At 35.9% G+C, this 108,512-nt stretch overlaps 7 protein-coding genes and 1 pseudogene across 7 annotated transcripts; all 8 read left to right on the top strand.

The window, feature by feature from the left end:
* Positions 1–12,594: 12,594 nt before the first annotated feature.
* On the top strand, positions 12,595–13,507 carry LOC100927373 (annotated as a pseudogene).
* Positions 13,508–30,895: 17,388 nt separating this feature from the next.
* LOC100927634 (putative olfactory receptor 5AK3) lies at positions 30,896–31,825 on the top strand. The gene has a single exon (XM_003773938.2). The coding sequence runs from the start codon at positions 30,896–30,898 to the stop codon at positions 31,823–31,825; it is 930 nt and encodes a 309-aa protein (XP_003773986.2).
* Positions 31,826–38,163: 6,338 nt separating this feature from the next.
* Positions 38,164–39,093, top strand: LOC100927887 (putative olfactory receptor 5AK3). Its single transcript, XM_012552682.1, has one exon. It carries the CDS (start codon positions 38,164–38,166, stop codon positions 39,091–39,093), a length of 930 nt encoding a protein of 309 aa, XP_012408136.1.
* An 11,313-nt stretch (positions 39,094–50,406) lies between these two features.
* Positions 50,407–51,336, top strand: LOC100928152 (putative olfactory receptor 5AK3). Its single transcript, XM_003773940.1, has one exon. It carries the CDS (start codon positions 50,407–50,409, stop codon positions 51,334–51,336), a length of 930 nt encoding a protein of 309 aa, XP_003773988.1.
* A 6,647-nt stretch (positions 51,337–57,983) lies between these two features.
* LOC105750955 (putative olfactory receptor 5AK3) lies at positions 57,984–58,913 on the top strand. Its single transcript, XM_012552683.1, has one exon. The coding sequence runs from the start codon at positions 57,984–57,986 to the stop codon at positions 58,911–58,913; it is 930 nt and encodes a 309-aa protein (XP_012408137.1).
* Positions 58,914–67,759: 8,846 nt separating this feature from the next.
* Positions 67,760–68,689, top strand: LOC100928405 (putative olfactory receptor 5AK3). The gene has a single exon (XM_031943102.1). It carries the CDS (start codon positions 67,760–67,762, stop codon positions 68,687–68,689), a length of 930 nt encoding a protein of 309 aa, XP_031798962.1.
* A 9,908-nt stretch (positions 68,690–78,597) lies between these two features.
* On the top strand, positions 78,598–79,527 carry LOC100928403 (putative olfactory receptor 5AK3). Its single transcript, XM_003773868.1, has one exon. The coding sequence runs from the start codon at positions 78,598–78,600 to the stop codon at positions 79,525–79,527; it is 930 nt and encodes a 309-aa protein (XP_003773916.1).
* Positions 79,528–91,770: 12,243 nt separating this feature from the next.
* Positions 91,771–92,700, top strand: LOC100928662 (putative olfactory receptor 5AK3). Its single transcript, XM_003773869.1, has one exon. It carries the CDS (start codon positions 91,771–91,773, stop codon positions 92,698–92,700), a length of 930 nt encoding a protein of 309 aa, XP_003773917.1.
* Positions 92,701–108,512: the final 15,812 nt, after the last annotated feature.

Here is a 108,512-nt window from a genome sequence, read left to right as displayed (position 1 = left end):
ATTTAGTGCAGTTGAAAGAATTCCAAACTTTCCCAGGTCTTTTGGTTGGAAAGAGGTGACTTTAATTCAGGTGATTACTGGGGCAAAAATCCCTTGGGGGAAAATGGAGTAGCCCTCATAGTCAATAAAAAGTGAGCAAGAAGAATAAGTACTTGGATATTGTAATGGGCTTGAAACTCTTGAGGATGCACTGAGGTCAAGACAGCCAAGCACTTAAGGCTAACTACCGATTGGGCATATGCTTGGAAAATGGCCCTTCCCACTATCCTGTGCTGGCTAGATGATTGGTGTATACAGAGAATTGTAGGAGGGACTAGGGGGTGGAGTAAGACTAGCCAGATTCACTTTGGCGGTAGACGAGAAAGAAGAAAGGTCGCGGAGATTCTGCTTCCATCCAATTCAATCCTACTTCTAAAGACCAAGAATAAAGATTAAGGACTTTTGCTTATCCCGACTCCAGCTGATTCTAAGGTATCCAAGGTACTAACCTGGTCATCACAGGATATAATCTCAAAATGCCAGAATGATAAATGTTCAAATCCAAGGCAAACCATTCAACATCACAGTAATACAAGCTTATCCTCCAAAATAGGACTGAAAATAGACATTCTCCACTAATGCCGATGTCCAAAGTTAATCAATTTTAGGAAGAGCTACAACTTATTCAATAAATAACACCCCCAAATCCTACATTCATCATAAAGAACTAGAATGCTAAAGTATGAAATTAAAAGATAATTGGATTAACAGGCATCACAGATAATCAATAGAGACATCAAATTAATTAAATACTTTGCAGCCAAAGCTAGAGAAGACCATGCAATCACTTCTTATCGCAAAATCCATACTTAAATTGCAGAAAGTAGGGGGAACCCTCAGATCTTATAGGTATGACCTAAATAATATCCCTACTAAGAGATCTAAAAAGGAAATGATGGATCATCTCCAAAAGTCATAGATCTCGGGATCTGCTACTGAAATGGAACTCTATCCCCTTGATTTTAAGAGAAAGAAACCTGAAACACAAAAAAGTTTATTCAAATTCAGAAATGTTTATTGAATGACAGAAAGAGGAGTCCTAAATGAAAGATCCTTTCTGTCTCTTAAAGCTGATTCTACAGCCTAGGATATGCAAAGTGTGCTGCCTCATGTGGGGAGACAAAGATTGAGAACAGATCTTAACCTTACAAAGTATTCATTCAATTGCCAAGGTGGTGATGTGGGGGTAAGCCATATGTAAAAATAAGGACATAGACACTGGGTAATAGCTGGAGGCAAAGCAGAAATCAAAAGATATTGTTATGGAAAAAAATCTAAGAACAGGGAAAACACATTCATTTGGTGATATCAAAAGCAGAGAGTGGTATATGAGCTAATTCTTGAAAAAATAGATTCACAAAGATGAGGTTAGCACCAGGGTGCATTATAAACTCCACAGGCTTGTGAGCTTCTTCATATTCATGGAGTAGAAGTGGTGGATTTGGTGGAAAATTAGCAGTCCAGTGTGGCTATAACGCAAGCTCTGTGATGGAGAGTAATATCAAAAAAACAGTGTGAAAATGTAGGTTGGAACTAGGTCCTCATATATCAGACAGAGTTTGTAATTTATTCTCTGGCAATAAGTAGTTATAGGATGTTTTTGAGGAAAGGAGTGGCCTTGTGAAACCTATGTCTGGGGCAGATTATTTTGACAGCTAAATGAAGGATAGATCAAGAAAGGGAGATAACTTGAAGTAGAGAGTTTCATTGGGAGGTTATTACAATAGTGGGGGGTAGAGGTGCACAGGGCTTACTGAGATTGTTTTGTGAGGAGACAGAAGAGGTAACAAAGAGAAGTTGACTTAACAGTAGAATTGGCAGCAGTTGATGGTTTATTTGGATAATTTGGATATGAGAAAGAGAGAATTACAGACTACAATGAAACGCTGAGCCTGGGGAAGAGGCTGCTGCCCATGAGGTATCATCAACAGAAGCAAAGATTTCAGGAGGAGAAAAGAAAAGAATGGAGATTCAAATGTGGCTGGATTAGGCACCAAGACCTCTGAGAAGACTGATAATTAGAAGTCTTTCATCTTGGGGGAAAAGTATTATCAAAATCCGTAAGTGAATAGGAAAGGGGAGGATCTAAGGGCCTGGGAAGGGTATAAGTGAGCAGAAAAGGGCAGGGTGTAGTTATATGATGGGTATAGGAAAAGAGGAGAGGGCAGGGTATAAAAAGGGGATAGGGGAGTAGGAGAGGGCAGAATATGAGGGTATAGAAAAAGTGTAGATGAGCAGAGAGGGAAGGGTGTGAAGGTATAGGAACAGTGTAGGTGATCAGGAGAGGGCAGAGAGGATGTAGAAACATTGTTGAGATGTAAGTGCCCAAAAGTCCTGAAGCATACCAGCTTCATGAACAAATTTCAAAAAGCCCCTTCCTCTAAGTTATGACATTAAAGGTCAATTTTTTATTTGTGACATAAATAAAAAGTGATAGATGAAGTAGTAATTTCAATAAAGAGTATTGATAATAGCATATATCTTTGTATTTCTTTGTTTTACTCTTCATCTTTTCAAAAATAGTTAATGATTTGTTCAGTCAACAAATATCTATTAAACATTTCCTATGATGTAGGCACTCTACTAAACTCTGGAGACATACAAGAACTCAATTTTGTAGAAAAATAAGTTTAGTGAAAAATGATAGCAACAACAACAATAAAGGCAACAGAAAAAAACACAGATTTGATACTACTGCTAGGATTAATGTAAACTATTGCAGTGTCACATAAGTTACATCAATTTCCTTTTTTAAAATATGGCCCATTCAGATCAATATCCATGTGATCTTCATATTTGGAGTTCAGAACTCTTTCAACTGCACTAAATGTTCTTGTTTGGTTCTTTGTTTTGTGCTCAAGGGCCTCCAGATGGCTCTCTAGCACTGATACTCAGGGCTTTTATGAAGAATCAAATAGATTCCAATGCCTCTTTTAACTATATTTCACTCTGGGTACCTAATAGAGGTTATATAATGAGGAAATGAGGAAAAGACCATTTTCCATCCTCTCCAGTCTTAGGGAATAATTTCTAACTTAAAAACAACTTATGCTCTAATGAAAATTTATTTATTTGTTTACCAAAAGGCTTTAGGAGTCAGTAGGCCCCCAGAAAGATAGGCTTCTTCCCAGGCCCAGGATTTCTGCTTGTGTTCTGGCCAAGCAAAAACTCATCTATGGTTATTTAGTGAAGATAGTGCTCAAAATACACAAGAATTGGTTGTTTTCACAAGAATCCTCTCAAGCAAGAGTCACTGACTGTGGTCCCATCATAAGAGATAATAACCAGTTCATTCTCACTCCTCTTCTCCATCAGAAAACAGGCTTATATGGAGATGACTTTGAGGTTACTTCTTGGATCTTGGCACCCAAATCACCTTAGAGTGAGAAGATCCAATAATGTCCCCATGATGAAGGGACAGTTCATGACACTTGATATTTATTCTATATATACTTATTCATGTCTTTGTCTTCTTCATTAGATTGAAAGTTTCTTATGAGTAAGGATTATTTGTTTTCTATATTTTTATACCCAGTACGCACTTAATAAATGCTTATTAGTTGGTTGTTTGTAAAACAGAATAAGCACTTAATGAAAGCTCCTGTAGTGAGTGATGAAATTAAAGTATCACATCAAGGTAGGGTTGGACCAGGGAATATAGGGCTTTACAAATATCACCTCATTTCATCTTCACTACAACTTTGAGAATTAGGAATGATTATTATTTTCATTTTACAGATCAATAAAATGAGGCAGACAGTACTAATGAAGCAGTTGGGCCAAAGCAAAAAACGAAGTTCAGCTATAAATGCATCTGGTGATGAAAGTCCAATGCTGTAATGATCAATATTGCATAGACACTTAGAATCTATGAACCAAAATAAGCTCAATGTGTTCAAAAAGAAGATTAAAAGATTATACAACATCTTGCATGTCAGTGAATTTAAATGGTTGGGTATGGATGAATTTAATTCAGGTGATAATTACATATACTACTGTGGGCAACAGTCTCTTAGGGGGAAATGGAGTAGTGGTCATCATCAATAAAAGAATGGGGAAAAGACTGTACAAAAAGGAATGAATGATAAATGCACAAATCCAAGACAAACCATTCAATGTTTATGCTCCAACCACTAATGCTAGAGTGGCCAAAGTTGACCAGTTCTATGAATGATTACAACATCTTCCAAAAACCCATCAAAATGTCACATTCATCATAAGAAATTGGAATACTAAAATAAAAATAAAATCAAAACATAATTGGATTAACAGGCATCAGTAGATGGTCAATATAGAAAGCAAATTAATTAAATACTTTTGCAGCCAAATGTGGGGGAAAAACATACAAAACAAGACCTGGGTCTGACTATGGCATAGATCATCAACTTCTTATTGCAAAATTCATACTTATATTGTAGAAAGGAAGGGAAGCCTTCATATCTTATAGGTATGATCTAAATAATATCCTTTAAAAACTAATGGACTCTAATAATCTAAATGAATGAATAGGCCAAAGAACAAACCATGTAAACACTCAATTTCATTTAAGATCATAAAGATTATTTGACCCAATTAATATTAGTAATATCACATGCAAATAAAGTCTCTAAAATGTCCATTCCCTCTGATTCATGCTAAGTATAGAAACTAAGAAAATCAGTGATAAAAAGAAAAGACATATATACCAAATAGTTATAGACACACTTAATGGCATAGCAAAGAATTGAAAACAAAGTCGACACCCATCAATTGAGAAATGAGTGAACAAACTGCAGTACATAAATATAATGGAATATTATTCTTAGATGAGAAATGTGTGTGATCAGTATAGAGAAGCATAGAAAAATCTGTATGAACTAGTGAAGGGTAAAGTATGTAAAATCAAGAAAACAATATACATGATGAGTACAATAATATAAGTAGAAAGAAAAATCATAAAATAGTCAAAAGTGAATGCTGCAAAATTACAAAGAGTAAGCTTGGCCCCATAGAAGAATAAAGACAAAGCTTCCCACAGTCCTCCTTTACAGAAGTTTGCAACGTAGGACACTATATATGTTATTAGATTTGTTTTCTAAGTATCATTTTTTTTTGCCAATCTATTGAAGAGCATATTCCTTGAGGGCTGGGGCAATCTCATCAATCAGTCAAGTCCTTTAGAGACTGATGTTTTTAAAAAGTTGGGCTTTAAATGAAAAAATAAGGGAGTAAATGCCAGATCTCAATTTAATAATTTGTAATACAATTATAAAATTATAAAATTGTCACATCTGACAATGTGGATGTCATGATTATTCTCCTTTTAACAGGTGAGAAACTAAGCCTGAAAGAGGTTGTGACTGCCTAGAATGACAAAAAGAGTAATCTTGAAGCAGGATTCAACTTCAGATTTTTTCACTCCTGCTTTCTAGTCACTATTCCCCATCGGTGGGCATTCAATCCTGTCTCTGACAATGATAAGTAAAGAGCCTATTATGTACTATGCCAAATACTGGCTGTTTTAGTGATTGATTACTACTGGTATGACTATTAAGCTCTGAAAAATCTCATTCATATATATGTAAACTAGAAATAATAATATTGATAGTACCTTAGGGTTATAATCAGAACTTTGCTTTGCAAATGTTAATGATTCTTAATCACAATTTTGAGATCCTTAAAAAATCCCTAAGTGAAGTAATTGGAAAACAACAATAATATTCCTATGGGAACCAAAGTTCTGCTATCAAGATACCAGTTAATAAGCACTATTTCCTTTGAGCTTTCTCCATCCCCCTGAGTCAGAGATGCCCAGGAGAGTAGATCTCAATATCATTATGCTGACTTATGCTCATGTTTGGAACTTTACAGAGATGCCATAATAGAGTAATAGAGTACTAGACAACCCGGAACCAATGGAAACATGGGAATCCAAACTGAGAATGCTTTATCTGAATCTCCATGATTCCTAAAAAACAGTACCTACTTCAGTATCTTTGGAAAAGAATCCAAGCCTGAAGGATCAGAGTAAGAAAGACAGAGGAGTGGCTTCCATGTTAGGGCAGAATTTTCTCACTTTCAGAGAAGCATCATTGAGAAGGGTATGGGAAGAAGAACCAGATTGGCTGAGCTCAAAAAACAATTCTTCCATTCTTTAGTTACTAGGAAGGAGATCTGAAAGGGAAGTGATGGAGCATCACCAAAAGTCATAGATCTTGGGATCTGCTACTGAAATGGAACTGTGCCCTCTTCATTTCAAAAGAAAGAAACCGGGACACAAAGGAGTTCATTCAAACCAATAGTTTATTGATGACAGAAGGAGGTGTATTAAATGAAAGATCCTTTCTGATTCTTAAATCTATGATCCTATGGCCCAGGCAGAGGGGTCCTCAAACTACGGTCTGTGGGCCAGATGCAAAAGCTAAGGACGATTATCCTCCTCACCCAAGGCTATGAAGTTTCTTTACCTAAAGGCCCACAAAACAAAGTTTTTGTTTTTACTATAGTCTGACCCTCCAACAGTCTGAGGGACAGTGAACTGGCCCCTTATTTAAAAAGTTTGAGGACCCCTGTCCTAGGATATGCAAAGTGTGGTGTCTTTTGTGGGGGAGACAAAGATTGAGAACACAGTCCTTAACTTTACAAAGTATGCATTCAACTGTCAAGGGGCTGATGGGGAGGTACGTCATATATAAAAATAAATACGTAGATACTAGACAATAACTAGAGGCAGAGCAGAAATCAAAACAAATTGTTATGAGAAAATCTGAGGACACTTTCATTTGAGGATATTAAAGCAGAGAGTAGTATATCTTAAAAGAAAAGAAAGATTCAGAAAGATGAGGTGAGGGCCAAGTGTGCTATAAACTCAACCAGCTTGTAAGCTTGTTCATATTCATGGAGTAAAGGTGGACATAACCAATTCCTTTGGTGGGAATTTCTATTTCAAGTCTTTCACCTTGGGCAAAAAGTGTTACGAAATCAATAGGTAAGTGGAAAGGGGCATGGTGTAGGGGTGTGGGAAGGATAAGTGAGCAAGGGAAGGTTATGGGGGATTAAGAAGGATGTAGTTGAGCAGGATAGGGCAGATATGGGGGTGTAGGAAGCGTGTAGGTGAGCTGGAGGAAGCAGGAGAGCAAAAGAGTGGCAATCTGAGCAAGTCACCAGGGAAGGAGATGCTGGTGGACTACATTCTGATCACAGTTGTAGTTCATGAGGTGGGAGAAAGGGGGCACTTAGAGAATAGTTAATTCTGAGGATGCAGGTGTAGAGTCAAGAGCTCTTGACTCAGGGCTATGTCCTCCAGAATAACTTGAAGTAGAGGCTTACTTTACCACAAAACCACACAACATTCTAATATCCTGAGTCAACATTCTAGAGCTCCCACCCACATTAGACTTCCTGACCTCAGTTTCTCCATCTGTAAAATGAAGCAGTTGAATTATTGAGTCATTAAGTGTCTTCCTATTTACTTCTATGTGACTCTGAGACACTGACATCAAAGCCATTGCTCATTTTTCTCGAAGTTACATGTTATACTGCATAATTTAGTTAGCCTTTCTGACCTTAAGTTTATATATAACCTTGTCTTTTAAAAATGCTATTTGAAAAAGGGCATCAATAAGTAGCTGTTTACAAGCAAAATAACAGTTTGGTCATGTATACTTATTGTGTATCTAATTTATATTTTAATATATTTAACATCAACTGGTCATCCTGCCATCTGGGAGGGGTGGGGGTAAGAGGTGAAAAATTGGAACAAGAGGTTTGGCAATTGTTTTTTTTTTTTGTTTGTTTGTTTGTTTTTTTTTAATAGCCTTTTATTTACAGGATATATACATGGGTAACTTTACAGGATTAACAATTGCCAAACCTCTTGTTCCAATTTTTCACCTCTTATCCCCCCTACCCCCTCCCCTAGGTGGCAGGATGACCAGTAGATGTTAAATATATTAAAATATAACTTAGATACACAATAAGTATACATGACCAAAACATTATTTTGCTGTACAAAAAGAATCAGACTCTGAATTATTGTACAATTAGCTTGTGAAGGAAATCAAAATGCATGTGTGCATAAATATAGGGATTGGGAATTCAATGTAATGGTTTTTAGTCATCTCCCAGAGTTCTTTTTCTGGGCATAGCTAGTTCAGTTCATTACTGCTCCATTAGAAATGATTTGGTTGATCTCGTTGCTGAGGATGGCCTGATCCATCAGAACTGGTCATCATCTAGTATTGTTGTTGAAGTATATGATGATCTCCTGGTCCTGCTCATTTCACTCAGCATCAGTTCATGTAAGTCTCTCCAGGCCTTTCTGAAATCATCCTGTTGGTCATTTCTTACAGAACAGTAATATTCCATAATTTTCATATACCACAATTTATTCAGCCATTCTCCAACTGATGGACATCCATTCAGTTTCCAGTTTCTAGCCACTACAAAAAGGGCTGCCACAAACATTCGTGCACATACAGGTCCCTTTCCTTCTTTATAATCTCTTTGGGATATAATCCCAGTAGTAACACTGCTGGATCAAAGGGTATGCACAGTTTGATAACTTTTTGAGCATAGTTCCAAACTACTCTCCAAAATGGTTGGATTCGTTCACAACTCACCAACAATGCATCAATGTCCCAGTTTTCCCACATCCCCTCCAACAATCATCATTATTTTTTCCTATCATCTTAGCCAATCTGACAGGTGTGTAGTGGTATCTTAGAGTTGTCTTAATTTGCATTTCTCTGATTAATAATGACTTGGAGCATCTTTTCATATGACTAGAAATAGTTTCAATTTCTTCATCTGAGAATTGTCTGTTCATATCCATTGACCATTTTTCAATTGGAGAATGGCTTGATTTTTTATAAATTAGAGTTAATTCTCTATATATTTTGGAAATGAGGCCTTTATCAGAACCTTTGACTGTAAAAATATTTTCCCAGTTTATTGCTTCCTTCTAATCTTGTCTGCATTAGTTTTGTTTGTGCAAAACTTTTCAGTTTGGTATAATCGAAATTTTCTATTTTGTGATCAGTAATGATCTCTAGTTCTGCTTTGGTCATAAAGACCTTCCCTTCCACAGGTCTGAGAGGTAAACTATCCTGTGTTCCTCTAATTTATTAATAATCTTATTCTTTATGCCTAGGTCATGAACCCATTTTGACCTTATCTTGGTGTATGGCGTTAAGTATGGATCAATGCCTAGTTTCTGCCATATTAGTTTCCAATTTTCCCAGCAATTTTTATCAAACAGTAAGTTCTTATCCCAAAAGCTGGGATCTTTGGGTTTGTCAAAGACTAGGTTGCTATATTTGTTGACTGTTTTATCCCTTGAACCTAATCTATTCCACTGATCAACTAATCTATTCCTTAGCCAATACAAATAGTTTTGGTAACTGCTGCTCTATAATATAATTTTAGATCTGGTACAGCTAAGCCACCATCATTTGATTTTTTTTCATTAATTCCCTTGAAATTCTTGACCTTTTGTTTTTCCATATGAACTTTGTTGTTATTTTTTCTAGGTCATTAAAATAGTTTTTGGGAGTCTGATTGGTATAGCGCTAAATAAATAGATTAGTTTAGGTAATATTGTCATCTTTATTATATTTGCTCGCCCTATCCAAGAGCATTTAATATTTTTCCAATTGGTTAGATCAGACTTAATTTGTGTGAAAAGTGGTCTGTAATTTTGCTCATAAAGTTTCTGATTTTCCCTTGGCAGATAGATTCCTAAATATTTTCTATTATCAGTAGTTACTTTAAATGGAATTTCTCTTTGTAACTCTGACTATTGGATTTTGTTAGTGATATATAAGAATGCTGATGACTTATGTGGGTTTATTTTATAACCAGCAACTTTGCTAAAGTTGTGGATTATTTCTAATAACTTTTTAGCAGAATCTCTGGGGTTCTCTAAGTATACCATCATGTCATCGGCAAAGAGTGATAATTTGGCTTCCTCATTGCCTATTCTTATTCCTTTAATCTCTTTCTCAGCTCTTATTGCTATAGCTAGCGTTTCTAATACAATATTAAATAGTAACGGTGATAGTGGGCAACCTTGTTTCACTCCATATCTTATTGGGAATGGTTGCAGTTTGTCTCCATTACATATGATGCTTACTGATGGTTTTAAATAGATGCTGCTGATTATTTTAAGGAAAAGTCCATTTATTCCTATACTCTCAAGTGTTTTTAATAGGAATGGATGTTGGATTTTATCAAATGCTTTTTCTGCATCTATTGAGATGATCATATGGTTTTTGTTAATTTGGTTATTAACATGGGTTTGGCAATTGTTAATGCTGTAAAGTTACCCATATATATAACCTGTAAATAAAAGGCTATTAAATAAAAAAAAAACAAATAAAAAATAAAAAAAATAAAATAAAAAATAATTTAAAAAATAAAAAAATAGCTGTTTACAGGTCCTGATTCTAGTGGCAGAATCACATTTCTAATGTCAGTTTACACATCTCCTAAGTAATGCGGTGTTCTTGTGGGGGTGGATCATTTTGACCCTACCCAACTCTTCATGACCCCATTTCGAGTTTTCTGGCAAAGATACTCCTAAAGTTGTTTGTCATTTCATTCTTTTTTTTTTTTTCTTTTTTTTTTTTTTGTTATTTCCTTCTACAGGTCATTTTATAGAAAAAGAAACAGACTGGGTGCTGCTATGTTCACTATGCAACACATGCTATGTTCACTTCTTTTTTCTGTTTTTTTTTAAATCTCTCCCTTGTTTTTTCCATTTTGTTCTGATTTTTCTATCCCAACATAATTCATAAAGCAATGTGTATTAAAAATTAAATTTAATTTAAAAATAAACTTAAAAAAAGAAAGAAACTGAGGCAGGATGAAACAAGATGCAGTGATTTTCCCAAGGTCATCCAACTAGTCAGTGTCTGAGGCCATTTTTGAACTCAGAACTTCCTGAGTCTAGACCCTCTGTTCACTGTGCCACAAAAATAAGGAGGGATCTTAGGAACCAACTTGTTTGATGTATATATTATGAAAAGATGAAGAAAATGAATTCTAGAGAAAAAAATTAATTGTCCTATGATTACTAGGCAGGAAGGAAAGCATTAGTACCCAGGTCACCTGGCCCCAAATGCACTCTGATTCCCACACTACTTCCCTTACAATGCTCTTCTACTTCTCTAAGTTTACATGGCAAGCAAGTGTTTTATAATTCTGTTTAAATAACAGGTTGTGGTTTACACAAATATGTTTGCAAAAGTTAAGTAGTTCTGAAACAAGTTCAGAATTCCAGTAAGTATGGACCCAATACAAAGAAGGCTGAGTATCTCACTAACAAGACCATAAAAGGATTGCAAAAGCTTATGAAAATGATTAATCTACAATAAAGAAATGTTAGTATACTTACCAATTAGTAAATATTTTAAAATCGGAGGGAGTTGTAGTGTCTAAATAGAATTCAAAAAACAGTGGTAAAGATTGGCAAAGCATCTGATATGGAAACGTGTTCCATTCGTGTTCCAAAAGTCCTGAGGCATACCGGCATCATAAACAAATTCCCAAAAGCCTCTTTCTCTAAGTTACAACATTAAAGATCAATTTTTTAATTTGTGACAGAAAGAAAAAGTGATGAACCAAGTGCTGATTTCAATAAAAAGTATTGATCATAGCATATAATTGTACCTAGCTCTTTATATTTTTTAAGTCTTACTGCTAACTTTACTATAATTCATCTTTTCAAATGTAATTATTGATTTGTTCATATTTATTAAACATTTCCTATGATGCAAGTACTCTGCTAAGCCCTGGAGATACAAAGAGTTCAATTTTATAGAAAAATAAGTTTAGTGAAAATTTCTATTACTCAGAATTTCTCATTAAGCAAATCCATAAAGCATCTCTTCTGGCCATTGGGTCACAGTTCAGGTAACATTGTGGCAACATTTCTCCATGGAAGCCAATCTTAATAAGATACAAAATACTTTTAAAGGAAATAAAGTAACTCAAAATTTATATAACCCTTTAAGGTTTAGAAAATGTATTCTTAACAACACATCTCTGAGGCATCATTATTCCTATTTCACAGATGTAGTAATCAGTCTCTGAGAGTAATTTCCCTCTGGTCATTCAGGTAATGAGACTATGGAACAAGATTTGAATTGAGGCATTATAAATGTTCCTCTTAAGCTCTAATACTTTATAGGACCTAAGGGCCTTGTATATAAAAGTTAAACTTAAGCCAAGGTGAAAAAAAGAAGAAGAAAAGTGTTACTGCATTGTCAGATATGGCTGATATGTTGAGTCATTTTTGTTAAACCATTTTTTGGTTCTCTGTTATTTATTATAAAGGATGGCTCATTGGATAAGGGAAGAGAGTGGATATATTTGAAAATGAAGGTATACATGAAAAAATAAAAACCCTGCAAAATCCTCCTATGTATATATACTGACATCAACAAAAAATAAATTTTAGAAAGATAAAAAATAACAACCTAAAAATAGAAAGCATTTTATTCCTAAATTTGAGTAACAGTAATTTCACTCTGGTCCTTTTCCCTCTCTCTTCCATCTGCAGATGATGTGATGGCCATGACATAAAGCAATAGCACCGTAGTGACCAAGTTCATTCTCCTGGGATTTTTTTGTTTAGCAAGAGGAGCAATACGGCCTCTTCCTTGGGTTTCTCATCATCTATGTGATAATTCTAATGGGCAATACTGGCATGATCTTACTTATCAATACTGATCCTTGCCTTCACACTCCCATGCATTTTTCCCCTTCAGCATTTGTCCTTCATTGACCTGTGTTACACCTCTGCCATCACTCCCAAAATGTTAGTAAATTTTCTTGTGTCTCACAAGTCTATCTCATTCTTAGGATATCAGATACAATTGTATATGTATGGTCTATTTGCCACCACTGAAGTTTATCTTCTTGCAGCCATAGGTCGTTATGTGGCCATCTGTTACCCCCTCCATTATCCACTGATCATGTCCCGAAAGGTCTGTATTTACCTGCTCTCTGCATTTTATTTCATGAGATCCCTGTTTTCCACTATACATATCTGTTGGCTTTCTTTATTATCTTTCTGTAAATTCAGTACAGTCAATCACTTTTTTTGTGATGTTCCCCCAGTCCTGGCCCTTGCCTGTTCAAATATTAACATGAATGTCATGTTGTTGATATTCAATGTAGGTTTCAACTTACTAAGCACTTTGCTGGTTGTATTCTTTTTCTAGGCTTATATCCTGGCTGCCATCTTGAAAATGCACTCTGCCTCCAGGAGACACAAAGCATTCTCCATCTGATGGCTGTGATCATTTTATATGGGATTTTCTTTTATATGTATTTGCCTCCTTCTTCCACCGAATCTGAGAAAAATGATAAGGCGGCCTCTATATTTTATGGCATCATCATACCCATGCTAAACCCCCTGATTTATAGCTTCAGAAACAAGGAGGTGAAAGATGCACTGAAATTCATGAGAAAGCCTTGTTCATGATTCTAGCCTTGCATTTCTGTGGCTTGGTCCCTAGAAGTAGCTAGGTAAAAGTAATCTGCCTCCTTCCTCCAGTGCTAAAATAAATGTGGCTAAATTTGGAAAGATACATTGGAGTGCTAGAATAATCCTTCCAAAAACTTCTAAAAGAAACAGAACTTGCAAAATTTTGACATAATAATTAGTACCACATTAATGATGACAATATCGGTAGTGGTGGATATAGATAATATTTACATGTCATTATAATGTGAGGAGATGGGCCTGTGAATTCATCATGATATGGAATACTACACTAGAATATCCATCCACTAATCTCTACTGATGTGCCCTGACAACTTGTTACTGAATTTGTAATTCCTAGTTTCAGCTAGCTACTTGAAGCACTTGAAAATTTAATGATTCATGGTGGTTACAAAACTGAAATGTGTTTAAGATAAGAAGTAAATCCAGATATCCCTGACTATCCACTGCAGCATAATGAAAACCTCTTTAAAATGGATTAAATCTTCATTGGTTTCCATGCTGCCTGGACCCAACTACCAATTTTAATCTCAATTTTCATCCATAGAAATGAAGAATGGGATATTCTAGGACACCTATAGCAGCATGATTATGGATTAGCACAAATCCCTGACATCATGAAAACTTGTATTGGCTTGAGCTAAAGAGGCAAACAGTGACCTTCCATAGAAAGGTATTCCACTAGCCATTGGCGGCCAAGAAAGAGGTTAATCTGCATGACAATTTTGTTTATTTGTTCATTTTTTTTGGTAAGGCAATTTGTATTAAGTGATTTGTCCAGAGTTACACAGCTAGTAAGTGTTAAGTGTCTGAGACTGGATTTGAAGTCTGGTCCTCCTGACTTCAAAGCCAAAGTGCTCACAAGGTGATCAGAAGAAGCAATACAAAGACTCTCAAAGTCCATCTTAAGAACTCAAAATCAATTGTGTGACATGGGAGATACTGGCACAGGACCACCCAGCATGGCATGCCTTCATCAGAGAATGTGCTGTGCTCTATGAGCAAAGCAGAATTGAATTAGTCCAGAGGAAATGTGAAATACGCAAAATTAGAGAAACTATCCCAAATGTTCATATGGACTATTTGTGTCCAACGCATGGCAGAGCATTCTGAGCTCATATTGGTTGGACAACACAGTGTAACCCAATTCTAACATAGTGGTACTCTTTTGTTCCTCTTTGAGGACACAGAACAATAATCAACCAAACAGCTGCAAGGCCAAGGCCCATGTACTCCATCTATCTCAAGGTTATGTCCATATATCCCTCTGCTTCATTTCTCTAGACTTCAGTATGGGTAAACTAAGACCTTGAGAAATACACTGAAAATGTTAACAGGCTAGTGAGAGATATTGCATCTAAGTGAGGGAATTTACGTGATTCAAACCTCTTTGCCAAATGTTTTTATCAATTCACTTATGCAGCTAGGTTGTGCAGTAGATAGAGTGAGATATTACAGTCAAAAAAAAAAAAAAAGAAAGAAAAGATTCTTCTATAACCTGAGGTTTCATCTTGAGGCAGAGTTTCCAGGAATTTGGAACTAATAGTCCTACCATATTCTACTGTCCTCGCACCTCTCATTTGGAGAACTAAATTGAGTTCAGGAGGCCAAGTTTAAGGACATGAATAAATTGGAGAATCCAGAGAAAAGCAAGCAGAGCAGTGAAGAAGTTTATGAATGGGGATCTGTTGAAAGAATTGAGCATGTTTCTCCTTGAGAAAGGGAGGACATGAGAGAACATGAAAGCTACAGTCAAAGGTTTGAAAGAATACCACATGCAAGAGGAATTGGATTTGTGCTATTTGGTCCCAGAGAGGAAAAGCAGGAATAATGGTGAAAGTTACAAAGGAGTAAATTAAGACAATGTCATAGGACAAGTTACTCACAATTATCACAGTCTCCAATAGAATTCCCTTCCTCAAGAAGTGGAGGCTAACCTTTCTTTGGAGTTACTAAACTCAGACTAGATGGTCATCTATCAGATATATCATAACAGAGATTTCTTTAGTTTATGGCTTCTTTAGTAGATGGCTCCTGATGTCCTCTCAAACTCTGAAGTTCTCTGATGCTGTGACTTTGGATCCTGAGGTGCCAGACAACAATGGAGGAGGAGAGAGGTCATCACACTATGGTGGCCTGGGTCACCCACCTCTGAGGATAAATACTTTGGGAGAGCTGATGACATTTCATGTTCACCTAGGCTGCTACAAAGTGGGCCATCTGGAATCGGCCTATGTAAGCTAAATAAGTTTGTTAAATAAAGTGCAACAGAAGAAATGAATAGTTTCTTTGAGCCTCTGTTCCAAGTTCTTTCAAAGACCATTGACATCACAGAGAGAACAATTCATACAATAACCACACTGAAATAGCAAAAAACAATTTTAAAAGTTTTTAAAACTCTGATCAACTCAATGGCCAACCAAATTCCAAAGGACCAATAATGAAGCGTTCTACCCTTCTCCTGACAGAAAGATGCCTGATAGGCAACAAGCACAATGAGACATGGAAATCTGGACATGACCAATGCAGGAATTTGTTTTGTTGAATAGGAACATTTGTAGCAAGGGTTTTTTTTCTTATGTTTTCCAATAGTGGAGGAAGGAGGATGAAGAGAAAGTGGAGGAGAAATAAAGAAAGAACCATAGCAAAATCTGTTTTCCTGGCTATCAACTCTAAAATTTCTCATTTTAAAACTATTTTATTCATTAAAAATATAATTTATTTTAAATGATGAAGATCACCGATAGCAGCTTATTAAACGCATCTGCCAGTTTTAAGGCCCAGGATGTATTATGGGAGTTCAGAGACTGGCTCTTCAATTAGACCAAGAGTCCCTTTAGAGTTGCTGAGTTTTTTTAAACTTTCATTTTATCTCTAGAACCTAGCACAATGTCTAGCTCACAGAAGGTGCTTGATGGATCAGTGACTGAATCTGAGGGCTCTGGATCTTAGTTAAGCCATCCCTAAAATGAAGGGGTTGGACTAGATGACATCCAAGTATTTCCTGCTCTGTCTGTGATCCTTATCTACACACAATGACTTGAAGTCTTTGAGGAAGCTGGGAGCTCTCCAGGTCCTTCCCTTTTCTGGATTTTAACTCCCTGTTAGTCCTTTTGCTCTATCCCAGGTCACAGATCATTGTCCTTGAAAGAGAAAACTGAAATGAATGAGGGATTAAGTAGTTGGGCTTCTCCATCCCTGACTGTTCTCTCCATCCCACTGACCTTGAGCAGCAATCCTAGCTCATTTTAACTGTCTTCTTCTGTCCACCGGAGCTTAAAAATAAAAAACCCTATTGTCTTTAACATTCTTCACCAGTCTCAGCTTATTCCTGAAATTTAACTTATAAGACTGTGCTATGCTGTTTTGTATTCATCCTCAGCCACCTGCCCTTACTTCTGTACATGTCTTTAGAAAATTATAGTTCATTAATGGGATCTCAGTGCTGTCACATTGGTCTCCTAATGCAGCTTTCTTTTTTGTTCCTGCTCAAAATAATTCTTTTCTATACCTCCCAATTTCATTCTTAGGCATTTTACATCAATTTGGGGGGGTAGAACTTCCCTACAGAATTACAGCCCATCAGAGACTAGCTTTCCCTCTGCTGAGACCTTTGAAATCTGCTCACCCAAACTGTAGAATGTGTCAGACTTTGCCTGATGTTCCTCTTCCTTTTCTGAATAATATAACATTAAAGGGAATGTCCTATTCTGTATTTGAAATGCCTAATAAGAAGCAAAAACAAACATCTTGGCATAAAAATAAAAGAGGCTCATATTTAAAACTATGAAACTACCATAGATCTATTCATTTTTTTTCTTTTTTTAATAAAAAATTAACACTATAATAATAAAAATCACCATTTTTGTTACCATCTGAAAAAAATACTTGTTAATGTCCTGAAAAAAGCAAGGCAGCCCCCATCTTCAAGTATATTTTACTGAGAAAATGCAACATTTTCACAAGTGAGAGAATGCATGATAAATAAAAATAAAAATACATAGTGATTTATATGCACTTATAACTGGAGTAATCAAAAAAGGACGTTGGAAGGAGATTTCAATTGATCTGAGCCATTGAAGGGAGCTAAAGGTTCCAAAAGTCATTCCAGAAAAACTATTTAATAAGGAAGTGATAGCTTGTGGGGCAGCACAGAAGGGGGGATAGGATGTTGTGTTTGAAGAATACCAGGAAGACCAGTTTGGACATAAAGTATAAGAGGAAGAAAAGTAATCCTGAAAAGAGTTAAGAGACAAACTGTAAAGAGTTTTAAGACCAAACAGAAGAGCTGAAATTTTATATTCAGGGCAATGAGAAATCATTGAAGCTTGAACATAGGAAGGATGGGGTCAGACTTGAGACATCCAGGAATTGATATCAGTTTGGCAGTTATGTGGAGGAAGGAGACTACCGAGATGAGATGCATGGAGACAAATTAGGGGGCTTTGGTAATAAACCAGTTGGAAGATGATATGTGCCTGAATGTGGAGTAGAGAGATGGAGAAAGACAGGAGAGTAGAGGAGGTGGAATCATCAAAGCTTGGTAAGTGAGTTAATATTTTAGGAAGAGGAAAATTTGAATGAGGAGCTGAGAATTTAGTTACTGGAAGAATTATCCTAAAGGGAATTTGGGTAGAGAAAGGAGGTTATACGGAAAGATAACAAATTCCATTTGTGACAGCTTGAGTTTGATATGTATTAGGATATGCAGATATAGATATGCAGGTGCCAACTGGAGGTAGGGATTGAAATCAAAGCAATGAAGGCTGAGTTGTGTGTATTGAGAGAGAGAGAGTCATTTGTCTTGAGATGATAGTTAAATCCCTCAGAACCGAAGAGATGGTAAAGAGATTATGTAGGGCAAAAAAGAGGATAAAGTCAAGTTAACAAGTCAATAAGTATTTATTAAGGACCTATTATGTGTCAAATACTGTTCTAAGTTTTAGGAAAACAATGAAAGGCACCCCAAAAAATTCAAAGGCTTTAGAGTCAACCCAGACTTGAATAGTGAATCACCAAAGAAAAACAAGATGGCTATTCTGACAAGTAAACACAGAAATATAACTCAATAGTGATTAAAATCCAGGAAGAAAGGAGATTCCAGAAGATTGGAATACTCAATTTATGCAATGGTCCAGTTAAGTACCAAAGTATTAGATCTAAGAAAACGCCATTGGATTTAGTAATAAAGAAAACATTGATATCTCTGGCTGAAAGCAGTGTCAATGGAGTTGGGGGAATGGAAGAATTCAAATTAAAAGGGGCTGAGAAATGAATGGGAGTTGAGGAAAAGGCAGCACTAAGTACAGGGTATCTTGATTTGGGATCAGGTTTTTTCCTGAGGAGTTTATTTCTAAAGGAGAGGAGAAATTTAAGACAATTACTTAAAGGAATGTTAGGGTTCAAGTAAATTTTTTTTAAGGATGGGGAATGTATATATATGTAAAAGGTAAGAAATCAGTGGATCACAAAGTTCAGACCTGTTGCTTAACAGTTATATGGCATAGCTACTCTCCAGTCCCTATATGACTCTGGCACCCTTCCCTATTTCCTAGGTTTGAGGTGTTATTTTGGCACAGCAGGTATTCATATCTCTGGCTGAAGTCCCCATCCAGTGAATCTTCTCACATACTAAACCATTTTGACACATAAAATCACTCTGTAAAATACTCACAATGGAAATTGAATTGCAAAATCAATCAAGGACATTGAATTAAACAACCACACTTCCTTCTGTCTTGTATCCTGGACAGTTCTTGTCTAAGGCCCCTTACTGAGTATTCTTTCTTCTCAACACAAAGAAAACAGTCTGTATCAAGTCATTCCCTATAAGGGATTGGCTCAGAAACTGGAAGAATTGTAGAGTATTCTGATTTCCCTTCATTAAAATCCCTACCATGCTCCATTGAGAAGATGCCAAATGATTTATTAGATATTAGCTAACTTCTAATTTAGGGTAATTTGGCCTTTACAAGAACTCTTGGTTACTCTCTTATACATGAACACAGCTATAGTAATTGCTATAACTCTGGAAACTTGATCACCGTCTATACTGTAATTGCAGAAACTTCCAACTATATTCTATTCTTGCTCCACACCATCTCATTTGGTTGAGCTCATTTAACTCTCATTGACTCCATCATCTTAATATATATGATTTCCTAGAGCCATATATCCTATCTACCTTCGCTCCTTGGCTTCATTATCTCATCATCACCTATCCTTTGAATATCATCAATTATCCCAAACTAAATTCATGATCTTTGGCCCTCAATGTTCCCTTTTCCAAATTTCTCTGTAACTTTCATGGGCTTTACTCTCCTTTCAGTATCACAGGTTCACAATGGATATTATCTTCAAGTCCTCATTATAAGATTTAAGATTTTAACAAATATTTGAATAAAGGTATAGATATTGTGCTCATTAAATTTTCAGAACACAAAAATGTGGGGTAGTTAACAAACTAAATGGTAGGATGAAAAAATATCCAATTTTAGAGGCTAGAGAATAGGACTGAATAAAAAAAGATGAATTGCCATAAGAAGTCTTATAGTTGGGTACATAAAGTCAGTTTCATAGATAGAAGATGAGAGAGCCATACTTAAGCAACAATTTGTATGGAAAAGATCTAGAGTTTTAAAGGACAAGTTGAATAATGGTGAATGATGTGATGAACATTCAAAAGCTACAACTTAGACCAAACTAAAAGAGACAACTTCAGCAGTAAAGAGATGATGATTTTGTGGTACTTTGATCTATTGCTGTATTTAGTTTTTGATACCACAATTTAAGGGCATTTACAAACTGGAGGGTGGCCAGTAGGAGGCAATTAAGTTAGGGAAGGATTTTGAGACCATGTCTTAAGAAGTTTGCTTAAAAGAAATGTGGCATAGTGGGTTGAAAGACTTGGAATCGAAATAATCGAGTTTGAATTCTGCCTCAGATTTGGCTTGTTCTGTTGTCTTGAGAAAATCATTTAACATTTCTGGGCCTTAGTTTCCATATATGTAAAATGAGAATATTGGGCTTAATTATCTCTAAGGTTTGTTCTAGCTCTAAATCTATGGTTTTTTTTTTACTTATTGAACTATGAATTTTAAGAAATAGAAATAAAATATATAAAAATCAATAAAATAAAATAATATGTCAGCTATCATCAAGTATCTAAAGAATGTCATGTGACAGAGGGCTGTCATTGACAGCCATTCACTGACCCTGAAGAAAAGAATTAGGTGCAATGGAAGGGATAGAGAGAAGTTGCAAAAAAGAACATCTTGATGTCAAGAAAAACATCCTAACAGTTCGAGCTGCTCCATAGAGGAATGAACTACCTTTAAACATGGTAGATTCCCTCTTAGTGGAAATCTTTAAATAAGGAAATCTTTAAGATGAAACTACCTCCTCCCCAAATTCTGAAATCCTTGCTCCCTGATCTCATAGCCATCTACAATCCCAGGTGGACAATGTGATGACTCCATCTTCTTTTCTGGCTCTCCATCCATTGAAGACCAGTCATATTCAAGCTCTGAGCCCATTGCTGTCGTCAGACCTATGGGCTAAATGACTTCTGGCCACTGAGGCAATGGTCAGTTTAAAGTTCACAACAATTTTATGCTTTGTAATGCAAAAAAACAGCTTAGGGACTTCCAGATTTTAAAGACTTACTCATAATTACACAACTAGAAAGTGTCAGAGCAGAATATGAATTTTTTAATCATCTTTTCTTCATTGCAAAGCCTTTTGGGGCTTCACTGCACATTAATACCTCACATAATCTAATTAAAACTTCAAATAAACCCTATTAAGAAGATAGTACAATATTATTTCCCCTTATTAGGAATATTATTAGGTTATTCTATATAGTTATTAGGAATAATATAGTTATATATAATATCATATATATAATTACATATGTTATATATAGGAATATATAATTATTAGGAATATAGTTATATATATCATATTATATATATATATATTTACATATGTTATATATACGAATATACAGTTATTAGGAATAACTGATTTGAAATCTGACTTGACACTTGCTAGCTAGTCGTTTGTTTTGCCTTACTTTTCTAATCTAAAAAATGAGCTGGGAAAGAAAATAGCAAACTACTCCCATATTTTGCCAAGGGAACCCTAAATGAGGTCTTGAAATGTCAGGCACAACTGAAATGACTGAACAAAAGAACATGTTGCATATAACAAAAAGATTTACTCTTCATTCACTACTTGTAATGTTCTTTTCTGTAACCAGCATTTGGTGTGAAGAGGCTAAGCTGAAAAGTTAAGAGCTCCCTCATATGCAGTCAGGGAAGCATCTTTTATTCTCAACTTAGGGTCCCCCAACAAACAAGCTTAACCATGTCTCCCCTCTACTCAGTAAATCCAGTGGATCCCTGTTACCTGTAGAATTAAATATAAATTAATTTTTTTGGTTTTTAAAGTTTATCCCATCAGACCATTCCTACCTTTTTTTTCACATTACTCTTCATCATGAATTCTATAGTCCAGCCATACAGACCTACTTCTTTGACTTCCTATTTCCAGTCCTTTGCATTGCCTGCCCCCTAGTCCAAAAAGCGCTCTCTCCACACCTCTACATTTTAGTTTCCCTGTCTCTCTTCAGCTTAGAACTCTTCTGCAGGTGATTTTTCTCAGACTTCCCAGATGATGATGTTCTCTCTTTTAAGGTTACCTTCCATCTACTCTGTATAGATCTTATATGTACTTATTGATACCAGTATTATATCCTCTTAGCTTTGAGTTTTCCCTTTTTCTATATATCTCTTACTAACCTAATTCACATTCATTAGTTTTATTAATTTCATTAATTAAGAAATTAATTAACATTAGTAAGCTTCTAAATGATTAGAGAATTATTGATTTATTGATTGGACATTTTGAATATCTAATATGCCTTTTAAACTTAACATGTCCAAAATAGAACTCACATTTCGATGCAAACCCGTCCCTCTCCCTATTTCTTCTGTCAAGAGTCTCTAAGTTTCATATCCACACTGTAATTCTCAACTCCTAATTCTCCACCATCTCATTTATATGGTAATGAAATGTCAAATATGGTGATCTCTACATCTAGAACATTTTTCACATCAGTCCCTTCCTCAAGGCTCACATAGCCACTACCTTAATTCTAGTCTTGATCACCTTTTGTTTGGAATACTACAATGGACTCGCCTCAAGCTTATCCTTAATCCAATTTATCCTTCTCACATCTGCCAAAGTAATATCCCTTAAATACAGTCTGATCACCTTATTCCCCTACTCAATCAGCTCCAGTAACTCCTTATTGCCTCTATGACAATATAAAAACTACCTGATGACCTTGCAAACTCTATATAACCTGGCTTTAACCTGCTTTTCTAGACTTATTAATATATCATTTTCCTCCCCACAATATTCAATCTAACCAAAGTGACTTTCTCACTACTCCTAACATCACACACAGCATCCCATCATTCATGTCTGTGCTTATAAGCTACCTTGGATACTTCCTTCTGATTGAGAACTATATTCTTCAAAAAATCTTTCCTGGGCTAGATGGTGGATGAAAGATGAAATGACTGAGGAAACAAAGGTTTTCATTTCTAAGCATATCAAGTTTATTAAGCAATATATGCCCATTGGAGAACAAATCACTTTGCCTTCCTCAGCTTTGGCACGGGGCCCTGAATACAAAGGAAGAGCAATTTTCATACATTATTAATTAATCAAATAAAGCAAATAATTAAATACAATAAATCAATATATTAGGTAATCTGATTTCTAATTTGAGAAAATGTTGCCAACTTTTGAGTTGGCAAGGTGAGAGCAAACAAATGCAATTCCATGAAATCAGGAAAAGTGAAGTCCCAACCCATCCTCCAAGGGCCTGAGATCTATCAAAGGAAAGAAGAAACAATAACTAATTGACTAGTACAGGGAGAGGTTTTGGATAAGAAGTGGGTTGCTTGATTTGTATCAGTCTTCATGTCTGACTACATTTCTGGTCAACATAACCTAGATCCTTAGTTAAAACTCTCTAATAGCAAATGGAGCTTTCCAGACATGCAGAGCTAGGTTTGAACAATGGAATAACACTTTTTCACAATTTGTGCAATCTTTTTCAAAATCAGAAATTGGACAAGACTCATAATTGAATAGAAAGAGAACCAAACTAGCTCCAGAATTGAGTCACAAGGTAGAGTTGGTAGGGTTTACTCAATTCCCACTAGCACTTGCTATTCTAATCCCCACAAATCCATCTTCTGATTTATGGGAGAGTGGACAGCCCATTCCTCCTATGGATCTGTTACTTATCTATAAGCCAAATCTGCAAGTTTTTCAAATATTCATAATCCTAATAATTCATAATCAGAAATCATAATCAGCCTAAATTAGGTTACTAAAAAAAAAAGTAGACCAGACTACTTTGAGGATTCACAATGGATGAATTTTAAGAAGGAAATTTAAATGTCTCCAAGGTAACCAAGAAAATTTAACTTGAATATCATAAAATAAAATTCCAAATCAATACAACAAGATCACCAGTATCAACTAATATTTACTGTCTTTTTAGTCTAGTAAGCCACTCTCAATGTCCACTTAATCACTCATTTTGTCTTGAATCTGAAACATTCCATAAATCCATCTGGTCTTTGGAAATATCTTCTCTTGAAAATCATGAAATAGGCCTCATTCTCAGGGCATCTCTGAAAAACACTCTGATTCTCTGGTTCCAAATCCCAATTATATCGATTTCTAGGTAACTGCTAAAATCTGCCAGCAACACGATTTAAGACAATTCAGTACTGTTATATCTGATTCTCCAAACTAAAAATTCAGAAAATTTCTCTTTTATATACCACTTGCTTTTTTATTTTTAGCTAAACTCTGTACTTGATATAAAAATCTTATACAAAATTCATGAGGATCTAACTTGTAACAATGAGCTCCTACCTCTTTTTAAATTATCAGTTACTTTAAAATAGGGAAATAGTTTCACTTTCTTTATGTGACCCAGGAGGGAGATCTCTAAGCTGCAACTGGAAGGGCAAAGCGGTTATTTCTCACGAGTCCTTTTTCAGCTTATATTATACTTTCCATTCTTTAATTAAATTTAACTCACACTTAAATTGCTTTGTGACTTCAACAAGCTTTTCTTTTTTCATGGTCCAGAAAGATTAGTAAGAGGCAGCTATAAAGTTCCAGATAAATTGTAAAATGCAAACCACACACCATTTTTTTCTGTTATGGGAGCCACTTGCTAGTGGCTGCTGGGGATCTAACTGAGCAGCAGAATAGATAGTGTCATGTAAGAGGATGATAATGATACAAGGAGACTGAGAGGCCAATTGCATTCTCTGACTCCTTCTTTTTCCTTACCTCTGATTTATTTCCTTCCCAATTAACAAACAACATCTGTGTCAATCTCAAGTGCCTTATAATTCACAGCTGTAAAGGCTTGGGAGTACTGACCTGCCCCTTACAGTTCTCTTTAACCCTTTACAGGCTTTCTGGGTTTCACACTTAGGCAAAGTCCTCAACATTTTCCTCTTTACTCTGGGATTTCATTCAAACTAGCCACCTTTTTTCATTATTATTAAAACAATACATTAGTATAATTTCATTTCACTAAAACAATAGTTCAGTCTTTGGCGGGGAGGGGTGATGAAATGACCTAAGTATTATAAATCTCTAAAACTTTTGCAGATTCTACAAAACAATACTTAAAAACTTACTAAGATATTTCAGATATATTAAGGTTCTGCTTAACCTTATCTGATAGGACCAAAAAAAGGTGATAAACTACTGAAATTATCCAAAGCCCTAAGAATTCTCCCATGCAATCTTAAAATAATTAATCTTCCAACTCCTTAATGTTAATCTCCAATTTCCACAACCTCCAAACTTACTAAGATGTTTTTGCAGTTGTACAAACCAGGAAAAAGTTTTCCCATTTTTGTTTGTTCATTTGTTTGTTTTTTAGATTATCTGATTTAGAGCTAGAGTTACAGAAAGAAAGCCAGATGATCATGGGGGCTGTGTCCTAACTTGAGCTTTCTGGCTTAACCAAAAACTGTAATGAGTGAAAGATGAAATTACTGAGGAAACAAAGTTTTGCATTTCCAAGCATATTGATTTATTAAGCACAATCCCATAACAAATCAGGACTAGTTGTTCATCCTTAGTTATGACAGAAGACTCTGAATACAAGGGAAGGATTTTTTTTTACATTAAAACCACTAATCAAATAAGATCAAATAATTAAGGGAAAACAATTAAGCAGGATACAAAATTAAGTAACCTGATTTGTAGTTGGAGGAGAGATTAGAAACTTTCTGGTTTGGGAGGGGCAGAGTGAACAGATGCAATTCACTGAAATCAGAAAGAGATTTCCCACTCCCCCCAATTGCTGCATCCAATCAAAGGAACATAGAAAAAAATAACTCATAAACCAGTACAAGGCCAGTTTTCAGATGAGATATATGAGTTGCTTGAGATATATAATTGTGATAAAACTCCTTACATCAATCTTCAAGTCTAACTATATTTCTGGTCAGCATAGCCAAGGTCCTTAGTAAAGGATCTCTATGCAGCAGGTCTGCCAGTAGACATGGTCAAGCTTCCTAGCCATGCAAGACTAGATTCAAATTATGGAATAAAGTTTTTCATAGTTACTCTCTTTCTCCATCACTGTGATTAGTAACCTCCCCAAAATATCTCATATAGCTTATATATATATTTGAATGAATAACATACAAGAGGCAAACTCTTCAAGGGCAGAATCTCTTTCACCTACACATTTATATCCCAAGAGTCTAAAACAGTGAGTGGTACATACTTATGAAAGGTTTAATGAATATTTTGGTTGGTTAATTGATGGGTTATTCTTTACCCAATTTATATAACACACAAGCCTAATGGTACACCATTCAAGATATTCCAAAGTGATAAATAGTGCATATTTTTTCCATTCTAATTACAGACAAGTGGGTCATTCTTTTGGAAATAATAATACCTAATATCTATAATGATATTAAGCACTTATTTAGCAGTTGAAGATTAATATTTGCAAAGAATGTGACATATTATCATTTGATCTTCACAAAAACACCATGACATGGATGCTGTTGTTATCTTCATTTTACAGACAAGGAAACTAAGACTGAGGTTAAATGACTTGCCCACAACTACCAATTGATTATGATAGCATTCTAACTTGTCTATCCTAGCTCCAGGTTCAAAACTCTCTTAATTGTGCCTCATCAGACTTAGAGTTGAATGAATAATGTTTGAGATTTTACTCTTTCTTGCACATGGCCTGGCTATAGAATATGCTTACTGAATCCCTGTTGATGGAGTGATTATTTACTAGTAACATTAACATAAGAAAATCATGGGACCTCAGAACTATAGGTTATTTGTCTTTTTTGTTTGTTTTGTTTTGGTTTTGGTTTTGGGGTTTTTTTATTTTTTTATTTGTCTTTAAAGTGAAAATTTATAACAACAACAGTACTTGGCTCTCAAAGGTACAAATTTATAGACTTTGCAAACTTTAAAGTACCTGAGAAATGTAATATATAATCATAACTGCAAGATTCCCAAGAAATTGGAAAACAACAGCACTCCTGGGAAGTCAGAAGGAAAGTAATTAATATTTTTTCTCATGCTCTTTCCCCATCCTCTGGGCTCAGAAATACCCAGGGGAGTAGGTCCCCATGCAATGTAGCTGGCTCATTTGTGCCCACATTTGAAGCACTTGAAGAGATGTTACCTTAGGACTCTATTGAGCCTACAGCTGATGGGAGCAGAACATGGAGTGAAATTACTTTCCCTTAATCCAATCTCCCATTGTTCCTAATGAACTCTGTGTGTCTGTGAAAGTGTCTTAGGGAAGAAGCAGAGCTTGGAAGAGCAGGGTCAGAAAGACAGAAAGGCTGGTTCTGAGGCTGGACTGGAACCTCTCATCTCTAGGAAAGCCACAATGAGAAGGGAGTGAGCAGTGGGGTGAGTAGGCAGGATATCTGACTTTCCAGAGGTACTGACTGACCTTCAGGAAAAGGGAGAGATCATCCTCAGAAATCTTAAGATTTAGAACCTCAGTGACCTTAGAGATCAGTTGGGTCATCCCCTTCATTTCTGGGAAGGAAAGATCCAGGCTTCCTAAAGCACTTTAAGGTCTGTGAAACACTTCACATATATTATCTGATTTGATTTTCATAACAACCCTGAGAGGTAGGGACCATCACTCTCCCCGTTTTGCAGATGAGGAAACTGAGACCACACAGAGGTTAAATGACACGCCCGGGTTCACACAACTAGTAAGTGTCTGAAGTAGAACTTGAACTCAGATTTGCCTAACATTAAATCGAATACTCATTTCACTCTTCCACCTCCATGTCTGCAGGAAAATGATATACAAGAAGGTTATCAATCCAATTTGTGTTCCTATGTATGTTTTTGAGCCATATGAAAAGACTATTTCCTGATTATTCGTAAAGTTCCTTCCTCCTCTTAATGGAGTCTCCTGTGTATTAATTTATGCAAGAACTGGTGCTCAAGGCTTGAGATACAAAGATAGGAAGCACATTGTCCTGGTGCTCAAGATATTTATCTTCTATTTTAATGGGGAAGGAGCAGGATATGTCATTAGCAGAGAATAATATGACTAAGTAGTGAGTGATGAGAAGCAAAAGAGACATAGCAAGGGAAGGAGAGAGGAAGAGAGGGAGACAGAGGCAGAGAAATAAAGCAAGACAGAGCAAGCAATAAGAACTGAGGATAAATATGCTTTCAAATAAGGATTTTCGAGGATTATTAGAGGATGTGGGGTGCCTGAGCTACTTCTTGAATAAACAATAAGGATGCTGAAAGAAAGGATAAGTAGGGCATTAAGAAAGAACTAACTTGCTCATGTTCATGGAGGATAGAAAAGGGAGGTTTAATTCAAAAGAGCCCTGGCAATCCAGTTTGGCTGATATATAGAGTGTGTGAAAAGGGATGATGAGGAATGAGTCTCATGTTAGAGCCAGGTCCTTAAAAATCCAATGAGAGAGTTTCAGTATTATATATATATATATATATATATATATATATATATATATATATATAGATATATATATATATATATATACACAGCAATAGGGAGCTATTGGATATTCTGGAGAAGGACAGGAATCTTGTTTTGGAAACTTTGTGAAGGATGGTTAAATAAGAAAGATAATGGAAAGAGAGAGAATCATTAAGAAGCAATATGATAACCTAGACCCAGGGTAATGAGGGCCTAAATTCTCATGGTGGCTATATGACTAAAAAAAGAAGACAAGTTGTTTTATAGGAATTCTTAATAGGAACTGACAACTTATTAGATGTGCTTGATGAAAGAATGAGAAGAATCATATGACTCAGGATTTGAACCTAGGGATGGAGGGCATTGAGATGCTACCAAAAGAAAGAGGTAAGTTTGGAGAAGGCACAGGTTTGGTAAGGGGAAGAACCAAAATGAATTCAAACTTTCCCTTTGACAAAGTCACTAACTAATCTCTCTGCTCTTTAAGTTAGAGGGAGGGGAAGAATTGAGGTAGGGGACGTCAATGAAGGAAAAACTAGATGTAGCAGGGTGACATTCTGGCCAAGAGTATAGTGGCCAGGAGAGGAATGGTCCAATCAATGGTGAGAATATAGGGATGAGGTGGCAGTGGGACATCAGTTAAGTCACGTCAACCTGATTATTTTTATGGGTAAACACTTTAGAAATGTCACTTGGGTAGGTGTATATGTATATAATTTATGTAATGAGGGCAGGCAGGTCTGTACAGCCACTAGGAAGAAAATGAGCATGGAAAAGAAGCACAGATCGGACAAAAGTATAGGGAGGAAAGAAGTGTCATGAAACATTTAAGCAAGCCCTGTTTCTGAGGGAAGCTAAGGTTCATGGATCACTACGGCTCAGGAGTTATGAGCCACAGAGGGGCTAGAGCAAGTTGGGTATCACCAGTAAGGCTAGCAGCAATAGAATAAATCATGATGAACAGCAGGGCACCAGACTACAGGAGAAGATGTGGACTAGCTCAAATCATAAAAGAAATTACCAGTAACATAGGAAGATTATTGGCCATGTGCCTCCACTTTGAGAAAGACAAGGAAATATTCTCCAAAAGGGGGAACCAGCAACTGGCATTGGACAAGATATAAGGAGCCCTGGCCTCTAGTTCTAGTTCTGCCAATGGCTCAGAGGTGAGGGATGGTTTAGCGTGACCACAGACAAACCATAGAAGCTCCCCATAATTTCTGTTTTCTCGTTTGTTAACACAAAAAGACTTGACTAAATGAACTCTAATACACCCTTTACCTCTGGTGTTCTGAAGTTCCTCACTAGTCTCAAGGTTCCAGGATTCCTTCACTCAGAGCTAACACTTCCTGTTCTGAGCACCCTTCTAGCTTGGACCTTTGGGCTCATTTGCCAACTCTAAGAACCAGTGATTCCTTGGATCTAAATATCCCAACACAACATCTTTTCCAATCTAGGCAAAGAAAAACAAGTTGCTAGGGCATCTGCAGGATGACCAGCACCATTAATACTTATGTGTATTTTAGAGTTCATTGACATATTTTTAAATATCAAACAAGAAAGAAGCATCTAGGTGGCATGGCAAATAAAATGCTAAATCCAGAGTCGAGCAGTCAAGTACAAATCTTGTCTCATACATCTGCGGTAAAGTCCTGGGTAAAACACTCTTATATGCTTAATTTTCTGTAAAACAAGGGTAATAGTAATTTCAATGGCCTAGACAATTTATTTAAAAAATAAATAAATGTAAGGTCTTTTGCCAACTTTGAGTGCTAGATAAATGTTACCTATTAATACTATGATTGATAAAGCCCAGCAAGAGGATTTTCTTCAGCACAGCACCAGGGATCTTAGATACTTATTCCTCCCATGCTATCATTGCTGAGAACAAACATGCCTTCATTCCTTGTAAAAATTGTCTTTAGGAACTAGGTTAAAAGCCACAAGAAAATCCATGACTTCTAACCTGCTTCATATGTGATAACTATAGAATACCAACCTCAGAGTATGGGGGAAATATCAGAGCATCCTTACACACAGTTGCTATGTTGGTAGGTTTTGCTGAACTCCTTCCTTCTTTTTCTTTTTCAGTCTTTGCTACATGAGAGGGTTCCTTGGGTTGGGTAATGGGGTGAGATAAATTCAGAAATGAAAATGATGTGAAAATAAAATATTTCAATAAATATTTTAAATGTCCCTACATTAAACTAAATTCTATTTCATCCCTAATTTTAGATCACTAAAATCTCTTGGTCATTCTCCATCTTTCATTTGCAGGTAATATGAAAGCCATGGCCCAAGGAAATGGCACCAGAGTAACCGAATTCATTCTACTGGGATTTGCAGTTCGACAAGAACTGCAGTACATGCTCTTCCTGGTGTTTCTGATCATCTACATGACATCTTTAGTGGGCAATGTTGGTATGATCCTGCTCATCAAGTATGATGCTCGCCTTCACACTCCCATGTATTTTTTCCTCCAAAACTTGGCTTTTGTTGACCTCTGTTACACATCCGCTATCACTCCCAAGATGTTATTCAACTTTCTTGTCTCAGATAAATCCATCTCATACTCAGGGTGTGTGACACAATTATATGTCTATGGTGTATTTGCCACAGTTGAATGTTACCTTCTGGCTGCCATGGCTGTAGATCGTTATGTGGCCATCTGCAACCCACTCCGTTATCCAATAGTCATGTCCCAGAGAGCCTGCATCCAGTTGGCCACTGGATCTTATGTCATGGGCTCCCTGAATGCAACCACACACACAGGCTTTCTCTTTTCACTGTCCTTTTGTAATTCCAACGTCATCAATCACTTTTTTTGTGATGTGCCCCCAATCCTGGCCCTCTCCTGTTCTGATATTAATGTCAATGTCATGCTATTAATTATTTTTGTGGGTTTTAACCTAGTAAGCACATTGCTGGTTGTGTTTCTCTCCTACATTTACATCTTGGCCGCCATCTTGAGGATGTCCTCTGCTGCAGGAAGATACAAAGCCTTCTCTACTTGTGCCTCCCACATGACTGCTGTCACCATTTTTTATGGGACACTCTCTTACATGTATTTACAGCCTTCTTCCAGTGAGTCACAAGAGAATGATAAAGTGGCCTCCGTGTTTTATGGCATTGTGATACCCATGCTGAACCCCCTGATCTACAGTCTGAGAAACAAGGAGGTGAAAGAGGCAGTGAAAATGCTCATGAAAAGTTGTTCATGAGTCACACTTTTTATTCCAAGTCAAAGGAGCATCTAAACAAAGAGCATCTCATTTCCTTTCTTAAATTTCTTGATACTGGATCAATTCAGAGAGCATCTATCTCGTTGCTTAAATATGTAAACAAGATTTTAAATATGGGGGATATAACAAACTAGAGTCAAAATTCTTAAGCATATGTAGAGCTACCATCCTTTTAATAGCTTTTCAAAGTTACCAACAAGAACTCAACCTCTTTACCATGATTATAATGATATTATGAAAGATGGTGCTGATAACCCTGATGGTGATCGCTTACACTTTTTGTTAAATACTTTCATAGAAAGTGGAGAAGGAGTAGTCAGGACCTGTAATTTCCTTGATGTAGGGAATTCTATGTCTGAAAACACCTCCACTGACTTCCAGTTGTGTAGATTGACAACCCAAAACTCAATTGTGACTTACAGTATTAGAGAACAACTTGAGAGAAACTAAGAAGTTGAGCATCTTGCCCATGGTCACTCCATAGTCACGCAGCTAGAATGAGTAAGATGTATGATTTAAATTCAGATCTTCCTGATTCAAAAGCCATATTACTTTGGATCTAATTAGATCTTCAAAGAACTCTATGAGATAGATAATTCAATATTATTTTCCCTATTTTACATGTGAGAAAATTGAATCTGAAAGAGCTATAGACTCATAGAAAATTAAGGCCAGCAGGGGTCTTAGTGATTTTCAAGTGGAATCCTCTCATTTTACAAGAAGTAAATTTAGCACTAAAGATGTCATCTGACCTCCCAGAGTCACACATCTAATTACTGGCAGGAATTGATACTAAGATCCAAGGCAAAAGGAAATTAGAAAAATCCCCATGATGTCAAGTCACTGTTAGAATTTCTAATAATTATAATTTGGTCGCCCTTCAAATGAAAATATGTGTGTGTGCATGTGTTTATGTCCCCAAGGTAATATTATAGAATCAGAAGCTTGGCCAAGGCATTAAAAAAATGAATCCCCATGAGACCCCATGGGTTCCCTACCACTTCCATGATAAAATTTAAACATTTCAGTTTAGAAATTTTAAATCCTTCACAACTTACTGCAATCTATCTTTCCTACCACATTATACATTTGTTTCTTTAAAAACTCTATGATTCAGTCATATTTTCCTTTTTGCTCTTCATCACATGTGATCTTCCATCTCTCCTTGCATGAAATGTTTCTAATGTGATTTACCTGGAGAGCTCACTTCTTCTTGTGATATCTTTGTATTTCTGTAATTTCTTTAAGTTCTGTTTTTACATTGCATATAATAAATGGATTTACTCATTATTTATTATTTGTAATGTTTATATGTATAACATTTGAAAGGAAGAGACTAAGCTGAAAAGTGTAAGCTAAAAGATACTTTCTTTCCTCAAGAGTAGTCAAGGAAGCGTCTTTTCTCAAGCTATAACCTCATGATTTTCTTCAAGTACAAAGTTACCAATGTCTCCCAACTATCAATTAAGTCCAGGGGATTTTATATTACATGAAGAATCAAATATTAATATGGTTTTGGCATTTAAAACTCATCACAACCCAGATCATTCCTACTTTTGTTTCACATAACTCCTCACCAGGAAATCTAGACTTACTAATGCATTATTCTCCCCATCCCACAATCTGCAGTGATTTTCTGGTTGTTCCATACATCACATATAGCCCCTCATCTTCCATTTCTGTGCATTCATGTGGGTTACCCTTCATGTCTTATATATTTTCTCCCTCTATATCTCTACCTTGAAGAATTCTACACTTTAAATGTCACTCAAAACCTACCCTCTACAAAAAAGTCTTTCCTGAGTTTTCTATCCACCCCACAACTCACATTAGTGCTCTCACAGAAATATTCCATGTCTTATGCATATATTTGAATGCACACATATTTTTCATATAGGATGCAAACTCTTTGGGAGCAGGGGCTATTTCACCTATATATTTGTATTCCAGATGCCTAGTAAAGTGCTTGGTCTAGCTCAAAAGCTTAACAATTATTTTTTGATTAGTTAATTGATAAGAGTACTTTTGCCCAACTTAAATAACACAAGTCTAATTGCACACCATTGAAGATATTCCAAAATTGTGAATAGAGATATTTTCCCATTCTATACACACATGTATACATATGTGTGTATATATTTGTATATATTTATATACACTTATATGTGTATATATTTATATACATTTATAAAGAGAGAAAGATAATAACATTGAGTATGTAGCACTTTTAAGATTTGTAAACTATGTTATTTCATTTGATCCTCATAAAAATCCACAAGATAAGTGCCATTATTAGCCTCATTTTTGTAGAAAAAATAAACTGAGACTGAAATGAAATATCTTTCCCACAGGTTGCAAGTGTCTGAAATTTTCCAACTTGTCTATCCTGATTCCAAGTTCATAAGTTCTCTCAACTATCCCTCATCAAACTTACAGTCAAATGAAGGATATGGAAATCTTCTTTTACAGTGTCTGGCACAAAGAAAATGTTTATTAAATGCCTGTGGATGGGGTTGGTGATTGTTTACTACTTATGTGAGCATAAGTAAATCATCTGAGACTTCAGAATAGAAGATTAACTATTTGTAAAGTAAAAAATGACAATAATAATACCTTGCTCTCAGTGGTACAGTCATAGGTTTTGCAAACTTTATTGTATCTAAGAAGTATAATTTGTAATCATTACTGCAAATTTCCAAGTAATTGGAAAACAACAGCACTCCTGAGAAGTCAGAAAGAAAGTAGCTAATGATAACTTTTTCTGAAGATATTTCCTTATTCTCTTGGCAGAAATGCCCAGGAGAGCAGGTCCCCATGCTACGTGGCTGACTTATATGTGCCTGCATTTGCAGTACTTGAAGAGATGTCACTTTACAACTTCAGTGAGTTTAGAACTGATGGAAACAGAAGAACTTGGAATGAGATTACTTTTCCTGAAGCTAATCTCCCATTATTCCCAATAAATTCTGTGTGCTTGGGAAAGCATCTTAGGGAAGAAATAGAGCTTGGAGGACCAGGGTCAGAGGCAGAAGGGCTGGTTCCAAGGCTGGACTGACACCTCTCACCTCTAGCAAAGCCGCAATGAAAAGGGAGTGAGCAGTGGGATGAATAGGTAGGTGACTCAGGGTTCTGAGCTCTTAAGATTTAGAACCTCAGTAACCTTAGAGATCAGCTAGTTCATCCCCTTCATTTCTGGGGAGGAATAATCAAGGATTCCTATAGCACTTTATAACTTATAAAGCACTTCATATATATTATCTCATTTGACCTGCATAACAACCCTAAGAGATAGGGGGCATCATTCTCCCCATTTTACAGATGAGAAAACTAAAACCAAGCAGAAGTTAAGTGTTTGCCTAGTTTCACACAGCTAGTAAGTGTCTGAGGCAGAATTTGAATTCAGATGTTCATAATGACGAATTGAAGATCCAGTTCACTCTATAGCTAAATGTCTATTGGAAAATGATACACAAGAAGTTTATCAATCCAATTCATGTTACTATGTATGCATTGAGCCACATAAGAAGGCTTTCCTTGATTATCCCTAATGTTCCTTCCTAATCCTCCTCTGTAATCATCTATGCAAGGACTGGAGCTCAGGACTTGAGATACAAAGATAGAAAGCATATTATCCCAGTCCTCAAGATATTTGTCTTTTATTCTAATGGGGAAGGAGTAAGACATACTATTTGCAGGAATATTATATAGAAGCAATGAGGAGTTAAGGAGACATAGAGAAGAAAGTAAGGGGGAAAGGAAAAAGAAAGAATCAAAGAAACAGCAAGAGAGAGAAAACCATAATAAAAATTGAGGAGGAAAATGATTTCATTCATTTTCATGTGGATTTCTGAGAAGGATAAATTCCCAGAGGATGCAATTTTCCTCACTAAGGCCTTGAAAGAACAATTAAAATCTGACAAATAAGATAATACTTCAGAAAGGAGAAGCTGGTTCATATTCTGGGAAGATAGTGAAGGACAGTTACTTTGGACAAGACTTGGGAGTCCAGTTTGGCTTATATATAAAATGCATAAAGAATGGTGAGAAATGAGTCTTAGAAGAATGTAAGAGCCAAGTTCTAAGCTACTCAGTGAAAGAGTTATAGAATTTCATATATTATCAGGAGCAGTAAGAAGCCATTAAATATTCCAGAAAAGGACAGGGATGTCGTTTGCTCAGGGCAGAGTAATTTTGGAAACTTTGTGAAGGATGATTGAATAAGGAAGAGAGTGGAAAGAGAAAGAGTCATTGGGAGGCATTATAATTACATAGATACAGGGTGATGAGATCAGAATGGCTGTATTACTGAAAAGGATAGAATGGACACAAGAGCAGTTTTATAGGAAGAACTGATAGACAATGGCAACCGATTGAATGTGACTAATAAGGGAATGAGAAGAATAACACATAACTCAGATTCTGAGCCTGGGCATTGAGATGCCACCAAAAGAAACAGGTGAGTTGGAAAAAGAGATGGATTTGATAAGAGGCAGAACCAAGATGGATTCAAACTTTCCTTTTCACAAGTTATTAACTAATCTTTCTGATTTTTAACTTGAAGGGGCAAAAAGAGATGGGAAAAGGGACAGCAATGAAGAAAGACTACTATAGAAGGATGACATTCTAACCATGGCCAAGAGAGAGGTTGCCCAATGGTTAGACAATAAGAATGAGGTGATAATGAGGCATCAATTAAAATACAAAGACATGGTTATTACTTTGGGTGAACACTGTATAAATGTGACTCAGGTACATGTACATGTTCATGACATATGTAGTAGGAGCAGAGAGAGATGTGCATTTACTGGGAAGAAAGGTAACATGAGAGTGAGGAGGGCATGGGTATGGGGAGGGAGGGAGGGAGGAAATTGTGGCACATTACTGAAGGAGACTCAGGTTAATGGATCTCTTGAGTTCAGGAGTTCTGAACCATAATAAGGCTAGAGCCAATTGGGTTTACCCAGTAAGGCTAGCACCAATATAATGAACCATGAGAAGCAGAGGTTCCCAAGATGAAGGAGAATGGATGGACTAGCCCAAGTCAGAAATAAAATTATCAGTGATATCGAGAGATGAGTAAACTATTCCTCAACACTAGGAAAGATAAGGAGACTCATTCTCCAAAAGAAAAAGAAAAAACAGCAGGCATTGAACCTGTTCCACTAATAATTCAGAATTAGGGGATATTTAAGTGTTGTCTTAGAGAAATCATGGAAGTTCCTTGTTTTCTCATCTGTTAATACAAAGAGACTTGGCTAGGTGATCATTAATTGCCTTTCAGTTCTGACATTCTGAAGCTCCTCAAGGGTACTACATCATTCTTAGTTCAAGGTTCCAGAACTCCTTCACTCAGATCTAATACTTCCTCTTCTTAGTACCTTCTAACTTTCACCCATGGGCTAATTTTCCAACTCTAATAACCAGTGATTCCCTAGATGTAATATTCCTACATCCTCTTCTTTTCCACTCTAGGCAAAGAAATAATGTTGCCAGGGTAGCTCCAGAATGTTCAGCAATGCCAATACTAATGGTTTATTTTTAAATTATCTGAGTTTTTTTAAAATATCAAATGAGAAGGAGACATATAGTGATATAGTGAATAGAGCGCTAAATCTGGAGTCAGGTAATCTTGAAACTAGAATTTGTCTCATACATCTGTGGAGAGACCCTGAGCAAAACATTTGCCCTCTACCTATCTAATTTCTTCTTCCATAACATGGGGATAGAAGTAACACCAAAGTCCAGTCAATTATGAGAATTGAATTTAAAAATAAATATAAAGTTTAGGATGCTTGATAAATGTTATCTATTAATATTATGACTTAAACAGCCCAGCAAGGGCTTTCTCCTTCAGAACAGCACCAGGGAAACTAAATACTTATTCCTCCCATGCTGTTATTTGAAGAGAATAAACAAACCTGCATTTCTTGTGTAACTGTCTTTAAGTCCCTGATTGAAAATCACAAGGAAATCCATAACTCTTAAACTGCCTCATATATAATAACCTTAGAAAACCAACCTCAGAATGTGGAGAAAATGTCAGAGCATCCTCATTCAAAATTGCTATGTTGCTTGGTTTTGCTCAACTTTTTTCTTCTTTTTCTTTTTCAGTCTTTGCCAAATGAGATGGTTCCTTCAGTGGGATAGTGGAGAAAAATAAATTCAGAAATGAAAATGATGTGAAAACAAAATATTTGAATAATTTTCTTTAAAATACCCCTATTATTAAAATAATTCTAGTTCAATCCTAATATGAGGTCACTAAAATCCCTTGGTCCTTCTCTCTGTCTCCATCATTTGCAGATGATCTAAAAACCATGACCCAAGGAAATGGCACCAGAGTGACCGAGTTCATTCTACTGGGATTTGCAGTTCGACAAGAAATTCAGTACATCCTCTTCCTGGTATTTCTGCTCATCTACATGACATCTCTAGTGGGCAATATTGGTATGATCCTACTCATCAAGTGTGATGCTCACCTTCACACGCCCATGTATTTTTTCCTCCAAAACTTGGCTTTTGTTGACCTCTGTTACACATCCGCTATCACTCCCAAGATGTTGGTCAACTTTCTGGTCTCAGATAAATCCATCTCATTCTCAGGGTGTGTGATACAATTATATGTTTATGGGGTATTTGCCACAATTGAAAGTTACCTTCTGGCTTCCATGGCTGTAGATCGTTATGTGGCCATCTGTAACCCACTCCGTTATCCAATAGTCATGTCTCAGAGAGCTTGTGTCCAATTGGTCACTGGATCCTATTTTATAGGTTCCCTGAATGCCACCACACACACAGGCTTTCTCCTTTCACTGTCTTTCTGCAATTCAAACAAAATCAATCACTTCTTTTGTGATTTGCCCCCAATGCTGAGTCTTTCCTGTTCTAATATTGATGTCAATGTCATGTTGGTCATGATTTTTGTGGGCTTTAATCTGGTAAGCACATTGCTAGTTGTGTTCTTCTCCTATATTTACATCCTGGCTGCCATCTTGAAGATGCCCTCTACTACAGGGAGGAACAAAGCTTTCTCTACTTGTGCCTCCCATCTGACTGCTGTCACCATTTTCTATGGGACACTCTCTTACATGTATTTACAGCCTTCTTCCAGTGAGTCACAAGAGAATGATAAAGTGGCCTCTGTGTTTTATGGTATTGTGATACCCATGCTGAACCCCCTGATCTACAGTCTGAGAAACAAGGAGGTGAAAGAGGCAGCGAAAATGCTCATGAAAAGTTGTTCATGAGTCAGACCTTTTATTTCAGTCATCTGCAGCCAGAGAGCAGACTATGAAGACTAAATGTTGATCACAAAATAGTATTTTCACTTTTTTGATGTTGTTTTTGCTTGTTTGTTTGTTTTTCTTTTTCATTTTTTCTTTTTGATTTAATTTTTCTTGTGCAGCATGATAAATGTGGAATTATATTTAGAAGAACTGCATGTGTTTAACCTATATTTAATTACTTGCTGTAAAGAGGAGAGGCAAAGAAAGGGAGGGGAAAGAAAAACTTGGTTTTTGCAAGGTTAAATGTTGAAAATTATCTTTGTGTGTATTTTGAAAAATAAAAATCTACTATTATTTTTTAAAAAGAAAATAAAAGAAAACCTACCTACCAAAAAAAGTTGTTCATGAGTCAGGGCTTGTTTTCTAGTTTAGAAAAGCAGCCAAAGACCATCTCATTTTTTTCTAGAATAGCTTGATACTGGATCAATTCAGAGAGCACGCCAACTCATTGCTTCACTATGTAAATAAGATAACAACTATGGAGGATGTGACAAAATAGGGTTAAATTTTAGAAACACATGTAGAACTGCTAAAATCATTCTCTTAGTAGCTTTTAAAAGTTATTAACAAAAACTCAACATCATTAACATGATTGTAATAATATTACAAATGATAGCATTAGGGATGGCATTAGTGGCAAAAGCTTATATATTTTGTTAAATATTTCCATATAGAAAGTGGAGAAGAGTAATCAGAACCTGTAATTTCCTTGATTTAGGGAATTCTAAGTCTGAAAATTCCTCCACTGAGTTCCAATTGTGAAGATTGGCAAGCCAAAATTCAGTTGTGACTTAACAGTGTTAGAGAATGACTTGGAAGGCACTGAAAGGTTAAGAGTCTTACCCATGGTCACACAGCTAAAATGAACGAGATTTGAATTCAGGTCTTTCTGATTTTAAAGCCATATGTTACTTTGGATTAAATTAGATCTTCAGAGTAACCTACACAGTAAGTAAAACAATATTGTTTGTCCTATTCTACAGATAAGGAAATTGAGTCTGAAAAAGTTATGACTCATAGAAAATTAAGTATGGCAAGGATATTAGTGATTTTCAAGTGCAACCCATTTTACAGAGAAGTAAATTTAGGTCTAATGATGTCCTATGACCTTTCCAAATCCATTCATCTAGTTAGTAGCAGTAGAAAGCTTGACAACTAAGATCTAAGGCAAAAACTAGAAAAATTCTCGTGATGATAAGCCACTGCCAGAATTTCTACTTATTCTAAATTGGTAGCCCTTCAAACAAACATATATGTGAATTGTGTGTATGTATTTATGTATATTTAGAGGCTCCAAGGTAATATTCTAGAAACAGAGGCCTGCCCATGACATTCACCTCCTCTATGAACTCCAGAGTTCCCTATCATCTCTACAATAAAATTTAAACTTTTTTATTTGGTATTTAAAACCTTTCACAACCTGCTGCAAACTTGATTCAGCCAGATTTTCCTTTTTTTTCTTTTCATCATATAAGATTTCCCATCTCTTCTTGGATGAACTAGTAACTTATATGATTCAATTGAAAAACACTTATTCTTGTAATATATTTGAATTTACACTGCTTTATACTATTATTCTACTATTTATACTATACTATGTATGTTTGTGCTATTTTAAATTCTGTTTTCTACGTTGCATATAATAAATGGATTTATTTATTATTCATTATTTGTAATATTCCTATGTATGATCCATTTTTTGTGTGAAGAGGCTAAGCTGAAAAGTATAAGCTAAGGCTACTTTCTTTATTCAAGAGTAGTCAAGAGGGGCAGTGAGAAGAGTAGAGCACCAGCCCTGGAAGGGATCAAGTAGGACCTGACATCAAACTCCATCTCAGACAATTAACAGTTAGTAGTTGTATTATCCTTGGCAAGTCACTTAATCCCAAATGCTTGCTCAAAAATAAGTAGTCAAGAAAACATCTTTGTTCTCTACTGATAGCCTGGTGATTTTCCTCAAGTACAGATTTAACCATGTCTCCCCACAATTCAGTAAAGTTCAGGGAATTTCTACTATTTTAAGAATCAAATATAAACAACATTTTTGACATTTAAAGTTCATCACAACCCAGTCCATTCCTATCTTTCTTTCACATTATTCCTCACCATAGACTAGATGTTCCACACAGGCCTATTTCTTTGGCTTCACATGTGATGCTCCAACCCATTTCCAGTCCTTTCCATTGGCTGCCCCACCAAGTTTTGAATGTGCTCTCTCCTCACCTCTACCTCTTGGTTTCCCCAGCTTTCTGCAGCTCATAGCTCAAGTCTCATCTACAGGTGCCTTTCCCCAGTCTCCCCATATGCTGACATTTTCTTTTCTAAGGTTACCTTCCATCTACTCAGTGTAGCTCATGATGAACCTATTGATGCTTATATCATGTCTTACTGATTAGCACATAATAGAATCTTATTCTGTGATTGTTGAATCATGTAGTTATTAATTGGACATTTTGAATTAAATATCCAATATGTCTCAAAGTTAACATGTCCAAAGTAGAACTCATTTCTATACAAAGTCATCCCTCTCCATATTCCTCTTTTTCTGTCAAGAATACCACATATCTTCCAATCTCTAAATTTCACCATCACATTGTAATTCTCACCAATTAATTTTACATCATCTCATATCTTGAGGAATAACATGCCAAATCTCATATTTCATACTGCTACAACATATTCCACATCTCTCCCTTCCTCATTGCTCCCTCACAGGAAGTACCTTAATTCAATCCTTGATCATCTAAAGTGAGAACTTTAGATATTGCAGTGGCTTCATATTGGCTGTCATAGCCTCCAGTTTCTGCTAACTCCAATACAGCTTATTTACAACTGCCAAAGTGATATCACTGAAGTACATACCTGACCTTGTTATTCCCCTACTCAACAAAATCCAGGAGCTTTTTATTGCTTTTAGGATAAATTATGAAGTAGGAGATTTGGCCTTAAAAACCTTGTTCAAGCTGACTTCTACCTGCTTTTATAAACTTGCTACTATATATCATTCTTTTTTCCACAATCTGCAATGACTTTCTGGTTGTTCCACAATATCACACACAGCATCCCATTTTCCATTTCTGTGCAATTTCATGGGTCATCTCTCATGTCTCAAATACTCTCCCTCCATATCTCTACCTTGAAGAATTCCATACTTTCTTCAAGAGTCTACTCAAAAATTATCTTCTCTAAAAAGTCAATTCTGAGTGATCTTTCCACTCCACCCCTTTGATTAGGTCCCCATAGTAATATGTCACATATTTTTTTATATTTAAATGCCTATAATTTTTAGATAGAATGGGGCCTATTCACCTATATCATTGTATCCCAAGATCCTAGAATATTGCCTGATCCATAGCAAAAGTTTAATAAACATATTTACTTAGTTAATTGACAGATTACCCATTACCCAACTCAAACTGACTGTTAGTCATATTAGACAAAAGAATTACAAATATTACAATATTACAAACATTCAATATATTCCATATGAATAGCATATATTTCCCCAGGTCTGCAGAGAGACAGAGACACAAAGAGACTGAAAGAGACAAACATAGAGAAAAGAGAAACACAGAGAGAGAGATGGAAAAAAGAGACAGATGAGAGAGAGAGGACTAATTGGGGGAAGGGTAGTTCATTCTTGGAAATAATTATACCTAATACCTATAATAATAAGATTAAGTATTTATGTAACATTTTGTGACTTGCAAAATACTTGACATGATATATAATTTGTTCCTCCAAAAAAGAACCCACCAGATAGATGCTATTATTAGCTTGATTTTGCAAACAAGGAAACTGAGACTGATGGTGACTTGCCCATAGCCAGCAAGAATCTGAGGTAGGATTTGAACTGATTTATCTTGATACAATCTAAGAATTATTGAACTTCCTGAAAACTACGATGAAAAAAAGAACCTAGACATCATCTTTCAGGAAATCATCAAAGAAAATTGCCTGGATGTCCTAGAACTGAAGAGTACAATAGCCATTGAAAGAATTCACCAATCACCTCCTGAAAGAAACCAAAATGAAAATTCCAAAAATCATTGTAGTTAAATTTCAGAATTATCAAAGCAAGGAAAAAACATTGCTAGCAGCCAGAAGGAAACAATTAAATATCAAGTAGCCACAATCAGAATTACCCATGACCTAGTAGCTTCAACTTTAAAAGATCCAAGGACATGGAATTTGATATTCTGAAAGCCAAGAATCAATTATCAAGCAAAATTGAGCATAATCTTTCAGGAGGAAGAGATAGACATTCAATGAAACGGTGAAATCTCATCTATTTCTTATGAAAAGATCAGAACTGAATAGAAAATTTGATCTTTAAATGCAGAACTCAAGAGAAGCATAAAAAGGTAAAACAAAGAAAAAACTAATTTTCTTTTAAAACTTAAAATGTTTATATCCCTCTATGAGGAGATGATATGTTTAACTATGGAGATACGTATCTCTTTTAGGGGTATACTTAGAGAATGCAACTATAATTTTATTTTATTGTGATGATTTTAAAAAAAGAAACTATAGGAGGAAAGGTAATTCTATTGGAACATGAGGAAGATGGAGTTAAAATGGGATAAATTGCAATGCATGAGGAGGCTAAAAAAAACCTATTGCAATTGAGGGAAAGAAGGAAGATGAATGAACATGGTGAGAATCTTATTCTCATCAGATTTGGCTCAAAGAGAGAATATCAGGCACATTTCGTTTCATAGAGAAGCTTGTTTCAACCTATAGGAAAGTTAGAAGGGAAGGGGGAAAGGAAGAGGGAGGCTAATAGAAGGGAGAATAGAAGTAGAAGGGGAAAGGCATAAGAAAGGGGAAGGGGCTGCAAAAGGGGAGAGCAGTTTGGGGGAAGGGATAATCAGTGACAAAATAGTGGAGAGAAGGAAAAGAGGAAAAGGGAAGAGAAAAGCATAATGGGGGTAAACAAGATGGCAGGAAATACAGAGTTGGTAACTTTATATGTGAATATGAATGGGATGATCTCTACCATAAAATGGAAACAAATAGATTGGATTAAAAACCAGAATCCTACAATTTATTGTTTACAAGTAAATCATCTGGGACCCTTGAATTATAGGTTATCTTTCTATAAAGTAAAAAATGGCAATAGTAGTAACTTGATCTCAGAAGTCCAAATTTTAGAATAGCTAAATATGACAACTATCGCTTATGATCTTTTCAAAACCTCTGGGCCCAGAAATGCCAATTCTATGTGGCTGGAATATGTGTGCTTATATTTGGATCACTTAAAAAAATGTCACCTTAGAAATTTAGTGAGCTTAAATCTGATGGGAGCAGAAGAATTGGGAATGAGATTACTTTCTCTTCAGTCAATCTCATACTATTCCAAATGAACAGAAAGTATCTTAGGGAAGTAGCAGAGCTTGGAAGACCAGCATCAGAGAGACAGAAGAGCTGGTTCTAAGGTGAACATGAACATCTCACACCTAACAAAGCCACAATGAAAAGGGAGTGAGTGGTAGAGTGAATAGGTAGGACATCTATCTTTACAGAGTTACTGACTGACCTTTAAGAGAAGATAAAAATCACCTTCAGGGATCAGAGCTCTTAAGATTTAGAACCTCGGTGACTTTAGAGATAAACTAATTCATCCTCTTCATTTCTGGGGAGGTAACACTTAGGATTCCTATTGCACTTTGTAGTTTGTAAAACACTTCACATATATTATCTCATTTGATCTTCTTAACAACCCTGTGAGGTAAGAGTCATCATTCTCCCCATTTTACAGATGAAGAAACTTAGAACAAGCAGAGGTTGAATGACTTGTCCAGGTTTACACAGCTGTCTAAGATAAACCTTAAGCTCAAATTTCCCTAACACTAAAGCAATATTTGATTCATTATATCACCCAGATGTCTATAAGAAAATGATAAGCAAAAAATTTATCCAATTCATGTCAATATCTATGTATTGAGTCACATGAGAAAGCTGTCCCTGATTATCCCTAATGCTCCTTCCTGCCCTTAATTGAGTCTCCTATGCAAAGCCTGGCACTCTGGGTTTTAAAAACAAAGATAGAAATAAAACTGTCTTGGTGCTCAAAATATTTTTTCTCTAGTGGGGAAGGAGCAGAATATGCCATTAGCAAAGAATAATATGGAGAAGTAGTGAATGATAAAAATCAAAAGAGATATAGAGAGGGAAATAGAGAGGAAGGGAAGGAGACAGAGTCAGAGAAACAAAATAAGAGGGAAAAAACCATAGTAAGAATTGAGGAGAAAACTTACCTGTTTTCTGTCTTCCAATATCTGGATTTCAGTGCCCAATGTAATTTTTAATTCCTTATCATCTCATATCTTGGGAAACAAGGTGCCAAATCTTATACTTCCTAGCTCTATAGCATATTTCACATCTCCCACTTCCACATTATTCACACAGGCAACAACTTAATTCAAGCCTTGATCATCTCTCATTTGGGAAACTGTCACGACCTCTTATTTGTTCTGCTCATTTCCAGCTTCTCCAGACTCCAATCCATCTTTATCACAACTGCCAAAGTGATATCACTTAAGTCCACATCTGACCACATGATTCCTCTACTTAGCTAAAATCAGGGGCTTTTTATGCCTCTATAATAAAATTTGAACTGGGTAATTTTGCCTTAAAACTCCTGATTTCTACCTGCTCTTCTCAACTTACTGATATATTACTCCCCTCTCCAAATCTGAAGTGATTTTCTGGCTGTTCCACACATGACACACAGCATCACAGCTTCCATTTCTGTGCATTCACATGGATCATCCCTCATGCCTCAAATGCTCTCCCTCCATATCTTGACCTTGGAGAATCCCATACTTCTTTTAAGAATCTACACAAGAATGACCTTCTCCAAAAAAGTCTTTCATGAGCCGATCACTAAAATTAGTGTTCCCCTAGAAATATCTCATATAGAAAGTAAATTCTTTGAGATTAGGGTCTATTTCACCTATATATTTGTATCCTAAGTGACTAGAAGACTGTTTGGTAAATATCAAGAGCTTAATGATCGGAGTTATTCTTTTGAAAATAACTATATTTAATATCTATAATGATTACATTAAGCATTTCTGTAATACTTTATGATTTGTAAAGCTCTTGGCTTGTTGTATCACTTGATAATCATAGAAAATCCATAATATAGATGATTTTATTAGCCTCATTTTTCATACAAGTTAAGTGACTTGCCCATAGTTAGCAAAAACCTGAAATAATACTCAAACTTGTTTATCCTGACTCCAAGTTCAGAAATCTCAATCAGACTAATAGTCAAGTACATAAATTTTGGCTTTCCTGCACAGTGGCTGACACAAAAAATATACTTACTAAACAACAACTGTTGATGGGATAATTGATTATTTACTAGCTATGTGAGTATAGGTAAATTATCTGGACCCTCTGAACTGTGGGTTACCAACTTGTAAAGTGAAAAATTATCTCCCAGAGGTATAAAGTTATAGGTTTTGCCAATTTGGAAGTATCTCTAAGAGAAATATAATTCATAAACATTATTGTAAAATTCCCAAGTAGTTAGAAAACAACAACACTCCTGGGAAAGTCAGAATAAAATCAGCTACTGGTGACTTTTTCTCAAGATATTTCCTCATCCTCTGGGACTAGAAATGCTTGGGGGAATAGGTCTCCATGCTCTCTGGCTGTCATTTGTCTGCCCATATTTGGAAAATTTCATAAGAGATGTCACATAAGAACTCCAGTGAGCCTAGACCTAATGAGAGCAGGAGAACTTGGAGTGAGATTACTTCCCCTGAAACCAATGTCCCATTATTCCCAATAATCTGTGTGGGTTTGAGAAAGTGTCTCAAAGAAGAAACAGAACTTGGAGACCAGGGTCAGAGAGACAGAAGGGCTGGTTCTGAGACTGGACTGGAACCTCTCATTCTCAGCTAAGGCACCGTAGAAAAGGATTGAGTGGTGCTGTGAGTAGTCAGGACATCTGACTTTCCAAAGTTACCAACTGACCTTCAGAAGCTAGAGATCACCCTTAGGGGTCAGACTTTTTTTTAGAACCTCAGTAACTTTAGAAATCAGCTAGTTCATCCCCTTCATTTCTGGGGGATGGGGGGATGATCAAAGATTCCTATTGCACTTTATGGTCAGTAAATCATTTCACATATATTATCTTATTTAATCTACATAACAAGTCTGTGAGGTGGGAGCCATCGTTTTTCCCATTTCACAGGTGAGGAAACTGAAGACAAACAGAGATTAAAGGACTTGCCTAAGATCACACAGCTAGTAAGTGTCTGAGGAAGAAACTGAACTCACACCTCCCTGCATATCTACTGTTTGATCCATTGTATCACCCAGATGTCTATGGGAAAATGATACAGTACAAGTTTCTCCAAACAGTTCATTCTACTACTATATAATGAGCCACATGAGAAGGCTATCCTTGATTATTCCAAAAGTTCCTGCCGGCTCTTAATTGAATCTCTTGTGTACTAATCTATGCAAGACCTGAAACTCAGTGCTTCAAATACAAAGATAGAAAGCATATTGTCCTGGTTCTCAAGATATTTGTCTTCCCTTTAATAGGGAAAGATCATTGCCATGAATAGAGAATAATATGAGGAAGTAGTGAGTGATTGTGAAGCAAAAGAGACATAGAAAGGAAGTAGGGAAGGAATGGGAGGGAAACAGAGGCAGAGAGGCAGAGCAAGAGAGGAAAATCACTAATAAAATTTGAGGGAAATGTCTGTGGATTTCTGAGACTGATGACTTTCAAGAGGATGCAGTTTTCCTCACTGAGGCACTGAAGGAACAATTAGGAATCTGAAAGGTAAAATGAGGAAGTAGAGTACTCTGGAAAGGGGAAAGTTGTTCATATTCAGGGAGGATAGAATAAGACAGGCTTACTTTGGAGGTGAGTTGGCAGTCCAGTTGGGCTGATGTAAAGGGCATGAAGAATAATGAGAAATGAGCCATTGAAGGAAGTTGGACTTAGGTCTATAAATACCCAGTGAAAGAGTTTGAAAGAGTGTCAGGAGCAATAGGGAACTAGTGGATATTCTAGAGAAGGACAGTGGCCTTGTGTTCCTGAGATAAAGTATATTAGAAAATGTTTAAAAGGATGGTGGAAATAGGAGAATAATGGAAAGAGACAGAAACATTGAGAGGCATTTTAATCACCCAGACACAGGGTGATGAGGGACTGAATGATCAGAACGGCTACATGACTAAAAAGGACAGAATAGCCACAAGATCAGTTTTAGAGAAAGAAATGAGAACTTGGCAACCCATTGGATGTGACTGATGAGGGAAAGAGAAGAATAATATATGGCTCAGGTTTCAAGCCTAGGAGATGGAAGGCATTGAGATGCCAACAGAAGAAATAGGTAAGTTGAAAGGGGAAATGGGTTTGAGAAGAAGCAAAACCAAGATGGATTCAAACTTTCCCTTTCATTAACTAATGAATCTCTCTGATCTTTAAGCTGGAGGATAAAGAGTTATACTAGGGGGCAGCAATAAAGAAAGACTAACTATAGAAGGATAGCATTTTGACCATGGATATAGGCCAAGAGAGGGGTGGCCCAATGGTCAGACAATAAGAATGAGGTGGTAATGGGGCATTGTTTAAAACACAAAGACCTGATGATTTTTATAAGCAGACACTGTAGAGATGTGACAGGTACATGTACATGTTTGTGACTATATGTTGTGGGGGCAGAGAGGGATGTGCAGCCACTGGGAAGAAAAAGAACATAGGGAAGTTGAAGCTGAACTGGGTCTGGGTATAGGGAGGAAAGAAGGACATTGTGCTACATGTCTATAATCCCTATGAGAGATTGTTGCAGGTTAGTGGAACTCTTGGGCTCAGGAGTTCTGAGTCACAATAGGGCTATAACCAACTGTGTTTGCCCAATAAGGCTAGCACCAATATAATGACCCATGAGGATCAAGGGGCCACTAGGCTGCAGGAGGAGGGGTGGATGATCCCAAGTCAAAAATGGAATTACCAGTGACATTGGGAGATAAGTGGCCACTCTAGGAAAGACAAGGATACTTATTCTCCAAACAAAAAAAAAATGGCACTAGACTAGATGTAAGGAGCTCTGGCCACTAGTTCTAGTCCTGTTAATGACTCAGAGTTTGAGAATATTTTAAAGTGACCTTAGAGAAATCATGGAAGCTCCTTGTGGTATGTTTTCTCATCTATTAACACAAAATGACTTGGCTAGATTATCTCTAATATACTTTTTACTTGTGATATTCTGAAGCTCCTCACAAATCTCACACTATTCTAAGTCTACAAGGTTTCAGGATTCCTTCACTCAGAGCTAACATTTCCTGTTCTAAGCACCTTTCTACCTCTGATCTTTGGGATCATTTGCCAGGTCTAATAACCAATGATTCTCTGGATCTAAATACCCAGAACACTCATCTTTTCCACTCTCAGAAAAGAAAAATGTTACCAGGGTAACCCCAGGATGACCAGCATCACCAATACTAATGTTTGTCTTGGGGTTCTCTGAGATTTTTTAAAATCTCAAATCAGAAAGAGGTATATAGGTAGAACAATCAATAGGTGCTATAACTGGTATCAGGAAATATTGAATTCAAAACTTGTCTCATACATGTGGGCTGAGACCCCAGACAAACCCTATTCTGTTTAATTTCCTATTCTGTAAAATGGAGTTAATAGTAACACCAATGTCTGAGGCAGTTATAAGGACTGAATTTAAAAGTAAATTAATGCCAAGTGTTTTGTAAACTTTAGAGTGCTAGATAAATGTTATCTATTAAAATTATGATTTACACAACCCAGTAAGGGCTCTCTCCTGGACAATATCATGAAAACTAGATACTTATTCCTTCCATGCTGTCACTGTTGAGAATAAACACACCTGCACTCCTTGTGAAAATGTCTTTAGGAGACAGATTAAAAGTCACAAGGAAAGGAAGTCACAAAGAGTCATGGGACTCCTAAACTGTCTCAATATAGTTTGATATTAGAAAAACAAGCTCCGATGTGTAGGAGAAAATGTCAGAGCATCCTCAGACACAGTTACTTTGTTGGTTGGTTTTGCTGAACTCCTTTCTTCTCTTTCTTTCTCAGTCTTTTTTGTAATAGATGACTCCTTGAGTTGGGTAATGGGCAAGGATGAAGTCAGAAATAAAATTCAGAAAACAAAAAAAAAACATTTCAATAAAATAATTTTTAATTTCTTTATATTAAACTAAATTCCATTTCATTCTTAATTTGATTTCTCTTTATATTCTTTATTTGCAGATGATATAAAAGGCATGACCCAAGAAAATGGCACCAGAGTGACCAAGTTCATTCTACTGGGATTTACAGTTCAACAAGAACTGCAGTACATCCTCTTCCTTGTGTTTCTGGTCATCTACATGATATCTATAGTGGGCAATGTTGGTATGATTCTGCTCATCAAGTGTGATGCTCGCCTTCACACTCCCATGTATTTTTTCCTCCAAAACTTGGCTTTTGTTGACCTGTGTTACACATCAACTATCACTCCCAAGATGTTGGTCAACTTTCTGGTCACAGATAAATCCATCTCATTCTCAGAGTGTGTGGTACAATTATATGTTTATGGTGTATTTGCAACAGTTGAATGTTACCTTCTGGCTACCATGGCTGTAGATCGTTATGTGGCCATCTGCAACCCACTGCGTTACTCAATAGTCATGTCCCAGAGAGTCTGCATCCAGTTGGTCACTGGATCCTACATTATAGCTTCCGTGAATGCTACCACACACACAGGCTTTCTCCTTTCACTGTCTTTCTGCAATTCTAACAAAATCAATCACTTCTTTTGTGACTTGCCCCCAATGCTGAGACTTTCCTGTTCTAATATTGATGTCAATATTATGTTGATCATGATTTTTGTGGGCTTTAATCTGGTGGGCACATTGCTAGCTGTGTTTCTCTCCTACCTTTACATCCTAGCTGCTATTTTAAGGATGCCTTCTAATGCAGGAAGACACAAAGCCTTCTCAACCTGTGCTTCCCACCTGACTGCTGTTACCATGTTCTATGGGACACTCTGTTACATGTACTTACAGCCTTCTTCCAGTGAGTCACAAGAGAATGATAAAGTAGCCTCTGTGTTTTATGGCATTGTGATACCTATGCTGAACCCTATGATCTACAGTCTGAGAAACAAAGAGGTGAAAGGAGCAGTGAAAGTGCTCATGAAAAGTTGTTCTTGAGTCAGTTCCAATTAACAGAAGCATTTCATTTTTTTTCTTTGATAGCTAGATTGTGGATCAGTTCAGAGAACATCCCATCTCATTGCTTCAGTATGTAAATAAGAAAACAAAAATGGGGAGTGTGACAAACTAGGGTTAAAATTTAGAAATATACATAGGGCAATGAATACTTCCTTTAATAGCCTTTAAAAGTTATCAACAATCACTCAACATCTTTAATTAAATCATAATGATATTATGAATGTTGTTAGTGCTGACAGTAATGGTTATAGTTTACATTTTCTGTTAAATACTTTCATTAGAAAGTTGTAAAGACCTATAATTTCCTTGATTTAGGGAATTCTATACCTGAAAATGCCTCCATTGATTTTGAATTGTGCATATTGGCAATCTAAAATTCAATTGTAACTTATAGTATTAGAGAATGACTTGGGAGGACTTTAAAACTCTTCACAACCTGCTGCAAACTACAATTTCCAGACTTATTATACATTTGTTCTTTTTATCAACTCTGTGATTCAGACAGATTTTCATTTTTGCTTTCATCACATATGATCTTCCATCTTTCCTTGGATGATACTCCTTAGTATCTTACATCACTCAACTGGAAAGCCCATTTATTCTTGTATATTTTAGAATGTATATAAATATTTTAAAATCTGTTTTCTGTATTGCATATGATAAATGGATTTACTCATTATTAATTACTTGTGATGCTCATATATATGTCCAATATTTATTGTGAAGAGACCAAGTTGAAAAGTTTATGCTAAGAGCTACTTTCTTCCCAAGAGTAGTCTTTGTTTTCAATCTATAGCCTAGAGATTTTTCTAAAGTACAGGGATATCCATGTCTACCTATTACTTAGTTTCCAGGGAATTTCTATTATTTTAATAATCAAATATAAATTCCTTTTTGGCAGAGCTTCTCACAACCCAGATCATTCCTACCTTTCTTTCACATTACAAACACATAGAGTGTTTACTCTATGGTCCAGCCATACAGACCTATTTCTTTAGCTTCACATGTGATGTTCCATCTCATTTCCATTCCTTTGCACTAGCGAACCCTGAAATGTTCTCTCTCCTCCCATATACCTCTTGGTTTCCTCAGCTTTCTTCAACTCATAGCTCAAGTACCATCTTCTACAGGTGACTTTTCAGTCTTTCAGAGGCTGATGGCTTCTTTTCTAAGGTTACCTTCCATCTACTCTGTGTAGATCTTGTATGAACTTACAAATACCAGTATCTTATCTCATTCACCTTGAGTTTTTCCTTTCCTATGTATCTCTTACTAATTGCCACATAATGGAAGCTTACTCAATAATTGCTGAATTATGGATTTATTGATTGGGCATTTTGAATTAAATCTCTACTATTCCTCTTAAACTTAATGTGTCCAAAAGAGAACTTTTGTTTTTTTCACAAACCCATCCCTCTCCATATTTCCCTGTTTCTGGGGAATCCTTCCAATCACTAGTTTTCACATCCAGATTATATTTCTTAAGAACTGATTCTCCATCATCTCATATCTTGGGAAATGAGGTGCCAATATTTATACTTTCTATTTCTACAACATATTTCACATTTCCCCCTTCCTCATTACTCACACAGGCACTCCTTTAATTCATGACTTGATCACCTCTTTCTTGAGATACTGCCATGGCCTATATTTGCTCTGCTCATCTCAAAGTTCTCCTGACTCCAACATATCTTATTTATAAATACCAAAGTGATTTCACTTAAGTACATATCTGACCATGTGATTTCTCTAATTACCTAAACTAGGAGGTTTTTATCGTCTCTATGATGGAAAATGAACAAGGTGATTTGCCTTAAAAGCCCTGTCCAATCTAGCTTCTACATGCTTTTCTAGATTTATTAATATTTTATTCATGCCATTTCACAATCTGCAGTAACTTTCTGGCTATTCCACACATCACACAAAGCATCTCATCTTCCATTTCTGTGCATCCACATAGGTTATCCATCACCCCTCAAATGCTCTCCGTCCATATCTCTACCTTAAAGTATTCCATGCTTCCTTCAAGAGTCTGCTCAAGAATAACCTTCTCCAAAAAGCCTTTCTTGAGTTATCAATCCAACCCATGCCTCAGATTGGGACTTTCCTAGAAATTTCACATATAAAATGCAAATTCTTTGAGAGTAGGGCCCAGCTCACGTAAATATTTGTATTCCAAGTGCCTAGAGGGATTCTTGGTCCATATCAAAGACTTAATTATAATTTTTTGATTAGCTAATTCATAGATTATACATCAGCCAACTTTAATAGCACAAATGTAATAAGCCACATTTCAAAATATTCCAAAATGATGACTAGCAAATTTTTCATCAGTCTATAAGGAGTTGGGAGAGAAAGAGAGACACAGACAGACAGACAGACAGAGACAGAGAGAGACACAGAGAAATAAAGCAGGAGGGAAGGGGAGAGGGAGAAGGAGAGAAGGAAAGAGGGAGAAAGTAGGCAGGGAGAGAAGGAGTTTGGTGAGGATAGAGTTATTCTTTTGAAAATAATTATACTGAATACCTATAATATGATTTGTAAGGCACTTGACATGTTGTATCATTGATCCTCACAAAAACTGAGGCTGGGGTTAATTGACTTGCTCATAGCTACCAAGCATCTGAGATAGTATTTGCCATTGTGCCTCTTTAGGCTTACAGTCAAGTGACTGGTACTTTCCTGCAGAGTGAATGACACATAGATGATGCTTATGAAATGACTGTTGATGGGTGATTATTTGCTAGTTACATGAGCATAGGAAATCATCTGGGTCCTCTGAACCACAGGTTATCTACTAGTAAATTGAAAAATTACCTCTCACAAGTATAAGTTATATGCTTTGCAAATTTTGAAGTATCTTTAGAAGAAATACAATTCCTAAACATTACAGCAAAATTCCCAGGTAATTGGACAACAAGAGTACTCCTGGGAAGTCAGATGGAAAGTAGCTAATAACGACTTTTTTTTCATGATAATCCTCTGAGACTAGAAATGCCTAGGGGAGTAGGCATGAAAATGCTGTGTGGCTGTCATATATGTGCTCACATTTGAAACACTTGACAAGATGTCATATTAGGACTCCAGTGAGCTTAGAACTTGAGCAAGCAGGTGAATTGGAGTGACATTACTTCCCCTGAAGCCAATCTCCCATTATTCCCCATAATCTGTGTGTGTTTAAGAAAATCTCTTAGAGAAGAAGCAAAACTTAAAGGACCAGGGTCAGAGAAGTAGAAGGGCTGGTTCTGAGGTTGGACTGGAATTTCTCACTCTCAGCAAAGGCACAGAGAAAAAGGACTAAGTGGTGGGGTGAATAGGTAGGACATCTGAGTTTCCAAAGTTACTGACTGACCTTCAGAAGGTAGAGATCATCCTCAGGAATCAGACCTCTTAATGAATCTCAATAACCTTAGAGATCAGGTACTTCATCCCCTTCATTTCTGGGGAAGAATGATCGAGATTCCTACTGCTCTTTATGACCAGAAAATCACTTCACATATATAATTTCATTTGATCTACATAACAGCCCAAGGAGTTGAGGCCATCATTCTCTCCATTTTACAGGGGAGGAAGCTGAGAAAGAGCAGAGACTAAATGACTTGCCTAGGATCACACTGCTAGTAAGTTTCTGAAATAGAACTTGAGCTCAAATCTTTCTGACACTACCCCAATATTTAATCCACTATACCATCCAGATTTCTACAGGAAAATAATATGCGACAAGTTTATCCACCCATTTCATGTTACTATCCAAGAGGAAACTGCCCTTTATTATCCCTAAAGTTGCTCCCTGCACTTAATTGAGTCTCCTATGTATTAATCTATGCAAGGGCTGCTGCTAAGGGCTTCAAATAAAAAGATAGAAGGAACACTCTCCTGGTGCTCAATATATATTTTTTCTGCTCTTAACATTGAAGGAGCAGGATATGCCATTAGCAGAGAAAAATTTGGAGGAATGGTAAGTGATGAGAATTAAAAGAGACACAAAAAAGAAAATCAAATAGGAGAGAGAGACAAAGTCAGAGAGAGCAAGAGAGAAAAAAAAGTCATGATAATTGAGGGAAATGTCTGTGAATTTCTGAGAAGGATGACTTCTAAGAGGATGCAGTTTTCCTTATTGATACTTTGAAGGAACAAGTAGGAATCTGAAATATAAGATAATAAAGTAGAGTATTCCAAAAAGGAAAAGTGTGTTCATATTCAGGGAGGACAAGAAAGGGGGATGAGCTGGTAGTCCAGTTGGGCTGGCATGTAAAGGGCATGAAGAACAATAAAGAGAAATGATCCTCTGAAGGAAGTTAGAATGAGGTCCATAAATACCCAGTGAAAGTTTCCATGTTATATATACTACCAGGAGCAGTAGGGAACTATTGAAAATTGCAGAGGACAGTGACCTTGTGTGCCTGAGATATGGTTTATTGGAAATTTTGAAAAGGGTGGTTGAAGCAGGAGGATAATGGAACAACAGAGAATCATTAAAAGGCATTGTAATCACTCAGACATAGGGGGATGAGGGACTTAATGATCAGAATGGCTTTGTGACTAAAAAGGATAGGATGGACACAAGAGCAGTTTTATAGGAAGAAATGACAGAACCTGGCAGTTCATTGGATGTGACTTATGAGGGAAGGAGAAGAGTGATACATGGCTCAAGTATCAAACCTAGGAGATGAAGGGCATTGAGATACCACCAAAAAAACAAAACAAGTAAGTTGAAAGGAGAGATGGGTTTCATAAGAGGCAGAAGCAATATGGACTCAAACTTTCCCTTTCACAACTCTAATTAATCTCTCTATCTTTAAACTGGAGGATTAAAAAAAAGAATTGTGGTACTGGACAACTATGAAGAAATATTAGTTATAGAAGGGTGACATTCTGACCATGCGTATAGTGGCCAAGAGAGGGGTGACCCAATGGCCAGACAATAGGAATGAGGTGATAGAGGGGCACTGATTAAAACACAAAAAGACAGTGATTTCTATTAAACACTGTTGAGGCGTGACTTAGGCACATATACATGTTCATGAAATTTTTAATGAGGGCAGAGAGGGATGTGCAGCTAATGGGAAGAAAAGGAGCGTGGGAAAATTGAAGCTGAACTGGGGCATGGATGTAGGGAACAAGGGAAAAAATTGTGCCACATATCTATAATCCCTATGAGAGTTTATTGCAGGTTAGTGGAACTCGGGCACAGGAGTTCCGAGTCACAGTGGGGCTATAACCAATTGTATTTTCCCAATAAGGCTAGCATGAGAAGCAAAGGACCAGTAGACTACAGGAGGAGGGATGGACAAGTCCAAGTCAGAAATTAAATTACCAGTGACATTGAGAGATAAGTGACCACTGTACCTCCATCCTAGGAAAGAAAAGGATACTCACTCTCCAAAAGAAAAAAAAATGGCACTAGACTGGATGTAAGGATCTCTGGCCACTGGTTCTCATATTCCCAATAATTCAGAATTGGGAGATATTTAAGTAACCTTAGAGAAATCATGGAAGCTCTTTGTGGTCTCTGTTTTCTCATTTGTTAACACAGTGAGACTTGGCTTGGTGATCTCTAATACACCTTTTATTTCTGACATTCTGAAGCTCCTCCCAAGTCTCACACTATTCTAAGTTTATAAGGTTCCAGGATTCTTTCACTCAAAGCTAACACTTCTGTTCTTAGCACCCTTCTAGCTCTGACCTTTCGGATCATTTGCCGGCTTTAACAACGAATGATTCCCTGGATCTAAATATCCCTGAATACTCATTTTTTTCCACTCTAAGAAAAATGGTACCAAGGCAATTACCAGTATGATCAGCACCACCAATACTAGTGTTTGTCTTAGAGTTGAGATTTTTTTTAATATCAAACAAGAAGAAAGCATCTAGTGATATAGAGAATTGATGCTTTCCTAGAATCAGGAAGTCTGAGTTCAAATCTTGTCTCAAACATGTGGGCTGAGACCCTGGGAAAAACCTTACCCTCTACCTGCCTAATTTCCTTTTCTGTAAAATGGGGGTAATAGTAACAACAATGTCCAATACATTGAATTTAAATTCAATTGAGGATTGAATTTCAAAATAACGTCAAGTTCCTTGCAAACTTTAGAATGCTAGGTAAATGTGATCTATTAAGATTATGATTTACACAACTCAGCAAGGGTTTTCTCCTTCAGGACAGCACCACAGAATCTAGATACTTATTCCTCCCATATTATCATTGTTGAGAGCAAACACACCTGCAGTCCTTGTGAAACAGTCTTTAAGAGACAGGTTAAAAGTCACAAGGAAACCCATAACTCTTAAACTGCTTCAGTATGTGATAACACTAGAAAACCAAGCTCAGAAGGTAGGGGAAAATGTCAGAGCATCCTCAGACACAATAGCTGTGTTACTTGGTTTTGCTGAACTCCTTTCTTCTCTTTCTTTCTCAGTGGTGATTATATGAGATGGTTACTTAGATTGAATAGTGGGCAAGGATGAATTCAGAAATGAAAGTGATAGGAAAACAAAAACATTTCAAGAAAATATTTTTAAATTCCCTTCTATTAAACTGAATTCTATTTCATTCCTAATTTTAGATCACTAAAACTTCTCGGTCCTTCACTCTTTATCCTTTATCTACAAATGATCTAAAAACCATGACCCAAGGAAATGGCACCAGAGTGACCGAGTTCATTCTACTGGGATTTGCAGTTCAACAAGAACTGCAGTACATCCTCTTCCTGGTGTTTCTGCTCATCTACATGACATCTCTCGTGGGCAATGTTGGTATGATCCTGCTCATTAAGTGTGATGCTCGCCTTCACACTCCCATGTATTTTTTCCTCCAAAACTTGGCTTTTGTTGACCTGTGTTACACATCCGCTATCACTCCCAAGATGTTAATCAACTTCCTGGTTTCAGATAAATCTATCTCCTTCTCAGGATGTTTGATACAATTATATGTTTATGGTGCATTTGGTACAATTGAATGTTACCTTCTGGCTGCCATGGCTGTGGATCGTTATGTGGCCATCTGCAACCCACTGCATTATTCAATAGTCATGTCCCAGAGAGCCTGCATCCAGTTGGTCACTGGATCCTACATTATAGGTTCTCTGAATTCCGCCATACATACAAGCTTTCTTCTCTCACTGTCTTTCTGCAATTCTAACAAAATCAATCACTTCTTTTGTGATTTGCCCCCGATTCTAAGACTTTCCTGTTCTAATATTGATACCAATATCATGTTGATCATAATTTTAGTGGACTTTCACCTGGTGGGCACATTGCTAGTTGTGTTCTTCTCCTACATTTACATCCTGACTGCTATCTTGAGGATTCCTTCTAATGCAGGAAGACACAAAGCCTTCTCAACCTGTGCTTCCCACCTGACTGCTGTTACCATTTTCTATGGGACACTCTGTTACATGTACTTACAGCCTTCTTCCAGTGAATCACAAGAGAATGATAAAGTGGCCTCTGTGTTTTATGGCATTGTGATACCCATGCTGAACCCCCTGATCTACAGTCTGAGAAACAAGGAGGTGAAAGAGGCAGTGAAAGTGCTCATGAAAAGTTGTTCATGAGTCAGTTCTTTCATTCCAATTCACAGAAGTATCGAAACAAAGAGCATTTCATTTCTTTTCTTTGGTAGCTAGATGTTGGATCAGTTCAGAGAGCATCCCATCTCATTGCTTCAGTATGTAAATAAGAGAATAAGTATGGGGGCTATGACAAACTAGGGTTAAAATTTAGAAACACACAGAGTAATGGACATCTTCCTTTTAATAGCCTTTAAAATTTATCAACAATCACTCAACATCTTTAACCAGATTATATAATATGATGAATGTTGGTAGTGATGGCATTAATGGTGATGGTTTACATTTTTGTTAAAAACTTTCATATAGAAAATAGGAAAGAGTAGTAAGGACCTATAATTTCCTTGACTTGGGGAATTCTATGCCAGAAAATGCCTCCATTGATTTTGAATTGTGCATATTAGCAACCCAAAACTCAGTTGTGACTTATAGTATTAGAGAGTGACTTGGGGGAGGACTTTACAGCTCTTCACAACCTGCTGCAAACTACAATTTCCAGACTTATTATACATTGGTTCTCCTTATCAACACTGTGATTCAGTCAGATTTTCCTTTTTTCTTCATCACATATTGTAGCAGGCCAGAACTGTGAAAAGGTGTACTTGAATCTAAGACAACAGGGTGCATGTAGTTAATTACCTACTTGGTGTGATATGAGATGGTGATTCTTTAAGCACATACTTGATATAATATAATGATATGGTCAATCTAGTTGGTGTATACTTAGGGTAATGTGATGGTGTGATGTTCTACAGCTGCACATGCCCAATGTGGTGTGATGATGTAGTCATGCTGGGGTATCTAAGGGGAGTCCCAGGGACAAAGGGCTCTCTCTCAGCCACAGCTCTTAGCAGAAGCTCTCAGCCACAGAAGACTTCAGGTTCCAGACTCCATCTTGTACCAGTGTGGAGACTCTCTTGTCTCCTTCACTTCTCTTCCTTAAGACCAAGGACTTTGCCTGATCCTCTAGAGAGCTAGCCCGGACATTACAACATATGATCTTCCATCTTTCCTTAGCTGATACTCTTTAGTATCTCACATCATTCAATTGGAAAATTCATTTATTCTTGTATATTTAGAATGTATATAATCACTTTAAATTCTGTTTTCTGTATTGCATATGATAAATGGCTTTACTCATGATTAATTATTTGTGATATTTTTATATATGGTCAATTTTAACTAAGCTAAAATGGGTAACTAAGAGCTACTTTCTTTCCTCAAAAGTAGACAAAAAGGGCAACTAGATGGCACAGCAGATGGCACAGCCTGGAGTCAAGATTACCTGACATCAAATCTAGCCTCAGACAATTAATAATTATTAGCTGAGTGATCCTTGGCAGATCACTTGAACCCAATTGGTTAGCCAAAAATAAAAGTAATCCAGAAAACATAAACTTCTAACCTAGTGATTTTCCTAAAGTACAGAGTTTACCATTTCTACCTACTACTCAGTAAATTCAAAGGATTCCTATTTCTTGCAAAATCTAATATAAGCTATATTTTTTTCCATTTAAACCTCAATACAACCTAAACCATTTCAACCTTTCTTTCACATTACTTCTCACCATGCACTATATGTTTCAGCAACACAGGCCTATTTCTTTGACTTCACACAAGATGCTCCATCCCATTTCCAGTCCTTTCCATTGGCTGCTCCCCAGTCAAGAATATACTCTCTCCTCACCCCTACCTCTTGATTGCCCCAGCTTTCTTCAGCTCATGGCTCATCTCATCTTCTGCAGGTGATTTTTCCCAGTCTCCCTTTATGCTGACATTTTCTCTTCTAAGGTTACTTTCAATCTACTCAGTGAACTTATCAATATCAACATCATGTCTCATTAACCTTATTTTTTTCTTTTTCTATGTATTTCTTACTAATTAGAATATAGTAGAATCTTACTCAATGATTAAAGAATTATTGATTTATTGATTATTTTGAACTAAATATTTAATATGCCTCTAAAAGCTGACATGTCCAAAATAGAAGTCACATTTCTGCACAAATCCTTTTTCTATACATCTCTTACTAATTAGTACACAACAGAATCTTACTCAATGATTATTGAATAATGTATTTATTAATTGGACATTTTTAATTAAATATCCAATATACCTCTCATGTCAAAAAGAGAACTCATGTTTTTATACAAACCCATACCTCTCTATATTTTCCTCTTTCAGTCAAAAATACCACTTATCTTCCAATATCTATTTTTCTCTGCCAAATTGTAATTCTAATTCTCCCAATTCTTAAATCACCATCATTTGATATCTTGGGAAATGAGGTGACAAATCTTATACTTCCTACTTTTACAATATACTCTGCATCTCTCTCTTCCTTGTTGATCCCATACAGGCAGCACCTTAATTCAAACCTTGATCACCTCTCACTTGGGTTACTGTTACGATTTCATATTTGCTCTACTCATCTCCAGCTTTTCCTGACTCCAATACATCTTATTCACAACTGCCAAAGTGATATCACTGAAGTACATACCTGACCTTGTTATTCCCCTACTCAACTTAAAATCCAGGAGCTTTTCATTGCCTCTAGGATGAATTATGAAATAGGTGATTTGGACTTAAAATCCCTGTTCAATGTAGTTTCTATCTGCTTTTGTAGACTTACTAATAAATTATTCTCCTTCTCATAATCTGCAGTGACTTTCTGGTTGTTCTACATATCATACACAGCATCTCATTTTCCATTTCTGTGCATTTTCATGGGTCATCCCTCATGCTTCAAATGCTCTCCGTCCATATCTCTACTTTGAATTCCATATTTCCTTCAAGAGTCTGCTCGTAATCTATCTTATCTAAAATGTCAATTCTATATTGTCCTTCCTCTCTACACCTTTGATTAGCTCCCTAATCTCACATATTTATATTTAAATGCATATAATTTGGTATGTAAAATGGTGCCTGTTTCACCTATATCTTTGAATCCCAAGAGCCTAGAACAGTGCCTGGTCCATAGGAAAAGTTTAATAATCTTATTTGATAAGTTAATTAATAGATTACCCATTGCCCATCTCAAAAAGAAGCCAAATCACACACCATTTGCTATATTCCAAAGTGATGAATAGCACATATTTCCCCAGTTCTGCAGAGAGAGAGAGACAGACAAACCAACAGAGACACAAAGACACATACACACAAAGACAGAGACAAAGAGAGGTAAAGAGAGAAAAAGAGTTAGAGAGAGAGATACTTAAAAGGGGAGAAGTGGTACCTTCTTGGAAATAATTATACCTTATACTTATTACAATAAAATTAAGCATTTATGTAACACTTTATGATTTGCAAAGCATTTGACATGATATATCATTTGCTCCTGCCCAAAAATCCACAAGATGGGTGCTATTGTTAGCCTGATTTTGCAAACAAGGAAAGTGAGATTGCTAGCCCATAACTAGCAAGAATCTGAAATAGGATTTGAACTGATTTATCTTGACACCAAGTTCAGACCTCTTTCCATTGTTCATCATGAGACTTATACTCAAGTGAATAACACTTCTACACATAACTCTATAATTATCATGCTGCACAAGAAAAATTATATCAAAAAGGGAAAAATGAAAAAAAATGCAAGCAAATAACAATAAAAAAGTGAAAATATTATTTTGTGATTCACATTCAGTGGTACAGATAGCTCTCTCTATTACAAGAAGACCACTGGAACTGGCCTGAATCACCTCATTGTTGAAGAGCTATGCCCATCAGAATTGATTATCATATAATCTTACTGTTGGTGTGTACAATATATTCTCCTGGTTCTACTCACTTCACTTCATAAGTTCATATAAGTTTCTCCAGGCCTTTCTGAAATCAAATGCTGATCCTTTCTTATAGAACAATAATATTCCATAACTTATTCAATCGTTCTCCAGCTGATGGACATCTTCTCAGTTTCCAGTTCTTTGCCATTAAAAAAGGGCTGCTTCAAACATTTTTGCACATGTGGATCCTTTTCCTTTTTTATGATCTTTTTGGGATACAGACTAAATAGAGACACTGCTGGATCAAAGGGTATGCAGAGTTTGAAAGCACTGTGGACATGGATACATATTGCTCTTCAGAACAGTTGGATCAATTCATAACTCTACCTACAATATATTAATGTCCCACATTCCCTCTAACATTCATCATTATTCTTTCCTGTCATCTTAGCCAATCTGAAAGGTGTGTAGTGGTATCTCAGAGTTGTCTTAATTTGTATTTCTTTGATTAATAATGATTTAAAGAATTTTTTCATATGACTACAAATGGTTTTAATTTCTTCATCAAATGGTTTTAAATTGCCTGTACGTATCCTTTGACTATTTATCAATTGAAGAATGGGTTGAATTCTTATAAATTTGAGTAGATTCTCTATATTTTTTAGAAATAAGGCCTTTATCAGAACCCTTGGATATAAAAAATTTTCCCAATCCATTGCTTGTCTTCTAATCTTGAATGCATTGGTTTTGTTTGTGTTAAAACTTTTTTAACTTAATATAATCAAAATTATTCATTTTGCATACCATAATGTACTCTGGTTCTTCTTTGGCCACAAATTCCTTACTTCACAGATCTGAGACGAGCTGATGTCTATTGACAGAGTTATTGATTATTTACTAGTCATGTGAGCATAATTAAATCACTGGGACCTCTGAACTACAGGTTATCTATCTATGAAATGAACAATAACAACAATAGTAGTAATTCAATATCAGAAGTCCAAAGATAAAGGCTTTACAAATTTTAGAATAGCTAAGAATTATGAAGCATAAACATTATTGCAAAATTCCCAAATAATTGAAAAACCAAACAACTCCTGGAAAGTCAAAAGGAAAGGGGACTTTCTCATTGTTCCACACATCACTCACAGCATCTCATCTTCATTTCTGTGCATTTACATGGGCTGCCCCTCATGCTTAGAATGGTCTCCTTCCATATCTCTACCTTAAGGAATCCCATAATTCCTTCAAGAGTCTGCTCAAAAATAACCTTCTCAAAATGTCTTTCCTGACTTATCTATTCCTCTCATGCCTCAGATTAGTGCTCTCCTAGGAATATGCCAAATAGAATGTAAATTCTTTGAGAGAAGGGCCTATTTCACCTATATATTTCCATTCCAAGTGCTCATAGAGTGCTGGGTTCCTATCATAGGCTTAATTATTATTTTTGGATTACCTAATTCATAGATTACCCATTGCCCAACTTTAATTATACAAGTCTAATAACACACCTTTCAAGATGTTCCAAAATGAGGAATAGCAAAATTTCTACCAATTTAAGGGGGAGATAAGGAAGTTAGAGATAGAGAGAGAAAGAAAGAGACAGAGATACAGATAGAGACAGAGAAGGAAGAAAAAATGGAGGAAGGGAAGAAGAGAAGAGGAATGGTGGGGGTGGAGTAGTTCTTTTGAAGATAATTATATTTAATACCTAGAAGGATTACATTAATATTTCTGTAGCATTTTATGATTTGTAAAGCACTTGACATATTGTTATCATTTGATCCTCACAAAAATTCCATGAGATAGATGCCTAATTTTTCACACAAGAAAACAGGGATTAAGTGAACTGTGGGTATAAAAAATCTGAGATAGTATTCAAATTTATTTACCCTGATTCCAAGTTCATAGCTCTCTTCATTGTGCTTCATCAGTTTTACAATCAAATAAATGGTATATAATCTTGGCTTTCCTGCACAATGGCTACCACATAGAAGATGCTTATTAAATGTCTATTGATGGAGTGACTGATTATTTAGTAGTTCTGTGAACATAAGTAAATCACCTGGGCCATCTGAATCAAACATTATCTACCTGTCAAATGAAAAATTATCTCTAAGAGGTATAAAGTTATGTGCTTTGCAAATTTGGAATTATCTTTAAGAGAAATAAAATTTATAAACATTACTGCAAAATTCCCAAGTAATTGGAAAACAACAGCACTCCTGGGAAAGGAGCTACTGATAATTTTTCTTATGATATTTCCGTATCCTCTGGGACTAGAAATGCCTGGGGGAGTGGGTTCCCATGCTATGGGGCTGTTATATGTGTGCCCATATTTGGAACATTGACAAGATGTCACATAAGGACTCCAGTGAGCCTAAACCTGATGGGAGCAGGAGAATTTGGAGTAAGATTACTTCCCCTGAAGCCAATCTCCCATTATTCCCAATAATCTGTATGAGTTTGAGAAAGCGTCTTAGGGAAGAAGCAGAGCTTGGATGACCAGGGCCAGAAAGACAGAGGGGCTAGTTCTGAGGCCAGGCTAGAATCTCTCATACTCAGCAAAGTCACTGTGAAAAAGGATTGAGTGGTGGGTGAGTAGGTAGGACATCTGACATAACAAAGTTACCGACTGAATTTCAGAAGGTAGAGATCACCTTCAGGAATCTTAGCATTACGAACCTCAGTGGCCTTAGAGGTCACTAGCTCATCTCCTTCATTTCTGGGGAGGAATGATCAAGAATTCCTATTGCACTTTATGATCAGAAAAAAACTACATAGTGGACATACATAACAACCCGGGATGTGAGGTCATCATTTTTCACATTTTACAAATGACAAAGCTGAGGATAAGGAGAGATTAAAGGACTTGATTAGGGTCACCACAGCTAGTAAGTGTCTGAGGTAGAAGTTGAGCTCAAATCTTTTTGATACTAATCCAATATTTGTTCCACTATCCCACCCTACAAATGGTAGTCTACAGGACTACCTGTAGTCTACGGGAAAATGATACATGACAAGTTTAACCATCAAATTCATGTTACTATTCATATATTGAGTCAATGTAAATAATGTCACTAATTAACCCTAATATTCCTTCTACTTTTAATTGAGTCTCCTGTGTACTAATCAATACAAGGCTTGGCACTCAGGGCTTCAAATACAAAGATAGAAAGCACATTTTCCTATTGCTAAAGATATTTGTCATCTACTCTAAAAACAGGAAGGGATCACTGCCATTAACAGAGAATAATATGGAAAAGCACTAAGTTATGAGAAGCAAAAAAGCCATAGAGAGGGAAATAGGGAGGAAAGACTGGTATGTAGCATGTATAAAGAATAGTGAGAATTGAGTCTTTGAAGGAAGTTAGAGCTAGGTTCTCAAATATCCAGTGAAAGAATTTCCATATTATATATACACACACACACACACACACACACACACACACACACACAAAATTAGGAGCAATAGGCAACAAGTGGATATTTTGAAGAACCACAACAACCTTGTATACCTGAGGTAGGTTGTTTTGGAACTTTGTAGAGCATGGTTGAATAAAGAAGACAGTGAAAAGAGAGAGAACTATTAGGAGACAGTATGATAGCCAAGATCCAGGGTGATGAAGGATTTAATGAATGACTAAAAAGAATAAGATGGACATCAGAGCTGTTATATTGGAAGAATTGATTAAAAAATAAAACCTATCACCCTATTGGATGTGACTGATGAGAAGGAGAAGAGTAACATTGGACTCATGTTTAGAGCCCTTGTGATTGAAGGCATTGAGATACAACCAAAAGAAAAAGGTAAGTTGGAGGTAGAGATGGGTTTGATAAGAGGCAAAACCAAGATGGATTCAAACTTTTCTTTTTACACGTCTAACTAACCTCTCAGATTTTTAACATGGGGAAAAAAAGAGCTGGGGTATGGATAACAATAAAGCACAGAGGAATTGTAGCAGAGTGATATACAGAGGTTGGGAATGATGGCCAGGAGAGGTGTGGCCCAATACTCAAACAATACAGATGAGGTAAGAGTGGGAAATTAGTTAAAACAGTGATTTCTGTTTTTTCCTAACTGCTCACAAGTATCACATTACTTTAGGTTCAAGGTTCCAGGATTCCTTCACTCAGAGCTAACACCCTGTTCTGAGCACCCTTCTATCTTTAAGCTCTTTTTCCAGCTCTAACAAGCAATGATTCCTTTGATCTAAATACCCTTTCATACCCATCTCTTACACCCCAGGCAAAGAAAACTGTTAGCAGAGCCCCTCCAGGATAACCAGCACCACCAATAGTAATGGTTTGTTTTAGAGTGCTCTGAGTTTTTTTTAATCAAACAAGAAGGAGGCATCTAAGTGATGCAGCAAATGAAATGCTAAACCTAGAGTCAGGAAAAATTGAATTCAAAATTTGTCTCATACATCTGGGGAAAGACCCTGGACAGAATCTTTGCCCTCTAACTGCCTAATGGACTCTTCCATAGAACAGGAATAATAGTAATACCAGTAATTGTGAGGGCTGAATTTAAAAATAAATTAATATAATGTGTCTTGTAAACTGTCAGGTGCTAGGTAAATGTTATCTATTAATATTATGACTTACACAGTTCAGCAAGGATTTTCCCCTTCAGAGCAGCACCAGGGAGACTAAGATACTTATTCCTTTCATGCTATCATTTCTGAGAACATACATTCCTTCATTCCTTGTGAAACTGTTTTTAAAAAACCAGGTTAAAAGCTAAAAGGAAACCCATGCTCTTAAAAAGCCTCATTTGAAATAACCTTAGAAAATCAGCCTTGGATGGTGGTTGAACATGTCAGAGCATCCCGAGATACAGTTGCTATGTTGGTTGGTTTTACTGAACTGTTTTCTTTTTTTCTTATTTTCAATCTTTGTTACAAGAGATGGCTCCTTCGGTTGGGTAGTGGGCAAGATTAAATTCAAAAATCAAAGTGATGTGAAATCAAAAAATTTCAATAAAATAAGCTTGTCAAAGCAAACACTCCCATACTAAACTAAATTCTATTCCATTCCTAATCTGAGGTTACTAAAATCTCTTAGTCCTTCTCTCTCTGTCCTTCATTTGCAGATGATATGAAAGCCATGACCCAAGAAAATGGCACCAGAGTGACCGAGTTCATTCTACTGGGATTTGCAGTTCGACAAGAACTGCAGTACATGCTCTTCCTGGTGTTTCTGGTCATCTACATGACATCTCTAGTGGGCAATGTTGGTATGATCCTGCTCATCAAGTGTGATGCTCGTCTTCACACTCCCATGTATTTTTTCCTCCAAAACTTGGCTTTTGCTGATCTCTGTTACACATCTGCTGTCACTCCAAAGATGTTGGTCAACTTCCTGGTCTCAGATAAATCCATCTCATACTCAGGGTGTGTGACACAATTATATGTTTATGGTGTATTTGCCACAATTGAATGTTATCTTCTGGCTGCCATGGCTGTGGATCGTTATGTGGCCATCTGCAACCCTCTCCGTTACCCAGTAGTCATGTCCCAGAGAGCCTGCATTCAGTTGGTCAGTGGATCTTATGTCATGGGTTCCCTGAACACTACCACACATGTAGGCTTTCTCCTTTCTCTGTCTTTCTGCAATTCTAACAAAATCAATCACTTCTTTTGTGACTTGCCCCCAATACTGAGACTTTCCTGTTCCAATATTAATTTTAATATCCTGTTGATCCTGATTTTTGTGGGGTTTAATCTGATAGGCACATTTCTGGCTGTGTTCTTCTCCTACATTTATATCCTGGCTGCCATCTTGAGGATGCCCTCTTCTGCAGGGAGGCACAAAGCCTTCTCTACTTGTGCCTCTCACATGACTGCTGTCACCATGTTCTATGTAACAGCCTGTTACATGTATTTACAGCCTTCTTCCAGAAATTCAGAAGAGAATGATAAAATAGCTTCTGTATTTTATGGTATCTTAATACCCATGCTGAACCCCCTGATCTACAGTCTGAGAAACAAGGAGGTAAAAGAGGCAGTGAAAGTTCTTATGAAAAGTTATTTATGAGTCAGTTCTTACATTCCAGTACAGAGAAATATTCAAACAAAGAGCATTTCTTTTTTTTTTTCTTTAATAGTTAGATACTGGATCAGTTCAGAGAACAGACCATTTTATTGCTTCAATATGTAAATAATAGATCAATATGGAGAGGATGACGAACTACAGTTAAAATTTACAAATATATTCCCTCCTTGGGTATTCTTGATAATATTCTGCAGTCCAACATGGATATCTCTACTTCCCTTTGAGTCACCCATCCCTTTGAGTCTTCAGAATTTTGGTGTTCCAAGATTTATTACCACTCATTACTCTTAACAGAATGTTTTCATTAAGAAGAAAAAATATTTACACTGAGGCAAATTGAAGTTATTATAAATACTAGGTAGTTTTCCACATGCATACAGTCCATATGACGCCTCCCATTCAATTTTGGGCTCATTTGACTGTTTAGATACATTATATTAGTAATTTGTATTGATGTGCTAATTCATGGACTTGCAGTACAAATATATGGCATTGTCTGAACTATAAATATTTATATCACTGTATGAATTGCTAAAGTGATACTTTTTGAGTCATCGGTCAATTTTAATAAGTAATTTTAATGTGGTTGTTGAATCATGTCAGTCATGTCCAATTCTTCATAATCCCATTTGAGTTTTCCTTGAACAGGATACCGGAGTGGTTTGCCATTTCCTTCTCCAGCCTATTTTACAGAAGAATAACTGAGGCATATAGGCTTGTGATTTACCCAGGGTCACACAATTACTGTTTGAGGCCAGATTTGAATTCATGAAAATGAGTCTTCTTGATTTAAAGCCCCATGCTCTACCCACTCAGACACAGCACTCTCATATATGCAAACTAGACCAGTCTGAAGACTTTGTAATTTTCTGGGAATCCTTTTTTCATCTTGTTAGCATGAAAGATATCCTCAACAATAATGATGGACAGCTTTTCAAAACAATTTTCCCCACATGGTGTGCCTGGTTTTGTTTTAATAACTAAAGGATGCTTTAACAAAATTATCTCTGTAGTTGAGTTATCAAAGAATTTTGCATGATCTTTCCTTTTTATGGAAGACAAGGGGGTGGCACTTACTTTCCCTTGAATATCTAATATCTTATGTACACAAATAATCCATTATTCATGTCCCTTTTATTGCCTTTTTGAGTAATAATACTGTCATTTATTTCAGTTATTTGATATTTTTCTCACTTGAAGGTATCTTGAAAGCTAATTGCTGAGTTTCTTAATAATTGGAATAATGGAAATTGGAATTCTTCAAGTCCAGATGCTCTTCCCAATCTTCCTAATGTCATTTTTCCCTGGTACAAATAGCACAACATGTACTAACCTGTTAGTATTCAAAGGTGAATACCTGGAGTAGTCACAGTTTTACTCCATTTCCATTTTAATAACAGAATCCCAATCTGACTTTCATCTGCTCTATGCTTCTCAACCAGCTTGCTGCATATTTAGCTAAACTTAACTGCCAAATTCAGTGACATTTTTGAAAACTTCATCAACTCTGACCTCTCCCCAAACACACTGTTAACCATCTCTCTTCAAATATTCTTGCTCTTTGACTTTGATATCTCTTCCCAGATATACCTTCATCCTGGTTTGTTTTTTTTTGCAAATTATCCATCTTCTGGCCCCAAACTTGGAATTTTTCAAATCTCTATCCTGAGCAATTTTTTTTCAAATGAGTTAACATATTTAAAGTGCTTTGCAAACTTTACCATGTAAATATGAGCAATTTGTAATCAAGAATAACTTATTTTAAAAAGCTGAGCATAATTCTAAGTAAAAATAATATTTAATGAATTGAAAGACTTTTAATTATTTTGGGAAATTGAACATAGATTCAGGAGAAAACATAAATATAAAAGACTAATTAAAAGGGCTGCAATAAGATGAAACTATTTACCTCTTATATGAGAAAATGTTATCTGTACTCTTAAGAATGTTATCATTACAGTTGTTATAATAATCGAATATTATCAATTACAAATTACATTAATTTGAAAGAGCATAAATAATAGAAAGCTTAGGTTGAGTTGAGAATAAGGATTTTTTTTAAAATAAAATTGAATTGAGCACAAGGGGTGATTTTTCAAAATAAAATCGGGCAAAGAGTTAAAATGGAGCTCAAATGAACCATAAATGAAAGAATAGAAGCACATGGATTAGAAGCCACTTCTTATCAGAACTAGGTTAAAGAGGGAATAAAATATAAAATGATATAAAAGTTTTATAAATTTATAAAGAAATAAGAGGGCAAGGGAATAGAATAAGGAAGGGACTTTCAGAAGCATATGTAGATCAAGAAGTAGGAGATTAGAGGAAAATATGAGGAAGGGATTCTTTTTAAAAATATGGCTTAGGGAGGCAGGGGTTAGAAGTAAATCAGATGTATTAGAAGGGGAAGAGTAAAAAGAGGGAGTGAGAAGGATAAAAAGTAAAGAGGATTTATGGAAATATGCAATTAGTAATTATAAATTTGAGTATGGACAGATGAACTCGCTCATAAAATGAAAATAGATAGCAGAATGAATTAAAAATCAGAATCTGACAATATATTGCTTACAAGAAATACATTTTAAAATGAGATATATACGCAGAATTAAAATAAAAGACAAGAATGGAATTTATTTATCTGAGGTTTTAAAAAAGTGTGAATAGCAATCGTGATCTCAAAGTTAAAGTTAAAATAGAGAAATAGAAAAAATACATTGTGATAAAAAGGTACCATCAAAAATGAATATCAATATTAAACTTGTATGCATCAAATGCCATAACATCTAAGTTTTTGAAAGAAAAGTTAAATGAATCACAGATGAAAACATGTGGCCATACTATAATAATGGGGAACTTTAACCTTCTTCTCTCAGAATTTGTTAAGTAAAACCAATAAATAAATAGATAGATAGATAGATAGATTAAAAAGTAGTGGAAGCTTACTCAGTAATTGCTGAATTATGGATTTATTGATTGGACATTTTAAATTAAATCTCTACTATTCCTCTTAAACTTAATATACCCAAAAGAGAACTCTTGTATTTTTTCCACAAACCCATCCATCTCCATATGTCCCTGTTTCTGTCAAGAATACCTCCTCCCTTCCAATCTCTAGGTTTCACCGTCACATTGGAATTCTCAACAACTAATTCTCCATCATTTCATATCTTGGGAAATGAGGTGCCAAATATTATACTTCCTACTTTTACAATATATTCTACATCTCTCCCTTCTTCGTTGGTCCCACACAGGCAGCACCTTAATTCAAACCTTGATCACCTCTCACTTGGGATCTGCTATGATCTCATATTTTCTCTGTTCATCTCCAGATTCTCCTGACTCAAATATATCTTATTTATAATTACCAAAGTTATTTCACTTAAGTATATATAGGACCATGTGATTCCTCTAATCAGCTAAAACTAGGTTTAATTGCCTCTACGACAAAATAAGAACTAGGTGATTTGACCTTAAAAGCATTTTAAATTTAATTTAAATTTAAAAGCAAATTCAATCTGACTTTTACATGATTTTCCAGACTTACTAATAAATTATTCTCCTTCCCATAATCTGCAGTGACTTTTGGGTGTTCCACACATCACACACAGCATCTCATTTTCCATTTCTGTGCATTTGCATGGGTCATGCCTCAAATGCTCTCCCTCCATATCTACTTTGAAGAATTCCATTCTTCCTTAGAGAGTCTGCTCATAATCTATCTTATCCAAAAAGTCAATTCTCCATTATCCTTCCACTCTACCCCTTTGACTAGTTCCCCATAGAAATATCTCACATATCTTTTTTTATATTTAAATGCATATAATTTTGTATATAGAATGGCGCCTATTTCACCTATATCTTTGTATCCCAAGAGTCTAGAACAGTGTTTGGTCCATAGGAAAAGTTTAATAATCTTATTTGACTCGTTAATTGATAGATTACCCATTGCCCAATTCAAACAACACAAGCCTAATTACACACCATTTGATATATTCCAAAGTGATGAATGGCATTTATTTCCCTAGTTCTTCAGAGAGAGAGACAGACACAGAGATACAGAGTCATACAAACAGAGACAGAGAAAAAGATAAAAGTGAAAAGAGGAAGAGCAAGAGACAGATAGTTAAGAGGGAAGAGGTGGTTCCTTCTTGTAAATAATTATACCTAATACTTATAATAAGATTAAGTATTTATACATTTGCCATGATATATCATTTGATCCTCCCCAAAACTCCATAAGATAGGTGCTTTTATTAGGCTGATTTTGCAAACACAGAAATTGAGGCTCAGGTTAAGTGACTTGCCCATAGGTAACAAGAATCTGACGTAGGATTTGAACTGATATATCTTGACACCAAGTTCAGGCCTCTATTGTTCCTCATCAGACTTATACTCGAGTGAATGACATTTAAATCTTAATTTTGTTTCACAGTGGCTGGAACATAGATGATGTTGAGTAAATCTCTGGGTTTTTTTAAGTTTTTTTTTATTCTCAAAACACATGCATAGATAATTTTCAACATTCATCCCTGTAAAATCTTGTATTCCAAATTTTTTCTCCCTCCCTTCCCCACTACCCCCTCACCCAGAAGGCAAGGAATCCAATCCAATATCAAATATGTTCAATTCTTCTACACATATCTCCACAATTATCATGCTGCACAAGAAAAATCTGATCAAAAAGGAAAAAATGAGAAAGAAAACAAAAGCAAACAAATAACAACAAAAAAGTAAAAATATTATTTTGTGATCCACACTCAGTTCCCAGAGTTCTTTCTCTGGGTGTAGATGGCTCTCTTCATCACAAAATCATTGGAACTGGTCTGAATCATCTCATTGTTGAAGAGAGCCATGTCCATCAGAATTGAACATTGTATTATCTTATTGTTGCTGTGTATAATGATCTCCTGGTTCTGCTCATTTCAGTCAGCATCAGTTCATGAAAATATCTCCAGGCCTTTCTGAAATCATCCTGCTGATCCTTTCTTGTAGAACAATAATAATTCATAATTTATTCAGCCATTCTCCAATGTTTCCAGTTCCTTGCCACTACAAAAAGGGCTGCTATAAACATTTTTGCACATGTAGTCCTTCTCCCTTTTTTATGATCCCTTTGGGATACTATTGGATCAAAGTGTATAAACAGTTTGAAAGTTCTTTGGGCATGGTTCCATATTGCTCTCCAGAATAGTTGAATCAGTTCACAACTCCACCAACATTGTATTAGTGTCGCAGTTTTCCCACATCCCCTTTAACCATCATTATCTTTTCCTATCCTCTTAGCCAATCTGAGAGGTATGTAGTGGTAACTCGGAGTTGTCTTTACCCACTTTACCCACTGACCAACTTTAATAACACAAGATATTCCAAAATGAAGAATAGCAAAATTTTTACCAATCTATAAGAGGGAGATAAGGGAGAAGGAAAGAGAGGAAGAGAAAGAGAGAGAGAGGAAGAGGGGAAAATAGAGGGGAAAAGAGAAAGAGAGAGACAGAGATAGAGAGAGAAAGAGAGACAGAGAGAGATGAGGAGGGAAGGAGGGAGAAAAGAAGGATTGTAGGAGTGGAGTCATTATTTTGAAAATAATTATGCCTAATACCTATAAAGACTACATTAAATATTTCTGTAGCATTTTATATTTGTTAAGCACTTGGATTGTTATAGCACTGATTCTCACAAAAACTCCATCACATAGATGCTTTTATTAGCCTCATTTTTCACACAAGGAAACTGAGGCTGGGATTAAGTGACTTGGCCATAGGAATCAAAACTCTGAGATAATGTTCAAACTTATTTATCCTGACTCCAAGCTCTCACCATTGTGCCTCATTAGTCTTACAGTCAAGTGAACAGTACAGAAATCTTGACTTTCCTGCAGAATGAATGGCACATGGAAGATGCTTATTGAATGTTTATTGATGAAGTGATTGATTATTTAGTAGTTATGTGACTATGAATAAATCATCTGAGTCATTTGAAACGAACATTATCTATATGTAAAGTGAAAAATTATCTCTCAGAGGTTTAAAATTATATGCTTTGCAAATTTGGAAGTATCTTTAAGAGAAATATAATTCATAAACATTACTGCAAATTTCCCAAGTAATTGGAAAACAACAGCACTCCTGGCAAGTAAAAAGGAAAGCAGCCACTAATAATTTTTCTCATGATATTTCCTTGTCTTCTGAGACTAAAAATACCTAGGGGAGTGGGTCCTCATGCTATATGGCTGTCATATGTGTACCCATATTTGGAACATTGACAAGAGGTTACATAAGAACTCCAGTGAGCTTAAACCTGATGGGAGCAGGAGAATTTGAAGTGAGATTATTTCCCCTGAAGCCAATCTCCTATTATTCCCAATAATCTGTGTGAATTTGAGAAAATGTCTTAGGAAAGAAGCAGAGCTTGGAAGACCAGGGTCAGAGGGACAGGATTGCTGGTTCCAAGGCTGAACTGGAACCTCTCACTCTCAGCAAAGCCAAAGTGAAAAAGGACTGAGTAGTGGGGTGAGTAGGTAGGACATCTGACTTTCCAAAGTTACTGAATGACCTTCAGAAGGTAGAGATCACTGTCAGGGATCAGACCTTTTTAACATTTAGAACCTCAGTGGCCTTAGAGACCAGCAAGTTCATCCCCTTCATTTCTGGAGAGGAATGATCAGGGATTCCTCTTACACTTTAAAAATCAATAAATCACTTCACGTGTATTATCTCATATGATCTACATAACAGCCCTGGGAGGTGGGACAATCATTCTCCCCATTTTACAGGTGAGGAAGCTGAGAAAGAGCAGAAGCTAAATGACTAAAATAGGCTCTAGTGTCTAGTAAATGTCTAAGGTAGAACTCGAGTTCAAATTTTTCTGACACTAATCCAATATTTGATCCACTCTACTACTCAAATGCCTATAGGAAAATGATACAACATAAGTTTATCTTTCAAATTCATATTACTATCTACGTATTGAGCCACATGAGAAGGCTGTTCTTAATTATCCCTAAAGTTCCTCCCTGCTCTTAATTGAGTCTCTTGTGTACTAATCTAAGCAAGATATTGTGCTTAGAGCTTCAGATACAGATAGAAAGCACATTTTCCTGGTGCTCAAGATATTTGTCTTCTATTCTAACAGGGAAGAAACAGGATATGCCATTAACAGAGAATGATATGGGGAAGTAGTGAGTGATTGTGATGTAAAAGAGACATAAAGAGAGAAGTAGAAAGCAAAAGGATGAGAAACAGAGAAATAGAACAAGAGAAACCAAAAAAACGGTAAAAAAAATAAATAAATAAATAAATAAATAAAAATAAAAATAAAGGAAAATGTCTGGATTTCTGAAAAGGATGACTTCCAAGAGGATGCAGTTTTTCTCACAGAAGCATTGAAGGAACAATTAGAAATCTGAAAAATCAGGTAAGGAAATAGGGCATTCAAGAAAGGAGAAGCTTATTCATATTCAGCAAAGACAGAGAAAGTCAAGCTTACTTTGGAGGAGAGCTGGCTGGCTGGTATGTACCATGAATAAAGAATAGTGAGAACTAAGTCTTTGAAGGAAGTTAGAGCTAAGTCTTCAAATATCCAATGAAAGAGTTTCCATGTTCCATTACTATCAAGAGTAATACTGAACTATTGGATATTCTGGAGAAGCACAGGAGCCTTGTGTGCCTGAGATAGGTTGTTTTGGAATTTTGTGAAGGATGGTTGAATAAGGAAGACAATGAAAAGACAGAGAATTATAGGAAGCAGTATGAGAGCCAAGACTCAGAGTGATGAAGGACTTAATGTTCAGAATGGCTATGTGACTAAAAAGAACAGGATGGACACAAGAGGTGTATTATAGGGTGAACTGACAGAACCTAGCAATCTAATGAATGTGACTAATGAGGGAAGAAGAGTAGCACTGGACTCACATTTAGAGGCCAGGAGATAGAGGGCATTGAGATACCACCAAAAGAAAAAGGTAAGTTGGAAAGGCAGATGGCTTTGATAAGAGGCAGAACCAATATGGAGTCAAATTTTTCTTTTCACAAGTCATTAACTAACCTTTCTGATTTTTAGCCTGGTTAAAAAAAAAAAAAGAACTGGGGTAATGGATAGTAATGAAACAAAGACTAGCTATAGCAAGGTGACAAACTAGATATAATGGCCAAGAGAGGGTTGGCCCAATAGTCAAACAATAGTGGTGAGGTGATGATGGGGCATCAGTTAAAATAGTGATTTCTATAGGCAAACACTATAGATCTGCAATTTAGTTGCATGACCCATGTAGTGAGGGCAGAGAAATATATGGAGCCTCTAGGAAGAAAGGTAGCATGAGCAAGTTGTGAGCATGGGTATAGAGAAGGAGAGGATTGTGGTACATATCTGTAATCCATTACTAAGCTAGACTCAGATTGATGGATCTCTTGAACTCAAGAGCTCTGAGACACTGTAGGGAGAAAATCAATTGGGTGTGCCCAGTAAGGGCTAACACCAATATAATGGACTATGAGAAGCAGTGGGGCTCCAGGCTGCAGGAGGAGAGATAGACTAGCTCAAGTCAGAAATGGAATTACCAGTGATATTGGAAGATGAATTGCCACTGTACCTCCACTCTAGATAGGATAAGGATATTTCATCTCCAAAAGAAAAGGAAGGAAAAGGCAACAGTCACTAGACTAGATATAAAAAGATCTAGACTCTAGTTCTAGTTAAACCAATGGCTCTGAGTAGGGGGATGTTTTAGTATGACCTTAGAGAAATTATGGAAGCTCCTTGTGGTTTCTGTTTTCTCATCTGTTAACACAAAGAGACTTGGCTAAATGATCTCTAAATACACCTTTCACTTCTGACATTCTGAAGCTCCTCACAAGCCTCACACTACTCTAGGTTCAACGTTCCAGGATTCCTTTACTCAGAGCTAACCCCTTGTTCTGAGCACCCTTCTATCTTTGGGCTCATTTTCCAGCTCTACAAATAAATGATTCTTTAGATCTAAATACACTTTCATACTCATCTCTTACACCCCAGGCAAAGAAAACTGTTAGCCAAGCCCTTCCAGGATAACCAGCACTACTGATAGCAATGGTTGTTTTAGGGTTCTCCAAGTTTTTTTTTAATCAAACAAGAAGGAGGCATCTAAGTGATGCAGCAAATGGAATGCTAAACCTAGAGTCAGGAAGTTTTGAATTCAAAATTTGTCTCATGTATCTGGGGAAAGACCCTGGACAGAACATTTGCCCTCTGCCTGCCTAATGGACTCTTCCATAAAATGGAGATAATAGTAATACCAATATCCCTGGAAATTGTGAGGGCTGAATTTAAAAATAAATTAATATAATATGTCATCTAAACTTTCAAGGGCTAGGTAAATGTTATCTATGAATATTATGACTTACACAGTTCAGCAAGGATTTTCCCCTTCAGAGCAACACTAGGGAGACTAAGATACTTATTCCTTTCATGCTGTCATTTCTGAGAACACACATTCCTTCATTCCTTGTGAAACTGTTTTTAAGACTAGGTTTTTAAGACAGGTTAAAAGCTGAAAGAAAACCCATACTCCTAAACTGCTTCATGTGAAGGAACCTTAGAAAATCAGCCTCAGAGTGTGGCTGTAACTGTGAGAGCATCCCAAGACACAGTTGCTATGTTGGTTGGTTTTACTAAACTTCTTTCTTTTTTCCTTGTTTTCAAGCTTTTTTTTTTACAAGAGATGGCTCCTTGGGTTGGGTAGTGGGCAAGGCTAAATTCAAAAATCAAAGTGATGTGAAATCAAAAACATTTCAATAAAATAAGTTTGTTAAAGAAAAACCTCTATTCTAAATTAAGTTCTATTTTATTCCTAATCTGATGTCATTAAATCTTAGTTTTTCTCCTTCTATTCTTCATTTGCAGATGATATAAAAACCATGACCCAAGAAAATGGCACCAAAGTGACAGAGTTCATTCTACTGGGATTTGCAATTCGACAAGAACTGCAGTACATGCTCTTCCTGGTGTTTCTGATCATCTACAATATATCTCTAGGGGCTAATTTTGGTATGATCCTGCTCATCAAGTGTGATGCTCGCCTTCACACTCCCATGTATTTTTTCCTCCAAAATCTGGCTTTTGCTGACCTATGTTACACAACTGCTATCACTCCCAAGATGTTGGTCAACTTCCTGGTCTCAGATAAGTCCATCTCATTCTCAGGGTGTGTGACACAATTATATGTTTATGGTGTATTTGCCACAATTGAATGCTACCTTCTGGCTGCCATGGCTGTAGATCGTTATGTGGCCATCTGTAACCCTCTCCGTTACCCAGTAGTCATGTCCCAGAGAGCCTGCATCCAGTTGGTCACTGGATCTTATGTCATGGGTTGCCTGAATGCTACCACACATGTAGGTTTTCTCCTTTCACTGTCTTTCTGCAATTCTAACAAAATCAATCACTTTTTTTGTGACTTGCCCCCGATGCTGAGCCTTTCCTGTTCTAATATTGATTTTAATATCCTGTTGACCATGATTTTTGTGGGCTTTAACCTGATAAGCACATTTCTGGCAGTGTTCTTCTCTTACATTTACATCCTGGCTGCCATCTTGAGGATGCCCTCTACTGCAGGGAGGCACAAAGCCTTCTCTACTTGTGTCTCTCACATGACTGCTGTTACCATGTTCTATGTAACAGCCTGTTACATGTATTTACAGCCTTCTTCCAGCAAGTCAGAAGAGAATGATAAAGTAGCGTCTGTGTTCTATGGCATCATAATACCCATGTTGAACCCCTTGATCTACAGTCTGAGAAACAAGGAGGTAAAAGAAGCAATGAAAGTTCTTATGAAAAGTTGTTTATGAGTCAGTTCTTATTCCAATTCAGAGAAGCATTCAAACAAAGAGGGTCTCATTTATTTTCTTTAATAGATAGATGTTGGATCAGTTCAGAGAACATCCCATCTCATTGCTTTAATATGTAAATAAGAGATCAACTATGGAGAGTATGACAAACTACACTTAAAATTTATAAATATATTCCTTCCTTGGGTAATCTTGATAATATTCATTCTACAGCCTACTTGAATCCATGGATGTTTCTATTTCTATTGCCCTTTGAGTCACCTATTCATCTGATTCTTCAGAATTTTGGTGTTCCAAGATTTGTTACCATTCATTACTCTTAACAGAATGTTTGCATTAAGAAGAAAAATATTTACACTGAGGCAATTTGAAATCATTAAAAATACTAGGCAGTTTTCCATATGCATAAAGACCATATTACTCCTCCCCTTCAATTTTGGGCTTATTTGACTATTTATATATATTATATTAGTAATTTGTATTGAAGTATTAATTCATGGACTTGTGATACAAATATTTGTCATTGTCTGAGCTATAAATATTTATATCACTCATTTAATTGGTCCTGTATAAATTGCTAAGGTGATCCTTTTTGAGTAGTCAATCCATTTTAATAAGTTGTTTTGATATAGTTGTTATGGAATCATTTCAGTCATGTCCAACTCTTCATAAGCCCATTTGAGTTTTCCTTAACAAGGTCACTGAAGTGGTTTGCTATTTCCTTCTCCAGTCTATTTTACAAAACAATAACTGAGGCAGATAGGCTTAAGTGACTCGCCCAGGATCACACAATTACTGTATAAGGCCAGATTTGAATTCATGAAAATGAGTCTTCTTGATTTAAAGCTCCATGCTCTATTCAATGACACACAGCTAGTCTAAACCATACTCTAGCCAGAAGTCTTTGTAATTTGCAGAGAATCCCTTTTTTTTCTTATCATGACATACTCAGTCATAATGATGGACAGCTTTTCAAAACATTTTCCTCCATGTTGTGTGCCTGATTTAATTTTAATAACTAAAGAATGCTTTAACCAAATTATCTCTGTGGTTGAGTTATCAAAGAATCTTGCATGATCTTTTCCTTTTTATGGAAGACAAGGGGGTGGCACTTAATTCCCCTTGAACATCTTACATCTTGTGCATACAAGTAATTCATTATTCAAGTCCCTTTTATTGCTTTTTGGGGAAATAACACTATTTGTCATTTATTGCAGTCTTGATATTTTCTCTCTTGAAGATATGTTGAAAGCTAATTGCTGAGTACCTTAATAATTTGGTTTGGAATTTGGAAACTGGAATTCTTCAAGTCCAGATGCTCTTCCCAATCTTCCTAGTGCAATTTTTTCCTGGTAAAAATAGCATAACATGTACTAACCTATTAGTATTCAAAGGTCATAATCAAAGGTGATTACTTTGGAGTATTGGCAGTTCTACTTCATTTCCACCTTTAAAACAGAATCACCATCTGACTTTTATATGCTCTTGTTGGAGTATATGGGAGAGCTGTTGTAATACACGGGAGCCACGTGATAGTGGCTGCTGAAGATCCAACCCACACCTGCAGAATGGATCTTCTCTTGTGAGAGGATGATACAAGGAGACTGAGAGGCTGCTGTTCTCTGACCTCTCTGACTGAGGCCATTGCTGATCTCTGATCTTTCTGATTGAGAGGCAGTTGCTGTTCTCTGATCTCTCTGACTGAGAGGTCATTGCATTATCTGATCTCTCTCCTCTTCCCTCTGCCTCCAATTTATCTCATTCCCAGTCTGCAACACCTGTGTCAACAAAGGCTGCCTTACAACTGTTTCAGATGCTATGATCCACAGCTGTGGAGGCTCTCAGAGAATTGACCTGTCCCTTAACATGCTCTATTCTTCTGACCAACTTGCTGCATCATTACCTAAACTTAACTGCCAAATTCAGTGTCATTTTTAAAGGCTTCATTATCTCTGACCTCTACACACACACACTGTTGACCATCTTTCTTGGAAATTCTCTTTTTCTTTGACTTTAATATCTCTTCCCATGTATTCCTTCTTCCTGGATTTTTTTCCCCAAATCATCCATCTTCTGACTCCAAACTTGGAGTGTTTGGAATCTCCATCCTGAGTACTTTTTTTCAAATGAGTTAACATATTAAAATGCTTTGCACACCCTAAACTGTCACATAAATGTGAGTGATTGCTATTATTACTAATTTCAACTCTGCCCTCTCTCAAACCTATATTGCTTCAGAACACAGATCAAATGACATTTTCCTTCATGATACCTTCCTTAATCCTCTACAGCTATTACTGATGATCTCTAACTTCTCTAAGTACTTTCTTTGTATTTATTTGTGTGTTTATGTTATGTCCTTTCAGAGGGTTAAAAGCTCACTATGGCAAGGATACTTTCATTATTGACTTTGGGTCTACTGTGTTTAACACAGTGATTATACATAGTATGGAGTTAATAAATATATGTTGAATTTGAAATTGCCAACATTATAAAGGTCACATCCATTGATGGATTGAGATGCTGTTACAAACATCAGAAACTCACCCAACTTAATTGGCAGAAGTATCTACCAAAGATCTAAACATGTCTTATTTGGGGTTTTTACTAGAAGTTTTAAATTATCTGTGACAGTTCCTTAGGTTTTCTTCAAAGTCAGTTTCTTGAAATTTGCTAACAGAATATCATCTAGTCATTAGGTAACTCAATCACAGGCAAATTTAGAAAATAAGAAGGATTAAGTGAATGTGCAACAGATTTACATTGCTTATGCTTTTGCCATTGTCAAATCATATTTATATATTCATAGAAAAATATTGGTCTCTATTCTAGCAGAAAAAAGGGGGGGTTAGTGGAATTCACCTCTATGTTCTAGATTAAGAAAAAGTGAGTTTTCCTTAAAGAAATATGAAAAGAAGCACAGAATACCATAGTGGAAAAAGAGATCCAAAAATTCAAGGAAGAAAATAACTCCTTGAAAATTAGAATTGGACAAGGAGAAGCTAATGACAGTATAAGACATCATGAAATAATAATAACAAAATAAAAAAATGAAAAACTAGAAGAGAATATAAAATACTAACTTAGAAAAACAACTGATCTAGAAAATGGATTGAATATAGACAATATAAAAATTGTTGGACTACCTGAAAAGTATAATAAAAAAGAGTCAAGATATAATATTGCAAGAAATTATTAAGGAAAATTGCCCTGATGTACTAAAACAAAAAAGGCAAAATAGAAATAGATAAAAATCTATCAAGCACCATCTCACAGATATTTCACAATCAAAATTCAGAGCAACAACACAGCCAACTTTCAAAGTTCCCAGGTTAAGGAGAAAATATTGCAATCAACTAAAAAAATAATGTTGTAAAACTACAGTTGGGATAACAAAAGATTTAATAACTTCTATTTTAAAAGACAAAAGGGTTTGAAGCATTATGTTTTGAAAAGCAAAAGAGCTAGATTTGTAATCAAAAATGACTTATTCAAGAAATCTGAGCATAATTCTAAATAAAAATTATATTTAATGAATTGAAAGACTAAGCATTTGTGTCAAAAAGATCAGATCTCAATGGAGAATTGAACATAGTTTCAAAAGAAACAATATAAACATTAAAAACCAACTAAAGGGGATTTAACAAGATCAACCTATTTACTTCTTATATGAGAAAACGTTATCCATACTCTTAAGAATATTATTATTTCTTGGGTAATTTAAAAGAGCATAAATAATAGAAAGCTTAGATTGAATTAAGAATAGGTATTATTTTTTAATAAAATTGAGTTGAGCACAAGAGATAGTTTTTAAAAATAAAATTGGGCACAGAGGTAAAATGAAGCACAAATGAGACATGAATGAAAAAATGGAAGTAGGGATTCAGGCTGGATTTTTATTCTTATCAGAACTAGGTTAAAGAGGGAATAACATAAAATGACAGAAAAGTTTTCTAAATTTATAAAGAAATAGGAGGGCAAGGGGACACAATAAAGGAAGAACTTTCAGAAGAGTATGTAGATCAATAAGTAGGAGGGTAAGGGGAAAATGAGGAAGGGATTCATTTTAAAAGTATGAATTAGGAAGGCAGTGATAGAACTAAATCAGATGTGTTTGCAGGGAAAGGGTAAAAAAAGAGAATGAGAAGAATAAAAAATAAATAGAATAGAGGGAAATATTAAGTAGTAATTATAAATTTTAGTGTGTGGGGATTGAACTCACTAATAAAATGAAAATAGCAGAATGAATTAAAAATCAGATTCCAACAATATATTGTTTATATCATAACAAAATAACAAAAATAATATTATTATATTCATAGATACAGAAAAAACTTTTGATGGAATACAAGACTCATCCCTGTTTAAATACACATACACATACGCCTGTGTGTGCACGTGCACGCATGCACACACACACACACACACACATATATAAAAGAATAGGTATAAATAGATTTTTTTCTTAGAATGATAAAAAGCATTTATCTAAAACCATCAGCAAGCATTATTAGTAATGACTATAAGTCAAAAGCCTTTCAAGTAAGATCAGGAGGAAAAAAAGGATGCCCATTGCCACCATTATTATTTAATTTTATATTAGACATGCTAGCAATAACAATGAGAGAAGAAAACAAAATTGACAGAATCAGAATGGGCAATGAGTTAATGATATTGTCTCTTTTTGTAAATGATATACTTGGAAAACACTAAATATCCAATTAAAAAGTTAGTGAAAACAATTTTAGCAATGTGTCCAGATATGAAATAAACCCATCAGTTTCTATAAGTCACCAACAAAGCCATGCAAGAAAACAGTAAGAGAAACTCCATTTAAAATAAGTTAGACAGTATAAAATACTTGGGAGTATCCCTACGAAAACAACCCCAGTAACTACATCAACATAACGATAAAATATTTGATACTGATTAAATAAAATATAAAAAATAAAGAATAAATGTAAATATAAAATTAAAACAACATATTGGAAATTGCTCATGAATAGACAGAGGTAATATGATTAAAGAAGATTGTATAAATAAATCAGTTTATATAAAGCTATGTCAATCCAATTAAATTATAAAAAATATTGTTTTACTGAGCTAGAAAATAAAAACAAAATACATTTGGAAAATCAAAAGGTCAAGAAAATCAAAGGAACTAATTTTAAAATCATAAAGGACAGATGTTTAGCAGTAGCAGAAATTATCAAAACTATCTGCTACTGGCTAAGAAACAGAAAGGCAAATCAGTAAAACAGAGAAGAAATACAATGCACAACAGAAAATAATTATAGTAATTATATTTGACAAGTGTAGAGATTTAATGTTTTGGAGTAAAAATTCATTATGTGTTTTTCTAAGTGATGAAAAAGCTGGAAAGCTATCTGACAGAAAATGAGCATAGACTAATATTTTAAACTTTTTACCAAGAAAAGCTCAAAATGGACACATAAGGTAGATATAAAGAATCATATCATTTTAAAAAATAGAACATGGGATATATTACCTATTAGACTTATGGAGAGAACAATTAATGAATAAATGAGATACAGAGAACATGTTAGATTGAAAATGGATAATTTTGATTACATTAACTATAAAAGGTTTTGTATAAATAAAATCAATATAGCCAAGATTAAAAGAAAACTGGGAGAAAAATTTTAGATAAAGTTTGGTGGATAAATGTCTCATATCCCAAATATATAAATGTATTAGAAATATGAATCATTTCCCAATAGATAAATGGTCAAAAACTATGAACAGGCAATTTCTATATGAATAAATCAAAATTCTATACAAAATTATCTAAATTAGTATCAATTAGAGAAATAAAAATTAAAACAAATTTGACATTTTTTTATAACTGTAAGACTGATTAAAATAATAGAAGGGAAAAGCAACAAATGTTGGAGGGGATATGGAAAAATAAATAACCAAATTAACTAAAAAAGACACATAAAGAAAGTTGCTATCCATATCTATAGAAAAAACTGATAAATACAAGTAAATTTACTATGGTTTTACATGTATATATACATACTTTGTTTAAAAATATCCTTCTCTAGGGCAAATCTTCTTAAAGTATGAGTTGAGACCACATATGAGGTCACAATAATGAATGGGGAGATCATGAAATTTTAATTTCTTGTCCTATGTGTATTTATTTATTAGTTTTAATAAATTATATCTATTATTATAATTTGTTTAGTTATTTTATATTCCTGTATACGCAGGGCTACATAAAATTTTCTCAGGAAAAAAGGTTCACAAATGAAAAAAGTTAAAAAAGTCCTGCTAGGACAAGATGGGAAAGGAAAAAGAAAAAAAATTTTAAATGCACAGTAGAGAACAAAAGTAAACTTAGAACAAAGAATAAAAAAGCAAGTTAGCTTTGGAAATGATGTGCAGTATTTGTTACATAATTTTTCAAAAACAATAAATTATGAAATGAAAATTTATGTTTGTATAATGAATCCTCTTTTATGATATACTGCTTATATGGATTTTTTTTTGGTATTTAACTTAAAAATGAATTATAAATTTCAAAAGAAAGTAAAGAAATCCTGGGTCTACAACTTAGGACCTATGTGGATTTAGATAATTATGGGTTTCAGTTTCTTCATCTGTAAAATGAGGGGACTGAAGTAAATTAAATGCATTTCCTTTCAGCTCTAAAATTGTGATTCTGTGTCTCTATATGCTTTAAGTAGAAACTCTCAGTCTTTCTTAGGTATACGATTCTGGGCAAATAATTTAATTTCTCTGAGATTCTCACAAATCTCTTTCTGTCTCTTTAAGCTGCAAGGATATCTTGACTTTCTTCTGACTGAAAATTCTTTCATCTCTGTGGTCTCCCTCCACCTCAAGACCCCTTCTTTCTTAGTGAATTCCTCCCAGAATCTCCATCTTGAGGATGGGCCCATCATTTATTCTTTTCCCAACTTTGCTTCTGACTTTCCTACCATGTCCAAATATCTCCCTTTACCCCTGATTCTTCAGCTCTTATTTTTATTATGTGTTCTCCCTTCCCCATTAGAATTTAAGCTTCTTGAAAGCAAAAGCTTTCTTTTTTTTTTTTAACATGTATTTGTATCTCTGTTGCTTGGCACAGTGTCTGGTAAATAGAAGTGCTTAATTAGTGCTGAATGACTTGACTTGCCTCAATTATCTTACAAAATGAACAGACTAGATTTGATTATTTTTAAAATCTCTTTCAACTCTAAATCTGACATATGAAATGTCAGGATGAAATGTCAGGAATTACATCTTGTGTGTGTGTTCAATGTCAAGAACTACTTGCTAAAAGCTCCTCATAATCCACTTGATTTCTTAGCATTAGTCCCAAATCATTCCAGTATCACAACTGTAGCATGTTCTAGTCAAGTTCCAAAGGCTTTCTCTTACAGAAAATGGACTGTCCTCTGAAATAGACTATTGGTTTCCATATTGATTGCCATGACAATAAAAGAATTACTTCTGTTGCTTCAGAGTGTCATCTCCTCTACTTAGAAAATTATTTAGGGTACTGGGAGAATAAGGGAATTGTTCAGTGGGGTACTATAACCAGTGTGTCCCATGGCAAAACTTGATTTCATATTTTCCTGACTGAGAAAGTCATTTATCAGATGACAGATCGATAGTCATTACACTGCCATGCTGACTTTCTTAATTATCATACAGCTAAATAAATCCCTTAATACTTAAGTTTGAAAACAACTATAATAATGATGATAATGGGAATTCTATTCTAGGAGGCTGGCTCATGTCTAACTCTGAAGGAAAACAGATAATGATCACTGTTCCTCCTCTGAGACCATAGATACTCAGGAGAATGGATCCCAAGTCCATGCCCTGGCTAATGTATATTCTGCATTAGGGGTACTGAAGGGATGTCATCTGAGATATCAATCAGTCTGTCCCTAATATAAACAGGAAAATCCAAAGTGATATCATTTCCTCTAAAATGAATCCAATCACCCACTATTCTCAATGAGCAGTGACTATTCCAGTTTCTCAAGAGAATAAGCCTGAGGGGCCAGTGTGAAGAGACAGAGAAGCTGTTGTAAGACTGAGTAGGATTTCTTTCTCAGTAAAGTCACAATGAAAAAGGAGTATGTGCTTTATAATATATGAGCTCTAGGAATATAATCACCTGTCCTCCCTTTCATTTTTATTTTTCATAATTGATTTTTTTTGGGCCTTGTATTTCTCCTTATGAATTTTATTAACATTTTACATCATCTTAGCAGGTATGCTATTGGTATTTTGTTCAGTACAACCTAATATTTTCATTGGAATTTGGTAATTATACTCATCTCTACTATATTAGCTCAACTTAACCATGAATATTGAATATCTAGCCATGTATTTATAGTTCATTTATTTGGTTAAGATGATGTCTAGTCAACTTTGTTATCAATTCATTAAGTATTGGTGGGCTACTTACACAATATTGAAAATGTTGCTATTTTAAGAATTATTTTTATCTGTTTTTTCTGAATATTGTTAATGACATAAAAATACTGAATTTCTGTGATTAAAAAAGAATGAGGAGTATGAAATATTGCTGATGGAATGAATGAGATGGCAGGACTTTCCATATTCTGGAAAGACTGACTGATCCTCAAGGAAACAAATAGGCCCAGGTATCAAATGATCTAAGGAAAAGTTGCTTAGAAATTTTAAAATATTTTGCCAGTACAAGATAGGATATTTTGCTTTGCAAAATTAAACTGCTTGATAAATGTCAGTCACAGGCACCATTGGATTTAGAATTGGAAAGACCTTAGAAAACACTTAGAACAACTGGTACATTTCAAGATACTTAGACACAGAAAGTTAACTCAAGTCAACACAAAATGTTGTGTTGACTATGTATTATTCCAATTATGTATCAGGCACAGTACAAGAGAAGACTATACATACATACAAATATATACACACTCATAGTAGAAGTAGTAGTTAAATACTACCTACTTCTATGGGGCCAGCAAGGTGATATAGTAGATAGAATACTATATCTAGAGTCAGAAAAATATGAGTTCAAATCTGATCTTAGATGCTTACTAGCTTTGTGACCTGCTCAAGTCACTTAACCCCTATTTATGCCAGTTCTTCATCTGTAAAATGAGGACACACTAGAGAAAGAAATGGCAAGCCACCAGTATCACTGTCAAGAAAACCTAGTAGACAAAATCCATAGGGTCACATAGAATTAAACATGACTGAACAACTTAAGACGGCCACCTATTTGTGTAGGTAGTATACAATATGTTATACTTGATAATAGTCATATAAACATTACCTACCAAAGGTAGGGAGTGATGAAAAAATAGGTGAGATCCAGGCAAAGAGCTGTGTAAGATAAAAAGGGCTAAGAACCTTTTTAGCTAGAAAGAACAGGGAAGAATTCATGGAGAAGGTAATACATCAGATAAATCTTGAAAAAAAATAAGATTTTAGAAAGATAACATAAATGAGTCACCTTCCGAATACTAGAATATGTGCATGGAGATGAAAGATAGAAAGTTGATTTGGGGAGAAACTAACAATCCAGTCTCCCTACAATGTAAAATGTGTGAAATAAAGCTAAATTGGTAGAATAGAACCACTGGAGGGCTTTAAATATGCCAGGCTAACCATCAGGAACCGATGAATGATCTTGAGAAGAGAAATAACACACTTAAACCTCTGCTTTGAGCAAATTATTTTTGTCATGGCATAAAAAAATTGGAGAAGAGATTCACTGGAGAAAGCAAATACTAATTAAGAAGCTATTTCAATAGAGCAGGCTAGAGAGAATGAGCTCCTAAACCAGGTCACTAGGTGACAAATGTAAATCAATAGAAGTGAATAAATGTGTTTGATTTAATGGTAGAACTGCCCAGTGATAGGGGAAGGTGGGCGATAGCAGAGAGAGATCAATGGAGTTATGAATGAATGCCAGCAGCAGCAATATGTTTTGTTATGGCATGTCCCAAACCTAAATAATGAATATCTTTCCAAATATTTCTTTCCCTTGGATTGTTGAGAGTATTTATAGTTGTTTTTATAAATCATCTCAGTGTTTTGATAAGTTAAAGCCCAGATATCTGGGGGTTTTATGACACTGGAATATCTTGTTTCTCCTCCTTTCAACACCCTTTACAGACATGATAGGGGAATTTCTCTTATTATTGTATCTTTCTGGGTTTTGTGAGTATCGTGTTAGTGAGTTCCTGGCTTTTGAGACGTAATGAAAAAAATATATGAATTATGCTGCCTCTGACAAACTTTGCTAAAGAAATTAATTGTCTCATCTTGTTTTTAACTGATTTTCTCAGGTTTCCAAAGGATAACTCCTTGTCATCACCAACTTGAGATGTTTTTCTCTCCTTTATCAATGTTTATACTTGTAATTTTGTTCTCTTTCATGTTGTTAAAGATAGCATTTCTAGAACTGTTAAATAATACTAGAGGGATTTTAATAAATCATTTAAGCATCATTTAAAATTTTACAAGATATTATCCTGGAAACTGTGAAATAATAAATACTGGTGATATGATCTCCTTTTTGCATGTATATAAAACTAAGATTGTGAAAGGTTAAGTAATTTCCTATTGTCACATAGGTAAGAAATAGAGACTGACAATGGGCTATAGCAATCTAGTGTTTGACAAACCCAAAGACCTCAGCTTTTGGGATAAGAATTCACTATTTGACAAAAACTCCTGGGAAAATTGGAAACTAATATGGCAGAAAGTAGGCATTGACCCACACATAATACCCTATACCAAGATAAGATCAAAATGGGTCCATGATCTAGATATAAAGAATGACATTACAAACAAATTAGAAGAACATAGGATAGTTTAACCTCTCAGATCTGTGGAGGAGGAAGCCGATCTTCTTTGTGACCAAAGAAGAACTAGAGATCATTATTGATCACAAAATAGACAATTTTTATTATATTAAGTTAAAAAGTTTTTGTACAAACAAAACTAATCCAGACAAGATTAGAAGGGAAGCAATAAACTGGGAAAATATTTTTACATTCAAAGGTTCTGATAAAGGCCTAATTTCTAAAATATAGAGAGAATTGACTCAAATTTATAAAAATTCAAACCATTCTCCTATTGATAAATGGTCAAAAGATATGAGCAGAGTTTTCAAATGAAGAAATTGAAACTATTTGTAGTCATATGAAAAGATGCTCTATATCATTATTGATCAGAGAAATGCAAATTAAGACAACTCTGAGATATCAGTACATACTTCTCAGATCGGCTAAGATGACAGAAAAAGATAATGATGAATGTTGGAGGGAATATGGGAAAACCAGGACACTGATACATTTTTGGTTGAATTATGAATGGATCCAACCATTCTGGAAAGCAATTTGGAATTATACTCAAAAAGTTATCAAACTGTTCATACCTTTTAATCCAGCAGTGTTTCTACTGGGCTTATATCCCAAAGAGATCTGAAAGGAGGGAAAGGGACCCACATGTGCAAAAATGTTTGTGGCAGCCCTCTTTGTAGTGGCAAGAAACTGGAAACTGAGTGGATGCCCATCAATTGGAGAATGGCTGAATAAGTTATGGTGTATGCATGTTATGGAATATTATTGTTCTGTAAGAAATGACCAGCAGGATGATTTCAGAAAGGCCTGAAGAGACTTACATGAACTGATGTGAGTGAAACGAGCAGGACCAAGAGATCATTATATACTTCTACAACAATGCTATATGATGACCAATTCTGATGGATATGACTCTCTTCAACAATGAGATGAACCAAATCAGTTTCACTTATTCAATAATGAATAGAAACAGCTACACCTAGTAAAAGAACTCTGGGAAATGATTGTGAACCACTACATAGCATTTCCAATCCCTCTATTTTTGTCCACCTGCATTTTTTATTTCCTTCACAGGTTAAGTGTACATTATTTCAAAGTCCGATTCTTCTTGTGCGGCAAAATAGCTGTATGGATATGTATACATATATCATATTTAACATATACTTTAACATATTTAACATGTATTGGTCTACCTGCCAAATGGGGAAGGGGGTGGGGGGAAGAGGGGAAAAAATTGGGTTTTATCTGTGGTAATCTCCTAAAATCAAACTCAGAAAATGAAAGAAGATATAAGAGCATGAAACAAAAAAAAAATTATTCCATTCCTAATTCTAGGTCAATAATCTCCTTCTGATGCTTTACTCTGAATTATTTTTCTTCTTCAGATGATATGAAAGACATGGCACAAGGAAATGGTACCAGAGTGACTGAATTCATTCTACTGGGATTTGCAGTTCGGCAAGAACTACAGTACATTCTCTTCTTAGTGTTTCTGGTCATCTATGTGATATCTTTAGTGGGAAATGTTGGGATGATCCTGCTCATCAAATGTCATTCCCGCCTTCACACTCCCATGTATTTTTTCCTCCAACACTTGGCTTTTGTTGATCTTTGTTACACCTCTGCGATCACTCCCAAGATGCTACTGAACTTCCTGGTATCCAACAAATCTATCTCTTTCTTAGGGTGTCTATTGCAATTGTTGGTTTATGCCACATTTGCCACAATCGAATGTTACCTACTTTCTGCCATGGCCATAGATCGTTATGTGGCCATCTGTAACCCATTACACTATGCAGTGGTCATGTCCCAGAGGGCATGCATCCAGCTACTCACTGGTTCCTATTTCATGGGATCTCTGAATGCTTCTGTACATACGGGCTTTGCCTTTTCATTGACCTTCTGCAATTCTAACACCATCAATCACTTCTTCTGTGATGTGCCCCCAATCCTGGCCCTTTCCTGTTCTAATATTGATATCAATATCATGTTGTTAATCGTCTTTGTGGGTTTTAATCTGTCAAGCACCTTGCTAGTTGTGTTTCTCTCCTATGTTTATATCCTGGCTGCTATCTTAAGGATGCCCTCTGCTGCAGGAAGACACAAAGCCTTCTCCACTTGTGCCTCCCACCTGACAGCCGTCATTATTTTCTACGGGACGCTCTCTTACATGTATTTACAGCCCTCTTCCAGTGAATCTCAGGAAAATGATAAAGTGGCCTCTGTGTTTTATGGTATTGTAATACCCATGTTGAACCCCCTGATCTACAGTCTTCGGAATAAAGAAGTCAAAGAGGCCATGAAAGTTCTATTAAAGAGTTGCTTATGAGTCAAGACTTGTATTCCAGAGCATTGGTTCAGAAATGCATCTGAATAAAGAACATCCATACTATTTCCCTTCTTTGGCAGTCACATGGGATAGTAGAGAGAATTTTAGGCATGGAATCAGGAAGACCTGAGTTGAAACACAACTAAGACATTTATTAGTTCTGTGTCTCAGAACAAATCATTTAGCTTCTCTTAGCCTCAGTTTCTCCATCTGTAAAAAAGGTATAATAATACCACCTTGCTCCAAGGTTGTTGTAAGACCCAAATCAGATAATTTATATGAAATACTTTGCAAACTTTAAATCACAAGGTAAATGCTAGATTTGTTATTGTTGCTTTTCATTGAAATCTCAACTATGGGAGAATGTAATAAATAAGCTGAAAATTTTTAAAAGATATGTGGGGATATTAGAAATAGATATTAGAATAAATATAATAATAGGCATTAGAAAGCCTTCCAATAATGTCTAAAATATATTTACTAATATCTCCCCAAATTTAATATAATAATAACATAATAATCACAAACCAAGTTTCCCAAAAGTTGTACTGCAGTTTTAAGCTACAATAACTTTAACTCATTAAGCTATAAATAGCCTTAAAGTGCACTAAGTCTTTGGGGACATCCCATAGAATACTTAGTGCCGAAGATGCTTAGCGCTCTCATCCTTATGAAGATGAGAGTATTTGCTTATATTTTACCAAAATACCTTCACAAACATTATCTGAATAGCTTGGCAGAAGAACCATTTGTAATAGTAATATTGTCCCCACTTTATAGAAAACTCAGAGAGTTATTGTGTCATAAAATGTTAAATCTAGAAAAGATATTAATGATCTTTTAGTCCAAACCCTCCCCCTCATCAGACCAAAAAAACACATAGGATCAATACAGACAATAATTTGTCCAAAATATACAGCTAGTTACCCAGAAAAGATTGATACGCAGGCCAAAGAAAATAGAATATACTCTTATGATACCAACAGAGTGGTAAGAAACCTTTCTAAATTTAAAAAAATAACATCCCTATGTCCACTATTTTTTTGCCAAGGACTTCTTTGGTAGGCTTTTTATACCTTTTCAGAATATAATTCTATTATTTCATAATTGAATCAAATATATTTCGATTAGAGATTAGTGAAACTGAAGATGTAGATTTTTCCCATCCAAGATTATATATCTTCTAATACACTCCACAAGATGGTTTTGTGACCCCCAAATTAAACATCTCTATCCTTTTTTAATTTAAAGTCTAAAGAGACAACTATTCAATACCCTGGATTATTGTCTGACTGTGAAGGAACGTCCAAAAAGTCACAGTGGAGTAGAATAAAACATCAGATTCAGCCATTTGTCCCCCTACAGTAGGATGAAGAGTAGCTCAAGCCTCTATATAGGTACTTATTGAATTGACTTAAACTGAAGAGTTTAGCAGAAGCTAGAGTTCTGCTGCCAATGTGCAGGCCTCCAGTAAACTCCATAATGCTAACATATGGAGCTATAGCAAACAGATCCTGAGGCTTCTTTTCATTTGGTCCCCTAGGAGTGAACAGCTTTGTTCTGAGTACACATTGACAATATTAACAAACTGATAGAGGGTGCCTCTCAGAAATAAGAGAAGGAACTGTTTTGAGCCCTCTCCACTCATGTAAATCTAGTCAATGGCTTCAAAATAAGACATACACTGATTGAAAAGCTTGGTGATCTGTTCATTAAAATCAATTGCCTAAGGATGTCTAATTCTCTTCTCTGGGGGAGGGGCCAGCAGTAGCCTCCTGCTAACAATCCCACAATTCTTGCTCTTGGGGTTAGCAAAGAAATGTCTTGGCTGCTTATTGTAGATGGTACCAACAAGAGACAGGGGCAAAGTAACCTCGCATGCCACCACCACCCCAATAAAAGCCACTGACTGGTATTTCACTAAAAGAGTTGACTGGGCCAAGCATACTCCATCCCACTTCCACTCCATTTCAGGCAAAAACAGTTGTGTTAGAAACAGCTAAAGGGTACAGAAATAGTGGTGGGCTAGAGTCAGGAAGATTTGAAATCAAATTCTAACAGCCATTTTCTTAGCTGTGTGGCCTTGAGCTAATACTTTCACCTTTCTAAACATCAATTCCTTTCTATCTATTAAATGGGGATAATAATATAACCCCTTTCACAGGGCTATTGTAAGGATAAAAGAAAGGAAATAGTTAATATATATTGCAAACTTTTAAAGTGCTATATAACCACTAGATATTTTGTGGGGGGGAAATTAAGGATAAAGTTCATATTTAGAGAAGGCCCATAGAGGGAGATAGTAGGTCACCAAGACCATGGGACATTAGCAACTTGGGTTGGGGACAGGACGAGAGGGCAAACATAGAGATATCTCCTGCTACTGAAGAGCTTCACAGATCTACTGCTAGGGACCCAGAAAAGCAATCAGAGCAGGTCACAGAGGAGCTCACCTGGGTTTAAATCAAATTGAGGAAGGTAATTTACCATCTGCTCATTTGCTGTATTACATAATTATTCTTGCCAAAGGAACGAAAGTTCTATTGATTCCCTTTAAATTTTAGGTGTCCTTGAGCCAAAGTCCTGCCCATTGTAATCCTATGAGATAATTGCATCACAGATTGCAGATGATCAATAGTAACATTTACTTGTTCAGTGCTCAGCTATAACTTATCAATGACTCTACTTATATACCCATTGGAGAAAGTGGAAGACCAAAGAAAAAAAAGTCCCTTAGTATGTGCTCCATTCTCTAAGTCCCAAGAATCAGTTGGCAATAAAGAGCCAAAGAGAAAAATGACAATATTTCCTTAGCTGTTGAGATCTAAAAATAAAAGTAACTTGGAGCAATTAGACTAGGGTTCACAGGAAAGAAAAAAATGATACTTGTTCCTTCTGAAGTCAGAGTCTCTTTAATTTCCAACATCCTAGGTAAGATGTCCTGGAGGTGCCCAACTTCAACTCTTAATGTCTCCATAGACTTTAAAAAACATATCAAAGAGCTCATTTAAGAACTAGATGCAGGGGATTCCCTGTATTGGAGATCTGAGCAACCCCAGATAGAAGATCTTAAAAGTCCTGGTATCAACTGGTATTTATGTGAATGCTTTTAAGTGCTACTGATTTATCTGTGAGGCAGGGTACACTGGCATTTGGTATCTACAGGAGATCCACTAGAATGAACTCTGATGTGCAGAACAAGAGAGAGAATAGATTCATTGAACCCAGAATCATGGAAGCTTATCTTTGGAAGGAAATAAAGCAAATTACAATTGATGAACAATCCCTTCTGTATTATATCTGAGAAATGGTTATCAAGTCTAGATTTAATATTTCCAAGGAAAGATAACAGATCACCTCCTAAGCCAACCCCCTCCAACCTAAAGGAGCTCTGATTTTTAGGTTTTATTTTACATCAAACAAAATCTTAGCTGTAGTTCCCACTCTAGTTCTGCCCTCTGGATATAAAGAGAACAACCTTTTTTAAAAACCTTTTTTTTTTGTTTTCCCTATCTGACATTCATTCAGGTACTTCAGATACTATCACATCTTAGCTCTTAAATGAAGATAACAAATTTTAGCACGTGTCACAAGAATAATGAAAAATCAAATGGAGTCACATGTACATGTATGAAGTGTTTCATCAACCAGAAGGCACTATATCATAATCGAAAATTGTTATGTCATCAATCATGCACGAAGCATACAACATGATGTCTGTTGAATACAAGGGGAATAAGAAGATCCCTTCTATCTCTGAGTGCTAATATTCTGTGATGATGTCCTAGATCAGGAAATTTTCATGTGATTTGTGTCAGTCGCCTTAAGCATTCTGGTGGATGATGGATCCTTTCTTACAATAATTTTTAAAGTCATCATAAAATGCAATAGAAATTAAATATATTGGAATAAAGATATATTTTTCCCATGCAAGTTCAGAAACACGATAAAATTTATCCATCCAAAATAGAAACCTTGTTCTAGGAGTAGAGAAAACACCCGCACTGTCATTCTTGTACCACAAGGAGGTTGTGGAGAAAGATTCAAGTGGTAGAGAGCATACTGAAACTCATTCAAGATTAAAACTATGCAATGCAATTCAGTATTTCTTTGTTGATTCAGAAAGCACTTCGGAGCCTTACAGTGCTTCAAGCTAATCATTACAGAGTTCAGTGATTGCTGTCCTACAAATATATAGGTGTAAAAAGTCTAGCTAGTCTGTCTTTTTGGTGGCCCAAGAAAGTGTAGGTGCCTGTATGTAATTTAATCTCAGTATTTGGGGGGGGGGGCTACAATGGGAATAAGAACACCACCACTGCAGTTTTAGTATTCAGTTCTAGGAGCAACATTTCAACATGGGCAGACCCAAGCTGGACTCTTTTTGGAAGAGGGCAATGAAAATGATCAGGATCGTGCCATGAGAAGCAACTGTGGAAAATGGAGGTGGTTTATGGGGAGATTTTTAAGTTAAATGTGAAATCCTTTTAAACATGTTTCCATATTTGTCAAGAAAGAAAGCTGTCTTTAAATTTTTGAAGAGTTGTATATAGAAGAGAAATTAGATGTGTCCTTCTTGGTCCAAGGGAGTACAACTAGGAGCAATGAAAACATTGCAGGGAAACATATTTAGATGAAATGAGCAAAGCTTCACTGACAATCAAATCTGTCCAAAAGCTGAATAGTCTGACTTGGAAGAAGACCCCTCATAGTCAGTCTCTAAACAAAGATGAGATGGCCACTTGAATCTTCATTCTTTTCTCTAAGTTTTCCCCTCTCTAACCACTATGTTTTTTGACCACACTGGCAGCTAGATGGCACACTACCCCCAGAGATGGGAAGACTGATCTTCCTGAGTTCAAATCTGGCTTCAGATATTACCCTATGATCCTAAACAAGTCATTTAATCCTGTTTACCTCATTTGTAAAATGAACTGGAGAAAGAAATGCCATAGCACTCAATTATCTCAGCCAAGAAAACCCCAAATGGGATCATCAAGAATTGGATGACAAACAATTGAACAACAAAAACTGACCTTTCCTTCTCTGCCTCATTTTCTGGGTCTTCATCCAGCTCATGTTCTTTAACTGTAAGTGTCCTTTAGGATCCTCTTCTTTTCTACCTCTTCCTCACTTGGTAATCTCCTTGGCTCTCATGGATTTAACTATCATCTTTATGCTAATGATTCTCAAATCTACCTTTCTTGCTCCAATTTCTGCTGACCACCAATTTTCTTCCCCAATGGCCTTTCAGACATTTCAAACTAGATGTCCAGTATACATCTTAAACGCAGTATGTCCAAAATAGAATTTAATTCTCTTTCCCCTTAAAATCTCCTCTCTCCATTTTCCCTATTTTTTTGGAAGGCAAAGGCATCACCCCCCAGCCTCTTAGTTTCACAACCTAGGAGTTATCTTGCAACCCTCACTATCTCTCCCCACCCTCATGCCCACATCCACACTGTTGACAAGAACTGCCAATATCATCTTTACGACTTCTTTCTAATGTGCTCCCTTCTCTCTTCTGACAGTGTCACCATTTTAGGACCAGCCATTATCACCTCTCACCTTGATTACTACAATAACCTGCTGGTGGGTCTGCTTGATTTTAGTCTTTCCCCACTTCACTCCATTCTTTATTCAGCCATTAGTGATTTTCCTAAAACAAAAATCTGATTGTGTCAACACACACACACACACACACACACACACACACACACAATACATGAATAAATAAATGTATGAATGATTAAATTGCAATGACTTCTTATTGCCTCCAGAAGCAAAAGCAAAATGTTCTGTATGACATTATACACCTATCCTGATGTAGCTGCCTCCTACCTAGGTTGAGCAGTGGACAGTATGATTGCTTTAGACTTAGAAGCCTCATCTTTCTGAATTTAAATCAGGTCTCAGACACTTGCTAGCTGTGTCTGAGTAAGTCAGTAACCCTGTATTTGCTTCAGTTTCCTCATCTGTAAAATGATTTGTAGAAGGAAATAGCAAACCACTCCAATATCTTTGCCAGGAAAACCCCAAATGGGATTACAAGAAGTTGGTCATGGCTGAAAAACAACGAAACAACAATCTTTCCACTCTTCTTACACTTTACTTCCTACTACTGACCTTGGCCTTCCAACTATTCCACAAACAAGATATTCTATCTCTCAGCCCCAAGAATTTTCTCAGATTGTCCCCCATGCCTGGAATTCTCTCTCATATACTCCATCTATTGACTTCTGGTTTCCTTTAAGACCCAACTAAAATCCCACCTCCTACTTCTTGTAGGAAGACTTCTTCTCTCTTTTGACCCCTCTTAATTTTAGTGCCTTCACTCTATTAATTATTCCCTTTTTATCCTGTATATAGCTTGCTTTGGATATATTTGTTCATATATTCTTGCCCTTGCTACATTGTAAATTCTTTGAGGACAAGGATTGTCTTTTTGTCTCTCTTTGTATCCCCAATGCTTAGCACAGTGCCTGACACATAGTAGCCCTTAAATGTTTATTGAATTCAATTGGATAATTTTTCACTATTATCACTTAAATGTTTATTGAATTCAATTAGATAGATTTTTACTATTATTTCGATTTACACTAATTTTCATCAACTTATCTTTCTCATCTTTTTTCAATAGCCCTCAGATAGAAATGATTGAAGTGCAAGTAGCTCTCCTGCCAATATTTTTCTTCACTTAATGTTCCATTAACTATTACACAGATGGATAAAATAACTGCTTTTTGCCTCTGAATAAAAGAATGTATCCTCTGCAGGATCAATGAAAGCATTTTTGGAAATTCCAGTTGTAGACTCAACAAGAGATTTGATATGCTCCCCATTTTGTCCCATTATGATTCTTATCTCCTTGGACTGGTCTTTAGACTTTGAAAGTTTGTCCTACTTATTATGATGATTATGATTTCAATATTTGAATATTGTCTTATTGAAATATTTGAAAGTTTGTCTTATTATGACTTATTATGATGATTATGTCCTACTTATTATGATGATTATAATAATGATAATCCCATAGAAGGATTTCTTGTTTACTGCAGAAAAAAAATGATTTGTTGTTGAGTTTTTTGGGGTTTTCCAATCACAGGCCCAATATCACTACTGATCAGCCTAGGAGACTTGATCTATTCATTTCCAATCTTAATTGGTTTGTCCTTTCTTAAGCAGCCTAACCAGGCCCAGATCTAGGGAGCTCTAGATATTCTTGCCATCCTTAGTTTGGACAACCAATCAGCTCAGCCCACTGCAGCTTGAAACAATCCACCAGCCTCAGCCTCCCCAATAGGAATGATTAGATTTATACCATCATCCTAAGTATAACATCTGTTAAACACTTACTACGTGGAGACCATTGTACTAAACTCAGTGGACACAGTCCCCAAAATTAAATAGTACCTATTTTGAAGGGTTTACATTCTCCAGAAGGTCAAAGTAATTGCAGGACTAAATAAATATAAAATATGTGCAAAGCAATTTTAGGAAGAGGTTTTCACTGACAACTGGGAGGATTTAGAAAGGCAGCAGGGAGGAAATGACATTTGTTTGCTTTGAGGAAAGCCCAGGAGGCAAAGGAGATAAGGGCATATATTCCAGACCCAAGGAACCAAACATAGAAGACTGTTTACCATTTGTGTAGAATAGCTCTCAGGCCAGTATGAGTGAAATAAAGAACAATCTAAAGGTAGTGATGGGAAATGAGATTTTTTTTTCCTCAAGATCAATCATCAAATACCTGAAGACTTTAAATGCCTGGGTAAGGATTCTGTCCTTGAAGTAATAGGGAGCCACTGAAAGTTTTTGATTTTTTCATATCTATTTTAGCAATAACATTTTGGCAGCTCTGTAGGGAGAGCAGAAAGGCTGGAAGCCAGGCAAGAAATTAGGATGATCTTGAAGCAGTTGAGGCAAAGAATGATGAGGGCCTGAAATAGAGTAAAAGCTGTGTGAGTGAGGGAAGAGGGTGCATGGGACAGATGTTGTGGAGGTGGAAATGACAAGACTTGGCAAATGATTGGCTACAGGAGGGAGAGGGAGAGAAGAATCAAGGATAGCACCTTTTGAGATATCTGAGAATCCAAATCAGTTTGGCTCTATTTCCCAGTATTCATAGTGGATAGATCCAGAAATGATAACCTTTGTTATAAACGTCTTGAGCAACCAAATATTAAATTCAGAAAGAATGACTTTGCTCCAATTAAGCACTAGCTTAAGTTGTACTGGGCCATGTATAGGGATATGTGGACCAGATAGTCATAGAAAATCCCTTTCAATTCCAAGATGCTATGACTCTGACTAAGAGTAGATTAAAGATTCAGGTGAGCTAATGCTAGTCAATCAGTAATCCATATTCTGATTTATTCATCCATGAGGATGCTAATTTGGCATGGCTTTTACAGGACCATTACATAAGTTATATATATATTTCTCTCTTTGGAAAGAAGAACAATGGAGCCCATGATACTTACACGGTCCTATGATTTGTTACCAGAGGTCTATTGAAGGGAATAAAGAAGGGCTCAAAATGTTGAATTAAGAGTGCACTTACTAGCTATCTTCAGCAGTGAGAGGATCCAATTCAGTTCCATTTGATCAGTGATGAACAGAATCAGCTATACACCCAGTGAAAGAACACTGGGAAACGAGTGTGGACTGCTTGCATTTTTGTTTTTCTTCCCAGGTTATTTTTACCTTTCTAAATCTGATTTTTCTTGTGCAACAAGAGAACTGTATAAATATATACACATCTATTGTATTTAAGATATACTTTAACATGTTTAACATGGATGAGACTGCCTGCCATTTAAGGGAGAGGGTGTAGGGAAGGAAGGGAAAAGTTGGAACAGAAGTGTTTGCAAGGGTTAATGTTGAAAAATTACCCATGCATATGTTTGGTCAATAAAAAGCTATGATAAAAATTAAATTAAATTAAATTAACAGGGATTTAGAAAAGGATTGGAAAAAAATAAAAACAAAACATGAAAAAAGAGTGCACTTACATGGTAATGCAGAGCTATCATTGCACAGCCTCTTGAAGATCTTTGTTCCCAGTCCCTTAGGAAGCTTGCAAAACAGTGAAATGAATAAAACCTACACAGGCCAGAGAAAAGGCCTAAAGGGAAAGACACCTCGGTAGTCGGATTCATCAGAGCTATAATGTTCTACAATGAGGACTCACCCGATTCTGCTAAGACAATCCAAGTATAAAATCACCACATGAGGGTGAGTCTGAGAACATCAACTCAAAGCACCTGGTTGTTCTTGACTTTATCCACTGCCTCCAGGTGGCTCCAGTGGGAAAGAGAATGGGATTCCTGGCTGTAGTTATGGTTTTCAAATCCTGGCTTTCTGATTAGCATGAGTAAAATGAAAAGCACTTATAACTGTCTGATGAATAATCATCAGTTGGTGATGTTTTGGGACATAGGTTTCTGGGATTGTATTTTTGGAAAATTGGGGTTCACAGCTATTCTTGTTCCCACTCCATAAGAGGAATCTCAGAATTATGCAAGGCAAAATTTTTTGTGCTAACTCCTTGACTCTAAGAGCATAAAATGTAGATGATGGGAATGAGAAATGACATTTCCCAATGACTAAGAAACGACATGGCATCTTGGTGAGAAGAACCACATGGAACTTTGCTTTTCTCCTGACTTGTATGTTAAAATGGGATTCATAAATCAAAGCTGGTATCTCTGCTAAACTAGTGGATGATTTGGGAGACACCTGAGCTCAATAGCTGGTTATGCTTTAATAGTCAGCAGAAGCTACTGACTGTTTCCTTTCCAATGAATAGCTTTCTCAATCCCCATTTCTCAATGTTTTTTCATTCATATCATTATATTCTCCTCTTTAAAAAAAATTCCAAGGACCACTCATCTTTATCTGCTAGGATTAATGTTGATAAGGTCAGATATTTGAAGAGATGTTCATACCCATGTAGAGGGAAAATACAGGGAAAATACATGAGCTTTACCATGACTGAGAGAGGAAAAGCAGACCCTGATTCAAGAGGAAAGAGAAAAGAGGAAAGAGACAATATTAAAGGTGGCTAAGTGGAAGAAAGGAGAGAATGCAGAGAAGACTTGAGTTCAAATTTAACCTCAGACATGATAATCTTTTGACAATAGGCAAGTCACTTAACTAACTTCTTTTTGCCTGGCTTTGTCTTTTTCTCTATATAAATAATATATATATGTAGCTAGATAGAAAAGTATATTATATTTCATATATTATATATATATATGTTATTCAACTTATGTATATATTTGTCAAATATATTGCATGATTATCTATATATATGTATATGCATGCATACATGCATATATATCCTTTATTATAAAAATTAACAAGCTCAGGAAAGTGGGATCCATGTTGTCTGGAGGACCCCTGCAAACTAACCTTCCAGTAATAAGGAAGTCTTTAAATATTCTTTAATAATAAATATTCAATAGTTAATTTTATTTTAATAGTAATATTTAATTTAATGGTTAATTAAATAATTTAATAATAAATATTAAATAGTTAAATTAAAAAGGAAGTCTTTAAATATTCTTTAATAATAAATATTAAATAGTCTTTAAATTCCTTCTATTCCCTCCAAGTAGAGGCTGAAGCTTCTACTCCTTAAAAGAGAAGGCATATCCCTGAATTCTATAGGTGTTTGGGGCACACTTAATAAGTTGAACATGCTGATCTCCCTTTTTTATTTCTTGCAGATAGACAGCTGGCAACAGCCTCAAAAGCCACTTAATCCCACTCCCTCCTTGTATATACTCAGGAATGTTAAGGAACTTGCCCAAAGTCACAGAGACCAAGTCAGAAAAGAAAAGATTTTACCTCAAATCCGTGGATCCTAAAATCATTGCACTCTTTATTGTGGCACAAAAAGAATAAATTCTAAACATTCAAACCATCACCAGTAAAAAGAAGTATTTTATCCCAGGTCTTCTGACTCCAGAACCTTACACGTTGGGATCTACTATTTGGGAACCCTTTTCTGAATCATGTTTATCAGACATTTGAGTCTTGGAAAATACATGGCCTCCTGATGCTTGCTGAGCCAACAAAAGCCACCATTTCTGTAAGCACTTTAAGGTTTATGAAGCATTTTTCTCCTAACAGTCCTGTAAGGTCAATAAATAATGTAAATATATTCTTTTGCATGTGAGGAAACTGAGATACAAAAAGACTAGCCCAAGGTCACACAATTAACCTCAATTCTAAAACTGAAATCCATATCTTCTGACCCTAATTAGTGCCTTTGCTATTGTATCACACACAGCTCCCATTCAGTCCTCATCAAAGTCACCACTTTTATACTGGGTAATCAATGGAAGTAGAAAAGTAGACTACAACATTGCTTTCTTGATTTTATTTTATACTGCTCATATATTGACATCTAAATATTTGTTCTGGTCAATCATATTAACTGGTCTTTTTGAAGAAAAGCAATGTCTCATGAACTAAGAACAGTTGGGTAGAAGATCTAAGATCTAAGAAACATAAATCCACAGAAGGAAAGGTAGAAGGCCACATAAACCTTTCCTTCTATGGATCTATGTTTCCTTGTTGAATCAATATTTCTCTTTCTTGCCATTTGATGCTTCACCATCACTGTGAAGTGATTTGGTTCTCCATGCAGGTTCTGGCACCTTGTAACAAGTTGGAAATGTGTGTACAGTCCTGGTAACAACCTATGTACTTGTTGTGTGGGGACTGGCCTGGCAACATCCATAGAGACGTGTCACCAAGGCACTGATTACCAGATAAGGGACTATTTTGGTAATGGTGATCTATGAAATGCCATGTAAAAGATACACAAGAATTAGGGTCTCTGTGGTGGAGCAAACAACCATATGGAAGAAATCTTAGCCTTTTAAAGTGATGCAGGAAGTACTTATCATCTCCTAGAGTTTTCAGAATGCAGGTAGAGATCCCAAAAATCGAAGCCCCACTAAAAAGACAGTCAGGCTCTTACTTGACCACAAGAACACCAATGGTGAAACTCAATGGACATTGGAGGAGGCAGATTCCCGTGGTTCTCTGTGAAGTGGGCAGGAGGCAGATGCCTCTGGTTCTCAGAGAGGTGGGCAAAAAGGATCTAAGGGAACACACAGAGAGATGAGGCACAGGGCCCAAAGCAATCAACCTTTGAACAGATGAAGCTCTCTTACTGTCACAGCTGGAGCTCCCTTACTGGAACAACCAGAGAAAATGTTTGATGTTGTTATGACTAATTTATTAGAATTTTTTAATCCTTTTTAACTCTTGGTCAGAGCTAGAAGGGGAGCACTGATGAATGAGCAGATATGTTAATAATAAGGTCCCCTGAGACCTAGTGATAGCCAGAGTACTCTAGGTTAGTCTGTCCTATCCCCAGATTGTCTCCAAGCCCTAAATAATCACCCTAGTTTAGACACCATCCCTCTTTCCATCAGTCTAATAGGATCATTCATCATACTGATTTCTATTTTAGTTTTAAACAAATTAATGTCCCTCCATCAATTTTTGTTCTTTCCTTAAAGGCATTAACTCAAGTATTGGTTCTGACATCAGAACAATGAGATTGATTCTTCTATGAAGATAAGTTGTCCAATCAATGGTTTGTCTTCAGCAATGTTAGGTTTTATTCATTGTTGGAGAAGTAAAAGACTTTAAAACATAAAACAAAATGTCAAAGATGGAAGGGACCTTAAAACATAAAACAACAAAGGCTAGAGGAGAGCTTAACATGGAATAGTAGAGAAGGAAAGGAGTTTGAAACACAGAAGGTCAGAACTAGCTGAAAACTTAGAACATAGAATGTCCTTAAAACATAGAATGAACTGAGAGGAATTTGGGAGTCACAATTTTTTTTCAAAGCTTGACTAAAACACCAGCTTCTATATAAAACTTTTCTTGATCTCTGAGTTAAGAAAACTTTTTCCCAAAAAAATGACATTTTTATTGAATATATATGATATATATGTATACATAGATACACATTTATATATTTAGGTATGATGTATTTTCTTGCTATGTAGAACATAAAGACATTGACCGTTTCCCTTTTGTCTTTTCCTGGTACATATTTAATAAGTGCTCCTTGATTAATAAGTTGATTAATTGTTCACAGATTGTTAGAGGATTCAGTCCAGATATTCAGTTGGGAAAACTGAGGGCTCTTAAAGAGAAGCAATGTGTCTAAAGTCACCCAACTAGTTCTGGACTTCACTATAGTGTGAGCTAAGGTTTCCTACCTCCCAATTCTGTGCTTTCTCCATTATACCATTCTTCCTCTCTAAATAACAAAATTGGAGGCATTGTAATGTCGCTCCAGGTTCTCAACACACAATTAATAAAGAAGCATTTATTGGTTGTTGTCCTTGGGTCTCGAAGAGGACCAAAATGATATGATTATGTGAGAATCAAATGAGTCCAACAGTGATTGATCATACCAATATGAATTTAGAATGCTCTGCCACAGGTTGGGCACAAATAATCCACGTGAACATTTGGGGTGTATTCTCTAAATCTGTGCATCTTGTACCATGCTGGACTGTCCTATGTCAATATCTCCCATGTCTTACAACCAATTCTAAAATTCTTCAAAGAGACCTTGAGAGTGCCCTTGTATCGGTTCTTCTAACAACTCTGTGAATGTTTGCCTTGTGTGAGTTCTCTGTAAAATAGTATTTTTGTTAAGAATATATATGGCCTTTTAATAACATGGTCAGCCTATCAGAGTTGTGCCCCCTGCAGTAGAGTTTGAATTCTTGGCAGTTTAGTTTGAGAAAGGACTTCAGAGTCTGGTACCTTACCCTGCCAGGTGATCTTTAGAATCTTCCCAAAAGAATTCAAATGGAGGTGATTCCGTTTTGTGGCATGGCTCTAGTAGACTGTCCAATGACTCTGTAGATTTTCCATCTGGTCATCAGTCTAATACCTCTTCTCTCCCACACTTCCCTTTGGAGTTTCCCAAGCAACTGAACTAACTTTGGCAACATGGAGTCAACCTTATTATCAATGTGAACATCCCTGGAAATTGTACTGCCATGGTAAATGAATTTATCCATAGTATTCAATTTTTTCCCATTTGCTCTGATGGTTCCATATATGTATGATTTGATGCTAGCTGGTGGAATATCTGTGTTTTCTCGGTATTCATTGTTAGACCAAAATTTATATAAGTAACAGAGAATCAATCCATATTTTGTTGTATCTCAGCTTCATGGGCTGCACTGAGTGAAAATCATCTGCAAATAAACAAAAAAGCATTATGCACTGATTCTCCCTCCATTTTAGCCTTCGCTTGTAGCCTTTTCAAGTTGAAATAATTTAATATCAGTGGGTACCTGAACTTGATGCCATGTGCATCCTCATTGAAGGCATTTGACAACATTGCAGAAAAATAAAGAAGCAATTATTAAGCACCAACTGAATGCCAGGACCTATCTTAGGCACTAAGGACCATAGTCTTGTTCTCAAATAGTTTACATTTATCTTTATCAAGAAAACATTTAAGATATTATATACACTATCTGCATGTCAGCCTACTCTTTATACTTAAAGGGAAAGATGTACTCTCATTCACCCACTGGGACATGGAGAAATAATAGAAAGAACACTAGATCTAGAGTCAGATGAATTTGAATCTTGACTTTACCATTTAGTACATGTATGAACTTGGACAAATCACCTCCTTTCTATGAGTTTCCATTTTCTTCTCTGTAATAATCTAACAGTTCTCTAACATTTAAAGGTTTATGGAGTATTTCCCTCATAAGAGTCCTGAAGAAAATATTGTGCAAGTATGAGTTTCATCCACTCTATAAAATTAGGGGATTTACTCTGTTTTACATACATCTCAACTGGAAGACTATGTTCACTTCCTCCTCACCATATTTTAGGAAAGATACGACAGCATGGAGTATACCCAGTAGAAAGTAACAAGAAAAACAAACAGCCACTAGATACAAGGATAATTTGAAGGATCAGGGAATAAGAAGAAAATGTGATGAAAACATAATTTCTATCTTCAAGTACCCTAAAGGAAAAGAGCCATAAATATAAGTTTTAAAGAAGCAAGTTTAGAAAGAGAGAGAGAGAGAGAGGAGAGAAAAAGAGAGAGAGAAAGAAGAGAAAAAGAAAGAGAGAAAGAGAAAGGAAAAGAGAGAGAAAGAGAGAGAGAAAGAGAAAGAGAAAGAAAAAAGGAAAAAGAAAGAAAGAAAGAAAAATAAAGAAAGATCTACCTTCATAAAACATTCAATATTTTAGCCACTATAAAGAAGTCTTCATTTCCTGCAAAGCAGGGGTTCCTGCCAGAAAGGAAGGGTGCCCACAGTGACTAAATGGGCTAAGGTCACAGATACCAGGAAAAGAAAAGGTGCTGTTGTCACCGTCTGTGACTTGTTTAATTTTTCATCAAAACTCTGTGTGCTTCCCTCTGAGTCTGAAATTCTCTGCTCTGGCTTATTCTAGGCCATTGGGCATTTAGGTCATTTCACAGCTGCTCCTGTTCTGTGAAATATTAACTCCCTTGGTTCCCTTGGTCAAGAACTTCCATCATTAATCTCTTTCCCTGGTGTGGGATAAAGATCCAGCAGAGATAAACGTGACAATTTTTTGGCACTCAAGACTTGGAAAAACAGCAGCAGGGCTTGCAGGCTTGAGGGCAGTTTTGGAGTCCAGGAAATTCACAGAATCTCAGAACTTGGAAAACCCAAAGGAAACCATTTAACTGAACTCTAATCAGAACCAGAATAACTTCTATAATATATCCATCCAACAAGTGGTCATCCAAAGAGCTTCCTTTTATA

This window comes from Sarcophilus harrisii, chromosome 6, assembly GCF_902635505.1.
Source record: "Sarcophilus harrisii chromosome 6, mSarHar1.11, whole genome shotgun sequence".
NCBI lineage: Eukaryota > Metazoa > Chordata > Mammalia > Dasyuromorphia > Dasyuridae > Sarcophilus > Sarcophilus harrisii.
The sequence above is the reverse complement of the archived record's forward strand: the minus strand, read 5'-3'. Positions and strand labels throughout refer to the sequence as shown.

Excerpts from the sequence above, each read along its gene's own strand:
- LOC100928662 (XM_003773869.1), top strand. The coding sequence starts at position 91,771 with ATGGCACAAGGAAATGGTACCAGAGTGACTGAATTCATTCTACTGGGA.
- LOC100927634 (XM_003773938.2), top strand. The coding sequence starts at position 30,896 with ATGGCCCAAGGAAATGGCACCAGAGTAACCGAATTCATTCTACTGGGA.
- LOC100928405 (XM_031943102.1), top strand. The coding sequence starts at position 67,760 with ATGACCCAAGAAAATGGCACCAGAGTGACCGAGTTCATTCTACTGGGA.
- LOC105750955 (XM_012552683.1), top strand. The coding sequence starts at position 57,984 with ATGACCCAAGGAAATGGCACCAGAGTGACCGAGTTCATTCTACTGGGA.
- LOC100928152 (XM_003773940.1), top strand. The coding sequence starts at position 50,407 with ATGACCCAAGAAAATGGCACCAGAGTGACCAAGTTCATTCTACTGGGA.
- LOC100928403 (XM_003773868.1), top strand. The coding sequence starts at position 78,598 with ATGACCCAAGAAAATGGCACCAAAGTGACAGAGTTCATTCTACTGGGA.
- LOC100927887 (XM_012552682.1), top strand. The coding sequence starts at position 38,164 with ATGACCCAAGGAAATGGCACCAGAGTGACCGAGTTCATTCTACTGGGA.